The sequence below is a fragment of the Pseudoliparis swirei genome, chromosome 23 (assembly GCF_029220125.1).
Source record: "Pseudoliparis swirei isolate HS2019 ecotype Mariana Trench chromosome 23, NWPU_hadal_v1, whole genome shotgun sequence".
Classification (NCBI taxonomy): domain Eukaryota; kingdom Metazoa; phylum Chordata; class Actinopteri; order Perciformes; family Liparidae; genus Pseudoliparis; species Pseudoliparis swirei.
Genome location: NC_079410.1, coordinates 12,584,481 through 12,723,582, shown reverse-complemented (window position 1 = coordinate 12,723,582; position 139,102 = coordinate 12,584,481). Strand labels below are relative to the sequence as shown.

General features: G+C 42.7%; 4 protein-coding genes and 2 long non-coding RNA genes across 12 annotated transcripts in view; 4 read left to right on the top strand and 2 right to left on the bottom strand.

The window, feature by feature from the left end:
• LOC130189344 (uncharacterized) overlaps nucleotides 1-1,470 on the top strand; it is a 10,898-nt gene extending 9,428 nt beyond the window's left edge. The window contains exon 4 of the long non-coding RNA XR_008830765.1: nucleotides 1-1,470. This exon is cut by the window's left edge and continues 695 nt beyond it. This is a non-coding gene — a long non-coding RNA (uncharacterized LOC130189344).
• Nucleotides 1,471-24,899: 23,429 nt separating this feature from the next.
• On the top strand, nucleotides 24,900-48,973 carry ttyh2l (tweety homolog 2, like). 2 transcript variants are annotated; one of them, XM_056408139.1, is made up of 14 exons: nucleotides 24,900-25,394; nucleotides 28,742-28,914; nucleotides 32,308-32,419; nucleotides 35,764-35,984; nucleotides 38,689-38,784; nucleotides 40,291-40,363; nucleotides 42,536-42,605; nucleotides 42,708-42,763; nucleotides 45,637-45,729; nucleotides 45,815-45,907; nucleotides 46,853-46,995; nucleotides 47,124-47,309; nucleotides 47,393-47,471; nucleotides 48,559-48,973. In XM_056408139.1, the coding sequence occupies exons 1-14, from the start codon at nucleotides 25,266-25,268 to the stop codon at nucleotides 48,637-48,639; spliced, it is 1,605 nt and encodes a 534-aa protein (XP_056264114.1). In that variant the 5' UTR covers nucleotides 24,900-25,265; the 3' UTR covers nucleotides 48,640-48,973. The 2 variants fall into 2 exon arrangements, with proteins under 2 accessions (XP_056264114.1, XP_056264115.1); XM_056408140.1 differs by lacking the exons at nucleotides 24,900-25,394; nucleotides 28,742-28,914; nucleotides 32,308-32,419; ... (1 more) ...; nucleotides 38,689-38,784; nucleotides 40,291-40,363 and adding an exon at nucleotides 40,529-41,030.
• Nucleotides 48,974-50,589: 1,616 nt separating this feature from the next.
• LOC130189347 (charged multivesicular body protein 6-like) lies at nucleotides 50,590-54,783 on the top strand. Its single transcript, XM_056408141.1, has 8 exons — nucleotides 50,590-50,795; nucleotides 51,622-51,731; nucleotides 52,002-52,089; nucleotides 52,533-52,619; nucleotides 53,016-53,081; nucleotides 53,380-53,460; nucleotides 54,298-54,373; nucleotides 54,487-54,783. The coding sequence occupies exons 1-8, from the start codon at nucleotides 50,730-50,732 to the stop codon at nucleotides 54,534-54,536; spliced, it is 624 nt and encodes a 207-aa protein (XP_056264116.1). The 5' UTR covers nucleotides 50,590-50,729; the 3' UTR covers nucleotides 54,537-54,783.
• A 1,170-nt stretch (nucleotides 54,784-55,953) lies between these two features.
• Nucleotides 55,954-110,346, top strand: baiap2a (BAR/IMD domain containing adaptor protein 2a). Of its 6 annotated transcripts, none has more exons than XM_056408135.1 (15): nucleotides 55,956-56,169; nucleotides 74,096-74,171; nucleotides 76,932-77,018; nucleotides 87,692-87,753; nucleotides 88,902-88,973; nucleotides 91,575-91,712; nucleotides 98,700-98,852; nucleotides 101,640-101,882; nucleotides 102,427-102,456; nucleotides 102,547-102,655; nucleotides 102,957-103,158; nucleotides 103,280-103,348; nucleotides 103,440-103,593; nucleotides 103,826-103,863; nucleotides 108,810-110,346. In XM_056408135.1, exons 1-15 carry the CDS (start codon nucleotides 56,098-56,100, stop codon nucleotides 108,877-108,879), a joined length of 1,575 nt encoding a protein of 524 aa, XP_056264110.1. In that variant the 5' UTR covers nucleotides 55,956-56,097; the 3' UTR covers nucleotides 108,880-110,346. The 6 variants fall into 6 exon arrangements, with proteins under 6 accessions (XP_056264113.1, XP_056264110.1, XP_056264109.1 ...); XM_056408134.1 differs by adding an exon at nucleotides 108,225-108,267 and having other exon boundaries at nucleotides 102,427-102,655; nucleotides 108,810-108,900; XM_056408138.1 differs by lacking the exon at nucleotides 108,810-110,346 and adding an exon at nucleotides 105,998-107,667 and having other exon boundaries at nucleotides 55,954-56,169; nucleotides 102,427-102,655.
• LOC130189348 (uncharacterized) lies at nucleotides 72,200-75,950 on the bottom strand. Its single transcript, XR_008830766.1, has 2 exons — nucleotides 75,665-75,950; nucleotides 72,200-73,377 (listed from the first exon to the last, which is right to left on the bottom strand). It is a non-coding gene; the product is annotated as an uncharacterized LOC130189348 (long non-coding RNA).
• A 94-nt stretch (nucleotides 110,347-110,440) lies between the features above and the next one.
• Nucleotides 110,441-120,157, bottom strand: aatka (apoptosis-associated tyrosine kinase a). The gene is made up of 12 exons (XM_056408048.1): nucleotides 119,874-120,157; nucleotides 119,505-119,584; nucleotides 118,958-119,076; nucleotides 118,720-118,807; nucleotides 118,472-118,605; nucleotides 117,790-117,874; nucleotides 117,585-117,706; nucleotides 117,058-117,207; nucleotides 112,826-116,156; nucleotides 112,563-112,743; nucleotides 112,282-112,485; nucleotides 110,441-111,888 (listed from the first exon to the last, which is right to left on the bottom strand). Exons 1-12 carry the CDS (start codon nucleotides 119,887-119,889, stop codon nucleotides 111,860-111,862), a joined length of 4,539 nt encoding a protein of 1,512 aa, XP_056264023.1. The 5' UTR covers nucleotides 119,890-120,157; the 3' UTR covers nucleotides 110,441-111,859.
• Nucleotides 120,158-139,102: the final 18,945 nt, after the last annotated feature.

Below are 139,102 nucleotides of genomic sequence, written 5' to 3'. Positions count from 1 at the left end.
ACAGTGCATTCAGTCCAACTCGAATGTATCTCTCAAACTCACAGGATACGCTGGGTTGCCTAGTTTACTCCTCAACTGACCGTATCCTCCTGAACGCTTGTGTCTTTTTATGATATCAGTAATCATATCGAAGTTTCCTCAAGAAAAGGAGTCGAGTCATCTCCTTTTTACACAGCGTTGACGTTGGCCTTCCAGTTCAGTCTGCCGTCGATGGAGATGCCCAGGAACTTGTCCTCGTCCACCCTGTCCACATCCTCTCCCAGAACTCTCAGCGGTCGTGGAGCAGTCGTCTTCCTCCTGGAGTCCACCACCACAATGCGATCCAAAGGAACCACAAAGTGACATTCAACAAGATAGAAGATTCCCAGAGGAGAACGTTGGCCACTTTGTACAGCTGAATCTCCCATCGAACCCATCAGAACTGTCGGGTGAATACGATATATGTTCAGTTGTGAATGAGATCGATGTTATTAAACTTACATAAATGTAATGTCAGTTAAAAACTTAAGTTCAGATACTAGATGCTAGACTAATTGAGATACTAGTGAACTGCTGAATACGCTTATAACCAATATTAGGATCTCCCTTAAATTAGAACTAATATGAAATGCTTATCAAACTCAACTTCTGAAAGGTGAGTTTATCTTTTAAAACTAAATTAGATTCATAAACAACATTTAATTGATTAAATGGTCACATGTTCGTTTGTACATGGCCATTGTATTCTTCATTTGTCTGTTTAGTAGTATCATGTGTAGTTAACAGATCAATAAATATTCCCTTTTTTTAAAGAACTTTATCATTCGATATGTGTGTGTATATGACATGATAAGTCACTGTACACCATGTCAAGATCTCCGGAGCAAACAGAGATTGAGATTTAATTGATTAATGTACAATATCCTCCTGAGAACCAAGGAAAAATAGTGTCCTGGTTTTTTTGTGATTTTCTGCCTATTTAGAATTAATTATTATTTTAAATGTTACAGCACCACAGGACAATTTTCTTGTGAAAAGACAGATAAATACAGAAGATAAACTAACAAATTATTTTGGCTGTAGAGTGATATTAAACAAATAATGCATTCAACTTCATTATTAAACTAAATCATTCATAATCTGGATTGTTTTGCTTGTTGAATTGAAGGACGTTTTTTATTAAAACTGAACATCTTAAGCCCAGGATGTCCTCTTTAGAATACAGACAGACTTGATGAGTCAAAGAAGAGATGCAAAACCAAAATGTACAACAGAGGACACAAATGAATGTGTTGGGTCTCAGGAGGATATTTAAGTTTTTCTGTTTTTTCCAAAATTGGTTGGCATCCGTAAATCAATTTTAAATGCTGTTGCTTAAACCAATGTGTCTAATAGCTGAAGCTGTGTGCCATCACTCACATTCACTTTATGATCCATCATTTAATTAATATCCTTGCATATCTTGATAATGATATATTAATAAATATGAAATCTGCAATAACTATGTAAATGTAAATAAATAATTATATAACTGAGTAATTAATTGCCTCAGAGAAGAGTCTTTTATGAATGGGTGTACTGTATTTGACCTTTTTGGTCAACACTGGGCTGAGTTATTTTCTTATATTGGGTGGACTTGAAAAAAAATAATTGATGCCATATCTTCAAATAATCTTGTTTCATGGGGCTTGTCTTGAAAGATGTGTTTATTTACAATCATTATATTAACGCTAATAGAAAGTCAGGGCAAGGCCCTAAATGACTTGAGGATCTACCTCGAAAAATGTGTCGTCGGAAGAACAAAATTGAAGATCTTGTGAGGATTATTTTCACACCTAGCTGTCATTCATCTTTTTTTCTCTTTCTTATCTCTTTGTGGCTGAGTGCATTTCTCTCACCTCGCTCGATGCCTCTGTTCTCTTCTCATGAAATGCATTGCTTTTACTGAATGTCTTCTGGTAAGGTGTGGAGAAAGCCATTGTGCGCTGCTGTCAGTCAACTAGATTAGAGCTCTGGGGGATCCTTATTGCTCAGCCTCCAAAAATAAGTAGATGCCTGCTAACTTTGCGAGCCAAAAATATCTGAAGATGTCTGTTTTCCTGTTTTGGCAGGTTGCGGTTCAGAAAAAAAAAGAAAAAAACCTCAAAATGACAGACAAAATGGGATGACTAAATCGGAATTTGATTTCACAAAGCTTATATCAACAAATCTCGCACACTTTGTAACCCTGCAGACGCAAAGATCTTAAAAAGCAAAAGATAACCAAACAGATACTCATTTTAAACCTTTCTTCCCTTTTCAATTTTTTTTGTGTTTAGCAGGTACGTTTTCTTAACATCAGTTATCTGTTCCCCTGTCAACCTTTCCACTGAGCTGTCAGCTTACCTAGCCGTTGTCTTTTGAGGTTTATAGGGTTTTGATAGCTAAAACAGGCATAACTGCTCTGCTCCGTCAGTAGCACTATGGACACAATGCCTACAGCATGGAAAGTGATCTCAACAGACAAGAGCTTGTTTGCTCCTTATCTGGCCAAGTCAAAGCTGCTGGTCATCACAACGCTCAGCATGAAAAACAGTATGAAACCCGTTGAAGTGTCTGTTTTTCACTCTTAAAAAGTATGGTGTTGCAACCTTGAAAATGAAAAATTCTCTGGAGCCCAGCTTGCCTTGGTACACTGGCAGTAGTGGTTTTAAAAAGGCAAAAAAGACTGATGGTGTGTGTCCAATCTCAGTAGTGAGTGTGGAGGAGGGTTGGTGCATGGTCTGTTTCTTTGCCCTCCTGCTGTGTGCCAGGTTGTGAGATTCTAGAGATGAGACCGGCTGAAGATTTGGGCAGGTGAGGGGCAATTAGTTTTTTTGGGCTGAAATTGGATTTTATTTTTGTCCACTCTGAGACCTCCATTTTATCCTGCAATCCAGTCCTCCCACCCTATTTCCATCTCACTGTGCAGAAATTGGAGTGATATAAAGATGTGAGCTGTAGATGGAGAATATGGTAAAAAAGGAGGGCAAGAGAATGGTTAAAGATGCAGACAGCAGGATAGAGGGAAAAGAGTGAGATGGAAGGTGGACAAGGTGACAGCACACAGATTTTGGCATTTCCAGTGCACACCAACAAATGTCTTCACCAGATTTCTTATAATAGCTTTTACTCATGTGGAGAAACAAACTATGTAGCTACCACACTCTAGTAAGTTATTTACTTTAAACTCTTTCCTTCTAGCTTCAAAATATAAAATACTGAAAATAAATACATACAAACTATTTAGTATCTAATTATTTCTTTGGTCACTAAGTATTCAAAAGGTGGGTGAAATTTAACAAAGCCAGCTCTGCCCACTCTCGTCCCAGGTGGAAAGACAGACACACTCATACATACATATAAATAGTGACAGAGTAATTGCTCATCTCGGATGCATTACACGTTGATAACCGGACGGTCAAACAGAATCTCTTTACTTCCAATGCATTGCAAATCCTCTTTTTGTAGAGTATACAATGGAAATTATAACAGATGCACCAGCATGCATAAATGTAGCGAGAGAAAATCATTAGCTAAAAGTAAAGAGAGAAATCAATGAATAGAAAAAGGCCTTAATAGCGAAGGTGCGGCGGGTTGTATTCAGTTGGTTTGCATTCATAATGTATTGGTCAACAGCCCATTAAACAGCATTACAAGGAAATCAGATTATGGCCCTTTTCAAAAGAACAATAGGTGTTGGGTTTAGATTGAAAACAAACTGGTAATTGACCAGTAGATTCAACGAAATTGCAGCTTAATTGTTGGGAGGAAGAACAACTTTGTTCACAACATCTGTAACAATTAGAGAGTGGGAATTTGGATTGCAGGTGTATTAAAGCAATGACAGTATACTGTGATGAGCCCAGCAATCCGATGGTCCTATTACTTCCAGTTGCGTAAACACATGGCATGTCGTGTAATGCAGAATAATAGTGCATTCTGGGATGTTGCATTGGACAGAGAAGGATGTAAAAGAAAACGTAGATGTTAGTTTGAACATGATTTGCAAGATAGGGAATGGCTGGTTATATATTCTGCATGAATAAAGGGTCAGAGTCAGTTTGGCTCCTGAAAAGCTCTCAGGAGCCACCTGTCAGTCACATTAATGGACACTAACAATAGTTGTGTTTTGTGTTGTTTCTTTAGATACATTTTTTTTGTGAGTCTTCATATCAATTGTGTCTGCTACCAGCCTGTCAGGAGTGAATTGGTAAACAAGCTGGACCATGATGCGCCCACATTTCTGGCAATATATGTATTGATCAAGTATCAGTGAACAGGTTCAATCTGTAAATCCATGCACATGGTTGAGTGATGTTCTGAACTACCATGTATGTTTAAACACATTGTCTCTGTGGGTGCAGTGATTAGCACAGCGATCCAAGAGCAAGTCAAACCCATCAATAGAAAGTCCTCGCTCATTCAGCAGTGTAAGCCCCGCCCACTAAGTCCAAACTCAACTCGTAGCTTTAAGGTTTTATGATTTGAGAGCAAATCTTTTTGATTTGAGAGCAACGTTTTTTGACTTGCAGCAACAAATTCCAGTTTCATCAGCTAAACTAACAATTATTTTACTTGCAAACTAGAGAAATTTGCTCTCAAAACCTTTTTTTTGCTTGCGTAATAAAGACACAAATCTACCTTCATAGTTCTCTAGTTACTCCTGGTTTTATGACATGAAAAACTGTAGTTTTCTTTCAGTCTGTTAAGGACAATCAGTACAGCGAACACACCCACAAACAGCAGACGACGTAGTTCAAACAACGGGACAGATATTTTGCAAAGACTGAGTGAATTCCAGACTTGGTGCCCCAGGACCAACTTGATCTCACAGTAACATGCAGGCTTGCTTGAATTTGATCAAGGCAAAAGTGCCCAGGCTAACCAATTACGGTAGGGAAATCTGATCTCGCACCGTACAGGCCTCCCTCCACCTCCCTGACCCTTTGTCCACAGACCCTGCTGGACAAACATGGGAAAGCAGCCAGCTTGATGGGGAGGAGGAGTTGGAGGATATGGATGTTGACCCAACTCGGCAGGTGTGACTTTCGACAGTGGAAGAGACCCGCTGCTCAGTTACAGTGATGAACGACTTTGCCTACCCTCTGATAATTGCTCACTCAGGGGCAGAGAGAGGTCCATTAATCAAAATGAGCTGAGGGACTGCAGGACTCCTCCACCTATGGACTGCAGCATGCCTCAACAACCCTGGGGCAGACCTGAAGGCATCGGCTTCACAATAATCTGGCTGGTCAGGACACTGTCATCCGGCGATGACAGTGAGTGCATCCGTCTGATTGTCTGCAGTCCAACTTGCAGCACAGTGCAGACTCAGGTGGAAGAGGGGAGGGGTCTCCGTTTAGTGACTGACAAATGGAGCAGCCTCTCAACTTAGACTTAATGCCCTTATAGCATTTTCACACTGACTTTGTTGACATGAGAGTGAGTGAGAGGAATAGAGGGTGAAATAATACAATAACTTGCTTTAACAAATTGAAGACACACAATGAGAGTAAATCTATAAATCTGAAGATTCTTACAACAAGAGATCACTTGGGATGTCTGTTTGAGAGTGGTGATTAAGTGTTGTTTTAGTGTGGTGTGTGTTTTGTATGAATATAGGAACACATGCAGTCAGATCACTTTGCCTCAAGAGTCAAATGAGTTAGAGCAAAGTTAAGTTAAGCAAAGTTAAGTTAAGCAAAGTTAAGTTCAGCAAAGTTAAGTTAATTTTGTGAGGGGGCGATCGTGCTTCTTTGGCTAGATTGATGGGAAATAGCAGTCAAGGTCACAGTCGTAACTGTTTTCTAGTGTTTGCTCATACTTTAGTGGTGTGATTTTAAAAGGTCATTAAAATGTCATGAATAGCTTGTCAGCGCCTATGAACATACATTAAGTTATCAGGAGTGCCTCTCAAAACTGTGACATAAGACAGCCCAGTCGTATGTGTGGGTTGCCTGTAAAAAACATGAGATGCCACAGGCCATTCAGATGTGGTACCACTTTCTATGTCACATGGCTCACATATGAATATACCGCCCACAACTTGAGAACTACTGATGCAAATAGTGCACTATTTTTACCAGACGTGTTTTTTTAGTAGTGGGCTATATTTCTGCCCTGCCAGAAATGTTTTCAAGGCACTGTTTTTGCCACTAACACTAACTACATAGGTCCTGTTCATATCACTATCTTGTACTAACTACATTCTCACTTTTGTCTATTGTGACACTGACTTATGTATTATTTAATCGTGTAACAAGCAATTAAAAAAGTAATTTAACGTTTTTCAACTTGCGCTCATAATCTTAAATTGGTACTAAAAAAATAGACCAATATTCACACTGTTCTCAAGAGCCAGATATTTTTGCTTTCATTAATTTGCATATATCCTTTGGTAATCACTCTGACATTTAGAGAGATACACAATACAAATATCTTGGCATCTGGCTTGATGAAAAATATACTTTTGAATTCCATTTCGACGATCTTGCCAGTAAACTTTGGAAAGAAAATTGGCTGCTAGTACAGTACAGAATGTATCTAACAGTCTTGGATAATGGAGACGTCTTCAAGACCCTTAAACTCTTAGATTCTTTATATCACTCCGCCCTCAGAATTCAACTCACACTGTTCCCTGATCAACAATGTTGGGTGGTCCTCTCTGGCAGAGAGGTGTGATTTTCACTGCCATGTCTTTCTTAATAAAATCATGATTGGAGATCTGCCACCTTATAATATCTTATTATTGGTCTGGACCTCTGAACTGCATCATACTCATACCAATGAGTATATGCCAAGAATAAAATGAACACGAGGAGAAGCTCAACTTAGTGTGCAACAGGTTTCTCCACAAGGAAATACTTTTTTTACTCTGACAGAACCTGCCAGAACAGAAAAGAACAGATCTCAGTCAGATGTATATCACACACACACACACACACACACACACACACACACACACACACACAAGTGTTTATCTTCTGTCAGATGCAACAGCATGTAAGTAGAAGGAGGCGCTCCCCTGACACTGGTAACAAAGACTCGCTCTCCCTAAGTCTGTGTGTGTGTGTGTGTGTGTGTGTGTGTGTGTGTGTGTGTGTGTGTGTGTGTGTGTGTGTGTGTGTGTGTGTGTGTGTGCGTGCATTATGCGTAAGAGGGATGAAAATTGGCCCACAGTGAGCCGGCCTGCACCTAATTTCTGTATCATATATGTATGCCTCCCCTTCGAGCTTATACATATTACATAACTTTTATTTAGTGCAAAGATAGTAATTCAATTAAACTGCATTTACGAGGGATTGTAATAAGATAAGATAAGATAGGAAAAGATGAGATGAGATGAGACAAGACACTACTTGAATATTCCCAGAGGAAACTATTGTGTCAGAGATTGCCGGCACAATAATACGATTAAATGAAATAAAAAACATAATATTGTAAATCATAATAAAAGGTAAAATTACACAATGTTGAGAAAGTAATAAAATATAGATAATATAGTTATTAAGTGTGGCTGATGTGCATGTGGGTTTCACCGGGTATTGAGTCATGCTGGTGCTGCAGAGCCTTGAAAAGTCATAGCCCAGGGGCGTGTGATGCTGTCTGGTAAATGTGTTATATATATATATATATATGCATACATATTTATATTTAACCAAGCCTGAATTTAAAATGTGTTTGAGATTTGGATAGTTTCTGTAGGTCATGCAGGAGTGGAAGTTGACCAAAAAATGTACAGAAGACTTACAGAAGACGGAACAATATAATATATATATATTCACACTAATTAATTTAGTTTTCACCCTGTTCATGGAAACTTTCAGAGACAGTATGTGAGTGTGTACACAGAAAGCTTAAAACAACTTAAGGTTAGAAAATATTAGTAAATTATTGGTGTGGCAGGAATATAATACACATTTTCAGACTGTTCTGACACAGCTTTGCACCAGCATGTGGCCACTTGTGTGAGATTCAGTGTATATCTAACTTTTGTAGTGAATACTTTTTATAACAGTAATGTATCAAATGACAGTAAATCCAATGTGACAATAAAAAGAGTTGCTCATTTCATCGTCTCCCCACTGTACTGTTTGGTTCACTCTCACCAGGCTGTGGCTGCACAGGCAGTTATTTCAGTGTACAAGCTTGAGAGAAAAAAAAAACCTCACACTACCAGCTCAGCACCAAACAGCAGACAGACACCGTTAGCAACTAGCCGGTGAACATCGTGGAGCTAAAGAGAGAGAGGGATGCGCTTCTGGTGGAGACCATAAACTAGCTAAAAGAACAATGAAAGTTGGACTTAAATTAGCCTGGTGCACAGAAGAACGACTCCAAATACAGTGATAATAATAATAATAATAATAATAATAATAATAATAATAATATTATTATTATTGGTAATAATAAATGTGCAAAGCGGTTTTCTCGACCCAAAGCGCCAGAGATACTAAAACATTAGGAAAAGATTGTTTGAAATGTTTAAAGTTTGGTGATTGTCTGTGTTGGCTAAACAACGAGTATCTGCTGCCCCCAAGTACAAAAACAAAAGACCAACAATGTATAGTATATGTTCCAGTATTTATTATTTGATTAGGGCTCATAGATTGTGAATAGATAGTGAGGTTGATGGGATCAGATTGCAGCCCCTCTCTCACTGGAGTTGGATCACTCCTTCACCTTAAAGGCCGCTCCCACCAGTCTTCATCGACAAATCATACCATTCATGTCTGCGAGAGCCAAACCATAATTATACTTCAATACCCTCACGGTCAGTGTGTGGATGCCCATGTTTCTTCATGTGCGGTAGAAGTCCACATCGCACAGCTGGTCATTAAATGAAAATCAGTTCCTCCTATCTCATCCTCACACATGCAGACACAATAAACTACCTCTGCTGTTCCGAGCCAATCTGCAGGCACCCGTCTATTTCACGGTCCAGTTTCTATGCTGTATATGTCACTCCTGTCATGTCCTGTCCCTGTATATACCACACATCTGCTATAATTAGGGCCAAATGAGGGAGCCTTGGCTTCAGGGGCTCACATGGGAGCCCACATTTGTGTCATTGCTTTATGGGCCTATAGCCTGTATAGTTTATCTCTGTATTACCTCTGCCCATCAGATTAGACTGGACATTACCAGGGTGACGGAGACCTACAGAGTAAATGAGCAGTAATGGGCAGGATGAAGTTGAACACTGTGAGCAATGTATCGTGCTGGCGTCACACTGCCTTGGAGACGGATCATACATAGCGTTGCCTACTTTCATGAGATAGCATTCATTCTCCAGCTGCACTTTCAGTTCATTAATTTGAAACACAGCTGTAAAGATTGAAGAACTGTGCTCTCTTTTCATCTCACTCACATCACACGCTCATTTTCCAGACAGTTGCATGAATTAATAGCAGGCCGGGCGCTGACAGTGCCACCTGCTCTTCACTCAGTCTGGAGATGTGTGTGCACTGTGAGTCCGCCATCACTCCAGGTCGTAGCCACGGACGTCTTCCAGTAAACCTTCACCAAGCATGTCCATCCGGCCTCTCCTGTGTTTGTAGTCATTACATGAAACATACACTTCGTCACTTAAAGAAGAATGACATCAGCGCCTTGTCAGCATCTTAGTCAGCCGTTCCGTAGAAGAAGATCTTCCTTTTAACTATCCATTTCATATTTTTTCTATTTAAATTTAGCCATGGACACAATGATAATACCTCTCAAGAGTACACAGCCCAGCTTGACGCTCTGTTTGATTCTCTGTGTGATTGTAGAACCCGATTTAGTGATGCATCTTTAGTTTGCCATGCCATGTGCATCTGTGTGCTTTGACGACATGTTCAGCGTGAACCAGAGAATTAGTCAAGATGAGCGATGATGTGTTCAAGGTGAAAACTAACTCTTCAGCTCACGCTCATCTATCTTCCTTCTCTCATTCACAGGATCATGGCGCTCGGTGAAAACAAATTCTGCACTAACACTGCCCGCCAAAACCCTGTGTTGTTTGAAACTAATGAAGAACCAGCTGGTTCAACTGTCCTCAAGCTGTAATAAAGTGCTCAGGGAAACTTTCTGGGTACCCTCCTCCGCGCTGTGCAAGGGCAAACGTTCAGGCTAACAAACGGCACAGACCGAGCATCACTCTCAGTGACTCAAGGAATCCATTCGACAAAACCAATCAATGTGGCTTTTGTGAGCTTTTCTAGAAAAAAAATAGAATTGTCCTGCGAAGAAAGCACGACAATAATCTGCAGCATGTGATCAAAGGGAGGTCAAGTAAGGACGAGAGTGATGTCAGCAAGAGGAAATGTTTATCTTTACAGGCACCTCTCGTTTGTCACTGGTCATGGATCTGTTCTCTGCAGCTGTGGGCACAAGCACAACACACACACACACACACACACACAGACTTTTGGGGACATTACATTGACTTATATTAATTTCCTCGAGACTTATATTAACTCTAACCATGAGAACTAAAGCCAAACCTTTACCCTAAACTTAACCTAAACCTAAATCTGAACACTTAAACAGGGCCAAACTCACTTTCAAAACACACACACACACATAAAAAAGAACAATTGATTGCCACCCCATCCTGATTGCAGCTCGTCTTCTAAACCTAAATTACAACTCCAGAGAAAAAAGCATTTTATATAGCTGAAGCTCACTAAATTGATCTCACCCACCTCCCCAGCTACTTTTGGATTGGATTCAATTTATTGTCATTGCACAGAGTACAGGTACACAGGCAACACAATGTATTCTCTGCATTTAACCCATCCTTAGTTATTAAGGAGCAGTGAGCTGCAGTGATGCGCTCGGGGGTTCAGTGACTTGCTCATGGTCACTTAGACTTGCAACTAATGGGGAGAGCGGGGATTGAACCGATGACCTTGGTGTTGCAGGACGACCCCCTTACCCCACTGAGCTACAGCCGCCCCCTACTACTGCATTGCCAAATAAAAACTACAGCCTTTCGAGAGACAATTAAAAAGCCACAGAATTCAAAATATGCCATGTAGGACAACACAGTCTGACCTTCATGACCTTGCACTTCAATTTGAGGCCAATATCTTAAAAAGTCTTCAAGATGCACAGTGAGATTGATATCACATTTTTTTTCAAAATGTTATTTTGTTTATTGTCCTAGAATGTGAGTGGAATTTATTATCAAAATACAGTGTTTCATTTCCTCCACTGTGGCTTCATATATTCCCTCCACATCCTTGAAACAATTGGACATTATTCCTCCGGGAACTCTATCTGTCTAATTACCCGCTGACTTTACACTCCATTGATTTGAATTTTTAGCGATTTAAATTTTGCAATACGTTGCATTTTAAACACTGACAAAACTACTTGCAATGCACTGATTAAACTCATTGAAGTATATCAGAAGTTTTGAGAGTACATTATCAACTATGGAACACTTTAGATCCACAGCCTCCACTATCACCACTCCCCCCATTCATTACATGTCTCTGTAATGATGTCATATTTTCACTCTCACACACCACCTTCACTTCCCGACGGCATTCTCTACACTTGGTCCCTGGTATTGTCTATCTCATGTATCACAAACCAGTCTTTAATGAGTCCCTATCCATCACTTAGACAAGGCGCTTGAGAATGAATCTGAGACCTTGTCTTTAGCAGGGGCCATCATGTGTAATGGTCATCAGCTGTTTGCAATGCATTACCCATGTGCCACTAAAATGTGCCCATGTGTACCCTTGTCTAGTGTTTGAGTACGGATGAGCGGGTATTGGAAAATGTGCCAACCTGAATGGATCTCTGCGACTTTGCCTATTCTCAAAAAAATATGTTTGTGTGAAATGACTGAGGCTGAAAGGTATCATTGATATCTAACTTTTGTAGTGAATACTTTTTATAACAGTAATGTATCAAATGACAGTAAATCCAATGTGACAATAAAAAGAGTTGCTCATTTCATCGTCTCCCCACTGTACTGTTTGGTTCACTCTCACCAGGCTGTGGCTGCACAGGCAGTTATTTCAGTGTACAAGCTTGAGAGAAAAAAAAAACCTCACACTACCAGCTCAGCACCAAACAGCAGACAGACACCGTTAGCAACTAGCCGGTGAACATCGTGGAGCTAAAGAGAGAGAGGGATGCGCTTCTGGTGGAGACCATAAACTAGCTAAAAGAACAATGAAAGTTGGACTTAAATTAGCCTGGTGCACAGAAGAACGACTCCAAATACAGTGATAATAATAATAATAATAATAATAATAATAATAATAATAATAATATTATTATTATTGGTAATAATAAATGTGCAAAGCGGTTTTCTCGACCCAAAGCGCCAGAGATACTAAAACATTAGGAAAAGATTGTTTGAAATGTTTAAAGTTTGGTGATTGTCTGTGTTGGCTAAACAACGAGTATCTGCTGCCCCCAAGTACAAAAACAAAAAGACCAACAATGTATAGTATATGTTCCAGTATTTATTATTTGATTAGGGCTCATAGATTGTGAATAGATAGTGAGGTTGATGGGATCAGATTGCAGCCCCTCTCTCACTGGAGTTGGATCACTCCTTCACCTTAAAGGCCGCTCCCACCAGTCTTCATCGACAAATCATACCATTCATGTCTGCGAGAGCCAAACCATAATTATACTTCAATACCCTCACGGTCAGTGTGTGGATGCCCATGTTTCTTCATGTGCCGGTAGAAGTCCACATCGCACAGCTGGTCATTAAATGAAAATCAGTTCCTCCTATCTCATCCTCACACATGCAGACACAATAAACTACCTCTGCTGTTCCGAGCCAATCTGCAGGCACCCCGTCTATTTCACGGTCCAGTTTCTATGCTGTATATGTCACTCCTGTCATGTCCTGTCCCTGTATATACCACACATCTGCTATAATTAGGGCCAAGAGAGGGAGCCTTGGCTTCAGGGGCTCACATGGGAGCCCACATTTGTGTCATTGCTTTATGGGCCTATAGCCTGTATAGTTTATCTCTGTATTACCTCTGCCCATCAGATTAGACTGGACATTACCAGGGTGACGGAGACCTACAGAGTAAATGAGCAGTAATGGGCAGGATGAAGTTGAACACTGTGAGCAATGTATCGTGCTGGCGTCACACTGCCTTGGAGACGGATCATACATAGCGTTGCCTACTTTCATGAGATAGCATTCATTCTCCAGCTGCACTTTCAGTTCATTAATTTGAAACACAGCTGTAAAGATTGAAGAACTGTGCTCTCTTTTCATCTCACTCACATCACACGCTCATTTTCCAGACAGTTGCATGAATTAATAGCAGGCCGGGCGCTGACAGTGCCACCTGCTCTTCACTCAGTCTGGAGATGTGTGTGCACTGTGAGTCCGCCATCACTCCAGGTCGTAGCCACCGGACGTCTTCCAGTAAACCTTCACCAAGCATGTCCATCCGGCCTCTCCTGTGTTTGTAGTCATTACATGAAACATACACTTCGTCACTTAAAGAAGAATGACATCAGCGCCTTGTCAGCATCTTAGTCAGCCGTTCCGTAGAAGAAGATCTTCCTTTTAACTATCCATTTCATATTTTTTTCTATTTAAATTTAGCCATGGACACAATGATAATACCTCTCAAGAGTACACAGCCCAGCTTGACGCTCTGTTTGATTCTCTGTGTGATTGTAGAACCCGATTTAGTGATGCATCTTTTAGTTTGCCATGCCATGTGCATCTGTGTGCTTTGACGACATGTTCAGCGTGAACCAGAGAATTAGTCAAGATGAGCGATGATGTGTTCAAGGTGAAAACTAACTCTTCAGCTCACGCTCATCTATCTTCCTTCTCTCATTCACAGGATCATGGCGCTCGGTGAAAACAAATTCTGCACTAACACTGCCCGCCAAAACCCTGTGTTGTTTGAAACTAATGAAGAACCAGCTGGTTCAACTGTCCTCAAGCTGTAATAAAGTGCTCAGGGAAACTTTCTGGGTACCCTCCTCCGCGCTGTGCAAGGGCAAACGTTCAGGCTAACAAACGGCACAGACCGAGCATCACTCTCAGTGACTCAAGGAATCCATTCGACAAAACCAATCAATGTGGCTTTTGTGAGCTTTTCTAGAAAAAAAATAGAATTGTCCTGCGAAGAAAGCACGACAATTTCACTCTCACACACCACCTATTCACTTCCATTCCTCTACACTTCCAGTCCCTGGTGTTGTCTATCTCATGTATCACAAACCAGGTCTTTAATGAGATCTATGCATCACTTAGACAAAGGCGGCTTGAGAATGAATCTGAGACCTTCTTGCTTTAGGGGGCCATCATGTTGTAATGGTCATCAGCTGTTTGCAATGCATTTACCCTACTATGCTCTGCTAAAATGTTCTTATGTGTACCCTTGTCTAGTGTTTGAGTTTGCATGAGGCGGGTATTGGAAAATGTGCCAACCTGGATGGATCTCTGCGACTTTGCCTATTCTCAAAAAATATGTTTTGTATTGTGAAAATGACTGAGGCTGAAAGGTGTCATTGACGAAGTATGAATTAAATATCTGTGAGTACAACCCTCTCCAGTTAGCCTCGGGTGTTGGGGCTGACTTCGCCCGTTGTTATGAAGGGACTCATCCTTGGGTGTCATCAAGGACGTGCTAGCTATCTAGGGATCCAACAGTTCTTCCGACACCCCTACACTGGTGGCAATTTCACTCTGTTTTTCTATTAACTACAACCTTCTGCAACACACCGGAACAAAGCTGCACTGAAAATGTGTTTTGAGAAACCAGTTAAATGAACCACACACATAAGAGTCTTACGTGCTATGATGCAAGTCCCGTATGTGAGTATCCATGTAGCATGAGGTCCATTTAGGTCATACTTTTACAACACAAAATGCACAAACTCATCAGTGTTTAACTACTTGAGCAAGAAGCTATGTTGTAAGAAATAAGATACATTAGCTGACTTCTAAACGCTGCCTGCAGTATGCAGCATCAAGCAGGGACCGTCAGCTATGCAGCAGATGATTATCAGATGTAAGCAGATTAAACTCACAAAATGTGAGCAGAAACAAGGTTTCTCTTCATGGAAATATGATGTAGCTGTTGATAAAGCTGAAGCAAAGCGTCCGCGAAAGCTTTGACTGACACATATGGCGTTCAACTAATCTCGAAGAATCCCGCTTAGTTTGGCAGATAGTCTTAAAACATATAAGAAGGCCCTCCGTAATGCCAGAGCAGCCTGTACTCATCAATAATAGAAAAAAATAAAACAGCAGGTTTCTCTTCAGCACTGTAGCCATGGGCTGACAGAAAGTCACAGCTCTAATGGAGCCGGGCATTCCTATAAACCTTAGTGGTAATGACTTTATGAACTTCTTTAATGAAAGATTTTTAACTTCTATTAAAGGACCAAGATTAATAATCTCATTGCACGCAACCAGTGCCAATCTGTATTCTCAAGTGGAATGGCCTTGGAAACGCTATGCCCTGGGTGTATATTTGGAAGAGATTTTCTCCATCAACCGTGACCAATTATTTTCGACCAGCGGTTTCTACTTGAACACCCTGTCTCTTGGACCCCCATCCGGTGAGGCTGCTTAAGACGTTTTGCCTTTAATTAAGCGACTCTGTTAGATATTATCAATGTGTCTCTGCTAACAGGCCATGTTCCACACTCCTTCAAGGTTGGCTGTTGTTTAAACCTCCTCCTGAAAAGAAGCACTCTGGATCCAGAGAGTATTGGCTAACTACAGACCGATCTCTAACCTCCCCCTTCCTCTCAAGATCCTTGAGAAAGTAGTGCCAAATCAGTTTATGCGACTTTCTACATCATAATAGTTTGTTGCGAAATTTCAATCAGGTTTAGAAAGCACCACAGCACCGAGCTGGCACTGGTGAAAATTACAAATGACCTCTTAATGGCATGAGATAAAGGGACTCCTCCTCTGTCCTGGTCTTGTTAGACCTTGAGTGCTGCATTCGACACCATTGACCATGACATCCTGTTACAGAGACTGGAGGCAGTCGATTGGCATTTCAGGCCACGGCACACTAATTTGGTTTAAATCCTATTTATCAGATCGATCTCAGTTTGTATTTGTAAGCGATGGCCTTCGATAACCACCAGCGTTAATCACGGGTTCCACAAGGGTTCTGTGCTTGGACCAATTTTATTTACATATACATGCTTCCTTTGGGCAATATTATCAGAACCTCCATAAACTTTCATTGTTACAGATGACACTCAACTATATTTATCGATAAAAAACCAGGAGAGCAACCAACTCTGCCAAAAATTCAAGCATGTCTTAAAGACATAAAAACATGGATGACCTGCAACTTCTTGATGTTAAACTCAGACAAAACCAGGTAATTTTAATCGGCCCTGGCACCTCAAGAGATCTAATTATCTGGTGATGGATTACATGTAGACACATTGCCCTGGCATCCAACACCACTCTTAAAGAATCTTGGCGTTATCTTTGATCAGGGACTTGTCCTTTAACTCCCATAAAGCAAATCTCAAGGATTTCAGAAACTTTCATCTCGTAATATTTTAAAATGAGCACATCTTGTCTCAAAGATGCAGAAAAATTAGCAGTTCATAGCGTTCGTTACTTGAGACTGGATTCTGCACTAACACTGCCCGCCAAAACCCTGTGTTGTTTGAAACTAATGAAGAACCAGCTGGTTCAACTGTCCTCAAGCTGTAATAAAGTGCTCAGGGAAACTTTCTGGGTACCCTCCTCCGCGCTGTGCAAGGGCAAACGTTCAGGCTAACAAACGGCACAGACCGAGCATCACTCTCAGTGACTCAAGGAATCCATTCGACAAAACCAATCAATGTGGCTTTTGTGAGCTTTTCTAGAAAAAAAATAGAATTGTCCTGCGAAGAAAGCATGACAATAATCTGCAGCATGTGATCAAAGGGAGGTCAAGTAAGGACGAGAGTGATGTCAGCAAGAGGAAATGTTTATCTTTACAGGCACCTCTCGTTTGTCACTGGTCATGGATCTGTTCTCTGCAGCTGTGGGCACAAGCACAACACACACACACACACACACACACACACACACACACACAAATACAGACTTTTGGGGACATTACATTGACTTATATTAATTTCCTCGAGACTTATATTAACTCTAACCATGAGAACTAAAGCCAAACCTTTACCCTAAACTTAACCTAAACCTAAATCTGAACACTTAAACAGGGCCAAACTCACTTTCAAAACACACACACACACATAAAAAAGAACAATTGATTGCCACCCCATCCTGATTGCAGCCCGTCTTCTAAACCTAAATTACAACTCCAGAGAAAAAAGCATTTTATCGAGCTGAAGCTCACTAAATTGATCTCACCCACCTCCCCAGCTACTTTTGGATTGGATTCAATTTATTGTCATTGCACAAAGTACAGGTACACAGGCAACACAATGTATTCTCTGCATTTAACCCATCCTTAGTTATTAAGGAGCAGTGGGCTGCAGTGATGCGCTCGGGGGTTCAGTGCCTTGCTCATGGTCACTTAGACTTGCAACTAATGGGGAGAGCGGGGATCGAACCGATGACCTTGGTGTTGCAGGACGACCCCCTTACCCCACTGAGCTACAGCCGCCCCCTACTACTTCATTGCCAAATAAAAACTACAACCTTTTGAGAGACAATTAAAAAGCCACAGAATTCAAAATATGCCATGTCGGACAACACAGTCTGACCTTCATGACCTTGCACTTCAATTTGAGGCCAATATCTTGAAAAGTCTTCAAGATGCACAGTGAGATTGATATCACATTTTTTTTCAAAATGTTATTTTGTTTATTGTCCGAGAATGTGAGTGGAATTTATTATCAAAATACAGTGTTTCATTTCCTCCACTGTGGCTTCATATATTCCCTCCACATCCTTGAAACAATTGGACATTATTCCTCCGGGAACTCTATCTGTCTAATTACCCGCTGACTTTACACTCCATTGATTTGAATTTTTAGCGATTAAAATTTTACAATACGTTGCATTTTAAACACTGACAAAACTACTTGCAATGCACTGATTAAACTCATTGAAGTATATCAGAAGTTTTGAGAGTACATTATCTACTATGGAACACTTTAGATCCACAGCCTCCACTATCACCACTCCCCCCATTCTCTGTAATGATGTCATATTTTCACTCTCACACACCACCTTCACTTCCCGACGGCATTCTCTACACTTGGTCCCTGGTATTGTCTATCTCATGTATCACAAACCAGTCTTTAATGAGTCCCTATCCATCACTTAGACAAGGCGCTTGAGAATGAATCTGAGACCTTGTCTTTAGCAGGGGCCATCATGTGTAATGGTCATCAGCTGTTTGCAATGCATTACCCATGTGCCACTAAAATGTGCCCATGTGTACCCTTGTCTAGTGTTTGAGTTTGCATGAGCGGGTATTGGAAAATGTGCCAACCTGAATGGATCTCTGCGACTTTGCCTATTCTCAAAAAAATATGTTTTTGTGAAATGACTGAGGCTGAAAGGTGTCATTGACAGAGGTATGAATTAAATATCTGTGATACAACCCTCTCCAGTTAGCCTCGGGTGTTGTAGGCTGACTTCCTTCGTTGATGAGGACTCATCCTTGGTGTCATCAAGGACAGTGCTTCTATCTGGGATCCAACAGTTCTTCCGACACCTACACTGAGTGGCAATTTCACTCTGTTTTTCTATTAGCACACAACCTTCTGCAACACACCGGAACAAGCTGCACTGAAAATGTGTTTTTAGAAACCAGTTAAATGAACCACACACATAAGAGTCTTCGTATATACGATGCAAGTCCCGTATGTGAGTATCCATGTGGCATGAGGTCCATTTAGGTCATACTTTACAACACAAAATGCAAACTCATCAGTGTTTAACTAACGAGCAAGAAGCTATGTGTAACGAAATAAGATACATTAACACTTCTAAACGCTGCCACCCCCTTGATATGCAGCATCAAGCAGGGACACGTCAGCTATGCAGCGGATGATTATGAACGTAAGCAGATTAAACTCACAAAAATGTGAAGCAAGAAACAAAGAGTTTCTCTTCATGAAATATGATGTAGCATTGATAAGCAGCAGATGATCACCAGTTCATTACAAGGGTACGAGCACATCCCATAACCGTGTGTAATGTTTCCAGTCGGGATGCTTACTATTGCTCCTCTGTAAAAGTCAACAAGGACTCAACTGTGTTTGTTTTCTCCTCCCCTTTGCAGGTCGTCAGTGTGCTTTTCCCTCCTGGGCTAACGAGGACAAGTCTTAACACATTTTATTATTGTTTGTGGATATTGTTTTGGTTGAGGAAGCTTTTGTAAGTCCGGTGCTCAGTGGTAGTTGTCACGGCACTATTTAGAGTGGACCCAAAAGCACGACTCAGACAGGAGTAACAAAGAATACTGTCTTTGGTTGGAAACAGGCTGGGTCAAAACCGGGAGATCAGTCGAAGAAGCAAACAAGTCCAAAAAGGGGCAGGGCAGAGAATCAGAGGTTAGAACAGGCAGGTCAGGAATATACTCTAATAACACTGGAGAACTTGGCACGAAAACACAAGACAATCTGGCAGAGGACAAGTGGAAGTGAGGGAGCTAAATAGTGAGGGACTAATGAGGGGATGGGCTGCAGGTGAGAAGGGCGTGAGGACCAGGTGAAGAGAATGAGGGACTAACGAGGGAGTGATCAGAGGCAGGTGAGGGGAGTTGGATTGACGAGATGGTGTGACAGGATGAAAATAACTATTGCAAAAAGGAAGGCGTGGAGCTAAACTGTTACAGTAGTGTTGGGTGGCTTCACAATGACTTTTTGGCCTAAAGTTTAGCTTCTGGTCTGGAGTCTCTTCCCCATGTACGTTTATCCCGTGGGTTCTCCTTAGGGAATCAAAGGTGTCAACTCGTACAAAGGTGGTGACCGGTTGAGCAATATGGCCATGGTTTTTGTGGTGGAGGCATAGCAGTTGCTTTTCAGTGCCACTGTTTTATGTGATTGAACACCTCTTTCTGTTAACTACCTGTAGACTATGGTTGAGTTAAGGTAGGTAATGTTGGTTTTCTTTGTCTCTTTAAAAGAAGTTTAAGAGTGTATTTCGAAGGAGTTATTTAAAAGTATAACTATTAACCATGGCTCAGCACAATTCCATTGAAGCATGAATTTGAATACTGGTAACTGAGGATATAAATAAGCGACTTTTAGTACTCCAGCAGTCAACCTGCTCTAACATTTAAACAGCAAAGAGATCTCCTCGTGTTTCAGTTTGAACATGAAACAATTAAGCAACAATGGGAATTTGTCAGGAAGGTAAAACAAAACAGGGGTCAGGATGAGCAGACACAGGAGGGGTCGTCACTCATGCCATGTAGCCAGTCGACTGTCAAGGTGCTGTAGCCAAAGATGTTCGTGCCTGTTGTCATTTGTGACACTTAAAAATAAATTATCCAAAGATGTCTGTGCCTGGGCACAGGGAGCATGCTGGAGGCCAGCCAGGGGCTGAGGAAACAATAGTTGGGGTAATTTGTGAGGGTTGGAGGGCCTGGTGTTAGGATGTTCAATTACCTCAACTTTAGAGGGTAACCTCTCCTTTTCCTCCTTTTCCTCATGTACTTTGTTTGTTTCCACTCCATGGATCCACTGTCAATACAATTGTGTTGCAATTATTACCGCCAGCAACCATTTGGAATGATTGGATTTGCTCCAAAGGCATTAAAAAATAGACTAAGGCTGTATCATATGGTCGACTTCGCACTGCTCTGAATCCGTAATTGGATACATTGCTTGCTAAGAAAGCCATTTCCCTGCAAGCGAATAAATTAAAAAAAGGATAAATGTGCCAATGTCAGTTTAGTTTAGTTTTTTCTCCTCACACAAATAATTACTGCATGAAATAGCTCTCATAGCACAGGGCAGCAGTATAAAATAGTCTAAGCATGCCATATAAACTGCTGTCTCATATACAGTAGCTGCGGTGGCTGAGATTTTCATTTTAAATGCCTAACCTCACACAGATTTGAAAAGCCAAGCAGAGGAGAAGAGTCAATATGTGTACGCCAGTGGAGGGATACATCTCGGGGGGACCAGGCTGAATGCTTTGCTCAGGTTTCATATGGTTCCCAAGCATTTGTGCACAACATAGTTTTACCCTCGTAAAAATAAATACATACAATGGTTCCAGGCAGACTTCTAGTCAGAAATAAATGAACTGTACATAGTTACTAATAAAGTGTATATGTTTTGGGCATAGACTGGCAAAGAACACCTTGTAGCAATGTAAGCTGTAACCAAACTATATCACGTATTCTCTTTGCGCTTCATCTTCTAATGTTGTGAGGGTAAAGATGGTTAAGAGGTGTTTAAATTCAGCTTCAGCAGAGCACCTTCACACAAAGTGCTGACTCAGCCTTCATCCTTCTGTCACTGTTTAGACATAGTGGTTCACGTCGGTAATTAATCGCTGCAATTTTGCTTGCTTTTAGAACAACGGAATGTGTTTTTAATGTCTAAAGAAACCTAAGGTTAGACATACAATTAAATTAATGCACTTTCTTTTGTAATGAGGGCACTCTTTAGGAAATAAATTTCATGCACTCAATTTAATTTACTGTACCCACAGAGACATATTGTAATCTGGTTATACCCCTTACTTTTATTTGTTTAGTTTCAGATCACCTGCACTGCTTTGACATTTCATTTTTTCTCTCCATCCAATCCTTGATAAAATAAACGAACCATGGTAGGCCACTTTTGATAAATTTACCAAAGCAATCTCTCCCATGAAACATTACTTAAATAGACAAATCCCCCTAATCATAACATGTGGCTATAGCATCAGAGGGACACTGGATGTTTGAAAGTGGCAATATCCCACGGATTGCGGCATTGATATTACACTTTAATGCAATCTCAGGAGCCACTGAGCAGCCCAGTTTGATTGGATAATACCAGCACATTGAGCTCTCAGGCATAAATCTTCAATCCTATGTATAAATCACTCAAAATAGAGCAAGGGGATTTGATTCAAAAATCAAAAAAAGCAATAACCATGAAGGAGGAAAAGTCCAATACAACACATGTCCACATTCCACTGAGCAGTAACTGTTATGGCTTGGAAGGAGCCCAGTAGTATAGGATGTAGACATGAGGCTCTTCAAAACACTTTTAAATGAACCAATCATCCCTGTAATTGTTATGGAGACAGTCAATCAGGAGGTAAAGGGCTTGTTGAGGATACTTGAGCACATGATGAGGAAAAAGCAACAACTACAGTATACCGAGCAAGGACTGTGAAGCGTGTTGTTTTTTCACCTTTCCTCATGAAAAGAGCATCTGCAAACCACTGCACACAGCCAAGAAGTGTCTGGGTCAAGGCTGCTCATACATTTCTTATTCAACATATTTATAAAAAAGGCGGTATATATATATATATATATGTGACATTATTCTCAGGGGCAGTTACAGTCAGCTCCGGGTGAAATGTGTCTGCCCACAGAAATCAAGGTCAGAGTATCACTTGCTCAGAAAGGAATATTTGGTCTACGATTTTATATTCTGCCAATTTTTTTTACCTTCTGTAAAACATTACAATAGAGCTGTTGGAGCACTACTGACCTTGAGACCTGTCACTCACGACTGTATTTCCTCACTGCCCGCTTTGAGGTTGACCGTGAGGTCTAAGTTACTTGACTTCAAAGTCCTCTTTGATATGTCTTTCCTGTAGCATCAATACCCAAACTACTGACCCCTGGGATTATTTCAAGAGAGTAGTGGATCTGATCTACACGTCAGAGCTCATTCAGATTATATTTCACTTTATGGGTGGTATTATGCACAAAGCAGCTCTGCGCAATAATGTGTTGAGATTGTGTTCTTCACAGAGATACCCAACCGGACGCCGCCACTGGACAGTGGACAGTAAAGGTCTGGAATTACAGAAAAGTGCTGGGCTGCCACCTAATGGTCCAGCTTCACTGTCTGTGTATGAGTGCTGCATGAACATTTGAACCATTTCCCAATTGGTGATGGCTTTTCTCGAAAGCTCTTTAAGCCACCACAACTATGCACATTTAGAGTGAATCCTCGACCAAACCCCAGCAGTGTTATAGAATATTTTAAACATGGATTTACAAGCTGAGTTTAATTAGAATCCAAACGTGAATTGGACTGGCAAACAAGTACTAAGAAATAAGGCTATAGTGGGGTTAATGGCTTAACGACATACATCCTTAGGGTACAAGCTCAATGTGTTTTGTGGGTGTGACATTTTTTGTCTGCACAGAGATAACAAGAATAAATGAACAGCCGGCAAGAGGGCTTGATACATGTGGCTTGAATTAAGAGACACAGGCAGAGGTGCTTGTATTCATGCTGCTCCTCTTTTGACATTGGTCCCCAGAGTGATTGGCAGTGCAATCACTGAAGAGTTTCCTGCCACCATATCCAACTGTTTGTGAAGCAGAGCATAGTCGAGAATTCATATTCATACAGTGTCTTTCAAGCATCACCTTCTCAGAGTATTCAGACTCAGGGCACACCCTCTTGGTACTCTGGCCGTGGAGGTGCATCAAAGCATCCAAATAATTCTAGCGGTAGCCGATGCCATATAATATCGAGACTGTTTAGCTTGCCGGGAAACCACTCTATATACTCTGTGTAGATAAAACAACTCTTCCTTCGGGCAAAAATGTAATTATCTGTCCTTTTATCTGTCATTGGACAGAACTTTTTCTGCAAATGGACTTTTATTTTATTTAATTTGGTTGATCACCCGAGGCTTTATACCTACATTAGGCTCCTGAGTAATGGTAACACAGAGGTCGGTTTGGTCTGTAACTATATATTGAATCTTCTGCATTTTATCGTGGGTTTCCATGGGAAATAAGATTTGAAATCTCAATGTGGCCCATTTAATTCAGATGTGCTGCAGGCACTTCATGAGGTATCAAACACTTTCTTCGAAATAAATGAGCAGAAAAATAAACAGAAATGCAGCGTGAGTCAGAGGCAGATGTCACCACACAGAAGCCGAGCCAACCAAATGTTTTCTCCGTTAGCCATAGTCCTGACAATGAATACTACTATTCATTCCCAACCACTAGAAATGGGAACAGTATTGTCTTTATTTACACAAATCACCCACTCATATACAGATGCTACTTATTGCTCTTTCATGGTTACATGTGTACACATTCAAAACCGTTGTTATCCAGTGCCATTTAAGATCCATACGACCCTTGTCAATGCATTTTCCAATGTTCCATTCCATCTAGTACCGCTCTCCTACTCTCCAGCACTGCTTGTCTCTCCAGCTTTAACCATCTGGATGCGCTGCATGATTTCACATAGTGAGATACAACATTTTTTTTAGCTTCATGCCTTTGCGCCCCAAAAAAACGTTTGTTTAAAAGTGCCACACGTGGATCTAACTGTGAGCTTAAAACGTGTTTCTGTAGACCAAAATACGATGGTGCACGTTTTGAACACAGTTCATGATAAGATGTAAGGTGTTTAAGTTTTATAATTTCACCGTTGGAAAAGAAAAGGACCACGCGGTACATAAAAGAACAGGAGCCAACACACAAGTTCGCAGCGCATCGTTACCGTGGTCATTACTGGTCACCTCAGTGCGCCCATAGTCCACAAGAGGTCAGACATTAACAGCAGAAGTAATAAATAGTATATTTAATCGCTGCTGCCACTTTACGCCACATGCTGCTGCACCTCGAGGCCAGAGGGCAGAGCTTCTTCTGTTGTCTTGTGACTCCGTTCTCATGCGTAATGAGCGTCTTGATTTCCAGTGCAGGAGAAGTTGACTCCTCAATGGAGCTGTCTCTTCGGTGTTTGATAGGTTCATGTGTTCAGTGCAGAAGGGTTCACATGATTTATATTGACTTTTCTTAATTTAAAGTGCGCTGTGGCTTGGCCTGGCCCACTTTCCTGAGAAGTGTTTGTCACGCCTTCTCTGCAGGAGGCAGCTCCACGCCGTCACTTGGTCCCGGGTCTCGGATACACACGTTTGGCCCGCATCGACGTGCTGTGAGTTGTAGTAGTTGCGCAACAGTTCACGCAGAACTATGGGAACTAGGAGGCATGGCACACGAGGAACTTATTCTATAATGCTCCGTGGTGATTATAACTTATTCTGAAGTCGCGTTAATTTTTTCATTTTTTTCTTTTTCTTGTTATCTTTTCACAAAACCTGGGAATATTGGATTGCGAAGGTCTCGAAAGAAAGCGCGCTGTGGTTCGGTGGACTGACTTTTCAAGCGGGGATGGCCACTGCAAGACTTGATTACGTTGCTCCGTGGTGGACATACTGGCTGCACAATTTCCCCCACTTCAATTTATTTTTCCAGTCGGTCGACAACACTTTTAAGCCGGAGGAGGCGAGCTATCAGCAGGTTGGTAAATGTACTCGCGTGTCAAGGCGCACGTAGTTTCCAAAATAATCTCATCAGAAAACTCCCGAGCTCTTGTGGACCACTGATAGTGGAAAACAACATAGCCTATTCACATTCAGATTTCTGGTTTTTAAAATGTATTTATTCTGTCTCTGTGATGCATCAGTGTAGCTCCCTCAAATACTACAAGTGTTGGTGTCTCTGTGTGGAAGTAAGAGCACATAGTGCACTGTGGTTATCACATGATGACACATGACCTGTATTAACTGGACCGTAAAAGTAGTAAACAACATGTATCTTTATGTCTGCACTAATCCCAGAGAGTCACAACTAACACCTCGTTATAAACAATCGTAGTCTCTACTAGTCTTTAACTCTCAGCATTAACATGTACATTAAACTGTATTTTATGTACTTTTAAAAATATATAAAGCTCAGTAAAAAAAGTCAGACAACACACTGGATGACTACTACACACATCTAAGAGATGGCATGTCTTCTGCTCTTTCCCCACCCTTTTCTTCATTTTAGTTCAAGATAAATTGGATTTTGTTAGACATATTTTAGATATTCTTTTTTCTCTCAAATTTAAGTATTTAAATTTCCCCAGAGTTCATGTATTGCCGTTTTGAGACGGCCATGTGAATGTGACCGTCTGGGCAGCAGGACTAGTCATTCTATCAAATGGGCTGTGTGAAAAACATACAGGGTTTTTCATGATCAGTTGTTTCTGTAGTTATCCATGTGCAGTCAATTACTTAATTACCGCTGTAATTTATTTTGCCATCATGTTATGGACTTGCATTTCTTCGCTTCTTGTTTGTATGAATAGCCACAACAGACTTGGATTTGTTATTTGCCTACCAATAGCTTGGATTTATTCTCTCAGTATAGTACAAACGAGTCACTTGACGGGCATACATGTAATTAAAAATGTGAATATGAGCCAACGCTGCATGTTGATTCAATCCTACAAAATAAAAATCTTAGTGTGTATTTGTTGCTTGACCGATGATGCTGTTTCCATATCTAATTTAGAAAAATTGTTGACATATTGGTTTACTGAATGAGGATAACATTGCATAGAGATTTCATTTTCAACTTGGAACAACTCATGACAGCCATTAGTGTCTGGGCTCCATATAAAAATACAACAGTCCTCTTAGAAATATAAAGATGTGTATAAGTGGTTGTGTGTCTGTCTGTGGGTAAGTGCACATCCATTTGGCATTGCTTGCTGCTTTTTGCCCCATTAATTTACGAAGGAGCCGTTAGCAAGAATCTTGGATGGTTTCCTTTAGTGTGCCTCTCTCTTCATCTATCAAGGTCCATGTGGGTCATTGAATCCCAGCTTTCATGTTCTTCATTCATGCTCATCTGTTGTCTTTTGAGGAAAGTAGAAAGTGTAGAGCAGCAACAGAAACATGTTCTAGTGCTTGTTGTTCAGTGTTTAATTTAATTAGACAGTCACACATACTTTAACCTACTTTTATTCAAACATGATTGTATTTGAAGATAAACGATCAGCGACCTTCCGGTCAACTACTGCAGACATTAGTTGTTTTCTGTCTCTTTGGTCCTCCCTCTCGTACATCCTTTCTCTTGTTATGGCATTGCAGCCTGTGGAAAAGTGCCTGTCTGTCTAATTACAAAATAATGGAGTGGAAAATTAGAGAAGAGAGTGGAACTAGCAGAATAAAGGGCCTGAAACTGAGTTATAGTGACAGAAAATCTAACCAGCGTGGAAACAACAGTAGATTCTACACACTGCTATGCTTGGCTCATCAAAGGTGTCCTCAAAAAACAATGATTAGCAAATCATTGGATTAAGGTTTTGGCCATGCCAGTTAAGGAAGGGCATTAACCTACTTTGTTTAAGAAACAATTAATGTTACTTCACTGTCTTCCTGTGCAGTTCCATTAAACATATTCAAGTGGGCATGCTTGGTCTTTTCTTCAGGCCATCATTTATCTTAGTTTGTAAAGTAATGCTCATCCACACCCCAGCAATACAGTATTTATTACTGTTTGCTTGTTCACTCATCCTGAGCATTCATTGTGAATCTGAGGGCAAAATAAGGCTCAGCGTGACATAACTTGAAACAATTTGAATAATGGTCTATGCAAGGAATATGCAAAATAATATCATTTAAATTCAGTCACAGTGTCAATGTCATCTAAATGGAATAATTAGTTACACACATTGTACTCAAGGAACAGCTCTGCTTAGTCAGCCAGACTCAGATTTTCTGAACTTGCAGGCACTAAAACCATAGCGCAAACTATTTGCAAGTAAAACCAATGTCATGCTTTTCTCTGGTCTTTAAAGGAACGTCAAGCTCCATGTTTTTAATTGAAGTCCACTAAATGTAATGCCCCCTAGTGATGATAAATGCTACGGGAGTCCCAGTTGGGACTTTTTGTTTCCAATATCTTGCAGAAAGTATCAGCCAAAACAAATGCCAATGTTTGTGCAGCACTGGAGACACTTTAAGTGGTTTGCTGCTGTAAAGACACAAATATCAATCGATGTGTCTGCTGCCTTTTTAGATGGCATATGCATTGAGAAATAAGCTGAGAGCTATAACTAAATGGTCACATGATTTATCTGTAAGAAAAAAAACAGGATTATAAACTGAACTGTAACGCAAGAAATATCCCCCCAAGTATAATCTGATGCAAATAAACAATGCCATATTTTTGTCTGCCTTGGAGCATACTGCCAATTATGTATTTCTGTAATCTCTATGTACTGTTAACAGATTTGCAGAGAATACAAACAAAACCCACCAAGGAGCACAGGGATTTATAATGAAATGGTCTCCGTTTCATGTACACACAGACTCTCAATGCACCATTCCCTGCTTCTCCAGAGTGTTTCTCTCCATCCTTCAGGCGTTGACTATTTTGTACACTCAGAAATCACAAGACCGAATGCAGGCCATTGCCATTGTGTCACATGATTCTGCCCTCGCACAGCTGGAGATCGTTTCTGTTCCCCTCTGAGCAACAGTCCAAGTTATGCTGTGGCAGAAAGGTCAACATTCTCTGTTTCTGTCCCCTTTTGCTGCAGTGATGATGATGATGATGATGATCATTAGATGAGGTAGCTACACGCTAACTTCAACAATATCTTTACACTTGAGTGTTGTCTGATACTTGGGGCTTGTTTTTACTCCGGCTGTCAACCTCTTGGGTGGTGGGGTCACGTCGCTTGACATCTCAAGACCAGCTATCTGCCTCTTTAGAGGTATTTGTGGACATAATCTAGTGAAAAGTGTTTAGTCTTGACTTCAACTGATGGCATTTGTTGTCCCTTTTTTCTTCTCTCCCCTTTCCTGCCCCAGTCTCTGATATTCCTAGCATGTGTTGGAGCGGTGGGTCTGGGTCTGAGCCTGCTGGTCGTGGCGGTGTGCCTGATCTGCGTATGTTGCTGCCGCAGAGACGTCGATGAAGACACCAAAAGGCCTGAATCCTGCTGTCTCACCTGGGCTGCTGTCATCACAGGTCTCATCATATGGTGAGTCTGAATGGTCAAACAATGCCATTGGGTTTCACACACGTGATGACTCTATATGAGCATTACGTGTCAGATTCAGCCCGTCATCTACTTTGGATGAGCGCTGCAGCAATGTCATTCAGGTAATCGAGGCTTAAATAACGCACGGGGCTGTCAAAGGATGTGCTGCACACATTCAAATATCAGTCAAAAATGATTTGAACCCTATTTTATTCCGTTAAAAGTTTTACTGTAGAGTGCTAATGCACAGCTCCTCTTCCTGTGTGTAACTGAAGAGTGAACACTTTCTTTAAAAAAAAATATATATATATTTCTGGCAGGCATCCGCATCGTCAGCAGGGTTTCTGATCAGCTGAGTGATCCGAGTGCTAAATCCCTCAGCTCACTGTTCAGCTGACCACGCCCCGCTAAAACTTTGACCACTGAGTGCTTAGCTTGGTCCTTTTAAAGGCTCTACCAAACCATAATGCTGCAGCTTTTAGATTTGGCCTCGTCTTTTACACTATTGTTGTGGGCTTTGTCTTTTGTTAACTTTATATTTGATCGACTGCAGCAACAGCATCTGATTTTGTGACGGGTATCTCGGGAAGGTTCTTCCAAATACCTTCTTGAGCCATGTTGCCGGACATAATTGTACTCTTTAATATTACTATACGTTGACAAGATTGATCCTGTCAGAAACGAGAGAATCCAGATGACACTCTCTGTAATGAGTCACAAAAAAGGTTCAATTGAATTTGTGTCCAGATCCGCTCAAACTTGTGACATTTATCTAAGTGTTGGGTTTTAACTTAGTTAACTTCCCATGTAGATAGCAAGCTGCTACAGCACACACGGCCTTTTGTGTTCAGTGACTGAGCGTGATGCTGCTGGCAAAGAGACTCTGGTGTCTGCTCATCGCTCTCTGTAGAAACCTGTTCCCGAGTTAACTTAGTTTATTCCTCTCGACAAATTATATATCTTACAATTTATGGATGCAGCATCGAATTAAATAGTCTAGCTATACATTAACAAACAGTTTTACAGGTTAGGATTTTGCTTAAGCAGTGGCTGCTCCCTCTCAGCTTACTTGCTGATGCCATCATTTTGTCTTGAGAATAAGAAGTTGTTCTTTTTGACATGTTTTTAAAGTTTAATTCCTATTGACTGACGTTATTGCTGGGATTGTTAGGCTGTTGCAGCAAGATTGAAAATGGGCTTGTTACATATTTAAGAAAATTGTGTTTGCTTGGTTGGATCAAAGTAGACGTGGAGACAAACACAAACGGATGCATATAAAACTGAAATTCTCATGTATGATTTTTAGTTCGCATTTAGGATCCCAATCGCCCCGGAGAAAATAGAAATAGGATTTATTTCTGACCCATGAGAATGAATGGGGGTTAATCAAGGTTTACAATAGCAAACAAACCTTCCTGTCTGTCGGTATCTGTTAACCCCTGATGCAATTTATTATTGCAGCAATACACCGGCCTCCACAGAATCAAGGCATGTATCTGTTATTACTTGTTCATCCAGTTGGCCGCTTGTTCTGCTCACAATATGCTTTGAATACTAAGATGCAATTGTCCAGTCATAACAGTCTGTAAAGTGATTCATCCTTGCGAGAATAAAGGCACTAATTATCCTGGAGAGCACATAAGCTCTAGTGATATTGCTTATACTGTTGATTTTCTTTAGCTACTGCAGACAGCCTTTTTTAATGGCGCAACAAATACTAATGCTTCCCTGGAGGCTAAACATATGATGCCCTATGTCATTACTGCGTCGTCGTTAGTGGGTCTTTTCTTGTTGCCAACATGTCACTAGGTTGGCCACAGGGTTGATGAAGAGCTCATTGTTCAGGTGGTGAAAAGCTTAAAGCAAGTGGTCTTTAATTAACCAGCTGAAAGTTTTCATTTTTCTAACTACAAACTTGCATCGCTGCTTGTAAGGATTCCTGTAATTGTATGGTTTTTTTTGCTCTGCCTTGATTGTGTAGAGATGGATGTCAATGGCCTGGATCATAACATTATAGAACTAGATTAATAGATGGTACACAGGCAGGGGTTTTCATTATGCTGAAACGGTTACAGAAACACACACATCATGTGTGTGTGATATATCACACGCATCCTGACAGGATGTATTGAATGCTAAAATATAACTTCACATCTTTTCTTTGCACTTTAATGACTTCCTTCATTGTCTTTGTCTCACTCAGGATGAAGGTGTTGACAGGTCCTTGTGTCTACCTCACTATTGTGTACTATTTGTGTGGTTTTGCAGCAAGGATGGTGTTAAAAATCCTCAACGTGTAAAAAAAAACAAGCCCTTTTTTTCCATTTTTATTGTGTGTGGTATCCCAGAAACACAAATCCTGCTCTGACTTCCTGTTTTTTTAAGTTTGATTGATGAGCTCCCGTTTATGGCTGTGGGAAATGTCCCTAAATGCAGTTGAAAGTGTTACTAACCTCTGACCTTTGTGTGGAGTGACCTCACCGCAAGTATGATGAAATTGTGTCATCGCTCATGTCACTGTGGACTTCTGGCATTGGCGTACACTGACTCTGGGGGTTAGGACATTAATCATCCCCATAACAGAGGCTCTGCAAATCTCAGGGTGCAGGAAGGAATCAAATAGGGATCCTGTGTGTTCCAGTCTGATACATGACTGAGATTACAAGTTACTGCTGAAAATAAACGGTTTGATTCAGTATGACTTGCTCAGAATGTATGTGTGAGAGAAAGGGGTCACACGGAGGGAAGTAATACAATATATTAGTGAAGGAAGTAGCACTTGTTCTAAGACTGCTATTTTTGTACTAAACTTTATCGAGAAGCAATACAAAATGAGAATAAAACATATTGTATTTTGAACCATACATGACTTAATTTATCCATGAATCCTTTTTTGAGTTACCAAAAGTATGTTTTACTTCTATGAATGTACGAGAACAAAAGTTCAAAAGTAAGAATAAGATTATAGAAAAACAATACAAAGCCCAGTGTGGGGAGACCTTTCATCTGCAGTTCGATTCCCAGCTCCTCTGGTCCTTGTCAACGTGTCTTTGGACAGACACCAAATTAGCTGTTGTGCGTGATTTGAGAATGAGTGTTGGTCTGACGGGGGGGGGGAACCTTGGACGGTTGCCCCCTGCTATCAGTGTATGAATGGGTGTGAATGACGTGTCGTGCTGAAGCGCTTCGGGTGGTCGTGGGACTGTTTTGTTACCACGATGCATACAGTATCAAAGCACCAATGTTCCCCTTTTAGGAGTTGTGAATAACATCATGTGTCTTACTTGTCCTCTAATAACTTCATGCAGTCTGTTATTAAAAAGTGCCAAGATGAAACAAACTAATTAATTATGTATATTTTGTTACTCTTCTGAATCTCTCCTTATTTCCCAGTTCGGCTGTGGGAGTGGGTTTCTATGGTAACAGTGAGACCAACGATGGCGTGTACCAGCTGACCTACTCGCTCTACAATGCCAATCACACATTGGGTGGCATCAACGATCTGGTGAGAGAAGCAAGCCAAGCTCCCTTCAGTCTCCAGTCTTATTAGCATCACAAATATTGGATGTTGTCACTGAAATCATAGATATATTAGTGTCTAAATAATATGGACTGTAATTTTGCTGTATCCGCTGGTTATCACAGAAATTGAGGGGACTGCTGCCTCAGGATTTGTAAATATGGGATTCTTGCTATACAGCTGCTGACCTGCATTTGGGGGAGGTATTTGGGAGGCTTAGAGGGGGATGTTTGTTATTGAAATAAATCCGACATGCATGAAAGTTATAATGTTTTTTTTTCTTCCAGTTTTGGAGAGGTGTTTATTCAATTGTGTTGCATTTTGGAAGCTCCATCCACTCTCTCTTATTGTTTTAAATGTGTTGAAATAAGTGGATATATTATTAGAAACATATCTCAGTATAATTCAATCAAATTCAGCAGCATTGAAAAATTACATCGTCCAAAATGACTGAAGTTGAATCAACACCTCCCTAAAGCAGTTACAGTTGAATTGAGCTCAATACAATAAATAATCTGAGAAAGGGGTGGAGGTTGCAGAGCAACATCTTCTTCGTACAGCTGGAGGAAGTAGATAATGACTTGGTATTGATTTGGTCCTTTAGCGTGATGTATACCATGACAGCATAAGAAGTATATATGTTCCAGGAAACAAAATCTTTCTCCCTTCCAGGATTGTAGCTGGATGTAATGTACTCCACTTCCCGAGCTGATGAGCCTGTCCATTCAATAAAGCCAAAGCTGCTTTAGTCTGTGTTTAGTCTTGTGATTGAGAGTCATTTTTCTATTGATGTTTATTGGTTTACCAAATCATTTTTTGGCCTTCATGTGTATTTCTATTATGTTGGTTCAAAATTTCAGATATCATATTTTCCAGTAAAGTAAATTGGCATGAAAGCAACCACATGTCTCTAACTCACGAGGCTCCTGGGAGGTTAGTGATTTACACGAAGAGCTGTTTGGCACTTTTGATGGCTTGTTATGGCTCTTCTCGTCATGCTTTATGCACGCTCACTTCCTGAGAGCCATAATATCACAGGAGTAAATATTTGGGGGACCATTCTGTCTCTTACTATTGAAGGGGGCTTTTGATTGTTGACTGCCATCCTTTATTAGAACTTTATTGTGTTCCGCTTGCAAAATTAAGATCTCATTACCGCGGCCCGGAACAAATGAGAAAAGCTGTCAATCAGACTATATCTGCGCTTTTCAATTTACAACCGTTTAATAAAAAGAAGAGAAAAAAAAGAATATATATATATATAGCTATTCCTCTCTCAACGTGAAAGCTGTATTGTGATTCATGGAACAAAATGATTACTATCTGCTGTACCATACATCAGTCGCCCTCAGTGTCCTATTTCTCAATGTTTGTGTCTATTATATATATAGTGAGTGAGAAATTATTATATATATATATAGTGTGTGTGTGAGAAACTATTATATATATATAGTGAGGGGTGTGTGTTGAAACATGTGTATATACATGTTTTTGTTTTTAAAGTAAAGTTAACACGGTAAATCTCAGATACATAAAATCGTTAAAGGCAAAGTGATTCAGTCGTATGAATTGGCAGTCGGAGTGCTGCTGCCGTGAGCATCAAATCAGTGAGTTTCATTTAACAGGCATGTCCTATATGGAGAAGCCTCCTTGTGACCTGCTTTCAGTAAAAGTGAGCTTTAATCCATTTTAAGAGAAGACGGGACGGTCCAGATTAGGGAAATGTGGATCACCCCGAGCTGCTCGCTGATGGATCCCATTTCTTACACTCAGGCATACAGGCTTGCAGATAAGATTCGGGGCATTGTGGCAGGGGCTGTGAGAGATGATGAGCAAAGAGGTGGGGAGTGAGAGCAGTTTACTGGCAATCACATATCCCTCCTGGGAGTTCTCTAGTGGAGGATGGGCCTGTATCTTTGCCTCATCTCCACGTGGACACTCTTTCTTGCTAACAAATCATTATCCCTCTAGACTCCCTAGAATCTAATCAAGAGTGTTTGAACTGTCAGGGAGACTGACTGAGATACGTGTTTATCTTCTTCCTGGTAAGTTGTTTCTTAGTGTGGGAATGAACAGCCTTACTCGCAGAGCTGGAGTGTGTGTGAAAGAAGTCATCGGTGTAATGGAGAAAAGATGACGGATAAAGAAAGTGGGACTGCTGCAAACCACCAAGATTAGAATATAGAAAGCAACTTCAGCTCAGAATGAATGGAGCCTCCTACTCTAATGTTAAATGCATTGTTTCTCACTAAGTACTTGGGTGTGTGCACTTTATGGAACCGGGTCCTCTTACTAACTATTTTGAGTTCAAGTGGTCTCTTTACTTTACTTACTGTTCCCAGAAATCCACTTTGTTGGGCAGAGTTGAAGTCCTAGAATTCCCAACACTGAAGGAGTATGAAGCCATTTTTTGAAAAATGCTGATTTACACTCTAGTGGAATATCAACATTATTCTCATATCTGTCCGTTAGATACAAGACCAATTAGCTTAGCTTACAAGTAGCTGAGCTTAGCACAAGGACTGAAGACAGTCTGAAGCTAACAAAGTGTTCCTCCTAGCACCGGCACTTCTCATTTAATTCTCCTCTACAAAGCGGGAAAAAAGCAACATTTTTCTTTTTAAAAAAAGAAAGGAGAATGTTTTCACAAATATTAAACCCAAGTCTATAAAATGACAATCAGTTGCTTAGTGTTTGTCCAAGTATTGAAAGACCAGTCAATTTAAGTGACGGCACATGTTTTCAAGATTGAAAAGTTTCCTTTTTGCAGAGCGTATTGATTTAGCCTTCAATACACGTTTTCTAAAAATATCTTTATACAGTAAGTGGGTTGAACTCTGGTGTCTGTGATGTTCAATGAAATGTGGCCGTGGCAGAGAAACAATTTACTCTTGTCAGCATCAGCTCAAATTGACCCGTTTCTAACTCCATTGATGCTGCGAGAATGCAGCATTTACTGTTTCTGTTCAAACCGAAAAGTGAAATGTATTTACTCTTCACCACCATGCCTCCCCTCACTCCATTCTGACTATCAAAGACCCCTGTGATAAGAAGTCTCCCTGGTATTGTTATCAGTATTCCACTCCAACACTGTTTACCTGAATAAAACACACGGTTCAGAAGAAGAGTTAATCTTTCCGTCAAGGGAGAGCTCTTTTTGGTTCTTTCCCCTCTCTCTATATTTCTATCTTTTTATGAATATCTGTTTATGTATTCATTTGTGTTCCTGTTTTCCTTTGACCCCGTTTCCTCTTTGACACACCTCCCCTCTCTTACTACTATTTGATTTCCTCTTTCTTCCATTCTCCTGTCTTTTTTTTATTTTCTAGGTTGCAGGATCTGTGGGTAATGTTCAAACTGGACTCAAACAGCACCTGGAGCGCCTGGATGAAATATTTGCCAAAAGGTCGGACTACCTCCAAGCTCTTCGCTTCATGCAGCTGATGATCAACAACGTCATTCGTGAGATGACCACTCTGCCGGATATAAGTAAAGCTAATGTTGACTTGGCAGCCATCGCAGACCAAACAGCCTTTATTGAGTATTACAGGTAGGTGAAGCCTTGGGTGATTGGCACTATTTATTTCTGTCTGTTATTGGTTGAAGGAAACGTGCCCCTCAGATTGGGACCTGTAAGTGATCCAGACCGCACACCGAGCAGATGGGCTTTTATTGATCTTCCCTCTGGAACACAGACCGGAAAAGCTATTTTCTCTTGATTGCTGAATAAATGAAAGCTGAAATTGAGCTTATTGCCAAGTGTGCAGTTTGAGATTTAATGCTTATGCTCCAACAGAATGTTATGCATGGCAGTCGCTATTAGACCATAAATGATCTTCTTACCCGCAGACCACTGCTCACATTGATTGCAATTATTATTTTCATGTGGTTCTCTCTTTCGTTTCAAAAAAGGAAATGTGAGAAAGTATTGAGAGGCTGAGACTGAAATTCAATAAACAGAGAGGGAGCGAGAGAGAGAGAAATAATAAACTAAATCAACAACAAGGTAGTCCAAATGAATAAAATATCCAGCATTAATTCAGGAGAGGGCTGGTAATTTATGAGGCTCCAAAGGCTGCCGCTGCAAACTGTGAGTGTAATTTTATAGCTTCGGTGGCTTGTTTTATTCCTCAACACATAAAACTTAATAGTGCTGTTATGCTGTGAAGTTTCACATTTGCAACCTGTTCATTACAGTACTCTAGGAGGATGTTGAGCCAAATTGGAATAAGAGACTCAAAGGGAGACATATTTAGGGTGTGGTACCTTCTGCAATGACACATTATAGATGCAAAGTTAGTCAGGGAACAGGGCTTATCTGGATGGATGTGAGCAAGTTCTAGAGCGACCTGAAGTTTATTTTGTCTAATCAAATGTATGCCATAACTCCTGTCCGTCTCAGGAGGTTTCAGATTCAGTAGAAGTAAATTTCAGTGGAAAGCCGCCATTCTGAGACAAACTAACCACTGACGTGATATTACTTCTTCAGCCTCATTTCACCTTAATTTGACGACTCATATTTGTCCCCACTTGTGAAATATGGATTCTACAGAATGCACTTAAAGGTGTAAAAAAGATATCCAGGCTCTCTGTTATGTAACTGTGTGCCGCAAGAGGATGAACAGCACTGTGCCTCGCTTTGTTTATTTGTTGCGGGGCTCGTATCCCTGTGTCTCTGGACGGTTGTGTTAGTCACCGAGCCTCTGGTTATATACCAGATAGGCAGTCTGAGATCACTCCTACTGCAGCTACAATTGCTTCACTTTAGGCCTTAGTGTTGTTGCTTAATATTAATGTATTTGTCTAGGATTGACTTAAATTCAATGTTTTTTCGATTGCATATGTAACGGAGTTCTACACATATTGTAGTTTTATAACTCCAAATAGAGAATGGATGTTCAAAAGCACTTGCCTATCTATCAGCATCCAAACGATCTAGGAAAGCAGAAGATACATGATTTATGACCTCAATATTCCGTCTTGCTGGTTGACGTGTACACACGTGTATAGCAGAATGTGTGTGTGTGTGTCTACACAACAATACAAACGCCTCTGCATAGGTGTCGTTAAGTTCTTAATCAGGTCTTCTAGGCGCTAGAATAAACTATACGCTTGAATTATACAATAATACTTTATTATTGTTTATTCCATTTGTTTAATCGTCAAGCTTTTGACACATTTAGGAATGTTTGAAAACAAAACTTACATTGGTTTCCATATTTTCTTCTTTGCTTCTGATTCATGCAGCTTTAGTGATCGCAACTGTCTCCTACTTTTGGCACGACACGCTGTAACACCGGTGGTGTTCGCTCACTGACACATTTCCATTATTAATTGAAAGTATACATATTTCCACATGGTGTGGTTTTCTATCCTGTCATGACACCAGATCTGCTTTTGGACTCCAATTGCTACTTGGTGCATTTTGACTCATCGCCTGGGCTTTGATTGAATTTCATGCAGCCATTGAGCAATGAGCGGCCTGTGGCTGGAATGTATTGATGAACAGCAAATGTTATGGCCAACCCAGTGTTACTCGAACAAGGGGAGAAATGACACCGTTCTGTTTTCCAATTTTATATCCCTTCCTTATTCTGTTTCTATATTCATCCCTGTCCCTGTGCTCAGACAAACGATCTGCAGTTCTGTTTATGCAGATATAGTAACGTGCACTCTCTTTTTAGTGTTTATCTCTAACCGTATTCCCTCCTCTATTACTGCACATCGACACGTCTTCACGTAGCAATTTGAGAACTGTATCCTCTTGTGACCTTGGTGCGCAGATTTATGACAATACTTTATAGCCAGAATCTTCAGAATTCACCATCCTCAACATCAGTGTCTGTAATTTCCTTTGTCGTTGGTAAAAGATTTATAACGCTACCGGGGCTCGTGGAGTTAAGAATGAGTCGTGGGCATTCCCACGTGTTTGGTTGGTCAGAGCACACGCACATGCACACACACACACACACACGTCAGGTCCAGGCTCTCTGTGAAGGACATTTTCAGAGCTTGACAAATTAATGCCTATGGATTTGTGGTGTTGAATTATTAAGCCAACAGGCTGGAAATTACCTAAAACAGATGGGCTCTAAGTAGGAGACAAGAATGCTGATGTAGAGCACACAGATCTCACACTATTGGTCCAAAACATATGTTGGGCCTGCACATCCTGAGGCGTGTCCATAAAGTATACTCTCTGAAAGAGAAAGACATCAATCCGAGTTGTTCTACTGATGCCTCCTGTCTCCTAGATGGCTGACCTATCTGCTGCTGCTCATCCTGGATCTGGTCATTTGCTTGGCCATGTGCTTGGGGATGGCCAGGCATTCTCGATGGCTGCTCATCACGTAGGTTCCCCCAAGTGTGCATGGTGGAGGCGTTTTTTGCTTTTTGATCGTGTTTCTCAGGACTTCTTTTTGCCCTTCTTGCAGCCCATTAGTGTTCTCTTTGGCCTCTGCGTGGATTACAGACTGCAGACAGGCAGGGCACGAAGAGACCCCCTTGCTCCATATAGGTCACTCCATTAACAGCAGCAACGATTGCATTACATCTTCAAATAGCACTGCTCTTATCCGTCTGCTCAGACTTTTGTTTCATTTCCATGTACAATCAAAAGCAACTCTATGATATTTTTCGCTCAATCAAACCGTTTGATCAGTTTGCTGAAAGTACATTTCATGTTATATGAAAATTTAGCAAAACCAGTCGTTTCTCCTTTAAACAATAAAAAATAAGAAATTGAAAGATTAGCAAAAGGAATGTTTTGTTGAATAAATTGCAACCATTCATTTAAAACTAACATCGATGTTCGACGAGCATATCCAGTCAGACTTCCCATCCCATTTACCCAATTTAGTGCAGCCTACGTGTCGGTGTTAGCAGATGTTGCCCAGGATCCCTCCTCACATCTCTCTGATGGGTCTTACTAATGCCTATTGATCGCACAAGCAGGATGAGTCCGCTCCCTCAACTAATTATTAAGTGCTCTCAGGCTACTTTATGGGTGCTTTCAAGAAGGTCCGAGAAGTGAGTTGAGAACAGAAGCACTCTGTAACCTTTTTACATCCATCAGGGGATCATTCGTTATCTCTTTTTCCTGGTTTATCCCCCTATAATTTCCATCACTGTCTCTAGTTTCTGCCAGTGCTCACAAAAGAAATCGTGGTGAACAGTTTTATTTTTGTATTTATTTATTTTCTTCACATAAAGCCACCTCCACAATGTGAAGACCTTGTTGAACTCTTCACACTTTCCAGACAAAAGGGGGGAAGATAACACAAGAGGTTCGACAAATCAAAGATTGTGGCAGCTTTGTATTGACAGCAACATTGCAGAATGATTGACAGGAAGCGCAGCCAATTAAGATGCTGCTAGTGGAATCCAACAGAGCAGAAATGACAAGACGGAGATCAAAAGTCCCCAGACTTCAAGTCGTATTCTCTTTAGTGGTGCTGTTGTGAGACCGCTATTAAACCAGTGTTATAATCAAACATCTGAATATAATACATCATTTTTTTTCTTTTTCTTAAGTCTAGAGCTAACGAGTGAATTTCCACATTAAATCATGAGTTCTTTTTCTTTGTATCACCCACATAATAAATCACGTCCTGGCCGTATTGTCTAATCTACGATGCACCAGTACAAAGGGCGAGTTGGGACAACGATCCGCCCCCCCCCCCCCCCCCCGCCGAAAAAAAAGAATAAATCAAATTAACTGGGTAAAGAAGAGCTAAAGATCATTAAAGATCATTGTTACAATTATTCATCTGCTTCCCCCCCATGTATCTTTGTCTTTGTCTGTATCTCCCTATCACCCCATTTCACTTTCTCTCCCACGTGCTGTTTTCCTCCAGGATCATGGCTTTTGTCGTGCTGTCTGTGATGCTAAGCTGGGCCTCACTGGGAGCGGGCACTGCCACAGCTGTGGTGAGAAGACAATATCTTTAAAAAAAAGTTTATATTCTGCTCTTGCAAACCAATTGGTTATTTTCCACAGTGTTGGTGGTTCTTGTATTTGGCTCCCCACCTCTTACCATTACTTTCCGAGTAGTTTTACTGTCAATAAGCATGTCTTATTGGACATATTTCCTGGTTATAAAGTATCTGTTTCTTTCGTCTACAGCGGGCACTTTGCTATGGTCAGTCATGCAGTAAAGCTGATTACAAGTCCCTCGAGTTTTAGGTTGATCAACCCTTAGCCCTACCGTTGTAAACAAAGCTGTTTCTCGCATTAATTACTCCTAGCCCTGCTTTCTTTAGAATCTCTTATTTTGTTGTGCTCAGCTTTATTTGTCTGCCAGTCCTCCTTATGGCTGACAGATTGCTCTCTCTTCCTGTCGGTACACCATGTGTTCACTACATCTGGGCTTAGTGTGTTTAATGAGCTCATATTTGGGGCACTGTTTGGGGTATGAAGACCCCCTTACTTCCAGTGTTCCTCCATTCTTCTCTCCTTGCCTGCTGTAGATTATTCTGTTTGTGGATTATCCCCTAGGAATTTACATCTGGACATCTGTTTAAGTAAGGCAAGGGGAAGTGAGAATGAACAGAAGAGGGGCTGATAGCTGGTTTTAACATGGAGTTAACAACACAGGTGGGAAATATAGACGTATCTTATGGTTCTCTGCGTCTTAGTTTGGCTCATTATAGTGGAGCACAGCTTTTCTCCAGCATACATCTCTTTGTCACTGTCACATGTAGGGAGGGCCGTGCTCCACCAAAGAAATGCTTCGTCCACACTTATTAATACAATTGTGTTGACTAATCTATTCGTATATTTAATTTATAGATCTGTATATCTGAGTTACACCACAGATAATCAAGCAAAAGCACCACTTTAATTATTGTGTCTTCCAGAAAAGTGTTCATAAGTTTCGTGGAAATTAGTGACTGAGCTTGGAAACATATTACAAACCAATAATCAACTAAATAAATCTTCGTTGACTATGACCAAAATGAACCAATTAGTCCACTAAGAGGAGCTTACTTAGAACTGCATCTGCCTTAAGAGATGAAGGCCAGTCCTTCACAATAACTGAATTATGAAAGCAGTTTTCAGTCAAATCATTTGAGTATATGTCCCGTGTGCTAAAAGTAAACTTTTTGCACCTGCATAAACATTGTGGGTCTTGAAAGGAAGGTGTCCTAGAAAATGCTCAAATGTATACATATGAGACGAAGCATAAACAAAATGTCCCCACTTGTATAATGAGATGGTGATGAAGAGTAACACCCTAACAGTGTCTGACACACGCTGCTGTAAACAAAGGGCATGTGATGGCTGTCCAGTTTAGAGATGTTGGTAATGGGAACCTGAGGTTGTATATGTGTAAATCAAGTTTTAGTTGGGCCTATTATGTTTTTTGTATTGCTTCACAGTTCTATTTCCATGTGTGTTATTTAGTTGCATTGTTAGTTATTTCTTACACTCCATTGTTCTGTAAAGTCCTTTGAGCTGTGCTTTACAACAAGAGGCTGTAGAACGATGCTTTTGATTAAGGCTGACATGAAAAGCAGTGGACTCCCGATTATATAATAAATATATGGCATGCAGCTTTGATCTTTCATTCTGCAGCACAGAAGATGTCTTGATCCCTTTGAACTTGGTCAATTTCAAAAGCAGCCTGTTATTTTCCTCAACCATCAATTATGCATGTCTCTGAGAAATGAAGTTATTTTTGTTTTGCCCTTTTTTTAATGTTCTACGGAAGAAGTGTAGAGAGACTGTGAGAGCCCTAATTTTTACTGCATGCCCATTAGCAGGTCTCCATGAATGTTTTTAAGAGCATGCACAGTACATATTTAGTAGATTTCATTCAACAAACAACTAATGCTCTACATGGTCAATACAGCATGAAGCCAGTCCCTACATACCACACATAGTTCTGTGTACCATCATTTCAATGGCTCAATCACTGCGGAGATAAATGGTGACAAACAAGATGTTAAACAAATAAATAATAGTTTTTTTTGGGTGAGAGATTCACTCTAACGGCCCAGTGTAATGTCACTTAGTTGCAGCACAATAAAGTGGATCTAGTTCATAACTTCTGCTTTTCTACACTTGCAAGATTACAGCATGGTGTTGTTTTCCAACAGGGCACCAGCGACTTTTGTGTGTCTCCAGACAAGTTTATCGTGAACCAAACCAAGGATTTCCTCAGTGCAGGTGATGCTTCTCAACCAACGACTTTGCACAGAAAGCACCTCTTTGTCATTGACTCTTAAAACGCGATGCTAATCTCTCTCCCTGTCTCCCCATTTCTCTCAGATGTTGCACACTATTATTTGTTCTGCAGCCCGAATCTACCAAACCCTTTCCAACAGGTATTGACAAAATGTTCCAAAGTCTCAGCTGTCTTGCTTACACATTTATTTTACACAGTCACATGCTGGAAAATATATTTCTCTTTTAAAATAGTATTTTTCCTTGTTGGATGCCAAGCTGCTAGATCACCATCAGGCCCTAATCGGATAAGCTCTGAAAAATGAGCCCCCAACACTAATTTAATTACTTAAAGTGATAAACTTTGATCAAAGAATATTCCTTTTTCATATGCCGGTCTCCAAACATTAGCTGTATCTTTTACCCTGTTCATAATCTCTGCCTTGGGTTGGGGTACTCTTGCAATCAACATTTCTGAGTTATTTATTTAATTTACTGTATATCATGCATGAAGGCAACTGCTGTTTAACGGCGACTAGAACATTCTTAGGAAGGAGGAAGAGGAATTAAGAATCCTTATTAATGTCTATGTTTAAAGACATCAGCCTATCACTTCTTGCATAATTACTTTGGAAGAAAGATTAGGACAATCACACATTCGTAGGAGGCTGATTATTGGTCCTTGAAATGCGAGTGCCTTAGAAATGTACTGTATATATATATATAAATATAACATATTGGTATTTCAAAGCCAGATGACTTAAACCTATACGTAGCAGACTATTATAAGCACAAAACTCCAGTCTTTCATTGTTGTTGTTTTAATCAGAAATGATTTAAAACTATATGTCTATTGCATAAGTGGTGTTTGGCTGTAATGTCTGTGAAATAAAATGTAGTAAAAGGCATAGATGGGGCTGAAGGTTGAGGTCATCTTACTGTATATGACCGGGTGTCCCAGATGAGGTTTTCACGACGATGAAGTCATCCTCCATGATGATGACAATCTATCACTGAACTCGGTGTAAAGTCGTGGAGCAGTGTGTGTGTGTGTGTGTGTGTGTGTGTGTGTGTGATGCACACATTTCTTTTTCTTGAGTAATGCTCCGCCTTCCCACCACAAACAATTCAAAACTTGCACAGCATCATGCAATTGAAGATGGATCAAATTACTCTTTATTAATATTTTTAGCTAGTTTAGGATTTTTTTTTCATCACTGTAGCTGTAAGGCATCTATGAGGGGAATTTATAGAGGATGAATCCCTGACTAATATGCATTTAAAACCTGCATGCAATCCATAGGGATTAAAATGATGCCTGTTAAATGGGGAAAGATAATCTTTTCCTCTGATGGCCTAGTTGATATAAATATTGTTCCTTTGTTTTTTGTGCATGAGATTGGGTTTGGGGGGTGGGGTGGGAGGAGGGACAGGGACTTGTGGGCGAGACGGTTGGTGGCTAATCTGGGCCTATCTGTCTGAAAGAAATGTGTGATAAACCCATTAGAAAGCCTCTTTTAACACCAATTTATTTGTTGATATGCTGCACCCAAACAATGCTTTACTCAGTGGCGTGCCGTGGGCCTGGGGCCTGGGCCTTCAGTGAGGTGTGACACAGTCCCACCTCTCATTACATCATTATGATGCCATGGCTCTCTAGACACTATACAGTTAGACAGAGACGCAGTATAACCAGGCGTTACGTCACCTTGAAATTGACATTTCTCTTCAGAGAATTGCAGGGGAAGACTACAATACAGTAGGCTACAGTTCAACTAATAGGCAAGAACATAGTCGGGTGCAACAGAGTTATATTAATATTCGTCTTCTATCCATTTCTGGTCCACAAACTTTTAGCTTTAAATCCAACTTTTTTTTACAGTGCGTTCACTAAACAGCGCATTGTCACCCAGAGCAGTTTCACCGTGATGATGAAGATGAAAGTTCCTGTTTACCCAAACACATGACACAATTAATGAGTCTTTTCAATATGTCCCTCTTGTTCTTCACCTGTTCATTGTGCAGCTCCGCTGCCCTGCGCGCTTGTTCGTTGATCTGTAGATCCGCTCCGTGTCCCCAAAAGTTTTCAAAGCACCGATGCTTGTAGGTGCCGAACCGTACTTTGGTGTCTCGTTGCTGCCTTGGTTAGACAACTCAAGTTTGCAAAGCCAGTGTGGCTCCCAACACCAAATCGATCACTTGCAACAGGCATTCCCAGCAGTCCGGGGAGCAGAGCTTCTCGGAGCCTGAGCCGTTGGTAGCGCTCGTAGTTGGAACTTTGAAAGGGGCGAACGAACCCCTTCCCCGCCTGTGACGGGCTTTGTAGCGTCGGCGTCGGTCTTAAAGTTCGTTGAGAATGGCCTTATAATTATATCCTCGACCAAATCGATATCTTCTCCTCCTTCCGCCATTGTGGGTTGAACAAACAGTTTAGTAGTACGCGAATTATTTCGTTTATCAAATTCAGTTTCCTAGTTCTGAGGTTCTGCATATACCTGCCCATAGGACCCGCCTCTCAATATTGGTAATCTAATCAAAAGACGTGCAGCACTCCGCCTGCTAGCTGGCTCCTGTGCCGGTTCCGGGGCCAGCTAGAAGGCCTACAGGAGCCAACTCTAAAGCTGATTGGTTGACACAAAATGTGCATTCCCATTCACTTTAAGCTACCAGCGCCCGCAATGTTGATTCTGCAGGCCTCAGGGCAGATGTTAGCCCCCTGGCAACACACGATGGCTGAATATGATTGGATAAAAGATCTAAGATGAAGACCAGCCCTCCAAATCTCAACCTGGGGCTGGCAGCAGTGCAACCAAGAGGAACACTATGAAATTAAGAGAATAATTCTTACTCTGGGAAATAATTGAATACATATTTGTGGGGAAATATATTTAGAAAAAAATATATATTCTGATGATGTTTAGGCCAGCAGAGAAGGCCTTGCTGGCCCTGACGGCCCGCCACTGGCTTTACTTAATATGATCCTCTTTGTTTGTTGTGTGGATGTGATGTTGGTGGGTGATTCCTGTCTCTGCAGTCTTTGACGGTCTGCCAGCGTTCCCTGACCACCATGCAAATCCAGATCCAGGGCTTGCTGCAGTTCTCCGTCCCCGTCTTTCCCACTGCTGAGGTAAGTGGCTGGCTGATGGTCTATTACCACAGAGCATTGGAAAATTGGTATCATTCCCTCCTCTCTTATACACCTTTATATACAGAGAGACCTTTTGGGGATCCAGCGGCTGCTGAACTCGACTGAGTTCAGTCTCCACCGGCTAACAGCCTTGCTTGATTGCCGTGGGCTCCATAAGGTAAGGTCAGATTCCTACCAGGATGCTTTTTTATTTTTTATAGGGCTGCTTTGTAGCATAGCTCATAGCCACTCAGATGACCAACTTGACTGATTTGTAACCATTCCTATAAGTACTTCTCATCGGCCGACCTGTTTATAATCACCAGTTTTTCTCACTTTACAGTTTTTACGTTGGCTGGTTTAAGATTGTCAAGAGTTTTATTTGTAAAGAGAATAAGACATGTGAGTGCAGAAATGAGTCTTTCCCGCTGCTGTGATCAGATGTTGGCTTTTAGAGCATATGACTATTGTATTCTGCGTGTATTGTGGTTGTGTCATGTTTTAACAAAAGCGTATAGATGAGGTCCGGTGGACGGTGGGGATGGACATGCTCTAGTGTCACATCTGAGCTCACCTGTCAGTGGTGGTAGTTTAGTGAGTGGGGAGGTCAACATGCATGCCAGTAACATATGCTGTAAGGATGCTCCAATAGACTTAATAATGCTAAATAGCTGAGACTCTTGAGGCTGTTCTCAGAGCTTGTTAGTCAAAGAAACAAAGAATGCATTTGTTACCCACATGTCATCAGAGTGTCTCAATAGAGTCTCAATATTTTGTTTTACATTGCGTTTGTGTGTGTTAAGTGGTCTGTGCATTTCTGACATCACTTATGTGAAAAGCTACAGTAAAATGGAGAATTAGCTCTTAGATTAGAACGATAATATTGCCCTTTCGCATAGATTACTAGAGTAGAACTCAATTAAATGCAGTGGATTAAACATGTTATTTGTAGTCCATCAGTCTGCCCATACTATGTTTGTCTACACAACTAGTTTAAGATCATGGATTGATCTCTATGGGTTAAGTAAAATATTTATAGTAACCTAATGCACATACATTCTCTAGTATTTGTAAAATGTAATATTTTTCACTGACTATGTACTATATGTGTCCATTCTTCGAGGACTACCTGGATGCACTAATGGGTGTATGCTATGATGGGGTAGAAGGGCTCCTCTACCTCTCTCTGTTTTCTCTGCTGGCTGCCTGCGCGCTCTCTGCCATGCTGTGTGCGATTTTCAGAGTGTGGACACTAATGGGCAGCAGGTCAGAACCAAGCGACCCCCTTATCCCATTACGTACTGCCGACAATGCACAAAGTGTTGACGCCTGCGCTCTCTCGCTTTCTTTCTGTTTGTATGTGTTGTGTGTATCGGTGTACCACTTCCATCCAGAGACAAAGAGTATGACGACATAGATGAGGAGGACCCATTCAACCCCCAAGCGAGGCGACTATCCTACAACTCAAGACGGTCCAACATCCACAGTTTCTGCAGTTTCACCAGCAGCCTCGGTAGCCAGGCCAGCCTTCATCCACCTCCGCAATCTGCCTCGAATGGCGCGCCACCTCCTGAATACATGTAAGCTCAATAGATGGTGATCGTAAATTAGTATTTGTGTGCGTTTCTTCTCTTACATTTGTCCTTTTTCCTTTCCGTCACAGGAATCAGTCCATGTTGTTTGGAGGGAGTCCTCGGTATGAGAATGTGCCGCTGATAGGGAGAGGATCCCCACCTCCCTCGGTGCGTTGGCCCTACGAGGCACGAGTGTCCCTAGTGTGATGACGATGATGGCACTACTGATCTCGGCACTGCTGCAACACTAACAGAAAAGCATGCATCAAAACGCCATGACCATAACGATGCATGTACACAGGAGAACCTCACACTGTCAACAGTTACTGTGGAGAGTTACCAAGTGATGGCGGACTGCTCTCTGCTGGCCGTTTACTGAAGTGCAGACACTTCTTGCTCAGTGGCATCTCTGTATGCAGACACACACTCTACCTACTACTAACCTCTGAGCATATGCTCATGTTATTTTCACTGCTGTCTTGGATTGTGTTTTTTATTTTTACAAAGTATTGGTTTACTAAGAAGAAGACTAATTCACACATGTATGTAGCTTTTAGCTGAAGCTATAGATGTGTAAAATAAGGCTTGTAAATCTCATTTAGGTTACTTTTTTCTGTTAAGTTTTATACCAAAGACTTGAAAACCAATTTTAAAGGATAGAAAAGGAGATAATGTCGAACGGATCATTGATTTGAAATGTCTGTGTACCTTTTTTTTTTTTATCCGCTCCACAATCCATTTTTCTCATGCTTTTATTGAAGATGTCTCTCAAAAAGTTATCCAACTGCTGAATATTGATCAGTGTTTTGTAACTAACCCTTTTATTTTTTTTACTCACACATTTAAAAACAGTAAGTTTTTATTGTTCTCTAACTTATTCCCTGATTTGTTTGATTTAATTTTCATTCCATTCCTTGAAACACACTGTGGGCTTACCTCTGTGGTGAGGATGTTTAATCCTATAACCCCAACACCATCATAAGACCTTCCGGTATTGTATTATCCACAGTGTTTTATGTCAGTGTCATTTATTCTGAGTCCTACCCTCTGTCTGCTCTTCACCTGCTCTTTAAGTCCCGCTACTTTAAAGTACCACCCAGATTCCACAACCTTATCATTACAAAGCAGCACATAATTAAAAGAAATACTTTTCAAACGTGGATCAGTTTACACCATTTGAATGTCTGAGTTGATTTTGAAATGCTGTTTAAATGCAGATGTGCTAAATTTTGTTTTTCAATTCTTTCCCTTGCAGTACTCGCCGAGTATGAGGACCACCTATCTCTCTTTGACTGACGCCCAGATCAGACACTTTGGGACTGACTTCCAGGTGTAGCCCGCTACATACTGAATCCTTTTTAAGGAGGCACTGTCTGAGACTCTGGGTTCTTACCGAGGAGGCTGTCTCCATAGCGTAATCCTGTTTACAGGAGCTGCAGCCTGCTGTCCCAATCTGAGACGTGAAAGCAGGCCGCATGACGCTATTCCCTCCGAAACAGACCAATGCAGTGCTCTGAAAGCCCTGCATGCCGTTTTAAACTGAGATGGCCTGAAAAGTTCATCTCAAGACTGTTGTTGATGTTATTATGATGTTTGGAAACACTGTTCCTCCAATAAAGGCATTTAAGTTAGCCAATTCAAGAGGCTCTGAGCTGACTGGTTCAAACATGTTTTTTTGTTGTTGCTTTTTTCTGTACTCTGGTGGTCAGCATGGATATGATCATCAATACTGACATGTGAAATAGGATGACTGCAGATGACCAATATTTCTCCCATCATATCATTTAGACTTGAAAAATACCTACTTTTTTTCTCATTGAATTCCTTAATTCTTGTTGTATTATAATTGCTGCACAATTTTCTAAAATCCTTTTCAGAGATATATTGATATTTTTATAAAATATGAATTTAGGGGAAACGCCCCAGGAGAATAGGAGGAACATCTCTAATATATATAACCATGACATCTCCCAAATCGATCAGTTACATTAAGACAATTACTATTGAATTGCAATTTTTTAAAATGTTATGTTTCACCCTCCTGTTGTGTTTGGGTCAAATCTGACCGATTTACAACTTTAATCCATCATAAATATTGTGTTTTACATCTGATTGCCTCAAGGCCCTATGATATTCTCCAGATGAACCATTTTAACATATACAATTCCTAATCGCTAGTTTCATCGAATATTTTGTGGTTCAGTCCCCTTTTAAACACCCATGATGACCATGACACAGTAGATTGTCAGATAGAAAACAGACATTGTTAATAGCTTAAAAACGTGTTGAATACAATTTGGTGAAGATTTATGTCTTTGTGTTAATGTAAGAGCAGTTAATCAGAACGACGTACAAAGAATCTGTCATGGCGAGTGTTGCAACATTGGACAATATCATTAAACAATCAACAATCAACACGGTGATAAAACAGACCGGTCAAATTTGAGCAAGAACAGTAAAGTAAGGGGGAAGAAATGAACACAATAGGAGGGTTATATGTGCAAATCATGCATTATCTCAACAAATGTGTTAATTTGCATACATTCCCAGAACAGATATTTTCGTTGGATAAAGCCAGGTTAACAATTATTGTTTTATTTTGTTGACATTAAAGTCAAAGTTGTTTTAAAAGAGAATTGTGGTTATCTCTTTCTCTCCAGGCTGCATGGTATATGAACAAAACCCTCTGAAAAACCTTCAGAATATAGATAGAAATCAAACTGGAAAGTTTGATATATGTAATTGCTGCTGAGGTGGAGATTATTGGCTGACAAAATATGACGTAAAATAAAGAACTACATGTGCATGTTCCAGGATGTTTTCTTTCCACTATAGTATAGCAACAAATAAAAAAAAAGTTTATTGACTTGTGCATGAATACTATTTTGTTGCCTGGGGTGTTCCCCCTTCATTAATCTGGTCAAAACTAAACTCAGGTACACTAGAAACTGTACAATTAAAACTATACACGTGTATTATAATCAGCAGTGATCCGTCAGTTGGGTCATTTTCTCGTGATTGCTGTCCGAGGTGCTGATCCTGGACCCTCCGGGGGGTCCGGAGCTTTCCACGGAACCCGACCCGTAGGTCATGCTGCTACATGTGCTTCAACATGTGCTGCCATACATGCTGCTTTATGTCAAATGATGTACAGTTATATATACAGTGATATGGCTGCTCTATCAGGTTAATAACACGAGGCAATGTTAGTCGGCGTTCCAGATTGGGGGGAGTCAAATACTACAGACTTCCAACCCAGTGTCCTGCTTCGCTTGCCGTAGGAATCACGGACACCGTGTGGACATGGTGGAAGTCGGTTAGCCTGCTAGCCGCTTTCGGGCTGTTTATTATCATGATACAATGTTCCATAACATGTAATAACGTGTCTGTTGATGAAGGAGGAGGTGGAGGGGATGTGGCTCAATAATGGGAAACGTTTTTGGGAGAAAAAGTCGACCTACGCGTGTAACGGAACAAGACAAAGCCATCTTGGTGAGCTGAGAGCGGCTGTAGCGGCAGCTTAGTCCCGTTGACATTTGGCTGACTAACGTGAGCCCACGAGCAAGGCATTTACTCTGTAATTCAATTTCCTTTCCAAAGTTCACGTTAGCTAAGGAGAGGTGTTGTCCGTCATCTGCATGGGCAACATAATCGACTGTAGGCTATGTCACGTTACGAGCAAACACTGTTATTCCTTTATAACCCTGTTGACACATTGTCAAATATGTGGTAATCACAACATATTATACATTAGGGTGACCAGATTTGAGTTTGTGAAAAAGAGGACACACAAGTGCAAATGTAAAACAAATCTTTTTTGTGGCATTTAGTCCAGCGCTTCTTTTATGTGTCTTGTCCATATATTGAAGCAATAATCATAACAAATAAAAAAGATGTCATATGCTATAAACAATGCAACTTTTGGAGGCGGCAATTGAATTGAATTGAATTGAAGTATCGTACCAAAGGCTATTTGGAGGATAATTATCGTGTATCTGGCAACCCTGAGATCGGTCGACCAATGACTGTTCTCTATACCGTCAGAGCTCGCGCAAAAGGTGGAACGTAAGGGAGATACCATTTCCAAAACTTGTAAGGGCCTAATAACTAGTTTGTGAAAGACCCAGAGAAACACAAATATCCGACGAAGCAAAATCCCGGACGTTTTTTTAGTCTCAAAAAGAGGACATGTCCGGGGAAAAGAGGACGGCTGGTCACCCTATTATGCCAATACATTATAATGTAATTTAGGATGTAGGTTAATTACTTCATTCGGCCTACTTAAAGATGCACCTGACTTTGTGTTTGCTTCCCCCAGCAATTAAAGCAGCAGAGAGATAAGCTGAAGCAGTACCAGAAGAGAGTCACCCTCCAGCTGGAGACAGAGCGACTTCTGGCAAAGCAGTTGCTAAATGATGGAAAGAAAGAGTAAGCGTTACACAAGATGCCCCATTCAGTGCACGTAGTCGGGGGGGTTGCCATTTTAATCAGGAACACTGTCGGTAGGTTTTGATTAAGAAAACGACAGTACGTGCAGAGCTTCACACACAGAAACATTTGAAATCTCCTGAGGTGCAGATCTCGCCGTGGGCTCAATGATATTATCCATTTTATTCTGTATGCAATGTTATAAACTGAAAAAAATATTCTCTTTTGCTGTGTTGTGTTTTCTTTCATTGTTTTTATTTGTTATTGCAGAAAGGCGCTGCTGCTTCTTAAGAAAAAGCGATATCAAGATCAGCTACTAGACAAGACTGAAAATCAGATATCAAACCTAGAGAGGATGGTAAGTTTTGTGCAATTACGCTTTTTGATATCATCACATCTTGAGTCTTCAAGCCCGAGTCCCTCAGATTTATAGTTTTAAAGAGCAAGGAGCTTGTTCGATGGGATTTGAAATATTAAAATAAAAGTAAAATCTTTCAAAGTTTGTTTTCTCATGTTCTGCTTTCAGATTATCTGCAAAATGCAATCTTAAAATAAGATGGAAAATGTGCAGATGATGATAGGTGCTGCCATTAACTTAATTTATGGTACATAGCGGTCTGAAATGTAGTCAGTACGTATTGGTGTTATAATGCTGTATATGACATAATCAGCCAGTAGTAGTTCATGTAGAATGAGAGAATTAAAGCAGCATACTATTTTCGATAATCTATTTTGTTTGTTTGTTTTGAATGTCTATATTTGTGCAATTTCTATCTTTTACATTATAATAACGTTCAACAGGTTCAAGATATTGAGTTCATGCAAATTGAGGCGAGATTCATCGAGGGACTTCAGGTTGGCAATGATTGTCTGAAGAGTATGCACGAGGTAGATATGCTTTCATCTTTTGTTTTTAAAAATATGCCCTTCACAACCATGTGATAATAATACCCCCACACGTGTTAGATATGCAAAAGTATACTTCAGTAATATCAAAGTTTCAACTGATAAACACACTTTATTCAATGTGATCCTTTTGGCGACGGTTGAGCAGCAGAGAAAGCTTGTGGTTAGTGCTTAGCATAGCTGGTGCACATTGTTTGAAGATTAAGAGATGAAAAAGCAAAGCCGTGACTACAGCGGTGTGACGGCAGCACATCCTTGGATACAGCATACAGATCTAGCCCTGGAAATCCACAGGCCTGTCAGAATGTGAGGAAAACACTTTTCATCCGAAAACACTTTCCCTCTGTAATATCAGCTTCCTTTTCCTGTTTGTGACAGATCATGTCAATCGAAGATGTGGAGAGAATCCTGGATGAGACCCAGGAATCAATTGAATATCAAAGGGTACATGTCTGCTTGGTGTCACAAACGTCCACTTGCACTCAAGGTTGAACTGATTCAATATCGAAGAGAATAAAATGATGAAGTGATGACATTTTGGAAAGACATTGATGTAATCTACAACATGTCCCGTTGGCCGAGGCATGTCACAATATCCCCTACGAGCCTGCAGACTGCTTTGATCTAGAACCTTCCGACATATTGGATAGATAACTACATGTTTATAGTCAGTCAGCAAAAGAAACAACTGAGCTGTCAGTCAACGAGCTGTCAGCTTATACATTTATTTTTGCTCCTGCAGCAAATAGATGAAATGCTGGCTGGCGCCTTGACGCAGGAGGACGAGGAGGCGGTTCTAGCAGAGCTGGAAGCCATCACTCAGGTGGGCGTCGCACTGCATGTTTAACCTTTATTACACAGAGAAGGGTTGGTGACCAGTGCGGGATCTTTCCCTGGAACACACCGCTCTTGACATTTATAGTCACACACACACACACACACATACACATACAAACACACGCACACACACACTGAGGCCTGGTGTAACTGAAGGCTACAACTGTTTGCCACTGACTGTAGCGCGTTATCTGGAGCAGTGATGTTTTTAAATTTGTAATTCAGAGTTAAGTCAAGTGCGGATTTCATATCCACACTGCACGCTGTTATTTTGACCAGATTTGTACATTATCTGTCTCTCGGGAGAAGAATACATCAGAGGCTACAACATCACAATGTGTATGTAATAACAGGCTGTATAATAGAAACAGTTGTGATGAATTTGGTTGATTGGTAATAATTAAAACCTCAGCAGATGTTTCCTCTTTTGTGATATAATTGCTATTCCAAATGACACACACTCTTAAGCCTTTCAAACTCCTAAAATGATTGTGTTTCACACTTGAACACAGACACAGATTATATTTCTAAGTCTTCTCACTTTGATGGAAAAGGCAGCAAGCAATGCAATAATTCTTTTTAGCGGTTCATCTATTTAAATGTTTTGGAGATACCATCAAACAAGTTTGGTAAAATAATACGTGACTTGAAACTATTATAACATGCAGTGGTAATCAGGGACATTAAGGGAGGTAAATGACTTGGGAGTAAAAAAACAAATGTTCAGCTCGGCAAATAAATACTTGTGTGCCTTTCTTAGCAGGTCATTGTAACCTCTATTATTGTAACACGTATTGTTACTCTGTCCCCTCTCCTGGAACAGGGAGAAGATGTAGCACTTCCAGACATCCCAACTGAGCCCGTACCAGATGTCCCGGAGGCAGCTAACACTGAACCAGGTACGGTTGTTTTTCTTATTTCACATCATGAACCATTCTTCACACTTTGTATATTTGTACAGGAATTGTCGCCAGATGGATCTTATTTGCTTTACTTTGACTTTCTTTTCTAGAGCGGAGAGTCGCAAAGGACACGCCAGACAGAGAAATGTTATCAGCCTAGAACAGAATCAATTTGTGATGAAGAGGAGGCTGTCTTTGTACAGATGGGCACTCTGTTTATTTCACTAGGTGGGACCTGCACACATCGGTGCTCACCTGAAGTATCTACATAATGGACTTGTGTTCGCAAAGCCATGTCACATTGTAACTCTTATGGTAATAGGTTTACAGAAAGAACGGACATTTGTAGATGTTTTACACATTCATGTCAGTTGTTTTCCATATTAAATTGAGCTATGACCACAGTATGTTTTCTTCTGAGTTGATATGTTTTACATACATGTTCATCTTGTGTTTCATGCTTTTTCCAGAAGGGGGCGCTCTTTGCTAGTTTTATTTTGCCTCAACAATTTATAAATAAGGTGTGTTCCTTCACATCCCATCGGTAAAGTGTATGTGGTTATTGGCAGAAAGTAGAAACAACTCCTTTTGCTGATGTGTGGGGGATATTTGACAAGAAAACCAGTATGGTATTTACAATCCTACACTAAGTGGGCACTTAGACTCTAATTGGCATGTACAATGAAGCTAACACAAAGTTTCCACTGTGAGACAAACATCACCTAGAGTTTTACTGAAAACAACCAGTATGAATGCAATGCAATTGTATACATAAGGTTGTCTTTTGTAAAGATAGAGAAGAGGAACTTCAAGTGGATAACAATCATTGTGTAGGCTGCACATGATAGCAACAGTACACAAACAAGTTTAATTTGCTTATTTGCTCTGAGGACAACATTACAGGGTATTTAATCACCCTGTGCAATCGTTGCCTATATGATGACTAGATGAATGTGAATTTGAGAGAACTTTTTTTCAGCTCATCTTACCAAAATGCAGAATCAATAGACAGTAATATAATACATAGTTATTTTTCTGTGGCAAGAACTTCATTTTAATATGACATGTTTTTTTCTGTTTTACTTCTGCACATTATAGCAATGGTGGAACTCATTTGGTACAGAAATATGGGGGGCGTGCACCAAATGTGCACTTTGATAAGATGGTGCTGCATTCTTATGCTGTTGGAAATATTTGTAGGGGGTTTTGAACGAAGTGTACACTGGATCCATGTCAACATGGAATATACCGGCATATCATTCTACTTCTGACATGATTTAATGCTAGCCTTTATCCAAAAATAAATTATAATTAAAGACCACACTACCAATGTAGTGGTCGTCAACTTTAGCACATACAATAAATGGCATGCCTGCATACATCTATCTACTACTTGGACAACGTCTAAGTGTTGTTATATGCTATATGACACGGGTACAATGTTTCCGTCATTTCCCGGCATTGTTTGACTTTATTTCCAGACGCTTCTTCTCCTGCGCGTGTGAACTGCGAAAAAAACTAAGCTGTCGCGGGGACCGTGAAGGCAGCAGCGGGCTGTCAGCTGAGGCGAGGGAAGGTGTGTTTAGTTGGAGTGGGGTTTCGGGAGCGCAGTATCATCTCCCTCTCACGGGCGCGTTGCCTCGCTTATTGTTTGAGCGAACTCGTGTGTTACCCAGTCGACTCATTTTACGCGGATACACGTTTGAAGGAAAGAACCGTTTATGGTCCTGGCTGAAGACTTCACGATGTCTCGCACCGACGAGGTTCACCGCATGACGGAAAATGTCTATAAGGTAAGATTCCACTAATGAGTAAAGTTTTGAGGTCCGTATGTACGAGCCCAGCTGTCAGACACGATGTAATTACACCGTCAATCAGGTGTGTTTATTAACTGGCCAAGACGCATTCGGAGCCTTGTCGTTTTTTTGTTTTTTTGAACGATAATCTCTTTAGGGAGAGGCACCGTAGCTCAGCTGGTTGTTGTTCTTTTTGGGGAGGGGTAGTTTGTATTTGTCCTCCACCTCCACACATTTCTTCTCTATATTCGGCAACACCTCTCAGGTTAAAATGCAATTAAACTTAATTCATTCTTTTCCGACGTGTTGGCCTATTGTATTCCTCCAGGCAGGCTATTCCTAAGAGCTCACGAGATTTCTGAACCTAGCTTTCATGCCCAAATGGGGACATGTTGCATTCCAGAAGTCAGTTTTTGACGGGCAGAGAAGGTTGGGCTGATTTGTTGCAACAAGTAAACATTTGCCCCATAGGAGTTTCAACATTCAAACCTGTTCTGCCCAAAGAACTGTGTGAACTCTGCAGCACTGGGAACACATACTATCAGGATATATAGTATACACAAGTAATACTATCGGAGCAGTGTCTAAGCATCATTTTTTTGATAATTGTACCTGAAAACAGTAAAAAGATTAATACAAATAAAAACATTATTAATTAATTTCCTTAGATCCCGAAATGTTTCAATTTGCAATGATGTAGAATGCAGAGAACCAGCTAATGTGGGGAGTTAGTCATTTATAAATGCTTGATAGTGACTGAAACATTGAATTGACTATGACAAGTGTTGCCAATTGACTGTTTGCTGAACATCTGATCCATTCATCGACAAATCCTTTCAGCAATAGTTGCGATACATCCTTCAAACTAGGTCCAGGCGTTGGTTCATGATGCCATGTTTCAGAATCGCAGGCCTTCAGGTTATGAGGGCTCCACACCTCAATGTCTTGTGATAATCTCCGGTTTCTTTTTTGATTAGAGCTCTCTGATACTGGAGGAAGTCGCTTTTAATATATTCTCACTCGCACACAATAACCTTTCAATGGTACTTTCATTTGAACTGCCCCCATGCATCTGTAATGCAGCGAAGAGAAGGCCAAGGATGGGTAGAGGGTGTTCGTTCTCCTACAGGGGATATACTTATATCGGTAAGGAGGTCGGATGAGCCAAGAGTGACTGACGACTGCTGCTTCTTTTAGAGCCAATCGGGGAAGCACATGTTTCAGGTGGCTATTTCTGTCCTGAATTGGTCTCATAACCTACAGGGTATCCTTTTTTTTAATTATTGTGAACTATGTGCCATGCTCTGTTGGGTTTTGTACAAGTATTTACACCTACAAATGTGGGCTCATCAACACAGAGACACACTGGAGGTGCCTGGATCCCGAACCCTTTGGGGGGGACTGGTCCTTCTGGAGATGGTCTTGCTCCTTCAAGCACAAGCCCAGCAGTGGGGCTCTTTCTCGAGGGTGAAAGCACCCTGTCAGAGTCCGGCGGCAGAGTGGAGAGACGCAGACCTTCTTCCACACTGGGGACCTGACCCTGTGGCAAAAGCTCAGAGGGCTCAGAGTGTCATATGTAGTCACTGCTTGTTTGGCTTTCCTCGTGCTTTCTTTACCAACGCCGCAGGGTAACAGCAAGTTTCATGAGCATCCTTCTAATATTTAAAGAGATGGCTTAAATTGGACTCGCCATATCTCAATGATGATGCACGTCAGTCTGTCACTGCATGTTTGTAGGTGCCCTCAAAACCACTCTCAAAACCACACTTGTTTTATCTTTTAATCAGCGTGTTTTGTCACTGAAATTGGCTGTAGTTGAAGTGCACACGGTCAACTTTAGTTTCATGGGTTTGTCCGCCACATTGAGGGAACGGTCGAGCTGCAAGGCTTCTGAAACATGAAAGTGCACAGAAAGTTCACCCTGTCATTAGTGGCACAGACAGAAGGGCACAATGAGTGGATATTCCTTAACATAGTGCAGACTGAGACTCTATTGATGTCCCTAAAGTTCTCTTCACAGTGTTGTACCTCTTGACTCTTTGTGGCTTTTTACTTTTGTATATAATTGCTTGCACCGCCAGCTGTTGGACCATCTCTAAGCAGCCAGTCACTTAACACCAACTTTGGGAGGGGGGATAAATGGGTCTTCCATAACACTGGCTGCCCGCTATAACCTGTCCCGCTTCTCTCCGTGTTACCAGTTTGAAAGCCTCAGCAGACATTGATTGTTTTCCTCTGTGTCGTACACCAACACACCTCTCCTGAGGGAGGGGAGATCTACAAACGCACAGTGGCTGCAAAGTCATTGCAGCCAGCAGCTGGGCAGATACTGAGTAATCGCAGAGGAGGAGAGGGGGGTAACTGCACCGCTGTGACTCATGTTAGCCCAGCGAGTTGAAAGTGTGTGTTTAACAGGGCTGGGACTGTAAGCACGGTGAGACTGGAGATTCAGCATCTACCTGCAAACACAGTTCCTTAAGGACCAGAGGCACTCCTCTGGGTTTTTTTTATTTATGGTAATCAACAGGGGAGTCAACCTGGTGAAACCCAGCAATCCAGGAGTAATCCTCTGTGACTCACTTACATGCTTGTGTGTGTGGTCATCTCCACCAGCTGGCCTCGTCATCTGTGTCTGAGAGAGACGGTGACCGGGTCAAGCGCCTTAACATGCCGACGGGTGAAGTCTGAGCGCTGTGTGGGGGGAGGGGACACGCATACACATAACACACACACACACACACACACACACACACTGAGGGGAACAAGCGGATACATCAGACTAGCGGCTGAAGAAGAATGGGGCTGTGTGTTTTATGAGTCTATAATGTCACCTTTTTCATTCATAACTCCAACACTCAGGCTTGTGGAAGGTTGCATGGAAGCGAGGCAGTTGAACACACCCTTTTAGCACAGTATAACTTGTGTTTATTCAAAGTCTTTGTCAGGGAGGTTTTGTGTGTTGCAGGTTTTGAACACACCCTGGCAGGTAAGGGAATGGAAGGGAGTGTCTCCTCTCCTGCAGCCCTCAGGACAACACTCATTTTCCCATGCCACGCCACTCCCTGACTGTCAACACCGTCTGGAAAGCGGTGGACGCCATTTTCTCAAATGGCTGTTTTGAGGACGGCAAAATAGTTGTTTGACGTCAAACTCAATCCTCTCCGGTTATAGGATCTTCTTGGTGTCATGAGTCTGATACCGTTGCAGTCGGCTGTCTGATTAAAAACAAAATGTATCTAAAGAAATAAACGCCTGATCTGAACTGCAGTTTTCCTGCTTAAAAGACATGCTGTTATATAATGCTCTCTCTCTCTCGGTTAAAACATTGCCGTGACATTCGCTACACTCGATTGAATGATATAATGATAAGAGGACTCGCCACAATCTCATGTGGAAGATCTGAACAGGTGGTCTCTTAGCAACAACGTGCCATTGTCCTTATGTGTTTCTGTCCTATCAATGTGCTAAAAGACGGGCAGTAAGTGAAGCGCTGGAGACGGCGAGTGAGACGGAGGGAGAGCAAAGGATTTTGTCTCCGAGTTTAATGAGAGATGTTGGACCTGTTGTAATTGATGAGAAATGCTTCATTACAGGCCCACAAGGGGTTCGGTGTGAACCAGCCGCTCTCCTGTACGCTGCTGTGTGTCGCTGCATTAAGAAGCTGTCTAGAGTCACTCGAATGATGTCGCCATCCATCACATTGTTTACCTTTTCTAGTTTTTTCATAGAAGGATATCGCATCAAGCGCTGCTTTCCTTTCATAATATGCAATTTAATGGAGTTTTAATTGACTTCCACTCCTGAACATCTGCCTCCAGAATCTAGTGTTTCAACAAGTCTCTGCCTGCTGGTGCCCAGGGCCCTGAAGAGATTGCATTATGTACTGCAGGAGATATCATAACGTTCACTGCCTGTGGAACAGCAGATCTGTTCCCTGTGCCTTTGACTGCGATGCAGAGAAAGGACTATTGCTCCACACACCCACCTTCTCTGCACGGCCGGGGGTGGGTGGTTTAGAGACATGCTCTCTTTTCTTTTGCTCCTCACTGCTTTTTCAAGGACTGAGACGCGAGATGTTCACCGCTAAATCCAAGGCTGCACTGCGTTGACTGCAAAAGAAGCCGAGCAGGTTTAATCAAAGTCGAGAGGATAAAGAAGAGACTCGACGTCCGTGTCGAGAACGTACTCGACATCTGTGCAGTCACCTTCCGTTGACATGGGGATTGTCCAAAATGTGACCTGTCACAAAAAAATGGCACACGTGATAATTGGCTTTTATAGAGTGCATTCAAATGCTTATTGTGGGAGCAGAAGAGGGAAGAAGACGAAGAGAAGGAAACTTAGATGGAGACATTCCACATCCTTGTTGAAATGGTCCCTAATTACTGTGGAGGGTGAAGCTGTAATTACACAGAATGAGACACACGGAAGCAGAGACAACATTTCACCAAGTACTGTTGCAGTGGACAATGGCCTCGCATGTATAAGTTATGGCCGACTGCATGTCTCTGTAGCATTGGCCATCCTGCACCCCCCAGGCTCTCTGAGCCGACCCCCACAGGGTTTCTGTGAGACCCGGGCCAGTCGCGCTATTGTGCAGAAAGTAACTTCATTTTGCATACCCACATGGTTTGACTGTTCCTTTTGGAGAGCGCATTTACACCCTGTGAAACCTCCCCACTGGGATGTAAAGGGACTAATACACACAATCACTGCCATGGCGTTCCCTGTACTTCTAGTGTGTCAACAATGTAGATCATGTTCTTGCTTGTCCCTGTGGGACACCTCACTAGGAGACGTGTACTTTGACTTGGCGTTTGTCAAGCACTCGCTACATGGTGTTCTGTCCATATCGGGCCAGGAGGAGGTCACACAATACATCCATAAGCCATAAACGGCCTTCCTGAAAGCCTCAAAGCTGCCGTGCAAAATGTGAATTTGCAGAGATCCTCTTCATCGAAGAAGTGGAGCAACCCACACTTAAAGTTCCCTTTGATGGTCATTTGGAGAAACAACAATCTCTGCTGCCGTCAGTTTGTCATCTTCATTTTTTTGAGCTTTTGAGTTTTTCACAATTCATTAGAAGTCATTTCTTTTCATGGATGTCAGGTTAATGCATTTCTTTCCGCCACCAAAATGAACGGGTGTCAAAGAACTGAAGCTTGCCAATACGCCTGGGTCTTGGTTGCTGTGGTAACCGCTGCCTGTGTTGGGTTAGTTGAGGGCCTGATGCCGGGCTGAGTAGAGGGGGGAGTTCGGTCACACTGGCTGCAGATGAAAGCAAACAAACACGGTAAATAGTTGGTCTCTGGCGAGCAAATGATTTGTTTTGCGAGGGCAGGATGCACGCTGCAGATCGACAGTGGGGGCAGGACACGGAGCCTGTGAGAGGTGACTTGGTCTTTCCTTTCCTGAGACTCCTTGTAGATGACTTTGGGGTCATCGAGCCTCATGTCTGATTTGAGTCCGACACGTTTCCATCGGTAAAAAAACCCTCTTAAAATGTTTGTTTTTGACAAACATTTACCAACGTGTAGGAAATACTTTTATTTGCGAGGTGGGCGGCACCTCCGACGTGACTAAGCAGTTCACTCCCGTTTTATATTCAGCACACGTCAGATGACTCGATGCTATTTGTCTTCTGCATTGCAACTAAACAACGTATTTAAAATGATAAGACTGTACCTTTCTGTGTGTGTATGTATATGTGTGTGTGTGTGTGTGTATATATATATATAGTTGTGTGTGTATATATATATTTATTAGAGATGCACCGATCAGGTTTTTTGGTGCCGATCACTGAAATCAGTATCTGCTGATCCGATAATACCGATCACCGATCACGGTGTCGATTGAAGCATTCTATTTATTGTGTAGCATTATTGCTATGAGGACTATGAGGAAATACATATATATAGCACCTCAAACATTAAAGAAATTACAGATTTCTTTAAACATTTAGGACTTTTACTTTGAAAAAGTTCTAATTGATACATTAAAATTGTTTGATTGCTATTGTAGGGGATTTCAGATATGTATGGAACACATCTGCATCATTCATTTCCTGGAACTCTTGGGGAAATCTATATACAGGACTTATTTTTTATAAACTCTTCCTTGGTACAGTAAAAATGTTTTAATGTTAGCATAATTTAAGTTAAATCTCAGAAACGATCTATAAAGATACAAAATCAGTTCATTGTTTACTTTTATATGTTAGTGTATGATTTGTCGACATCTTATTTTGATAAACGGATGTTGTTTCACGTGGTTCTTTCCGCTAACTTTGCAAAACCGGATGTTGTCACTTAAATCCTTCCGCTAACGTTATCAAAACCCTCTTTGCTCCCGATCGAATGTGTTTACCGTGAGCATCAGTCTCTAGGGGCTCAGACATGTGAGTGTCGGCTGAGTTGAACGCAGAGATTCAACTCTGTACGGGGACGCCGCTCGGTGCGTGAGGATCCCCTCGTGGACCTCTCACTCTGCGGCCCTCGCCGGGCGCATCGTCTCCATTGTGATTGAAACGTCTGATAGTTCTCGCAGATGTTACGTCATCTGATCGGCCGTTTTGAGAACGCCGATCAAAACCGATAATGGGAATATCGGCCGATATGGATCGGCGCATCCCTAATATTTATAAAGAGTGTGTGGTGTCACAGTGGACCCATCTTAGGAAGGGGTGGTTCCAGACTTATGGTCATGGACAGTGGCGGCTCCTGAAAAAATTCTCAGGGGGGGCAATTTTTTTGATAATGATTAACCCAAAACCACAGACCTTCAGACAGCTGTCTGTGTGTAGCTTCGTCACAATGCCATCAAGTCATGTGACTCCAGTCAGTGTGACGGCTGTGACTGAACTCTGTCTGTGAGCTTGTAGTTAGTTCATAAGCAGACAGTCGGAGGCAGTCTGTGAGCTGATGTCAGTAATCCAGCTCCTGGTCTTTGATTTAGTGACTTTTTTCAACAAGATTTAAATAATTATAATAATAATAAATATGAGATCCCCATTTGTGACTCCTGCATCTGTGCTTTTTCAAATAATAGAAGAAATACAATTGCAATCACTTTCAAGTAAACCAGATTGCTCCACCAGACAAGAAAAAAGCTCAATGTTGAGCTTTTGTTTTGAAGGGCAACACCAGAAAAGCCGAACTCACGGAGGTAAGACCTGGCAAGTCGCCAAGAATCTCGGCTGTCGCGCAGGCGCAACTTGTTAATGCCGTAACGTAAACATTTACACTAAGGTACAGGCATCTCAACATTTATTTATTGATGACTTAGTTTTATGTCTTTGTACTTTGACCTTGTGTAATATGTGAAGTTATCAATAAAGGTCTTTCTGCATTTCCCCTGCGCCTCACCTGTAGTGGTACGTTCCTCTTTCAGGGAGCACAGCTGACAACACGGCTGTCAGAGAACCCGTTTACAGGCGTTCATTAAAATCAGGCGGAGATCTTTTCTGACGTCGATCGTCAGGAAGAAAACGTTTCAGAAGAGACTTTAGAAAATGTTCGAGAATGAGGAACAATGTGTTTCTGATTTTATTTTCATTTTATTTTGGAGAGTGACAGCGAACGTCTCCGAGATCGACCGGTCAATCGCGATCGACGTGTTGGCGACCGCTGCTCTAGGAGGTCCGACTTCTTTGTTGCCAATGTGTCTTCATTGTTACGCCGACCGAAAGGAGTCTCTTTCAAAGAAAGAATTGATGACGTACTGATACGCTTTTATGTCGATTACTTATGACAAGACCTGGAGGGGCGAGTCCTCCCGGAAGCCATAGAGAATGCATTGAGAGCTCTGTTTTGTGAAAAAAAAATGGGTTTAACATTTGAGTCAATGGGAGAGGTCTGGGGCGATTTTCATTTCGCCCAAAGTCGCCCCAGAAGGGGCGTGGCCATTTGAAGCACGACTTTAGGCTGACTGAATGACTGTTACCTGATTGGACAATGACATACAGAGGCAGATCAGACGTCTAGTGGTAGAATGCGACTTTTTTCTTTTCTTTGTTCTTTTCCCCCTAGGCAGTGCGTCGCCCCAATCGCCCTTATGGACAAGCCGCCCCTGCTCGGGACTCTTCCATAACAAAAGAACACGGGAGCTGCTCTCAAACAGCACGTTCTTCTGTCAGCCCACGGTGTTGAGAAGCTTTCTCTCCTCAATACAACTTTGGGAAAGACACATATTCACCTGGTATTCTGGCCAGTGGCGGCTGGTGAATTTTTTTTGGGGGGGGGGGCGCAGTTTAAATAGCACTCAACAATGAGAAGAAAAGAGGTTTTGAGTAGAATATTGTAAAAAAAACAAAGCTTTATTTAAAGAACACACCGTGCTCAACACTGTCCAATAACAACTATCAACACACTGTGACTTTGGGCATGGGAGGTTCAGAGCAGCTTTAAGGAACATTGGGTTGGGTTTCAGAGGTTTGCAAAATAAAAGAGTTTCACCCTCACATGAAAGAGGTTCAGAGCAGAATAGAGTCAGAAAGAGATCACATGTTACATTGTGTGTTTGACAGAGTAGAGCCACTACTGTAAAGAAAAGTAGCCCTCCTCTCTTTAAAGTGGTCAAACTTCTCAATAACTCTCTGGTTAAAGTCAATCATGTCTGTAACCAGCCTGTTTCCATTATTCTGGAGGGAATGTGTCTGTTTTTCAGAACTTCTTCGTTGTGTTTTCGATGCCAGTTCGGTCTCCTTCTGCTGCTCTGCTCTGCAAACAGGGTTAGCTTCAGGCTGTTAGCGAGTTAGCTTCATGCTCTTAGCTAGATAACTGCGGCAAGATTCGTGCTTTACACTTGTCTGAAGCTCTTTAGATCCCTCACCCCGTTGTAGTCCAGAGAGTTTCAGTCCCAGGACTTTGGAACAACAGACAGGGGAAACTAAACAGCGCATTACTCACTGAACTCCAGCTAACCAGCTCCGTTAGCAACCTGCTCTGTAGCTCCGTGGAGCTCTCTGGGCTGAGGGAAGATACTGGTCTCTGATCTGCCGAATAGTCCAGTCACGTGAAATAATAAAACGATGTCATTGGCCAATGAGCGCACATTTTTGTGGCCCAAGATTCACGTTTCATCCGCCAATGAGAAGCCGTCCTTGCCGAAACGACTGAAATGTTTTCTCGCTCCCGTACACACACATTGGGCCGGTGTCCCGAAAAAGGGGAGGGGCTTCTCTCCGTGATAATGAGTGGCAATATATTATATTTTTTCATATTAACTTAAGTGGTTGTTGACAGGCTGACGGTCTCCCACACACATTTAGCGCGTCAACACGGTATATTTACTATTTAAATGATTTGGCATATAATGTTTTTTGACAGGATTTTTTTTCATCTCAAAATTTTAAGAGGGGCGGCGCCCTAGCGCCCCCTATGGACGCACCGCCACTGATTCTGGCTGCTAGAAAAGCACATGCTGGGCCTGCTGCAGCATTAGTAACGCTTTAGGTATGCAAGAAGGACAAACTTCTTCCTGTCATCTTCTCATGAATGTGTACCTGCAGATTACTTTAGAAAGTTCTCCAACCTGTCTTTGTGTCTTACAAAAAGGAAGTTGGCTGGGTTCACTTGTGCAGTTGCTCTGCAGGAATTGCCAGACTCCAAATCCCCCGCTGTGTTGTCTCCCGTTATCTCAAAGAAGTGATGTTGATCTAGATTTTATAACGATTTGCTACTAACCCTTATGAGGAAATGGATAAACAAATATAGAATAGTTTATTTTTGAGCATGAACTTTAGATTAAATTGTCATTCTTCCGGCTAAATGTAATACAATTTGTGTTGAATGCAACCTCTGACAAATGGCTGTCTTTCTGGCATGCTCCTGAAGGCAGCGTGATGATCAGAGGACAATGACAGCAACTGAAGCAAAGCATGGTTGGTGGAAAACTGTCCGCCGGTCTGTAGGAGGACGCCACTGCAGAGCACTTTCAAATAAATTCCACTGAATATTTAAACTGACCTACACATTGCAAATATATTGCTCTGCATCCACTGCACCGACATGCTTCCCTGAGGCAAAAATAAGTGGCATTTATTTTTACTTAAAAAAAAAAAAACTGTTACCTCGACAAAAACTAGTAAAAGTGTTTACGTGGCTTTTTCTCTGGCCTGCTGTGTTTTTATTTTCAGTAAACAATCCACAAGTAATGCCTCCAGCTTTATCCCTTAGCGTCACTAAATAGTATAAAAACATGATACGGTACAATTAGCAACTGTCTCTGTGTTCTCCTTCAGCGTGTGAACATGTGCAGCGCAGGGCTTCCCCTGCAGGAAACGACTTATCCGAGGTGATGAGACACCCAGATCCTGTGGTGTCACTTCCTGCTCCGTGCTTGTTCCTCACCGGTGGAGTCAATCAGACGGGAGATTACACAGAAACCTGACTCTCTTTTCTCTTCTTCTCTCCTTTCTCTTGGCACAGGAGTTAGTTCATGCTAAAGGTCTCAGCTATCATCCAGCTGATTGACACCCATCATAAACCCACGCTGCTTCTTATAAGGAAAGAAAAGACTATCTGTGGGGTTGTCATAAGTACGTCCGCACATGACACCCTTCTTTCTTTTTTGTACATTCCTCTGGATTATGTCATGAGACCCGGCTGCCTGTCGCCACATGACGTGCCCTCTGCACTTCCTACAAATACATTAATTGGTGGCTGCAGTGCTCAGCTGATCCTGGGCATTTTCAGGTCTGCGTCTGGTTGCTATGTAGAAGAAGGGCTGAGGAGGCAGGAGCGAGGCGAAGGCGTGAAGGAACAGATGATGATGATGATGATGATGGCATCCTGGCATCTGATTGTGTGCGATTTCCCCTGATTCTAATCGGCTTTGAAATTGCCTCCCTTGCGTAACATTGTGTGTGTGTGTGTGTGTGTAATGAGTGGAGATGGGTTAATATCCCATAGTTTGCATTGACGATCTATGTCGCGCACACACTCTGGCCTTGTTTGCTACTTCCACGTTGAGGAAACATTCATATCGATCAATCTTTTTCTTTTGCAGCCTTTATGCTCGTGCTCCCGAGTTCTCCATTGTTTTCTCCGTCTCACCTCGCAGCACAAATTGGTGTCAAACTCATTTGTATTAATTCTGAAGAGGACAATTCTCTGCCCTCATTTTAATTGTCTGCTTTATCATTTTTGGCCCGAGTGCTGATAATTAAATCAGTCCTCGTGTAGGCCGCCGCAGAATGGACGGCTTCTCTGTCCCTGCAAAGGAAAGACTAACACTTCAGCTGTGACATAGTTCTCATTTCATTCCTTCTTTAATTGAAAGATGATCCAGACGAGTGTTTGGATGGGAAGGGATATGCGCGGCATGATTAAATATACACATTTCCTCTTAATTCTCGCAATTTTCTCTCTCTTCATGTCACGCAACGTAATGTGCCTCCTGGCCCCATTTCCCAATGAACCACCACAATTAAGGGAACAATGTAGTGCAAGAGAACTGGGATGACACATTTAGCAACAATGGGAAGAGATGGAGTAAGAACCGACCTCGCTGTGTTTTCTGCTCTTCCCCTTCGCTGCATGCCGCTGCAAACGCACCTCTTGTCATAGTGATAGCCGTGGCTCACAATCTCATGCTTTATGTTCAATAACTGCATGCATTTTCTGTCCATGTGTGTAGAGTTTGTGTAAGAAAGGTGGTCAGGCTTGTGTCCGCCACCTTTGTCCTCCTCAGTGGGAGAGTGTGTTCGTAATGATGCTGCACTGGGCTTTGCTTTGTTATGCAATCCTCCCACAAGTTTGAAACGCCACCACTCTTTATTATATCGCCTTGTATTCATGTAGGTGTGTGTGCGAGTGCACGCCGATGCATGAATGATGTGTGTGCGACTTGCACACATTCACGTGACCTTTTCCTCATTTATGAGATGCACTCTGCATCAGCAATGAGGCAGAGCGAGGAAACATTTAGGTATTTACATTTCTTAAGTGAGGTCCTGAGGGATGTGTGGGTCTTTTATCTTCCCAGTGGCAGGGATACCTTCTTTAAACCAGCGCTGTGTGTGTGTGTATCAGTGGCGGCTGGTGATTTTTTTTGGGGGGGGGGGGGGCGCAGTTTAAATAGCACTCAACAATGAGAAAAAAATAGGTTTTGAGTAGAATATTGTAAAAAACAAAGCTTTATTTCAAGAACTCACCGTGCTCAACACTGTCCAATAACAACTATCAACACACTGTAACTTTGGCATGAGAGGTTCAGAGCAGCTTTAAGGAACATGGGGTTGGGTTTCAGAGGTTTGCAAAATAAAAGAGTTTCACCCTCACAGGAAAGAGGTTCAGAGCAGAATAGAGTCAGAAAGAGATCACATGTTACATTGGGTGTTTGATATGGAGGACTCAAAATGACTTAAGTATAAATAAATAAATAAATAAATGCATGAATAAATACAAGAATAAATGAATAAATGCTTAAATAAATGTATAAATAAATAAATAAATGCTTAAATAAATGTATAAATAAATAAATAAATACAAGAATAAATGTATAAATACAGAAATAAATACAGCAATTAATATATATAAGTTATAACTCAACAGGACATCATTAAATAAATGTATTTCTACATTTCTGTATTTCTTCATTTATTTATATCTCTATTTATGTGTCCACACGTATTTCTTCATTTATTTATGTGTGACATTTACGTGTCCGTATATTCAAATGAGCTGGGCGGTCCGAACCTCATTGTTGAACAGGATTGGTCAAGTCAGCGAGCAAGACAGAAGCAATCGATCCCTAGCACTTGGATCTGTAGACGAACAGCGTTTATTATGCATTCTTGTCTGTACATTCTAAATACTACTGTTGAGTCACGGAATGTAATTTAAGGATGTTTTCAGCCGAGAAGTTAGTTGTTTAAGCATCAAATCTGTGGTCGGTTTATCGAGATTCAGCCTAATAAGGATATGCGACGGAGATTTGAGGTCCTGCTCGCGGGACCTCTGAGCTCCGGGCGGTCAGCGCGCTGTGTGGCCGCCGAGAGAAGCCTGATCTCGGCAGGACTTTTTGAAATGCTCCGCTGGCTCTGACGTCTCCGTAGCGGCTAAACATGATATAATTAGGTTTTTGAGGATCTAAAGAGCACAACGAGTTTATTATTTACTAAAAGATAACGTTACGTCAATTTGACTGAGGGTTAAGATTCATAACTTCATATTGTAGCGACCCTGGGTCAGGAAAGCTACGAGACGTTGTATATTTATTATCGTTTATTCGTAGCCTACGCCAAACAACAGTGAACACCGCAACACATTCTACTCCACTGTAAATTATTTTACAGTGAATAATTTGAGTAAATTCATGCGCAAGAACAGTTGATGTGGTGACGTCACAAGACCAGAAAGACCGTCCTGCGTCCTCGAGTCTGGACTCCCAAAACCAGACTCCAAAGACCAGACTCCAAAAGAACACGAGTCTGTACTCAGTGTTCTTGGAATTGATAAACGGCTGAATAAGTCAAAAAGCTGTCGAGGCTAACTTCTGCTAACGGTGAGCTGAGCGAGTCAACTTCAGCGTCATGTGCCAGGCAGAAGTAGTAGAGCACAACACACCAGGTGCATCACACTCCTGTGACCAATCCATGCTTCAGACAGAGGTTCGGACCGCCCAGCTCATTTGAATATACGGACACGTAAATGTCACACATAAATAAATGAAGAAATACGTGTGGACACATAAATAGAGAAATAAATAAATGAAGAAATACAGAAATGCAGAAATATATGTATTTAATGATGTCTTGTTGATTTATAACTTATATTTATTCATTCCTGTATTTATTTATTTATTTATACATTTATTTAAGCATTTATTTATTTATTTATACATTTATTTAAGCATTTATTTATTCATTTATACATTTATTTAAGCATTTATTTATTTATTCTTGTATTTATTCATGCATTCATTTATTTATTTATTTATACTTAAGTCATTTTAAGTCCTCCATAGTTTGACAGAGCAGACCCACTACTGTAAAGACAAGTAGCCTCCTCTCTTTAAAGTTGGCAAACTTATCAATAACTCTGGTTAAAGTCAATCATGTCTGTAACCAGCCTGTTTCATTATTCTTGAGGGAATGTGTCTGTTTTTCAGAACTTCTTCGTTGTGTTTCGATGCCAGTTCGGTCTCCTACTGCTCTGCATGAAGCTAACTCGCTAACAGCTGTTAGCGAGTTAGCTCCATGCTCTTAGCTAGATAACTGCGGCAAGATTCGTGCTTTACACTTGTCTGAAGCTCTGTAGATCCCTCACCCCGTTGTAGTCCAGAGAGTTTCAGTCCCAGGACTTTGGAACAACAGACAGGGGGGACAAAAAACGAATTACTCATGGAGCATTCAGCTAACCAGCTCCGGTTAGCATATCGGCTAGAGGAGAATCTCCGGGTATACGTCCTCCCGCGGTCAGCGATTTGCTGCTGAATTTTTAATTCCGGATGTTCGGGTCCCAACTCTTTCAGCCTCTGCTTGTCAATATCTAACCGTCGATTGAAAGGTCTTTCGCGTAGAGATACCAGAGTTTTCAGTCACCGACGCCATGCTAACAACAAGCTTCTGCTAGCTATGTTGCTCGCGTACCTGCGTGGAGGTGGAGCTCCCTGGCAGGGTTGCCAGGTCTGTGATAAAACCAGCCCAATATCAGAACTCAAAATATGCCCGTGCCAAACCATATACACTGCTTTTAAAGTCCAACAGCATTGCTATCATTGCCAAATGTATTGTAATATCTACAAAGTAACAACATATGTTTAGTTTGCCAGCATTAAAAGCAGTTTTCCCTCAAGTTATTTCACCTAGGTCCTAAAATGGCCTTGTGTAATTAGATACAGTATATTATCATAAATAAAATGTGTGTACGTGCTGATCTGGAGTCAGTTTGGTAGGATTTGGGTATGAATAAATTATTTCATTTAAAATATGGATTTTTATTTCAAGATATTCATGTAATTTGAATGCAAAATAGGTCTACCCGAACCAAGGACAAAAAATTCAACCCGCGCAACACTTCAAAAGTGGCCCGATTCCGCAGGAAAACCGCGGACCTGGCAACACTGCTCTATGGGCTGAGGGAACATACGGGTCTCTGTCTGATCTGAATAATCCAATCGCGTGCGCACATTTGTGCGCCCCAAGATTCCCGGTTTCATCCGCCAATGTGAAGCCGGTCATTGCCAAAACGACTGAAATGTTGTATCGATGCCGTACACACACGTTAGACCAGCGCCTCGAAAAAGGGGAGGGGCTTCTCTCCGTGATAATGGCGATATATTATATTTTTTCACATTAACTTAAGTGGTTGTTGACAGGGGCTTACGGTCTCCCACACATATTTAGCGCGTCAACACGGTATATTTACTATTTAAATGATTTGGCATATAATGTTTTTTGACAGGATTTTTTTTTCTTCTTCTTTTTTTTTTCATGTCCAAATTTTAAGAGGGGCGGCGCCCTAGCGCCCCCTATGGACAAACCACCACTGGTGTGTATGTGTGCTTGAAGATGGGATTCTCCTCAAGTACGCTCCTTTTCTTCCAGTATATTAGACTAGCGGTAACTAAAGGGAGCTGATTTAAACAGGAGTTGCTATGAGAGTAGCTTATGAAGCTCATTCCACCGTCTCTGTGTGGTCGCTGGGGGAGGCGTGTATGTCCAACAATAGGATGACACGGTGCCCTCTGTAAAAAGTAGTCTGCTATGTATTCAAGACTCTGCAGAGTCTTTTTTTCCAAGAAGCTTCTCTCGACAAATCTCCCTGTGTTCCTGAGAGCTGCTGAGCACCGACTTGCTGGAGAGTCCATTTTGCTCGAGGGCTCGACCCAGTTGAGAGACAAGAGAGTTCAGCCAGCCAATATCCATGGGAACCTGAAGTGCACCTTTCTCTTTGCTCTCACTATTGCTGCTCAGTTACACTCTCTGCCAGGGTGTTGGGAGATTTGGACACCGTGTTGTACAGGTGTGGGTGCCTCTGGAAACCATTAGAGCTGCAACAAATCATAGGTGACAAACAAAAACAATGGGCAACTATTTTTTTTAATAGCGTAATCTGTTTTTTTCCAGCAGAAAATGCACAACAATCGCTGGTTCCAGGTTTGTGTCGTTGTGGTGTGTCTCAAGGTAAACTGCATATGCTAGCTGCGACTTAATAGACAGAACATTCGATCGGTTCATCGTTGGTTGCAGCCCTAGAAAGAATCTGTTGTAATGAGTGGATCAAAATGTATGCCTGATGATGAGCAGAAGTAAACTAATTTAATTAAAACTATTTCCAAAAGGTAAGGCCGCATCTTTGACGGTTGTAATTGGTGGGGACTGCATATTTTTCTTTCATTACCTTCGCATTGAAAATGCGGGAGGTTATGTTTTGATCGCCATTTGTTTATTTATTTATTTGTATGCGTGTTACTCGCATAACTAAAAAAGTATTAAACCGAATCGCATGAAATTTGGTGGGATGATTGGTTATTATCCGGGGACCGTTTGATTAGAATTTGGGATCGATCGGGTCAAAGGTCAAGGTCATGAAAAGTTCAAAATCTTCATTTTACCATAGCGCGGTCAATTTTTATCCAATTGGCAATGAAACTAATGCCAAAATGTTCATAATTCAATGCCCAATCTTGTGATATGCGAAGGTATGCGCTCTACCGAATGCCCGTTCTAGTTGTCTCTGTTTTCGTATTGTAGTCCAGGTTCTTTTGGCTGCATCGGCTTTCGATGCGAGCCCAGTCATGGAGCGGCGTAGTAAGAAGTTGCTGTCGGTAATGACGGTATCGGTGGTTTATGTGTGACTCACCGGTATGTGTACTGTAGGTGGTTTGTGCTGCACTCGAGCCACTTGATCCTCAACTCCTGACGCCCAGCACGGCGAGCGCCAACGCACACGTAACGTCCTCTCAACATTTAGTGTCATTAAAAACAAAAGACAGACAGCGAGATGAATGCAAAGAGCAAACGCGTCTGAAGTCTGACTGAAGATGAGAGGCGTACGCATTTTCCAAATGAGTGGCAGGTTGACACTGGTGGCACCTCGCCATCACATTCTGCCGCGGTGTGAATGCAGACCAGAAGTGTATTATTAAGTGTTCTCCTGCCGGATTGATGGTCTGCGTCGAGACTGCTGCCGCAGCAGCGATGCTCTGTCGTTGTCGCTCCTGACGAGCAGCCCGGGGACCGGCTAATTGGAGGAAGCCCTGGAGGAGGAAGGAGAAGGAGAGGAAGCGATGATGGTGGGAGATGGCTGGCTTCATGCATCTTTTGCATTTACACCGCCTCTGCCTCCAGTTTAGCGTGATGCTGCATCTCTGCAGTAGCGGCGCATATTAACGCCGCAATGACACCATCTGCTTGGTTTCTAGTAGAAATGTGTTTTTTTTTCTCATGATAGGATGCATTATATCAGGAAATATAATGTTATAGCTGGAATGTGTATTCTAGCAGCTGATTCGTTACGGACATGTCTGTGGACTCTACACTTCTCTGTTCTCGGGCAACCACAGTGCCCCATGGTGTCCTCCACATCATGCTCATAGGTAACGGCATGCATCCCCGTCGGTGCAAATTTCAGTCACTTTATGGTCCAGGAGTATCCATCCCACTCCTCTGCCACCACCATCAACCCCAGCCTCTCCTGCCTCATCCCCCCTGGACTGTTTCTCACTGTAAGAAGGCAGGATATGGGGGGAGGAAGCCATTCCTGCCCGTATCAACATTCAAGCCGACCACTTAGTGTGTCCAACGATTCTGTCGTGGCTCTTTGTTCTCTGTGCAGCCGTAGGAGGTTTGTGTGTGTCCGAGAGAGAGGGGGAGAGGGAATGAATAGAGCTAGGTGTAAGCCTTCTCTGCCCTTGACCCCGCTCTGTTGATAAGTGAAACCTCTACCTCCCATTTATCTCTTGTTTTCTCTTCCAGACCATCATGGAGCAGTTCAACCCCTGCTTACGGAACTTTGTTGCCATGGGGAAGAACTATGAGAAGGCCCTTGCCAGTAAGTCTTTTTTTTCTCTCTTTTATTATTTCCACGCTCCCTGCTTCGCTGCAGGTTTGGGCAGACGGCCAAGCCAGCCCTCTCTGTGTCTCGTATATACCTATCCACCTTTCTGTGTTTGTGAACTCTGACGAGTAGAAGAGGCCACTAATCTGATACAGACGTGAGGATAACTCTGTCGGCAGTCAAATTCACAAAGGGAAACGTGTGCGTGAACGTTCGTCGCTCCCTCAACACTTACGGTGATTTTTCATTTCTCTGATTTTGTAACAAGGTAACGCAACTTTTCCCCCAAATCGTGCCTCAACCTTAATGCCAATGCTAAACCCCCTCAGTCCAACTAATCCAGCAATTAGTGCGTGCCCCCCTTTCCAAGCCTGTGGTTCTCACACAATAACTAATCCTGGCCTCGGTAAAGGTAGGAGACAGACTGGCTGAGCCATTAAAGACGCACTTTGCAGAATTGGCTCGACCTAAGGGACTAAGAGGCTCTGATTTGCGGGGGCAGTAGGATTTGAGGACACACTTCCACCCATATGGTGCAATCACTGAAATTATTCAGCACCAGAAATGCCAAAAGGGCTCAATGGGTAGGCTCGCTACATCTGTTAATGGACACGGTCCAGGTTTTCTAACACGGCAGCGAGTCGCTATTTCTAACAGCGTTTGGTAAGTGTAAAAGCAACAGATGCATAAAACTGAGTGCCTACGGAGCACAGGCTGGAACTTATGATTCAAGTCCCCCGACAGCGTGGTGAGGACGATGAGAGTGCAGCGAATGATCGTGGTCCTGATTTTAAGGATGTGGTTCCTCCACCTCTTCTCGGGGGTGAAGTGTGAGTGATGCAACAGTAGCTCTGAGATGAGCCCCTCCCCTCCCAATCGTCTGTCTGCCTTGCAATAAGAGATCTGGTAATCCTCTCCCTCGCCACACATTTCATTTGACAGAAGTAAAGTATCTGTACATATCCAGCTTATCTACTCAGCCATCCTTTAGCCACACACACACACACACTCACACTCACACTCTTGCTCACTCGCTGCTGCAGCATTGGGCAAGAAGAAAGGATCTGCTGCTTGGAGATCCACTTTGAAAATCTGCTGTAACTCCCACAATCCTGCCCCCCCCCCCCCCCCCACCGCAGATGTGAAAACGTGCGTGTACAGACACGCACATAGTCACGCACACCTTCCACGCTCAGGGCGAGCAGCGGTGTCTGTTTGGCATAATGACGCGAAATCAGCCGTGATGCTCCAGAGGCTCCGTTTCTCAGTTCTCAGGTGTTCCCCCAGCTCGAGAGGAAGGAGGCAACGCCCGGCGTCTCCTGCCGTTGACTCAGCTGTAATTGGGATTAGCATAAGCATATGTGCCTGAGCCACGGAGCCGAGCTGCGAGGCTTCCAGCCTGGGAGACTTCCTCTATCGCAAGGCTGCATCTGTCTGCTAGAATTAGCCCGCCCCTGCCAGGCTATTGTTGTAAATGCGTCTCTCACCTGGCAGCTGTCTGCAGGCACAGGGCCCATCTGTCACCTGGACCGCTGTTGAATTCGCCTCTAAAAGCAGCGGCCATTATTCACTGGAGATGGGCCGATTGGCAGGCTGTGTGGCAGTCGGGCAGAAATCACGGGAAGCTGACTCTGCCCCCTGTGACCTTTCATTGGCCAGCACAGCAGCAGCTGGAACCATAGGGACTGAAGTGGCTATGGATCTGGACAACGAGGAGTTCTCTTGATCTTCATTTAGTCAGCCAGAGAGAAGAGGAGATACGGCTGCTGATTAGATGACCCGTAAGCTCACTGATTTTTTTTTTTGTGGGTGTATCCTGAAGATGTAGAGCAGAGGTCAAGCGCTTTGTGTGCACACAAGGAGGTTTGTGTGCACATCGGTGCATACATGAGACGTATTGTGAGTCTACGTGACCCTTGGATTCTCTTAATGTAAAAAGAGATTATTTGAGCCCCATTAGACTGTAAAGGCAATTGGAGTTACTTTATTACACTTTTCATCAACACTAGTGAGAGACTCTTCTCCACAATACAGCATCCAGTGTTGAAGCTTTGTCAATACAGGTTCTCTGGTCACCGTGTCAGCCTGCTGGCCAATGTTCAGACATATTGACTAAAGATATGTGGTTAACACCGTGACTTTATGCTTCACTTGGAGACACAATAATGTGTTGTCATAAATATCGCAAGTGGTTCTTTTGGTCATAGATCAAGAAGAGACCCAGGTATATAGGTGTGTGGAGGGTCGTCCAGTCCTCTGGAAACTGTATAAACGGACGAGTTTGGTGCAACATTCATATTTGTGAAGTGTAGGGGGGAATATACTTGATGCCAAAAAACCTCTCAATATTAAAATAGCTCACAAACCAACTTTCCTTCTCATTATAACACCGGGCCATACACGGAACACAACAGCAAACATATCTGTGCGCTTGTGTGGCTTCCCCATCAAGCACAGATTAGCTGTCAAAGTAATTTCCTCTTTGCAATCAAGCATTCAGATTGTCAACAGGGTGATGTTGAGTAATTGCGTAGCAACATCAAGATGCGATTCACTATTTATAAAACTATTTATAAATCTGAGGAAAACCAGAAGGAAAGGGTTCACATGTTTTAGGCCGGCCTGCTAAACAAGTTTGTTTACTGAAAGACAAGCTGTGTTTCAGTTTGTCTTTTCCTTTTTTTTAGGGACACAATGCACTTACTTTGAACTTAATCCTGCTTTCTTTTTCTTCTTGCCTCTCTTTGTTTCCAGATGTGACATTTGCGGCCAAAGGGTACTTTGATGCTCTAGTCAGGATGGGGGAACTGGCCAGTGAAAGTCAAGGATCCAAAGATTTAGGTAAGTGACTGACATTCATGACCCGGTTTTCATCAACTTGTTATCTTTTCTTTCTTATTGTTGGAAAATCAGTACATACACACACACATACACACATACATATATACATATACACACACACAGCTTACTGGCAGGTAAAGCTAATTTGCATTCAGAGAGACGTGTGTGGGTCGATACAGGAGTTATTTTGATATCTTATGTTTTCTCATTCTGTTTAGTTCTAAAGTTGTTTGTTTGGTGTTTTCTGGAGGAAATGAAATGTTACCACGAGTGAGCTGGTAGCTGAACATCATTTATTTACAACCGTATAGAGACGCTAGCTGAGATTATTTTTGGAAAAGCCGTTTTATATTTTCTGTTTGTATTGATCCTGTGAAAAAAAAAAATGCTATCCGTAAACCAGATGTTGGACATGTTGCACTTTTATGTGATGTGTGTACGTCATGTCAATTAGGTGTGCCTGCCTGTCTCCTCTATGTGTTCTAGTTAGAAACATAGAGGTCAATTGCCAACCAACACCTGGTCCTCTCATAGTGAGTTGTTTCCTTGGTGATCGGTGTCTCTGAGTCGGTGTATCCGCTGTCGCCGGCCTGTGGGAAATCAGCTCCTGTTTGAAGACATTCCCTTTGCACTGATTGGGCTTTTGACTGCTTGATCTGCGTGTAAGTAGTTGTTGATTTGACGGGGCCTTTGTTGCAGTGGAGATCTAGTTTTGGTTTCCTTCTGCCCAGCTGATGGGGACTGACATGAAAGTGCTCTCAGGATGTTTTATTCAGCGAGCGTCCCTCTCTCTCTCTCTCCCTCTATCGCTCTATCTGCGTGAAGTTTTCCATTGATACAGCAGCAGTATCTCCGTGTTGAACTGAGCCTCACTTACAGTAGAGTAGACGGCTTTTCCAAGCCAGACATCCTCAGCGGAAATTGTCGAAATGGAGAATAACGTGTACGTGATGTGACTCACGGCCGATCTAATCTCTTCTCCCTGTGGCTCTAACAGCAAGGGATTACTTTATCGAATAGGTCAGGTGTGTTGGTCGACTCGACTTCGTTGCTCCACATATTGACGTGGCAATTTTGGATATTGCGCATACTAGTGAGTGTCTCTGCAGGTGGAAATATATTAAATTGCCCACCTCTTTTGTTACAAGTTTGTCTGAGGGAACTGTAAACGGATCCGAAGCCCTGCCTGGAGGAAGCTCTGCAAGGGACTGGATATTTGAAATTACAGTTTTATTTTCTCTGTGTACATTGACTGAATCGCCCTGTGAAGTTGTAAGGTTGCGGTTCAGCAAATATATATGAGCCCCTGTTGTTCATCGTCGGTCTCCAGTACACAGCTACGCCCAGCGCTGGACTGCGTGCCACTCTGGTCGTCCAGGGAGGAATCCCTGTTTTATTTTCCAGCCACCTGCTCTCGGGTCCGCTCCCTGAGGTCGCCACCGGTGCCATGACCTCCTGTCAGACCGCATGCAGGGATGAGTCCCAAACCCCGGAGTTTCCTGTTTGACCGGTGCTAGAGCCCAGAAATAGCCACAGATTGGAGGAGAAGATTGCGCTGGAGGTTAGGCTTGTTTGACAACAAACTAATACAGATGTGAAATATTGGTTGAAGATGGCAATCTTAATTCAATTCAAGAATGATATGCTTAAATTTCTCCATTGAATTTAATATTTGTCTAATCTTGTATGTGAGATGTTACCATGCAAAGGGCTTTAATCGTTTCTCTCCCTATGTTAACGTGGTCTGTATAGATAACAGCACCTGCTTGTAATGTGTGTATTCATGCAGGATTACAACAACACTGAGGGGATATTAAGGGTTGGAGAGAAGTATATTTTTTGTCTCAGGCGTGATTATTGTTGCTTGCTTGGTTAATTTTAACTCCACTCTGGCTCTGTCGTCCAGATTTGAAACCGTTGCCCACAGTAACTGATGGAGACGGACGTGAGCGTGAACTCTCGGTTTAAAGCATCGACCTTGATGTCTGGGTGACCTCACCAACACGACATCATGATTGTCCATATTCAGACGAGTCGCGTGATCAGTTGGCGTCATGTTAACGTTGTTGAGTTATTGGATAAAAACATTTTGTTTTTATATGAAGTGTCTGCTTTTTTCTCTAGCTTTTGTTGCACCTGTTTAAATCCATAGAGGCTCGGTAAGAGACGGCCTGCAAATGATCCCACCTACACACCTAAGAGTCGGCAGCTGCTCTCCATCTCTTCCACCCTCCCTCTCTCTTGTTCCTCCTTCTTTCACACACACATACACGCGCGTAAAAGTATGCTTTAAGCCAGGACTTAAATTACTTTGTGAAATAATGCCCGCAGTTGCTGTTTTTATTATCAACACATTAACATGCGCTCGACTCTGGCTTGAGTCTTACTTCATTCTTCTTAGAACTCAGTATTGTTCACACATTAATCCACCATGCACGTGTTCATATTATACTTCCATGGTTTTATGCGTCTTCTGTGGATAAACATTGTGTCATTTCCATGTGTTTGTACAGTAAGAGTGCTCTATTAATCCACTTGTGTATATCTCTGCCTAAAGAGATAGTCTCTCTCTCTCTCTCTCTCTCTAGCCCCACTACTCCCACACACTCCCTCCCACATATCCTCCTCTGGTTGGGCTAATCATCGCCTGTCACTTTGCCACCCACACACACGCATGCACGCACGTGCACTTACACGCACATACACGCACACAAACATACATGTGCACACACACACCTGCCCTCCCTCCCTCTCTTTTCCATCTCTCCCTCTGTTTCTGCCATTCTCCTCCTCCTTTATTCCTCTTCATGAGAAAGTAGTAAGCACTTACCTCGGTGACATCTGTGGCTTTCCAACCCATTTTAGGAAATCCAGGATATTGTAGAGTTTGGGGCGCTAAAAATATTTACGACAATCTTCAATGACCAGCTCTCTTCTCCACTGTTTATATTCCTCAACTAAGAGGCTTGTTATTTTCCACACCACCCACAGCTAAATAGTTCTGAAATTCCTAGTATTTAGATGTGTCATAATTCCTAGGCCTCTTTTATCTTTGTTGACTGCCAGTCAGTGACCTTTGTACAAAAAGCTACCAAATGGCTGTGCGTTGAATCAGCCTGCGAGTGTTTGCACGTTGTAGAGATTACTTCTTCTGCCTCCGAAAACAACGTTGTAACTTTCAATACATTGACTTACTTTTTTTTAAATGTAAAAGTTCTCCTTCAGATGTCTTCTCAAATCGTTTGGTTGCATGATTATGCGTTGAGCACAACTCTCTTTGCGTGTTGTGAATAGAAGAACAAGAGTTACAGTTGATCGGGCTCATTGCATGCCATGCCATCAGCTGACCGGGCGTTTCGGGAACAAGTACAATGGCCTCTTGCTTACTGGGGGATTTTTAAAGGGGTTATATCATGGAAAAGTCTTTCATTTGCTTGTGCACATACATTTGGGTATCTGGAGTCCCTAATACTGCCCACAAAACTGTAAAGAAAAGTTTGATTCTGTTTTTGTTTTAAGCTGTACACTTTTGCTGTCAGAGATCAAATACATGAAAAACTGTTTGCAAAAAACAAACTATAGTTTATTAAACCAATGTGTATGTGTGTTGTACATGTTGCTGCACTGACGAACATAGATATACAGACCTAGTCTGAAGGAAGTAGGTTGTTCTGTATAGGACTCGCTGGTATGGTCGACCTGATCCTTTCGAGTCCTCAGAGGAAGTCCAGTTTGAGATCTGCTCTGCCCGGCTGGCTGTGTTCAACTCTCACTGGTGTCAGACTACAAGCTCCCGGCCTCATTCGAGCAGATGTACTGTATGTTTCACAGACATGTATTTCATTGTTGCTATGGCTTTCCTTCATCCTATCCTGGGGTTAACATTTAATAATGAACCGGCTCCTGGGCCATTTGGCTGATTAGTCGGTTCTCAAGAACCTGAAAGGAATGTGAAGGTCTTAGAGTTCAGCCCGCCAGCCAGAGGAAATCAAATATCGTTCTCCCTTCTTATCAACCGCTATAACCTTGCTAATTGCCATGTTTTAATATCACACATGATTCAGCACAAAGACATGTCTTTTGGGAAATGACATGCATTAGATGAATAAATGGGGTCACTTTGTAGTCAACAGGTGGATTGCTTTGGGAGGCTGATGATGGGGAGAGGGCCCCCACAAAAAGCACCTCATAGCCCTCCCAGTAATAATTACCTGCTGGATGAAGAAGATTCACAGAGGGAAAATGAGGCTGCAAACTGAGTTGTCTTTTTTAGGTTCATGGACCTGGGGCATATACTTATTAACATGTCTGCTGCAAAATGGGAGACATTAGCAGTGGCAGGTGAAGAGTTAACTCTGACATGTTGAGTTAATAAGCACCCATAAGTACACATACTGTATACACACAACTCGCTCTCACTCTCTCTCTCTGTCTTCAGTATGGCCTACCTCTCTCTCTCTCCCTCTGCGTGTTTCCCTCTGTCTTTCTGTCTTCAGTATGCCCTCTCTCTCGCTCTGTTTCCCTATGTCTCTCTGTCTTCAGTATGCCTACCTCTCTCTGTTTCCCTCTATGTCTTCAGTATGGCCTCTCTCTCTGGCTCTCTGTTTCCCTCAATATCTCTCTGTCTTCATTATGGCCTTCCTCTCTCTCTCTGCATGTTTCTTTCTATATCTCTCTGTCTTCAGTATGGCCGACCTCTCTCTCTCTGTTTCCCTCTATGTCTCTCTGTCTTCAGTATGACCTACCTCTCTCTCTCTCTCTGTTTCCCTCTATGTCTCTCTGTCTTCAGTATGGCCTACCTCTCTCTCTCTCTCTGTTTCCCTCTATGTCTCTCTGTCTTCAGTATGGCCTACCTCTCTCTCTCTGTTTCCCTCTATGTCTCTCTGTCTTCAGTATGGCCTACCTCTCTCTCTCTCTTTGTTTCCCTCTATGTCTCTCTGTCTTCAGTATGGCCTACCTCTCTCTCTCTGTTTCTTCAGAATGGCCTACCTCTCTCCTCCACCAGCACCTGTCCCTGTTTAAATGAGAGCAGAGGAACTCTTTTCTTAGCTCTGTCCCAACAGCCCAGGGGTACCTGCCTTCTCCTGCTCTATTTCTGAGGTACGCACTGCATGATGGGAAGCAAGTGGTCCCCACGCTCTCCATCTATACTCATTCACGTTGCCCTTCATTTGTTCGTGGAAGCGGCATGTGCTGAGGGTGAGGTAGATGCAGCTGGGATGGACATGGACAAACTTGCACAGATGACTCTCTCTCTCTTGTGCTTTCTCTCTCTCTCTTTCTCTCTGTGTTTCCTGTACACATCTTCTCACACTCAGTAGACACGTAATAATGTCTCTCTTTACTTTTTGTGCTAATTACACTGGCAACGTAAAGCATATGTCACTCAACGTGATCCCTTGTAATTAGTAGGTAGGAGCGGCAAATCTTATTTTCTAATTTTATTTTTTCAAAAACTCACATTTTAGCATCCTTTTTAGTCACTTTAAAATGTGTTGAAATAATAATGACGACGTGCCTCCCATTGTTTCCTCTCACCAGTGCACAGTCGTGCTTCAATAGCCTTTTGACCCTTGTTTTTCTAGGGCGTTTAACTGGCTAGATCAAATAACATCCACTCGGAGGCTCTCGCTTTGCCACTCCTTGAATCTCCATACCTCAACAGGTAGATGCACGACTGCTGTTTTTCAAGCATGAGCAGCTTTAGAGAGAAAACGCTGTATCATGTAAGCTTAAAATGGTGTACGGGTTCACGTCGGGTTCTTTTCCGTTACATCGAGGCCATCGCTGCGTTCTCAAAGGAACTTTCCCCATCACTACACTTTTTGCTCCACTCATGTCCATCTGCCCTCAAACAAAATACGTTTCTCTTTTATGTCAAGCTTTCTTCACTTTGAACTTCGTATTCTTATATTCTCAGATAACTGTCAGAGAGAAAAAGAAACCGATCTTTTAATGGATTCCACCCACACCCACAAACTCACACATCATAATCCGTATGTCAGAGTAACTGTTTCTGATTTTGATCCGGCATCTTTTTTTATTATTTTAGCCCACTTATTTCTACCTCCTTTGTCGCTATAAGTTTCTCCTGAGTTTGTCAAAGCAATCCAAGTTCTTTTAATTCCTCTCTTGTGCTTTCAGCAACAAGTAAAAGCAGATATGATGTTAGTGTGCTGCAGTGATCAAACATGCTCTCTTGGGACATTCCTTTTTAAATTGTTTATGAGAGCTTAAGTTTAAGTCATTGATTGCTTTTCCATCCTTGTGTTTGTTTCTGTTCAGTTATTGAGCCTCTGGACCCTGTAAAATCACAGAAGACAATGTGAAACGTATATAGATTTATATTTAATGACTATCACATGTCAGGTTTTGTCATCACTGGTTACCCCTGAGCGCTATGACCCAGCATTATGGTTAAGGAACCAACGGAGAAGCTGCAGCAGGTTGAGAAATATCAGCTATGCAGCTATTGCATAACGAGGGAGCAGGAAATCAAGAATTATAAGATGTTTGCTTCAGCCCAAAGTCCTGCTCCACTTCTGAATTAGCTTTTTTATCAGCTATTGAGAATGTCACCTGTGTGTTCTGTTCCTTGTCATGGTCGTTGGGTTAAAAGCAGTTATTGTAACTTATTGTGAAATACTCTAATTTCTTTTCACAAAATACATCTCCCATCAGGCATTGACTACTCAGGACTCATGGTATCTAGTTGTCTGAGTTCTAAATAAACTAGTCCTGGAATAACTATTCTGCTGTCTTTGTTACGGTCGTACACAACATAAATACTCGCCGTACATAAATCTGCCGCTTCATGTTTCAGCTTTTTGCTGTTATAAGATGTGTTGCGTGGTTTCGGCTGGGAGAGCAGCAGCTTAGAAAGAGGCCAGGATTGGCTCAGATACCAGATGGATGATTGCAATGCACAACAACCTACCTGAGACCTTCTTAAAATACATGCAAAGACTCTGGCCCACTTCTCTTTGACCAGTCCTGCATGTCTGCTGTTAAGCCTTCATTATGGCCTAAATGCATGACACCATTGCTGGACAAAGTTCTATTGGGTTAGTAGGTTGAACAGATGTGATGGCGGCGCTTCTAATTTTAGTCGCGCGTCACGTATACAGTGTGTCAATAGTTTTCTCTTGTGCGAGGATGTGCTTGAGTAAAGTGGGGAAGAAGTTCATTATTTACGTCTGGCACGCTATCCGCTTCCACAAAACACCTGCCACTTATTTGTTTCCCTTATGAGTTGGCATGCTAGGTCAGCAGATATTCACTGTCTTGTTTACACACACACACACACACACACACACACACATACTGTACACAGACTACAGGTGGGAGCACTCCACTTTCCTCCCCAGGGAAGTGCAGATGCTGATGTGGTGATAGCTGATAGTACGAGTGGAGATCTCTTGAACAGTGTTTTGTAACACTTTGCAGCCGCTGCACCTCATCTTGCAACTTCTCCCATGGCAACGACCCTAGCATTATCCTGCTTCCATGACAACCCGTAGTGAATCCCACTTGACCTTCACCAGTGATTCAGTCCACCTCCATTCTTCTTCCTCCCTCCATCTGTCTCTCTTGTTCTCTCTGTTCAACATTGCTAACTTCCACTTGTTTTTTTCCTTCATAATTGTTCCGCTCCGTAGCCCACATTCTGTTTTTCTCTTTCTCTACCCGTGTGGGTGTATCATCGTTTCTGTTACACAAGCAGTCGATGCATCGACACAAGCCCATGTCATACTTCAGGGGACAGGCGGTTCACAAGTCAACGCTTCCTTCTGTGACTCAGTAGTTTCGGCTGGCGGGCATGTGGCCGCCTGTCGCTGAGCGGCAGCTGAAGGTGCCGATCAACCACAGAGGAACTCTTGTTTCCTGTCCGCCAGGGACACGAGCAGGGTCGGCTCGAGCTGGGGGAAATGTATACAGTAGTGACGAGTAAAGCGTTTACTTGCTGGTGTGTGCTGTTGTTTATCTGTGTCTAAATGTTCAGTGTGCTCGTTCATGAGTGTGAGTCACTGTGGCTATCGAGCTGTCGGTCATGCCGCTCTTATCTCGTATGCGGATATCCTCGTCGGGCTGGCAGCTGAGCTTTTACACTTGGTCTCGCAGGTCGTGTGATGCCTGCCAAATAATTTCGGCACGAAAAACAATAACGTCGCCGAGCACATTCAAATGTTCCACGTTGTGCCTCCTTTATTGGTTCTTCATTGAATTATCCGCCGTTCAACTTCCCCTGAAGGTTGCAGTCCAATCGTCTTGTGTCGATGTGCGATATGATATCAAAGTTGCCATGGTAACTGTTTGCATCTCCAAAGTGTGAGTACATTTTTTTTTTCTTGCTTTCTATGCTGTGGCCTCGTACCCAGTAATGAAACTGCAGATGACGAGATGAGATCTCTCGCAGATTCATTCATTCTGTACCTTTCTGGTATCTGAAAAAAAAAAGTGTGTGTGTGTGCGTTTATATCCCATAGTCTGCATTGACGATCTATGTCGCGCACACACTCTGGCCTTGTTTGCTTCTTCCACGTTGAGGAGAAATTCATATCGATCAATCTTTTTTGTCCAGCCTTTATGTTCGTGCTCCCGAGTTCTCCATTTTTTTCCGTGTGTGTGTGAGAGAGACGGGCAGGGATGGCTGCTCATTTGTTAATTGATCCAGCTGGTTGAAGCCGCCAACAGAATGCCTGGGTTTCTAAGCCTGATGATCAGGGATGAGTATCTGTAAGCTGCTTAGCCGGCCTGCTGGGAACTGACTGGATACTTTATTCCTCTGCTTCTGTGAGGCATAGATATCAGTAGGTTGCACAGTGGGAAGAAGGACTGGCTCACCTGGGTATACAGGAGTTGTGGGACCAGTAGATGCACTGAATTGAGCATGTATTAAAAGAGAAAAGTCTTTTAAACACTATTGATTTCCGAGACACAAACATTACACGTTTCTGCATGATCACGTCAACAAGATGGTTGAAATGGAATTTGACTTATTAGTAGGTCATTAGTTATAATTGAGTTAAACCACTGTTTAAAAAGGCCCATGATTGTGCATAATGTTCAGGAATTCATCTGTTTGCCATCAATGTAACTCTAAATTAACTTGATTAAAAAATATGCTCATATCTCCTACCAAATATATATATATATATGTATAGCTTGTTATAAACTATATATATAGATTGTTTTCCAGCTCAAAATATATATTTTTTGCATAACCTTGATGATGTATTGTATGTGTTGGGCCCTCCATATAGTCTAACGCTCTAACCTGCTTCACTGTGTGTCTGTAGCTCTCTGCATTGTACGTGCTGTCTGTTGAGATGGAGACCACTCCAAAGCCCTTTGGGGAAGACCAACGTTTTTTCTGAAACCCCTTCAGCACAAGTTCTGTTTCACTTCTGAAGCATTTTGTTATTGGTTGAGATGTGCTCTTACAGGTCCGCTTTCATACGAGGACACAACAGGGGAGAGGGAGAATGACAAATCTGATGTGCTCTCTAAGTGTTGCACTTCAGTATGCATCTCCTACTCAGCCACACATGTCTAGTACTTACTTTTTAGTAAACGGCATCCCTTTCTGCAGGAAAACAGTGATGCATTCTTCCACAGTTCAGTGTTCAGCGCCACCTTTCCCAAAATATGATGGATATTTATAAACTGCAATTAAAAAGCTATTTCTTTGCAGATAATTGCAATTTTTATAAAGTATACCACAATATGATCTGGCACAGCATTATTGATATTTACATAGCATACCTCTTATTGAGCTCTACTTACTTCTCATTAAATGTACACAATAATCGACAAATGATTGAATGTTTCTTGAATAATCAATTCCAACTATTATTAATACGAGGTGACACCACAGATTTCCCCCAGGCAATAACCCAGATGTAATATGTCAGACAGAGCTAAAACTGAGGGGCTTTGGACCTGATGGTCATGGAAATGTATGTGTGTCTCATTTCTCTGTACATGCAGATCTCACTCTGTCTTTCCACCAGGTCTCTCTATGTATATGTGTCTTTCGCTCAATTTAGCTCTTTGTTTTCCTTTTCCTGACAATGCACTGCATATTCAGAAGAGGCAGCCTGTAGGTATATGAACATGAACAACTCTCACTAGCTGCATGACCCTCCTTATCTCTTCCCTTTTGGTCATTTCCTTTTTGTGTGGAGACTTTAACCTTTCTTTGAGGTATTTTTTTTTCAAAGTATAAAATCACAATGCCTGATAAGATTAATCAAAGAAAGAAAGGCAACATGTTTGAGCTCCACAAGACATCAGCACCTACACGCTTGAAGAACCAGAATTTAATTTTAAGCATTTTGTCTCCCCCCATTTTTCATACTTGTCATCACCTGTTATCGTTTCATTTCTCTGTTTTCCGATACTTTGTACCGAACAAAACCAACTTCCATCATGTTCTCCGTTGTCCCAGTAACGAGTCACGTGTCCTGTATGTTTGAGTCTCTCGTATTGCTGCATGAGCTTTGCACGCTGGGGTCTCTCTGTTTCTCTCTCTCTCTCTCTTGCCTTTCTTGTTTCTTCCTTTTTTCCCTCTAGCTCCCTACTCCTCTCCTCTCTGTTTCTCTGCTCGAGGAATGCTTGTGCTGTTGAGTGTTGTTCACGTGTTCCCTGTCTCCCTCTTTCTCTCTGTGCAGGGGATGTGCTGTTCCAGATGGCGGAGGTCCACAGACAGATCCAAGTGCAGCTAGAGGAGATGGTTGGTATTCCAAGCTCAAAGGGTTTGTGGCTTTGTGGTTCCACACCACACAGGCGTTGGCGGGGCAAAAGGTCTCGTAATGTAATATTTTCCCAATAGTCGTTGTCCCTGAGCCCTCGATCCCCTGCGGGCAGCACATGGATTCAGGATAATGAAATGAGGGTGAACCGCTATTGAATGAACGGACATGCTGAGTGTGTATAATAAATCCAGGCTGCTAATTCTAGAGGTGGCTGGAGAAGTGGAGTGAGTTAATTGAGCCAGTCTGGCATTCTGGGTAATATGCTTGTGTGATTGAGTTGTCAACAGCTCGTCAATATAAAGTCCATTAGTGGGTGTTCAGTATGGAGGAAGCCCTCGGTGACCAGCATGTGGATGCCCTGGAGCTGGAGCCAGATGCTCTTATGTCTATATCTGCTGCTGCGCCAGTACTGACTGTCCTTGTGCACGTAAGCTCCTCAACATGGCTCCAGTCGAGGAAATCAAATTCAGACAAAATTCACAGTCCTCACTGCAAAAATGATTTCAGCCATTAAAAGATTAAACTCCCAAAGTCTGATTTTTTTTTTACATTTTAAGACATCCAGTTTTGTCCATTTAAACTGTATAATTTAAATGTTGCATGGAATGTAACACATTGCACATATTGTAACCTATGCGCATTCATATATATTTGTTCTACATCGAAACCAGACTTTCAATTTAGTATTTTCATTCAATTCATCCAAAGATTTCCGAGTTGGAAATGTTTAATTGTAAACTGTTATTTAAGATTCCATCATTAACAGTGGGTCACTGAATGCCAGCAGAGCAAAGATTGAAGATTGTGTTCTCATATGGTAGCCGCTTCTTCAGGCAGGTCAGTTCACAATCTAGTGACTAAATATTGTGGCAGATAGCGCTGAATCCGTGACAGTGACAGTGATTTGCAAGCTGAGAGAGGCTTCACAGGCCAGGACTTTGTTGATAAAACATTTATTCAGTGACTGAGAAAATGAGGATAACACATTTATTGTAATAACGTATTTGTCTATTGCATACAAGCTAATGTGGAAAACATTGTCTTTTACCTTGGTATCCACGTGCAGTCTGCATGATTAACTTAATTTTATTTAACTTTTTTTTTGTGCCCTCCCCCCTACCCACAGTTGAAATCCTTCCACAATGAGCTGCTCTCTGAACTGGAGAAGAAGGTGGACCTGGATTCTCGTTATCTGACTGTGAGTATCTGATTGTCTTGTTCTCCCGGATCCCGAGGATAGCCTCAATCCAATAAGTGCCCTTCATATTATATATAATTTGTGGGTCCTTACATTACATTACATCAAATCTGTTGAGGCCTGATTATGTGATAATCGAGGCAGAGTTGTGTTTTAGCATCATGATCAAAGTCTGAGCCCATTAATGTGTGTGTTTGTGTGTTTTTAAAGAGATGATTTGAAATAACATTTCACGTCTGCTCACCCGTCAAGGGTAGACTGATTATAATAAACCCCTCCTGGAGTGAGTGTGAGTGTGTAAGCACTGTGGAGCTGGTCTACAAGAGATATCTTTAGAATGAGTGGGCTGCAGCCGGAGTGTATAGCAGCAGTGCTTCGTTGTTGTTTTGGGGGATGGTATAATGTTGCCATTATTGTATTGTACTGTCGGAAGAACCACATTACGAGCTGCTTCGGCTTACAGGCACTAACACACTTACACACACTTAATATGATATTACTCCTAAAATGGAATGGAAAAAATGGTTGTTTACAGTCTTCTGGCCTCGAGACCTAACAACAAAGAGGGCTGATTAGTAAAATCAGATGTTGTCGTTTTGAGATCAAAGTGTTTTGATTTATCATTTAAATTTATTTATGTCCATCTTCAAGTAATCATGGACTCCATACACATCTGCCACATTACTGTTGTATGCTGTCCACATGTATATGGAGAAATATATTGAAATGTTTCAGCCTTCTTTCATTTGTTCAGATTCATCCAGTATTATGGACACTTCTATCGTGACGTATCCCTGAGGTTTTAACATCCATTACGTTGAATTACTTTCCTCCAGCTCTGCTCTGGTGATAATGGCAGTCATTTTGCCTCAGACTTTGTGAATTAATCATCTGAAATTGTGAGTTCAAAAAGACTCGAAGGAAAGCGCTGTTTTCCAAGGCTGTGAAGTGTGTGTGTGTGTGTGTGTGTGTGTGTGTGTGTGTGTGTGTGTGTGTGTGTGTGTGTGTGTGTGTGTGTGTGTGTGTGTGTGTGTGTGTGTGTGTGTGTGTGTGTGTGTGTGTGTGTGTGTGCGTGTGCGTGTGCGTGTGCGTGTGCGTGTGCGCGCGTGTGTCCGTCCAGCGGTACATTTTGCTTTGTTCTCCGTCTCTCTTTCTTTTGTCATGCATAATTCCGTATGCAGGGTTTTACAAGACTGAGGTCAGAATGTGGGCATTCAGTAAAGCTGAAATGCAGAAACAAATGCACATACTGTAGATTAGCAGTGAAAGTAAATATTTCCGGCAGATAAACTGCAAGAGACGAGGGTCAGATGACCAAAGTTCATCTCCTGTCCTCTCTGTTTGTACCAGATTGAATCCCAGTAATGATCTGTCTGCAGTAAGGAGCCAGTGATTGAGTCGTGGGTATTGGTGCGGCAAACAAAAGTCAACGAGCGTTTCATTTGTTAATTAAAAAGAACATTTCAGCTTAAATGAGGTGAACGCTTAAGGGATATTATCTTGTCTACCCAATTTCACCATGAAAACTTTTCACAATACCCAATTGTGTCCTCCCTAACCATCAATACACTGTGCGAGGGAGGGAGGAGGGGGATCCCCGGCATCGGGGAGTTAAAGATATGGATAGCAGAGCAACCCATTTTCACAAGGAGCGACTGAAATTATACATTGTTTATTGTTATTGAGCTTCAAAGACACCGGTGCAAAAGCATGCTTCTGTCCCATATTGAGAATAGTCCTCACCTGGAAGATAAAGTCAACATGTGATTGTTGTTGAGAGGTTTCCAGCTCAGACCCACAGAGCTAATGCCGCCCACTGCCTGTGTCATACTGCTCATCCTCCAGTGGCAACAACGGCTTCCTTTCAGCTTCCTTTTCAGCCAAAAGGTACCGAGAGGATACCTACGTCCTCTGTGTCTTGCAGTACGCAAATGTAGGTGTTGAACCCTCTTGCACGAGCTCTCCTCAGCCAACGTTGTCTCGTACAGAAACCGCATAAGCTTTGTCACACCAGACACAGTTACTATAGCAACAGAGCTGGTTCAGCTTGGAAACAAAGTTGTTATTCTCAATAAATAATTAATCAAACGAGCAAACGAAATAAATCTACTCTGGTTGTAAAAGGACGATGCCAATCGTTTTGTTACAAATCACTCATTAGGTTTGGCCGTGTCGGCTGCCTCTGATTTCTTTTCTTTGAACCAACCTAAGAAAATAGTCTTGAAATGTGCCGGAGATGAGTAATCACTTACAGTGGACGTTTAAAGAGACACAGTCAAGAGCGTTGTTGTTGTTGTACAATCAAACCTGGAAAACATAAAAATAAGCAAACAAGGCAAATACAGACTCTTGTGAATGTGCTTGTTTCTTCAGAGTAAAAAGAAAGCTTCAAAATTATTGCTTTCAGATGCCAAAAAGACAATCGCACATGCATATAAATAAAGTTGAATACAGTGGTTTCTTTTGAAGGTAAGTTAATTAGTCTGAAAACCTTTTAGAAATAGGTTCGGGAGTCACGTTACGCATTTGTTCACATCGTCAATCCCCAGGCTTTTTGAATTGTGGACCTGATTTAGTGCTTCTCTGTTCCTCCCCACACAGGCTGCCCTGAAGAAATACCAGATCGAACACAAGAGCAAAGGGGAAAGTCTGGAGAAGTGCCAGGCTGAGCTGAAGAAGCTGCGCAGAAAGAGCCAGGGCAGCAAGAACCCCTCCAAGTATGGAGAGAAGGAGATGCAGGTGAGCCTCACAAGTAAACAACAGGGGGTGAAGATGTCTCCTGACCATCGCAATGGAACGCTCAATTCAGAATGACATTTGGTCCACTGTGCAGGGAGACTGTAAAGCACTCAAAACAAATCAGCGTTAAACCTCAAGCCAGTGTGTAGCCTTGCTGTACTTTTAGCAGAGTGTGTGTGCATGTGGGTGACTGTTGGATTGCACTTGTATGAGTCTTAGAGCAAAAATACTGACTTTATTCCTTTTTAAAGTGAAGAGAAATCACAAAACAGCCAGGATGGGGGAGGCGGTGGCGACGAGGTGCCCTGAGTGGGAAGGCAAAGAGTGGAGGTTTGTTTATGAATTGTGTGTCCTCGCCAATTCTCAACAACATCTATAGACATGCAGCCGGCACAAAATGCTAAAAGATAATAAGATAAGCTTCACTCATTAATGTACCGAAGGATGCATTTACCTAAGCCAATGTGTTTCTGCACATGACTTTGATCAGGGTTTTAACAGAATTAATAAAAGCACAGCTGCTTTAAGCGCAACAAAATAACCCACTCAGTTATCCTGCCCAGAGGATTTACCTGAAGCACAGACACCTCAAGATAAGAGCTTAAAGCATAGCTCTATTATCTACTAAGATTATGCCATTTATAGTTGTTGTTTTGTTCTTAAATATATAAGTATATAAGAAGGAACATGTTTGATATACAGCAGAATGCTATTTAATCCTCCTGTTACCTGAGGGTCAATTTGACCCCATTTAATGTTTAACCCTCCTGTTACCTTTATATTTACTGACATATTTTACCATTGGGGTCAATTTGACCCCAGCAATTAAAACCTCCAGAAAATTATTAGAATTAATATTGTTTTCCAAGTTTAAGTGTGAGGTACTTTATGTTTGTTTGTTGACTACCTAAATAACCCTTTAAATATATAAGAAAGTTGATATTTCTTATATGTTTGACACAGTGAAAAACAGCCTGGGGTCAAATTGACCCCAAAGAACACCGACATTAAACATTGAATGGGGTCAAATTGACCCTAAAGGTAACAGGAGGGTTAATATATAGGTCATAATGTGGACACGAAAAGAAAAGTCATGTGATTATGTTGCTGAACTATGAATATGTTTATTTATTTTTGTTTTGGTAAAGATAGTTAGGTGACGTGGCACGTAGTGGGCATGCATTTGTAACTGTTATGGTACATATCTGAATACAACATGTGTATCAAAGACAATACTTTTGGCTACGGCTTTGGTCTTCAGTATCCGATGACTGACCGTCAAAATGGATCTATATCAAACTGGAGCAGTCGCATGATTCACTGACGGAACAAAGCACTGTTTGTTTTGGGCGTCATCATTCGTGTGATTATTTAAAGCAACCTCCGACACAGCGGCTCAGGTGAAATTAACTTTGAGTTGGAATGAACCCTCGTTGTTAGACATAACTTAATTAGTTATCCGTCATATTTATTTTTCCATCAACTGACCGCCTACTTGACAGGTGATGTAGTGTTCCTCTTACACACACACACACACACACATCCAGACCATCTCTGTATTATATTAGATTTTACTTTATTCATCCCCAGGGGGAAATTTATTGACGCAGCAGCAAAAAAAATTGACAAATATAAAAATAGCAGGGAATATTACATCCAACAAGAAAATTTAAAAAATAAAATAAAGTGTATATAGTGTCTCTAAAGTATAAAGTGACAGCGGTGCAAGGTTTATTGATGATTAATTTGAGCAGGATTTGGCCAGAGGTGGTTAATAATAAAGTCTAATAGAAAACCGTTAGCCTACACCGTGCAGTTGGTTAAAAGTCATTTGTCGGTTAATTCCTCTTACTGTCGAACTGAAAGAAAATAAATGACGCAGCAGGAGTTACAACGGTTCTTTCATAAGGATATCACTAGAAGCTGGAAGTCTGACTGCCTGGAGGGGCGCGAGCAGGTCGAGGCTTGCAGGGTAATAGCTGAGCCGTTGTTTTCTCGTTGTGTGACCGCCCATGACGGATTATGATCAATAGCTGGACTTGAAACATGATTCTTCAAACGGGTATGGCTACAGTGTTTCATAGAGTCCATTGGGTATGAAAACTTAGCTCTTTGCTAACAATGATGTAGAATAAAGCACCTCCTCTGCCCAGGGCTCTGAGTTTTTTTAGTCTCACACACATACACAAATCTGCCCTTTTTTTGTCGGGTGGTGTGAGCGTGCTGGTTGATCTGACTGCTTTGTCACATTGAGCTGGTTCCACTGTGTCAGAAGTGCCATTATGAAGTGTCAACGCGTGCAGCAGTCCAACTGTGTGGCCAGGTTCAGCTCCAACACCATCATCAAGTTTGCGGATGACACAGTGGTGGTGGGCCTGATCTCCGACAACGACGAGAAGGCCTACCTGGAGGAAGTTGCTGATCTGTCACTCTGGTGCCAGGACAACAGCCTCATCATGAATGTCACCAAAACTAAGGAGCTGATTGTGGACTTTAGGAAGGTACAACAACAGAGGACGTACTCACCACTGGGGATTAACGGGACTACTGTGGAGAGGGTGAGCGGGTATAAATACCTGGGAGTCCACATCACCGAGGATCTGACATGGTCAACAAACACAGACACTCTGGTGAGAAAGGCAAGGCAGCGCCTCTACCACCTCAGGCAGCTGAGGAAATTTAAAGTTTCCCAGAGGATCCTTCAGTCCTTCTACTCTGGAGCTGTAGAGGCGTCCTGACAGGAAGCATCACAGCCTGGTTTGGCAACTGCTCCGCTCAGGACAGGAAGGCTCTGCAGAGAGTAGTGCGTTCGGCTGAGCGCACTATTGGAACTACACTCCCACCCTGCAGGACTTGTACACCAGGAGGTGCAGAACCAGAGCCGGCAGGATCATGAAGGATCCTCACCACCCCAACAACAGACTGTTTCAGCTGCTGCGGTCAGGCAGGCGCCTCCGTAGTCACGCTGCAAGAACAGAGAGACTGAGACGGAGTTTCTTTCCTCAGGCCATCAGGATTGTGAACTCCGACCTCACCAGGACCCCCACATAGACCCACACAACTGCCCCTCTTAGGCACACACACACACACACACACACACACACTTACTGTAAATATTGTGTTGTTTTTTATTTGTAAATAGTGTGTACTTGTTGCCCTTGCACATTCCTGCTGAGCATTGCCACTTTCATTTCACTGCACACCCTGTGTGTGTATGTGACAAATAAAACATCTTGAATCTTGAATCTTGAAAAAAGCCCCGCATGGAGCCGGTCTGGGCTGGGAGCGCACTAAGCCAGAGCATCAGTCATGAATGGCAAGTTGTTACATGTTCCCTCCTTCCTCGTCGGTTGGATACGACGTGCTCTTTCAGGTTAGGTGGAGCACAGTTTGAAGAACGGGAACAGGAGGAATATTTTATTCCAAATAGATTAATTTTGTCCAAAATGAAAATCTAAAAATACTAATCTCAATTTATATTAAGGGCCCATAGAGGCTGTAGTATTGATCAAACCCCAGAATACAAATGTGTTTTATATACCTACAGTCCGTTTAGCTTCTCTTTTTTTTTAGAGCCTTATGAGTAGTGATGGTAATTTAGAGTTTATAGGCGGCCTGTGAGGGTCATTAGAAATAAACGGTTCACCCCCTGAGGAGTTTGAAGATGCTTTGTCATGACACAAGATCTCGGTTGCAATATTTGCAATGTATCCCAAAAGGGATGCTGATACTCCTGGCAAATATATTACCTGGTCTAGTTGGTAGTTTAGCCGGAAGGTGACGACAGGCAGACAAAAGGTCAGGAGTTCACTAAAAAGTGAAGGTGGACCGAGGACCACGATGCCATGTATCGTGGCCATCGGTGCGTGCCCGTACTGTATGATAGCGTTTCTCGCTGTAGTTTAAAGAAGATGTGGCGGCAGGCAAGAAAGTAGTAGCGCCACACTCTTACTGTGTCTCTGGCTGAACAATTGGCCCCATCTGCGCCGAGCAGCGAGATCATCAGGCTCAAGACTCATAACTTCAGTTCGCAGAGAAAAGGAAAATCAATCTCCTTTATCCATTTTCAGCCTGCTCCCTTCCCCTGATCGTATCACGGCTGTGGGCGTGTGACGGACTCTTTGTGCCGGAGTCCCCCGGGGAGGACGACACACTCGGAGGGAGAGAGCCCTGCGCTCTTTCAAGATGCTTCACAATTACATCCGCCTTGAAAGGCTTTGACGGTGACCAGCGTCGAAGATTATTTAGTTTAAATTGTGACAGGGATGGGTTCTTTCAGGCAATACGAGGCCCTTGAGAAAGTTGCAAAGGCAAGATCAACATTTCCTCATCCTCCTCCTGCGCATCCTCCTCCACTCCTTTGTTATTCTAGCAGATGCGAGGCACAAAAGTCCTCTTTTTATATCTCTCTTTTTATTAAAAAGTAAAGTGTGTCTGAGCACAGTCTGTCAGCGGCCACAGATGGTAGGCCGCGTTTCATTGATTGCGCTCTCTCTCTCTCTCTCACTCTTTGCTGTTGTCTCTGTCGATCTCTTTGTCTGTCTCTTTGTCGGTCTTTCCTCCCTTCCCTGTTCTCACCTGTCTTAAGACACCTTTTCATCAATGGATAAAGCCACTGCCAAAATGATAATCGGCTCATTATGTAGATCAGTGGAGTGGACCAAGGTAGCAGGAGAAAGGGGATTCATCGAGATAAACTCCTCCTCGTCTCATTGGCTGTTAATAAGAGCTCAGGCGGAGATGGGGGGACGGAGTTCAGGATTAAGAATGAATATTTCGAGATGCTTGATGAGCTCCGGGTAACTTCAGCTTGGTGTCATAAAATTGAAAAGGGATACTGACCTGGAATCGTGGATTCATATGGATGAGGAGGAGGAGGGGGGGGGGGAGGATGCTGTTGACGTGCAGTGGATAAACGCTGACAAACGCACCCACCCGATTTGATGCGGGTACTGTAGGTGGAGGTGTCTACTGCTGTGCGCCCTGCAGTGTTGCAAAGCAATTCTTTTGATTCCAAAGAGTGCTGATGATGAAGGAGCTGAAGAGTACGCCGAAGCAGCTCCTAACTGTGCGGGAGACATGCTTTTGAATCCCCGCGGGAAAGCAAATGAATATCAAAGGTGTTGACGTTGTGAATCGTCTGTGTGCTTCGCTTCAGGAAGGGTATTAACCCCCCCCCCCCCCCCCGTCAGGGGGTGTAATTACTGGAAGCTGTGTGCGTTTTCAGTGCAGTAGAGCGCCGACTGCATATTGTGTCAGGATTTCGTCCTGAATATGTCAGCGTAAGCAACGCTGATCTGCCTGCGTGCAAGAATTGCCTTGACGGGTCGCAGGTTTCATTTATATTCATAACCTTTGCAAAACGAGTCATTCCAGCTATGATGCAACCGGAGGTTGCTCCACTCTAACGGTGGCCGGTGTCTGAACGGGCCTTTCCCACTGCGGGCATTGTCTTGGGTTACTTTAGGGACCTTTTTTTAATGGTTTGAGAATTGGCCGAGTGGATTTAGCCCTTTAGCTTGTGGAGGTGTTGTTCAGCCCTTTAACTGAACGTGGTACCTGTAAAGAACAACCGCAACTAACTGAACCAGTTTCAAAGAACTTAATTTGAGCTTAATGTGTACTGCAGGAACAGAATAAGGTCAGGCTGTTCTCAGGAGAAAGATTTCGTCCCTGTCTTTGCTTGATTTAACAACTTGGCTCTGTGGATTTGTGTAAGAGTTTAGGAGGATTTATACCACTGCAAGTGTGTAAGACCGTTCCTAATAATGTACGTTCCTAATAATGTACGCATCATTGACACACCTAGAATATTCCCCCACACGTGGAATCCCAACGAACTAACTTGTTGCTTTTGGCAGTGGGGAAGTAGTGTGCTCTGCTGGTTACTAAATGAGATACATCTGCACTGTGTGGGATCTTGCATTTAGCTGCAGGGAACGACTCCAACAAACGTCATTCATCTTTATGAACTATAATGTTAAAACGTATTAAAATGTATTCCAGTGCTTTGGGAATACTTATGTTGAGAAAGTATAACTATTCGTCTCTCTTAAACTAAAGACTAAAATACTATCCACATGCTCGAGGTAGGCCACCATTATGAAAGGGTATTGGACTCATGTGTCAACAAACACGGGAGCCATTTATTTTCATTGTGATTACTCTTTACACGCCAGTATGTGTGTATTTATTTACAGTTGTGTCAAAACAACCTTACCCCATAGCGGACTTCAGTCAATATCCCAAAGAAGGGTTCAGATTGGTCAAATCATTACAACTAAATATAACCCTCTCATCCATCAGTACTACTCTGCAGATGACAGGATTAATCCATGAATGTCAACCTACTTGTGTGTGTGTTCCCTTTCTGTCCCTGTAACTCACTCTGAAACAATTTATTCAAAACACCTGCTATCTGTTTTTGTCTTGACACGTAAAATCGAGAAGTGGATTTTGTGAGCAGTTCCACCTCCACACCGCGGGATATTCAGTCCTAATTGCCTCGCCTCGGTAGCACTCAGGAGGGGAAATCTGGCCTGAGAAAGTTACTGAGTCAGGCTCTTTCCTTGCACAACTATTACCGCCAAGGTGCACTTAAACCCTAATTGCTCCAGTGGAGCTCAGTGGTGATTGGCAGGAGAAGACTGAGCTGAACTGAGCAGCTCTAAGTGTGAATGGGTGTAATTGTGTGAATGTGAAGAAGGGTGTTCTTAAAAATAGGAGTGCTTAGATGGCTGCGTTGACCCTTTCCTTGTCAGACCTTCTGTCCACTCGGCACGATGCTGTGAAGGACCTGCCGCGCACCAGTAACTCAAACTTCTTTGTCACTTTCTCAGGTGTAAAACCTATAATGAAGAGGATTAGGCGTGTGAAACGAGAGGAAACGTGGACATCTTTTGATACAATCATCGGCATGCTGTGTTACATATTAAGCCACCATGTTCACGCGTGTCATTGTGTGTTCCCCTCCCCCCCTCCCACCAGTTTGTGGAGACCATCAGCAGTAAGCAGACCGAGCTGGACACCTTCATCGCCGAGGGATACAAGACAGCCTTGTCCGAGGAGCGTCGCAGGTACTGTTTCCTGGTGGACCGCCAGTGTGCCGTGGCCAAGAACAGCAGCGCCTACCATGGCAAGGTGAGTGTCACACGGCGAGCAGGAAGCTGCTTTTACCGCCGGGGGGACGATGAGGAGAGACATGAACGCAGTGGATTTAGAATAGATGAGGATGTTTTCAAGCAGACAGTTGTTTGGTTTCATATCTCAAGTGTTTCTATACGTCCACGGCGAGATAAGCAAAACATGCAAGTTCAATATTTAGCATTTTTTTAATTGAGAGTTTTCCACTCAAAATCGCTGCCTTCAGCAGGACTGCGTGGGTGGGTTTGGATCACATTTGATTGATTGTGATGACAACATTAGAAAACAACCCCTCAACCCCCCAATCGGAGGGAAATGTTGCAGAACTCTGATTGATGCATAGAAATTACATCACATTTTTCCACCCGCGCCTCGCCAGGTTAGAATTATTGGTCTCAAATCAAATCTTCCGTTTGAAATGAGCAGTGTGGAGTATTTCAGTAACTTTTGTTGAGATTGTAATCGCAGGATTCAGATATTTTTGCAGATATTTTCTGTTACCCAAGCCTCAGCCTTTTGCTTATTATAAAATTAATAATTATTATTATTATTATATATGTATTATTCAATCACAGTGTTAGTAAAAATACATAGTAAACACTAGCGACTTATTTTTCCCCTAGAGCAGCTGTCGTCGTGTCTTCAGCTTCTTTCAGCGTTGTTTCACCATTTGTGTCAGAATGGGGAAGATGTTCCTTCATTGGCTTATGTTGTGTCTTTTTATTATTTTTACTTTGCAGTGCATTGCGCTCTCACTGTCATCGTAGTGTTCATTACTTTTGATCTCTCAGCTAATGAGGAACACATTTTCTCTCCGTTGTGTGGCGCTTGTTAGGTAAATTTATATCTCTTTCTGCTATTGTGTTGATTCTAGCCGGCTACTCCCCGTCTGTCATCTGGGTTTTATTTGAAACTCACCCGCTGTAAACCCTTGTTCAGCCAAGAGAGCATACTAGGAGATATATAATTCAAAGTCGCATTAGCTTTGACCGCTCATCGGGGCCTCTTCATTTTAAATATTCATTAAGGCTGTAGACAACGCCCAGCTGACAGGCACATCTGAAGCTGTAATCCATCATTGCTCCTGTTCGGCTCATGAGAGACTTTAATAGGCTAAGGCATCAACATGCTGAATGAAGAGACAAAAACAGATTGAAATCATAGCTCAGTGCAACCAGAGTTGCAAACTGTTTGTCACCATTTTGTTTACAGCAGTCCTGCTTGTTGTTTTCACTTTGCTGCTGGCGTTTAAAGCAAAGAACCCTTTAGATCTGAACGGACCATCTCAAACCATCAGCGCTAATGGAGCGGAGGATTTAGTTGTGTTGGGCTTTTTGTGCATCTGTATGCGTGACAAATTCATGCCTAGCCATTCGCCAAGTTTGGGTGGGGTGTGGGGTGGTCATTAATCAGGATGGAGGTGTGTGTGGGAAGAGTTCACCTTCAGCAAACTGAAGAACCCTCTCCCAGAGGGTTCACAGTGTGTGTCTATGAGAGGGGAAAAGAGACGGTGAGAGCTACAAATGATCACATACAAAGGGACCAAACTGTCAGTGTCTTGTTCTGCGTGTGTTCTGTCGATTGTTATTTCTGTCCTTCAATTAAACTTTGTTTGGATGGTTGTGGAAAGAACAGCCGTGTCCACAGGCTGCAAGATGCCGCGTGGTTGTGTGTTCGTCCCACAGCATCACCCACGCAGCACATCGCTGTGCAAAGGGCAGCGGTCAAGGATACAGAGTGAAGATAAACCTTTGAGATCTGAATGTTTTTGCTTTTTCATTCTGATTCCCTATTTAATAATAGAGAACCGTTGAGCTTTTCTCCGGTCGCATTGCAACTCCATCAATACTATTTCAGGGCTCCTCGGTGGCGACTGTCGTGGCTGGAGGCCTCGCTTTGTTCTGGTTGTCCCATTCCTCTGAACCCAAAAGAGAGGAAATGTCTTCACATCAAGGATGGATTTATTATAATGTGGTGGTCCACGATAGAGGTCACTGTGCCCTAACGACACGTGTTTTTGGCCATAACTCAAGAATGAATATGCTAAATATGACAATTTCGCACACATTTCTGTAAAAATTATTTTGATCAGACATGGATGTAAACTGTTACTTTATTCAATTGCATTTGTATGACATACAAAACTATAACATGAATACTATGACATTTTGATTGCATTTTTATGACATACTATATGCAAATTTTTGGCATACTATACTAGGAAATTTGTGTGAACAATTTCATAATATAATTCACCATGACATTTTCATACTAACAATAAAAAAATCAAAAAGAATCTGACATATTGTCTGAAACGCTACCCAATAACCTTTTGACATTTATAATGACATGCTAAATCATCATTTGTATGGCCATACAAATGATGATTTTTTTAAATTACGTAATTAGCCGCAAGAGGCTGTAATTGAACCACAAAGGGGCTTTGTTAGACAGGATGTGAAAACTCACTGTAAATCCCAGCCTCGTGCAGCTTTATGGTTGATGAAACGGTTATGAGGCAAATTTGTATTTTGTGATAATGGGCTATACAAAATAAAAAGAAATTGAATTAAATTATTACATGGTTTATTACAAGGTTTATAAATTAAACAGTTTTATAAGATACAATACTGTATTGACAAACAATTAAATAAATGTAGTGATTCAGCAATATTTAGACCGGTTACAGAGGCTTTAAACTGCAACTTGGCTGGTTGGCCGAGGCATAAAACTCCAAGGCTGTAATTCAAAATGTGTTCTCCAATCTTTCTCCTCTACTTCCAGGGTAAAGACCTTCTGACTCAGAAGATCCCAGTTTGGCAACAGGCTTGCTCAGACCCCAACAAGCTGCCAGAGAGGGCCATGCTCCTGGCCCAGCAGATGGGCTCAACGGCCCTCGGGGGCACAAGCCCCCTGCATACCTCCAAATCTAACTTGGTCATCTCAGACCCGATCCCCGGGGCCCAGCCTCTCCCTGTGCCCCCAGAGCTGGCTGTTTTCATGGGCAGTGGCCTGGGACACCCCGCGGTGAGTTATGGGACACATTGGCTGATGGACGCTAACAAATTTAAGCCAGAGAAAATCCATACTGAAAATGTATAGCAATATATCCAGAATTGTTCCTTTTTGTTTTTGTTAAGAGAATGGAATTACATGACTATAATTACTTAAGTGTCCTCAGTGGTACCACTGTAAAGGAGCTAAGGGTTCTCGCCTAACGTGAGCTAGTCCACCTTTGGCCCTTCACGAATGTGCAAATCTGACAAATATTCATTTTTTCCCTTCATTTGAAAGATGCACTGAGGTTTATGGGCTATGTCTCTACATTTAATTTCATAACTTGGATACATTTTTACTATAATTTTTTTTTAAATCAACTCCAACGTTTTTATAGATAAGTTTATATGAATTCAACATATGTTAATCATGACATATTATCACTTATCATTTGAAATATTGTATGAGGTAATTGTTTAGTTTGTCTTTAGAGTGTTAGTTTATCACAGGCTAACATATTTTAACAACTTTACTAATTGATCCATATGTCTTCTTATTATATATGTTATTCCAGAGGCTGATTGGCCCTGATGGTGTTTCTATGGTAAATGGGACAACAGGTGTCCATGGAGAGGAATATTGGACGGATGGTAGTACTGTATCCGTGCCCCAAGTCAGGCCTTCATCCCCCCAGGCGCAGGGCCAGTCCCAGTCCCAGCCCCCCCAGAGGCAGGTCAGCGATGTCTACTCCAACACCCTCCCGGTCCGCAGGCCTGCTCCCACCAAGAATAAGAACCCCGTGGGTAAGATATCCAAACACTGCACGGATATAACAAGCACCAGCAGCACTGCAGCAAGAAAATCTCAAGCAGAATATGTGATTGAGCATCCAGCCCACTCCTATCAATTTTATTTGAAGGTACACTGAGGAGTATTTTAACATCTCATGAATAGTTTAAATTATAATAACATCATCACCTTCCTATGTCTGTGTTGAATCACAATGTTGGCCACTGGGATGAGAACTGCTGCTGCTCAGCGTCTCAAAGGAGGAGCAGGGAAGTTCATGCCACTGACCTCGGTCTCTGTCTGCTCACATGACAGGAGAGACACGAACCCTGCCCAGGTCCAGTTCCATGGCGGCGGGCCTGGAAAAGAACGGCCGTGCCCGTGTGCAGGCCATCTTCTCCCATGCTGCAGGTGACAACGGTACCCTGCTCAGTTTCTCTGAGGGAGATGTCATCACCCTGCTCGTGCCTGAGGCCCGCGATGGCTGGCACTATGGGGAAAATGAGAAGAACAAGATGTAAGTCCCGTGCTCATTCCCATCTGTATGAATCCACACTGTGAGATTGGATAGATCCTGGTCTGACGTGTTGGTAAAGGTAATGTAAAGTACAAGTCAACCAAGTGCTCCCTTTTCTCAGGCGTGGCTGGTTCCCGTTCTCCTACACGCGTGTGCTGCCTGAAAGCGACAGTGACAAGCTCAAAGTGAAGTATGGAGCATTCTCCCGTCAGAGACTGTGTCGCGTTAACGAGCCCCAACGACCCCAAGTCTGAAGCCGTGATGTTTTCTTGCCTTCCCAGCCTGCACCATGGGAAAAGTAGCAGTACGGGGAATTTGTTGGAGAATGATGCATCACTGCCCACACCTGACTACGGCCTGACTGCCCGACTGCTGGCACAGAGCCTCGCACAGACCCGCCCACGGCCCTACAGCACGGCAGGCTTTGCCCCACAGGTGGGTGCAATTTAGCACACGCAGTATCCGTTAACACACAACCACTTCTTCCTCTTGCTCACTTCATTTGTAGCCCTCATCTGCTTTAGTCTTGTGTTCTGCATCATTGGATACAAGTAATCCTACAGTGGCTGTAAAGGAGACCTTTGCTCAGTTTCCTGCTGCCGCCTAGTGTTTGTATGCAGGTACAGCAGGTAAATCAATTTAAAAAGTGTTACTTTTATCTTTTCAGCCTGCTATTGAGGATTATGACGCCCGCTTTGCCACGAGGTAAGTCCCTTTTCTGCCCTGCCTTTTAAGTATTGACTGATCTGAATTGTTTAACGTGGATAGATGCTTATTAGAGGAAGACACAAGAGCCAAACGCCTCAGCTGAATGACATCTCACCCGGGTTACTACATGCTGGAGTATTCAATGCATATCAATCAATGCAGTTTCCAAATTCAATGCTATATACACTTTCTTAGCAGGTTCAGAGTATGTTGTGCATACGTTTTTTTCCAAAGAGTCAGTATGGATCCTTAAAAGGACCTGGTTTTGCATTCTCGCATATTACAATGACCAGTTGCCAAACATGACAAATATTAGGGAGTAGTGACAAAGGAAGATCCTGCAAAAAAAACAATTAAAAAAAAAAAAGGAATTCATGTTGAGCAGAATGATATGCTTTCACTCTGCACTGCCTCTGGCAATTACAATTTAAAATGTCACATATTGTATCATCCTGAAGCACATTTGTTTTTAACCAGCTGCAAAGAGTATTCCATGATAAATAGTATTTAATCAATACTCCATATGGTTAATATGTGTGTAGGACACATAGACTCGAGTTCCACACAGTGTCTCGAACCATACAATCACCCATATTTACTCATTTTAAGATAAGCAGTATTAATTATGGTTTGCTGTAGAATATGTTTTCCATTATCACGTAAGTCTATAAGATGTCAGACAAATGAGACAAATTCAAATCAACCTTTTCAAGTTTCCCGTCTTGTCTGACCAACGGAACTCAAATATATACAATTTGCAATAATATAAAAAGGGAAAAGCAGAAGAGCTTCATGTGAGAAGTGCTTTTGCCAATTCACTCACAAATAAAGATTATCAACGAATTGGACATACGTGTTTTTGTTGATCGACTAATTGATTAATAGACTGATGATTTCTCGACTGTTATAATATAATTAGGCCCAAGCGATTTGATTTAGCTGTATCAGTAAAATACTCACCCCATGAGATGTATGCACAGTGTTTCCTTTGCACATTTTTTACGATGTCTTTTTTATCCTTTCCTCTTGCTTACTTAACTTTTTGTTTTAAATAGCTCTTTAAAGTAATGACTGCCGTCTAGCGGGGTCGGTGTCTCAGGCTGTAGTCCGAGTACTCTTCAAGCACAGTGTATTATCACTGTACTCCTATCAAATCCTTGCTGACTCAGGAGATTGTGTGAGGTTAGGATTAGGGATGATGCCTGTTTCTGTCCAGTCAGGGAGTACATCTTTGTGTACATGTATATAAGTGTGTGTGTGTCAGCCAGAGAGTGAGAAAAGCCTTACGTGCACTCGTATTAGTGTTTGGTGGCGTACATGTTGTGACGGTAGACATCACGCTGACCTCATCTCAATCATCACTGCTTGTCAGCCTGGGGCTTTGGGCACCGGTGTCGAGCTGTCCTACATACTCGTGTCTGCTCTGAATGTGGTTTTTTTCTGTATCGGTATTTTAAGACAACATTGTCCTGCAGGGTGTATTCACCCCAACAGACTAATCTAAAACGACATCCCTCCAGCTAAGGAGATGACTCGATTTTCTCATCAACCTTAACTTCTGGGGTAAATATTTACTAAAACCACTTAAAATAGGCCAAAAATATCAAACCGGCAAATTTATCTGTATTCAAAAACAAGTTGATGGGGGAATTTGAAGTCCAATCTTCCTGATCACGGCAGTGGTGTTTGGAGCTGGAGCTGTAGGTGGGGCGACACACGTTTCATGACCCCACCTCCACCTCTCCAAAACTCTACTCTGCCTCCTTGTGCCTGTCTTGTCTTTCTCCATTTCTCTCTGAGTGTGTCCGACCTGGCAAGCTTCCTTCTCTCTTTGTTCCACAGTGACAGTCCTGATGGCAAATTGATTTCGACTGTGTGAGAACAGACATAAAGACAGACACAGACAGCTGCGGATAGCACAGGGGCCTCTTCCTCCCCATCTTTCCCTCCTCTTAGCCTCCCTCCTGTCCACTTATCTCCACCTCTCCTGCTCTGCCTCCACACACACCCCTTCTCCAAGTGGAAGAGGCCAGTTTCATCCCTCCTTTCTGTCCTCTCTTCCTCCTCGGGTCCCTCCTTTCTTCCTTCCGTCCATCCCGGGTGCTGCTGCTGGTGATGTCGATGTGGACAGTAGCGGTTGGTGGGTGGAGGATTGCGTTGAGCGAGAGAGCCAGAGCGGGGCCTACCTGCTCGGCATGCAGCGCGATGGACTCTGAATACTCTATCTCTGATCACGGTCCACCATCACGGACCGATCTCTCAAGAGACTGCCTTGGCTACTGCTTGTCTTTCATGCATGTACATGGTTGTGTCATTCTGTCAGACTAAAGGACATGTTCATGTACTGTTCAAGTGCCGAAAGACTTCAACGTCGCTGTACTACAGCCACTGGCTGAATGGCCTTTTTTTAAGCACACGTGGGCCCAGTATTATCGAGTTCCCACCCAACACACACATGCTCGAAAAAAAAACCCCGCTTTGTTTCCAGTCAGGCTGTGCAGCAGATTACTATGTTTCTGTTCCGAGAGATCCCGTAGGTCGCACTGTGCTTCCTTGTGTCAGTCCTCGACTTGTTTTTCCGTCCAGAGGGTGTGTGTCATATTTGTCTTACTTTGCTTCTTTTTCTTTCTTCGATTAAACACATACTTTGTGTGCAATGGAGCACATTTTGAAATTGAGCTTTGAGAATATACAGAATATATATCTACATTATATAAATTGTTTCCCGTCAGTGAGCCAAGTTGCACTGTTTTATGAGCAGTGCAAAACGAGTCTTCATTTAAATTTACAATGAAACTTTCCACTCTCAGCCCCATTCTTGGCTGAATTTATTGCCAGAGTTGTTTAGTCCAAATGAAAATGCCTCTCTCCAATAATCTTTAGTATGGTCTTTTTTTCTGAAGCTATTGAGTTCGGAGGGATCTTCTGTTGAGTAATCTCATTAACAGCTGTTATTTAGTTTTTAGGTTGAATGACAACCACGGCTTCTTCAGCTCTGTGTTCTTTCGATGTAGTTTTTGATCTTTTTTATTTATTTTTTTATTCTCCTTGTTAAAAAAGAAAATTACAAAAAGCTATTTCCAGACACAATGAGAAACTACTGATTAGTTGAAGTGTTTATCTTATGCATGCTGTGGAGGGAAACCAGAAAATGTGATACTAAAAATTGACCTTGAATGTATGGTGACTTTTTACAAAGGTATTCTAAATAAAACATATCTCTATATATTAATAAACAGTTTGGTCTGACGAGAAATCTGTTATGTCAGTGACGCTGACATTTTCAGTTTTGTTTAACTTTTTTTCCCCTCATGTTTCAAAGTTATGGCTTTTAAATAATTTTATTTTTTCCCACATTAAATGTTAATGATGTAAAGAAGCAAGTGCCAAGAAGTTTGGCTTTTATGCTTAACAATTTACGAAAAAAATAACAATTGTCAACAAATTGGCCATTAATTTTTTCTTTTTTATCAATACTTGATCATTAGATTTCTCAACTGTTGACGAGTATAATTAGGCCCAAGCAATTTGATTGAGCTGTATCTGTAGAAATATCCACCTCTTAAGATGTATGCACAGTGTGTCCATTGAATATTTTTTACTATGTCTTTTTTGTTCTTTCCTCTTTGTTCTTGCTTAATTAACTTTTTTTTTTTAATAGCTCATTAAAGCAATGAATGCAGTCTAGCGGTATGGTGAACTTTTGTTTTTTTTCTTGTTTCAAAGTTATGGCTTGAAACAGGTTATTCTTCTTTTTTTCAACATTAAATGTTTAAATGAATTATTTTCTCAAAACTTCCACCCTTGCGTGAATCATTTCCGACCACAGCTGTGTCTCAGGCATGCAGTTTCATCCCTACTCCTCCCCCGTAACACTCATAGCATCTGTGGTGCTCTCTTTGTCGCTGTAAACAACAATATTTGGACAGATAGACTTTGGGTGCGTGTGCTGGTGTTGTCTCTGCAGTATGTGTTTTGTGAGTATATGAACTCTGCCTGCCTGCATATCTTCTTGTTGGTGTATTTTACCTTGTGTTTGAACTATATTTGGTTGAAATAATAATTTACACATTTTTATCGGACCCACCTGCCTGTTGATTGCATCGCATTTGCAGTAAAATGAATGTCCACTAAGGCGACCTAGGATTTGAAAAGAAGCATATATGTTTATATATATATATGGATGGCATGTTGAGCATGAAGTGTGTACTTCAGTTTCCATCCTTCATTTCAGTTATTATCCACCTATGGTATGTTCATCTTGCACCAGACTAACCAGCAGTGTTGTTACAAAATGTGACCCATGCATGATGTGAGCAAAGAGCCATTCAAACCCAAAGGTTCTCTTTACCTTCCAGTTTGGGACCAGAATTGTCCCAGTTCTGAGGGAACAGGACCTCCGTAAGTCACCAGCCTCCATCGCCTCTCAGCCAATCCCTTTACTCCTGCTCTCTGTCACTGCCTGGTTCTATCTCTCTCTCTCTTCCTCTCTCTCTCTCTCTTTCTTTCTCTCTCTTCCTCTCTCTCTCTGCTGTCATTGGCTGTCTGGCTGCAGTCGGATGCTGGGAATTACTGGTCTTTTCTGTCCTCTGGCCTGTGTGGATGTGGCAGCATTGGGTTCTGTCAGTCCAGCAGGCTTTGGGTTTTAAAAGAACTTCTATCTTTTATCTGCGTGTGTGTATAACACAGTTTCAGAAAACGAACTCTGCATGCATTCCTACTGTAAGCTGTGTTGTTCTTTTCCTCTCAGACCTTACCTGAGCTTTCTCATCACATGCTTGCTAAAACTCACAGTAGATACTGTAACTATTTGCTCAATGTACTGTAAGAAACCCATCTATGGGAAGGCAGATGTCTTTGGGTGTGGTTAGATATCGGGCCATGTATCTCTCTAAACTCTGTTCAACCTAACTGTCCTTGTGTCACCCCTCCTCTTCCCACAGCGACCGTTCCCTGGAGTTCTACCTCCAGCCCACCTTCCCTGATGACCGATCTGCTCCCATCTTCTACTAGCGGCCTGCTACCCCCTTTTGTCCATTAATGGGCCCTTTTTGAGGGAGAGAGGGGAAATGGCCAACATTGACACGTTTCAGTTGTATGATGTCATCGCAAGAGGGCCCAGTAGAGTGTTACATTACCAAGAAGTTTCTTTGATGTGGAAAATTTCCAGTTAATTCTCATGATATTTTTTGCAAACGCCTCCACAGACATTGAATTTCTCAGCCTGAACATTCAGTCGCATTCAATCGTGATAGTAGATGTTATTAGTTATTTAGATCATACCAGTTGTGGAAATACGGTATGGCTAATAGGTTTTACTAGTAATGCAGTCACATTATTATTTATCTGCATTTATACAATGGGATTTATTTTGTGCTTCAACACTGTACACTCTATATTTCATTTGAGGATTATTTGCATTAATGAGCAGTGGCAGGAACACATAGTTAGTTTTGATGCGTCTTGAGGGAAATACGACTGTGGACAACAGTTCAGTGCATCACTGTAATATGCACAGTGTGTTGATTGGATACTGCAACAAATAACTAGAATGGATCAGTTGGTAAGTAAACTATGATTCTGCTTTTGTTAAATAATATAATATAGTGATATATTTACTAGTTGTGATACAGTTACCCATTTTTTCAATGTGGGAACTGTGCCTTCTAATTCTTTTCTTTTATATATATATATATAAATAATGCTTCATGCAGCATCGACCAATCAATATGTAAACTGGTTTGAGGGCTTATGCATTTAGCTCAATTTGTGTTTTTATATTCCTAAAAATATAATTGGGATGATTTCCCTTCTTGTTTTGCTTGTAATATCAGGATGTTTGCTTGGCAAGCTCCTCCGGCACAGTGCGACGTCACTGAAATCCAATACTATTTTTGCTATTCTTTCCTTGTCTTTAGATTTCAGTAATGTCTAAGCTGCCAGATATCCAAGAGATGAAATACAGTGCATACATAATGGGTCTTTTAAAAAATATATTTAGCTTTGAGGGAGTGGTAGCTTATCAGATAAGGTACAGTATTATCGTAGCTTTTGATTGTTCATTCTCAGTATTATACACTCATCTGGGAGAAAAGCTTAGATCCGAGGCATTTAGTTAGAGTAATGTGCGGGGATATAAGTGGAGCTGTATGCAATTTAAAAAATATATATATATAATAATAATAATACTCTTTGGTTGTGTGAAGATGTTAAAATGCCTCTTAGACTGCATGAAATCAAGTTCCGTCATGAAAAGTACATTTTCCATGGATGAGTCCTTTACACTGAGTGATATGATCAGGCTTTTATTACAAAGCTCATTTGGGCAGCAAGTTTCAAATCATTTTTCTTTTTTAACTTTTATATAGTTTTCATTGTGTCCATTTCTCACTTTTGTCCCGTTTGTATTATATCCGTACTGTACAGAAAGTGCATATAAATTATCTTGTCCAAAATAAAACCAAATGGGCAGAAACTTCATACTCTTTTTATGCGTTGTGTTTTCATGTGGTGTTATCGGAAATTGCACTTCTTCAACATCAATGCAGATAAACGTATCACAGACACGCAAAGGGAAAAAGTATTTGGATTTATTTGTTTGGGATAGTACAATAGCAATGAGTGACAGGGAATGGAACAGCAATGATGTTACTACCGGTGCACAGCAAACCCACCTCACCTTCTCCAAAGGTGTCTGCCACTTTAGCCAATAGGCCTTGTAATATCTCCGGCAAATTTTAGAGATCGTCATCCTGGATTGCATCTTTTTCAAATCGTACAAAAATACAAGCAAAGTGTTCTCTTTTTGCCGAAATTCGAAGGCAAGGTGAGAGGAAACTGAATTGGCACTTTGAGCTACAGAAGGAGGGAGGAGGGGAGGGAGCCGTCGATACAGCAGTAGTAATTCAAGTCAAGCTACCTGCGACGTGTTGAGAGAACATTCGTACAATATGTCATATTTAGAGTGTCGTCTTTTCTTCTTTTTTTGTTACACCTCAGATCCAGGCATTCAACACAAATCTAATAGAATACGTTATGTACGACACTATGGACAATACATAGATTCTGAAAAAAATGCATGAAGTAGACATTCAAAATAAATGGCATATGGACAGTTCACTGACTTGGTTGTGTTGAAACACCCCTCTATCCCTTTGGTGTCACGTTTGCTGATGAAATGTCACATAAACAAAGCTAATATGCCACAAATAAAGTGAAACTGTGGCTGGCACTGGACACATAAGGAACCTCACATGTTTAGATATTTTCATTCCAGGATAGGGGGATGAATAGAGCCAACATTTATATAATAAAGGACCCAGTTTGGCTATACAAAGTGCTTCAGACAGATATGGTAACTCTAGACATATACTGTAGGTGTGATTGTTGGTGATAATTAGAGTGACAACAACCTGCATCATATTTCCATTAACAAAGCGTAGCGAATCCACCATCAATATGATTTGGATATGATTTGGATCAAGGGACAAAATAAGTTCCAGCACCTCCATCTTCAAACTCCATCCCCACCACCCACGGCTGTTTATAAAGTCTAGTTTTATGCAACAAGTATCGAGCATTGTTCTCTGGCACCAACAATAAGACAAACAGTCTTTAAAAATGTTATTCACCTTATATTTTCTTTTATGTTCTTAGAAATTAACTAAATTATCTGTAGAAATCCAAATATACTGTATGTTGAACTAATACTTGTGTGTTTTAATTCTGCAAACAATATGATCTGAACTTTATCCACTCGCTTGGTTGTCTCAGGTTGCTGCACCAGCAGCTATCCCTTTAATAAAATTAAAAAGGTGCAAATAATCAAGGGGGTTTCACTAAAATATGAGGCTCTGTCTCATAAAAGGTCACTAGGCTCAGATGCTCCAAATGTTTAAAAAAAATAAAACTCTGTAAAACATTAAAATATAATACTGCTACTTTTCTGTGTTGAGAAGGACCAGGACTCATCCGGTCACGACCATGGGGGCAATCAATCTTTTGGGTCATCTTCTCCATTACCTGTTAGAAATCAATGATTGGAATTATGTATGGCAGCTTTCATTGCAATATAAAATTATTTTAAATGCTGTATTTCTTCACTCTAAAAAATGAAACTATGCACACAATTCTTAAAACTTGATATCAACACTGCTAAACTCAAAGAAAAATTGTATTGCTTTCACTACAATATCAATTCTAAATCAACCGGGACTGGTTTAGGATTATTATTGTTATTGTGCATTTGTCTCTTTTTAGCAAATGTGATATATGCAACATATGACTAAAGGGTAGAGCAGGGAAGAGCCTGTATCCATAGCTCTTGTGTATAGATGGAGTTAAGAGAATAAATATAATTTGGTTCCAACATTATACAACAAACCCAACTGTGTATGAAAGACAGTTAATCCAGACCTGTAGCTGAGCCCATGTGGGGGTCGGACACATGTGTGATAGAGAACCGGGAGACCCTGAAACGGTTAAGTGCTACAGCTGCAGGTTTTGGAGCCTCGGGACGGTTGGAGGGGGGTGTGGGTGAGGACGGGGGCTCGAGGATGGTGTCCGGGGAGGACGGATGAGGCTCTAACAAGACTTCATCTTCCCATTCAGAAGCCCCACCTGAATGCACACAGACACGTCACAATTGCAGATTACATCTCCAAGGATAACTGCATAGCTTTCCTTCACCAACTCACCCTTCTCTGAGTTGTTGCCATCTGTTTCTTCAGAAACACAGAATGGTTCACAGGACCGAACTTCAAGTCCGGGGTCGGGTTGCAGCTCGCGGTCGGTGTTTTTTTCTCCCGAAGATCCCTCTCCATTGGACTCTGTTCCAGTGGAGAAGGCGTAATCGGCCAACTCTCCCGTAGGGCTCTCCTAGAAGACATCAGCGTAAATATCCCCCTCATTCTCGTAAATAAATAAGTAAATAGGCAAAACACCTAAAACGTTGTCATACCTGGTCAAAAAGGAACACCGTGACGTCATCAAAAAAGGACACCGCTTTTTTCTTCCCCTCCAACTCGTCACAGAAGCTCTGGGTGAACATGGGCATCTTCAGGAGACTGCGGAGGTGACTCGCCCGGCTGCAGTCGCTCACCACCACTGGCACCGGGGTGAAATCCTCCTCACTCTCCTCACTCTCCTCACTGTCGTCGTCTTGGATGTTATAAGTCCTCAACTCTTCGTCAGACTCGCTGTCGTCTGAATCATCTTCATCCTCCGCCTCTTCCAGCGGCGCTCTCACGTCTTCTCCGCACAGCTCCAACAGTGACGAGGAAGAGGAGAGTTCCACAGGACCGTTAGATTGCTCACATAAGCTCTCCTCGCATTGCCCGGCGTCTATGTCCTCAAAATCGTCCTTGTTTACTCCCACGCCCTCCTTTCTGTCCTCCGTCTCTTCCTTGACGTGATTCAATCCGGGCAGCTCTTCCTCTGTGGATCCATCACCACTTTCATTTTTGTTGGGGGCCTCATCTGTGTAGTCGGATATGGTGGAGTCAGAATGCGGAGACTGGACGGGAGAATAATCGTCTGCTCTGCTGTTCCCCTCATCGTGGTTCCCTGAGGCCTCCTGGGCCGTGGAAGAGGCCTCGGAGCCGATGGTGGAGCTGAGCTGTGAGGAAGGCTCCGTCTCCAACCCGAGGTCATCATCAGCAGGGCCAGCCTCTCGAGTCAGGCAGCCACCCATCTCTGGAGGAAACGGTGACAGCATGGACATCCCAGGGGTGGGGAGGGGATGGGTCACCCCAACACACCTTTTGATGTGCGTCAGGTTTGTAAAATGTTTGTCGTTTAATTGTCTTTTCACAATTGCATCATCTTTGATAGAGATACAGTCCTCAGCAGGACAGTCAGTCGGACCTAAAAAGAAGGTACCGCCTTCCTCTTGAGGGCTCCTCTCATTTTCAGCGTCATAGTCTGAGAAATAGGCTGAATCCCTGGATGCGTTCTTGTCAGTCAGGCTCTTTAACTTTTGCACTGAGGTGCTTGTGGAAGTGCAGACCACTTGTCCCAAACCCGCCTGCAGGACTAGTTCTGGTTCTCCCCCCAGCCTCGGGCTCCTCTCACCACCCCGAGGATCTCCAAGCTCTTTGAAGAAAAACTCTGGGGATTCATTGTTCTCTGTGTCATAGCCACTGTCCAGGGATTTGGGCAGGACAGGGGTGTTGAAGGGATCGGGGCTGAAGGCTTGATGACGGGGGCTTGCCATGGATGAGGACAGGTTGAGGTCGTCCACGGAGTCAGGAGGAGTGCCCTCTGGATGCTTTAGTGGGCTGAGCGCTTCCTCCTCCATCTCAGCATAGTCCAGGTTGAAGTCGGCAAAGATCCCCGACATAATATCGGTGATGTCATCGTCGTCATCCTCACTAAAGTCCCCAAGCTCAACCAGGTTAATGCTGGAGTCTCTGACCCCCACTCCACTGTCCAACGCTCTGCTGCTCTCTGATGTATCTGGATAGTTTAGCCTCTTGTCTCCAAGACCAACCGGGAGTCCTGTTGAAACTCCCTCCCACGTGTGACCTTGCTGCTTGTCTGACCTTGCTGCTGTCTGACCACTCTGAGCCTCCTTGAAAGAGGATGGAGACTTTATATAACTTGCCTCAGGTATCATCTTAGGCTTCGAGTACAGTCTTTCTCCCTTCAGCATGAACTGCTTTTCATATTGTCCCTCCATTTCTCGACACTCTGTACTTCTGTCGTTAATACTTGAGCTGGAAAAGGAATATATACTTCTTAGATGTTCTGCAGTTGAGTTATGTTCTGCTTGAGTGGCAGCTTCCTCTTTTTCTTTGTGACATAAATCAATGTATGAATCTAATTCACTGGGCTTGCTAGCAGCGTAACAACCAGAGTCTCCTCCTTCAGCCTCCAATGTTCCACAAAACCTGGAGCCGTGGAAGCTTCTGGTGGTGGCCTTGGTTAAAGACCATAATTCTGCTGTGTTAGAGTGAGCCGTGTATTGAAGGTCCAGATAGCTGTCATGCCCATTGCCTGTCTGCCGGCCGTCAAAGCTCAGGCTATTGTTGTTGGCTGAATGGTTTGAGGTCCAGTTTGTGGCCTCCCCTTCAGAGAAAAGGTCATCCTCAATGTCGCCACCTCTCTGCTGGCCCACCAGCAGACCGCCGTCGGTCCCGACATCAATGCTGATGTGGTTAACAATGGGTAGTGTCTTTCTGGGGGGACCCATCGTATTAAGGCAGCTTTCGTTCACCGTGCTCCGGCCTGAGCCTGCTTCAAGGTAGGGGTCACAGAAGCCCAAACTCGGGCTGCTGACTGCTTGCGATAAACTGCGAGGGTTTTCTAAACGCCCAACTGGACGGACAAGGTTTGATCTGGACTCTGGTGAGGCATCCAGTGGAGACAGACAGGATTGGAGGGGCTTGTATGCTGATGATTGTTCACAGTAGATGTTGTGGTCTTGACTCGATGAGAAGCAGTTGTGCGAGTGGCCGAGCTTCACGGGGCTGGTGCTGGATGACTGTCTCAGCAGTGGCTCCATGTTGAGTTGGACAGTGGGGCTTGAATCAGAGTCGTAGGCAGAAGATTTGTTGTGGTCGGTTGACCAGTAAGCACTGGGCTGTGCCATGGATTGACCAGACCGACTCTCAGAGGACAACCTGCTGCTGCTGTCATCCAAGTTAATGTTACACTCCATTGGTTCCTCTATGCGAATGTAATACTGGCTGCTGACCGAGGGGCTGTGGGCACTCGACACTGGGAGCACACCCGGGTGTTCAGGTTCATAATAGGAAGGGGATATGCCTGATGTCAGGCTGTCAGTCTGGCAGCCCCCCGAGGAGCGTCCTTTCCTCGAGTAGAAGATATCCTGGTAATATGGGTTCCCCTGGCCCAGTGCCCCGCTGGTGGAGGAGGAGCAGTACGGCTGCTCGGCTCGGGCCTGCTCCCATTTGTACTCAAAGTTGAGACCGTGGCTGGTCTCTGTGACGGTCAGCAGGTCATCCCCCGTGTCAGAGTGGAAGCTGTCGGAGAAGTGCTCCAGGAGGGGGAAGGAGGACGAGGCGGAGGAGGCCAGCTCCACTGTCTGAGGTCGCTCTGGACTGGGGATGTCAGCTGAGGCAGGTGTGGGGGTCAGGACTAGGGCTGTGGATGCAGCTGTGTGGGAGGTGCTGCTGAACAGGTTGGGTCTCAAGGCATTCCAACGTTGTTCAAAGTCTTCCTCAGCCTCACTCGAGCCTTTGGCACACAGGTATGTGACCAGAAGATGGACTTCCTCACTGCTGGGTCTCAGCTCCGGCTGCAGCCAGCAGAACTGCATCACCTCATGCCTGGAACGAGGGAGAAGAACACAAGCAGGGGGCAAAAGAGATTAAATGTTGTCATTGTGTTACTGCTCTTTACGTATGCATATGAGTTAGCGAAGAAGATGTTGTTAATATCTCTAGTTTTTTTATATAGATTATATGAAGAAGGTGCAGTGCAGACGCTGACATTAAAAGATGTTTACTTTCCTCCTTGGGGCCTTCCCAGTGGAGCGCATTTAATTTGGTCAAACAATTTAGAAAATCCATAAATAAGAACAATATTTGGCCGGCTTCCCAGGTCAAGATGAATGAGGTGATTTTCCTGCGGTCGACGCCGAGGGGAATCATAAGGAATAGGGGAAAGTATTGATCAACTGCCCTTGCTAGCAGAGAGAAATATTGCTTCGGTCGACGGGTGAACCACTTAAAGCACAACCCCATTTAAAAAACAAGACGCATTGACGTGTTTAATATTAATTGGTGAGCAAGACCTGAAGGCTTTGTAATGTCTAAAATGTGTGCGGTATCAAGACATATAAGAGTCACCGTGTGCATACATGTGTCTCCCCGAGTGTGTGGTCATGCTACTAAGTTTTGGTTTTCAAGGGAATTATTTATAAAACAGTTCTTGAGTTATAAATGTAATTAAAAACGTATTAATATGGAAGATGTATGTGGTAGTATATATAAATATATATATATATTTTTTGTATTCTTTTTTTAAATTTATTTTCTTCTTTATTTTATATTAATTTTCTGATTTATTTTGATCTCAATTTAGGATAGGAATTTAAAAGCATTGTTTTGCTTCTACCTATACGTTTTCAGTCTTTCTCTATTGTATATTATATAGGATATTATTGTATTGTATTTGATTTGATTGACTGAATGAAAAATACAAACAAACAAACAAACAAAGTCTCACCAGCGCTCAGCCAGGGGGAATTGGAGCAGGGGTTTGGGTAGTTTGAGCTGCTGCTCCTTCACAGCATAGGTCAGCACCTGTCTGTCCGAGTAGTGTCTGTACGGCTGGTTGCCCAGCTCAAACAGCTCCCACACCGTCACCCCCAATGACCTGGGACGAGCAAAGAAATCATCAAGTGCACTCCCTCATATCTCAGATGTGGCCATGTTCCAAACAAGCTGTAGCCGTCTTGATGTTTTATGGCACAAGTATAGGTGTGCTTCGTGCATATTTTCCAGGGGTTTCACAATAAAAGCACAGGTCATTACAGGAAAGCATCATAAGCGGAACATCCAAAGTAACATTCTAACAATATAATATGCATTGATTTAAAGTCCGAGTTTTTCATTCAAATTATTATATACAGAAGAAAAAAAATCGTTGTTAAACCATTTCTATATTATGATAAAAGATGATGATGATGCTACTGTTATCTTTATCTTTAAGTTATTAAACTTGAAATAATTGTTCCTGTTTGTCACTCTCACCATATGTTGCTGGATTTAGTTTGGTCAACTACCAGCAGGTTTCCGTGGACTTCGTCTATGAGCTCGGGTGCAATCCAGCGCAGGGGCACCCACATCTGGTCTTGTGTTACATAATAGTCATCCTATAAAACAACAACAACAGAAAACACTGATGAAAAGGTAAAAAGCAGTCAATAAGAATGAGATCATCAAAAGACAGTCTGACCTTGTATCGGCTGTGAGAAAGGCCGTAGTCTCCGATCTTAACTGACATTTCTGAAGTTAGCAGGCAGTTTCTCAAGGCCAAGTCACTGTCAAAACAAAACAAACTATCATCGTATAAGGTACAACACAGCTACATAAACATACACATATGTGTGCATCTTATTCAAAGACCCTGAAAAAGGTAGAACAGTTTAAGATTATTTTAATGTGTGGTCTTTAGCTTTCTCTCTGAACATCACACTGGTTTTTAGTGGGCGGGGCTTCGTTAGAAAACATATTGTTGATGAATATCTCCAATGAATATCTCACAGCATTATGATTGTTACATTATTATGTAGCCACAGTATTATTCCTCATTAAATGTGTTCATGTGATATACCTGACGATGTAAAGAACCAGACGAAACCAAGTCACTTTGTTTAATCTCACCTCCTCCACAAACAGTGAGCTCTTCCGTCTGGGAGCCACTGATTGGTTGCTATGGCAGCCACCACAGGCTGAGCGAGAAAGAAAGGGGCACGCCCCCAGCAACAAAATCACTGATGCTGGAGTTTGTGACAACTACTCAGGCAGCACCAGGATGCTGTTGCAGGGAGAGACCAGCAGGGGGTGCACAGAGCATTTGGGTTCCTTTCCAGGGCATTCACATTCAAGTTACAGACAGACAGACTGACGTACTGCACCTGTGTATGAAGTTGTATTTGTGGAGTTGCAGAAGCCCTGAGGCAATGTCACATGCCATACGCTGAAGGATCAAAGGGTCAGGAGTCTCCGAGTCGGCCACCCGGCAGCTGCGCAGATAGCTCTTCAGATCACCCTGAGAGGAGAGAGGAAATGAGGTTTGAAGCTGCTCGGACTATTTATGAGTTATCCAAACAAAAAATGTACCGAGAAAGAAAATAATGAATGTGATCGTTAAAATGTGTCTCACCAGAGGACAATACTCCATAACCAGCAGATAAGGAGTGACCTCTGAGCACTGAGCCAGGTAGGGCAGGAGGGCGGGGTGCTGGAGGGTTCTGGTGGAGCAAACAGGATTTGAGTCTGGATGAACACACACAGACTGTACATACAATAAATACATGATCAAAGTTGTTTTATTACTACGTCGTTCTACTCGTGCGCTAAAGGGATGTGCTGAGCGGTTGCTGATGTTTCAGTGAACTGACCGGTACGGCTGCGCCTCCTCCAGGAACTGCATCTGATCCTGGACACTGGCACTGGCGTTCAGCTCCTTTACAACCACCTGGGTGGTGCTGAGGCCCGCATTGACCTCACCCAGCAGAACCTGGGAAGTACAAAAGTACTTTGTTACCAAACTCTAGCACTGCAGACTGTGATTTACCAGACAGCATCACTATGGCGTTATACAGTGAGAACAAATAACCCAAATAAGATATGGGTCATGAGAAAATCTAAGAGGTGTAACAGCAGCATGTCCTGTACAGTAAATTATGAGGCATTTACTGTGACCGTGAATTTCAACTCCTCGCCTTCACACAAGTGCCAAAGATTAGCTTTGCTAGGATGAGATCATCATCATCATCATATTACCATTGCATTCCTCACAGAGTACAACACATTGGGGTACAGTTAACACAGTAAGAGTACAGTAAAAAAAGCAAGTGATAATTAGTACAAAGTTAGTGTCTATGGACACCAACAACAAATGTGTGTATGTTTTAGGAACAACATTAAAAAAAAACCTTGCTTCACCTTGCCAAACCAGCCATGTCCAATCTCTTTGAGATAGAGGAGACTATGGCGGCCAAGGTCTGAGGATTTCAGCAGCTGGACTGGAAAGGAACAATGAGAAAGACACAGGATTACTTTTAGACAGGAAACAAGGAAAGTGTTGTAGTTGGAAAGGAGAAAAGAAAGATTTTCAATGAGTAAAGTCACTAAAACTAAAGCTGAAGGTCACAGAGAAAAAATACTAATTCCTCTCAGCCCAAAAACAAATGTACATTTTCCTAAATGAAACATGTACTGAAGAAGGCAGATTGCAGATGAACCCAACTTTACAGCTAGGTTAAATAAATATCGACAAGAACAAGGAAACATTTTGTGTGCAAATTAAAATACCTCCATGGATCCTCATATATCAAGAGCGGAGATGATGATGATGATGGCGGCCAGCCGCTCTGAGCATCGAGACCAGGGACTGGGTCGGAGTCCCAGGCAGGGATGAAGTACTGGTTCGGAGAGTGAGAACCCAGAGCCTGTGGCCTCGGCTCCAACCCCAGGCATCTTAGCCTCATTGTGTGTATAAAAAAGCCCACGGCCGCAGTGTGTGTGAGAGAGCCTCGGCAGGATTGAACCCTCCGAGCCCTCGCACAGCTGAACAAGCTCGCCGCGCCGCCTCTCCCAGTCTGCACCGAATTCATCCTCCAACTGGGACATACAAAAACACACATCCTGTACTGTCCTCGTCTGGAGCTCTCCAGCTGTCGAGCGAACAAGGAAATCCTGGACTCCCATACGGACTGCGTTTAAAAGTACAGTAAGCTGAGCCGGATAGAAGCGCGGCGCGGCGTGGAGTCAGTGGGCCAATCTGCAGCCGGTGGAGGACTTCTGCTCTGAGCGCTGAGATCTGCCGGTCATGTATCACGCCTGATGTGACCGTCACGCATGTCGGTAGTGTGCCGACTGGCGCGCCAGCTCTCTGCGCAGCTTCAAGACACCCGGTGGTGACATAAGGCCCACATAATGGCCCCCTGTCACCCTGGACAGCAGCATTCCTCAGCCAAACGGGAAACAAACACTGCTCTGTCAGAGGCAGAAAAGACCTCTGTCATACACCCTCACCCCCCCGATCTCAAGCCTCCCCTCCCCGCTCTCAGGCCCTGGTGCATGCCACCACCCTTCCCCTGTCTCTCCTCAGTGTGTCACAGACCCCTCACTGTATTCCACCCATAATGCCAGTCCTCCACTGGTGCGTTCCATGGAGGTTTTAGCCCGGCCTTATGCTCACCCACTGGCCAGCCGGCCTAAATCAGGGCCATTGTTTGGCTCGCTCGCTCGCTCACACACTCATGCTGCGTCTCCTGGTACCCAGCGGACCAAACACAGACGCGCACAGACACGCAAAAGCGCACGCGTGCAGACACACACAAACACACACAAGGCCCTTTCTCCGCCGGAACGCTGGGCAGAGGTTGTCACGGTGATAACAGACCCACACATCTAAACCACTAATCCACCCCCCCCCCCCGAAGCCTCCACCACTCCCCTCCCTGACAGAGAGAAATTAAAAAGTCAAATCATCCTGAATGTGGAATGTGTGAGCGTGAGTGTGCATTCCCGTCCTACTCGTGGCATTTCCGGAGAAGATGGTGGGGTGCAGTGAGGCTGTGGGATGGGTGGGCCCATGGAATGATACACACACAAATATACACGCACGCGCACGCACGCACGCACACACACTTCACACACTCACTTTGATGCATCGAGTCTCTGTAGTGGGTTTGAATGAAAAGCCGGACTGTCAGATCAATGGCAGACGTTGTACTGTGTGTTCATACAGATGCATGAGTGATGTCGAACACGCCATTCATGCTCAGCGTATAAACTCTACAGCGGGTGTTTCGGCTCCACATGTCATCACGGGGCAGCTCCTTTTCTCTGTGCATGTCGGTGTGGGGGTGGATAACGATTGTTAATATGTACGGAGGAGCCCGCTTAATATTCAACAGCTTTTTGTCGTAATACCTCTGAAATATGATAATCCTGCCATTTCCTATTCTCCCTGTCGTTTCAGATGTGTGCACGCTGAGTAATTTGTCAGATATAAGCAGGCTGCAAAAATATTATTTACAATGCACAATTTCGACATGTAAAAATAATGTATAATAGGAACAACATGTCTTCACATACAACTCGTGTCGTTTCGCCATCTATCCATTCCTCACCCTGCAACACCTGGTCCAATCATACAGCGGGAGCTACCGAGGACAGCGGGAAGGCCTGTGATTGGCTGTGAGCCTGAGGCTGCTTTGCCCAATCATTGCTGGGGCTCACATCCTGGGATGCTAAGCCCCGACTCAACTCCCTTCTGGCTGAGCCCAGCGTGCAGACCGCAGCGTGTGAGTCATGCAGGGAGAGGCATTACACGGATCTGGCTTACACGGAGCTTCACACACACTACACACACACACTGCACACACACTCCACGCATGCACACACATGCACATTTGAACAGACTGGGCTGGAGGCAGAACGACCTGAAGAAAAGCTTAATGAGGTGGATCATGGATGTCGAGAGATGATATGGATGAGATTCAAATATGATAGTAGATTCATGTGAAGGAGTATGTATTTACGATTTGCATCGAAACCAATAAATAATACACACTAGGATTCGGTCAGATTCCTTCCTCTTCAGAGAGATGCCGTTTTCACATACAGCATGCAGGTCAATGCATCACACAATGTGCAGATGTCTCTCACTGGTTGAGAGAGAGGGCAAGAAAGAAGAGACATCAAATAAAAGATAACAAATGAAAGAGGCCGATCCAACGCTACCGAGACAGTTACATAAATCATGTGCGCTGTGCTCCAGAGAAGTAAGCGCCTTATTTAATAGTCTATTAGGGTGGCAGACATTCACTCTTTCTAAATAGCAGGGAATTATTAATGACTATGGAGATATGCAAGACAGAAAAAAATAGAAGATGAGAGAAGAGAAGAAATGAGAGAACACCAGGCAGCCAAAATGAAACTTCAAAGACAGGTCATTGAAAGTCCAAGCAGATATAACTGAGAGGTGTGTTGTGTTGATGGTATTGTGTAGTTTCTTACTGGATCTGCCAGGCTGTTTGGAGACAGGCAGGGAGACCTCAGTGAGGGGAAGGATGTAGACCTCGGGGCCATTCTGGGAGGAAGGAGAGGCCAGAGCGGAGAGATCTGCCTGGTACTCCTCAGTGTTTTCAAACTCCTGGTGCAAAGAGAGATGCTGGAATTAGTCATCCACTCACACGGCCATCCTACCACTGAGATAGTGGGAGACAATGGTTCAACTGTGAGGGCATTCAAATGCATTGAGGCACGCCCACCGAGTTATATACATAAGTCATGTACGTTGTGGGGTGTAGTGTGTGGGTGAGGACAAAGACGCTGCAGGGGGAACACGCTAATGTGTGACTTCAAACTGCACACAAAGACTATCTTTCTTTCCCTCTGACTTGTCTTTCTTCCTCTTGTGCACTCATAAAACACGGTCCCCATGGTGGAAAATCACTAAATGGTATGTCAAAGAAATGCACTGTTAAAATACTGTAAGTACAAAAAAGAAACAATGTGATTTCACCTACATAGTTTCTCGTTTGGGTTATTTGTTTGTATGGAGTCAAAAGTACATTTTGGCTTTTATTTGAACCCATGACGACTTCTTCTTCTCAAAAGATGTTTATTTATTTTTTAGCTCACTCTGGGCTGAGTCGGGTTGAATTGTGTTATTTTTCCGGGAAGTCTCATCAAAATGTACTTTTCCCCCTCCGTTCCTCAAACTGCTCAACGACACACCGTTAACGTGACGGATGTTTCTTTGCTGCCACTGCATGCAATCACAACCTCAGGTCGGCACTAAAGACGCTCATACACTACACAGAGTGATCGAGGTAACCTGCGCTCCGGTTATAATGATTTTTTCGTCCGAATAATTGTTTAGGTTACAGCAGACGTGCAAAGTCTCTTGAATGAGGCCCTCCCTTCTTTCCATGTGATATATCAGGTCCTTACGCCAAAGCCCCTCTTGATGAAGTCCTGAACCTGTCCTTCCTCACAAAGCAACATCACACAACAATTCCAGGCAACCTCGTTAGCAGTTTCTGAGACCGGGCCAACGCTTTGTTCACGAGCACTGAGCGATCCACCCGTCCATCCATCTGCTGCTTAATGAACCCTTCACCCATAAAAAGCCGATCTCCCACTCGCAGCAACCACAGAGGTAGAAAAGGAGAAAATCGTGAAGAGGAAACTTGAAGTGAGAAAGAAGAATATGATTTGTTTGCAAGATGGACTAATATGACATATTTGAATGGCTCATAGTGTGTGTGTTTACAGGTATCGCAAAACATCAGTGTGTGTGTGTATGTTTGTATGTATGTACAGGAATGCACCATCTGCCACTCTCCTCGGAGGAAAGTGTGAAAGCGAGCACCTGGCTGTGAGTCAGCGCTGCTGTGTGGCTCCCGGGAGAGCCTTCAGTTTAGAAAGCACTTAATACTCAGCCTCGGTCCGTGTACGTTTTGTTGCAACGGGGAGAATTTTGCGGTCGCACACGAATGCACACCTTACAAGTGCGCCGTGGAGAGACGAACCGGTGCCGAAGGGAAGAACAGTGGGAAACCATTATGGGATGTTTGCTGCCAAACTGAAGTGATAGCTTGTCTTAACTGGAATTCAAATGCACTCAGATCAAGAGGCATAGATTGTATTCACAATGTGTTGTGTACTATATTAGCATACATTTTAGCACATTTTAAATTCAAATTGCCCTGAGAAGTGAAAGTTGTGCTCTACTGACAGAAGAGGCTTTGTTCGTAACCACAGAGTGCTTTATTGTTTTCATAATCCTTTCATTGCCTTTTCCTCAAATATCTACCACACTTATTATGATGTTGTCAATGACCTGTGAGCCGCATCTCGTTAAAGCTGCATGGAGCACAATGGATGCTGTTACTCTCCACCTACTCTCTTTTGTACAACGTATACATAACATTAAGAGGAGAAGAGGACAGTGAGCTAATGCAGTGGTTCTCTACGCAAACAAATCTTTTAAAAAGTGTTATTTAATAAATATTCAATCAAATATAAGTGTAAGTTCATTAACTGAATTGTATATATTCTATATTAAATCAGACACTGACGGCACAGCGTTGGGTATACGATCTTTTTTTCAACCAAAAATGCTAAAAAACTCTTTTCTTAAAGGTTGAGAACCACTGAGCTAATGAACATCTATACAAAAGAAAACGTGTGCCTGATTATTTTGTTTATTTATACTCTGTATGTTCCCAGAATAAACTCAGCATATGTGCTAACTCAACACAGTGGTTTGTAAGCGTCACTCTGGCCTATATATGAAATCAGGCTCCCGGTGGGGCCGTGGCTTACAGCATCCTGAGGTAACGAGTCAACTATCGCCTCAGCCTCCGTCGTTAGTCTTCTCCACAGTAAAAACGCACGCCAGTGGAAAGCAGACGCAGACCTAGACTTCAACGGTTCCTGCAGGTTATTAAGATTCAAGTAATGAGGCAGAAGCGATCTGGCGTGGGAGAGATAGATGTGGGCACACGCGCGCACATAAAAACAGAAGAAGTTAATAACGGTGCGTCTCCCCTGCAGCATCTACCTACCACAGGCTGTTCGGAGTGAATGCTGAAGCACAGACCTGACTCACCACATACATAAACAAGCTGCTTTGCTCTGCTGCCCCCCTATCCTTTTCAATTAACAGCAAGAAGGTAAATATGATTTTCATTTCCACTATTCCCAGCCCGAGTGAGAATCTTGTGAATTCAAATTGCCAAATGATTTACATAAGTGATGTGAACAACAGGCTGTTCATTCGGGGCTGTGCTGTATCTCTCTGCTCCGAACAGAGTTACAAACATGAACGTGCAGAACAATATGTGTTGATGCCATCGCTGTAATAGGAGCAGCGAGTTAATGAGGAAACGAGTAACGACAAGGAGCAGCCAGCACAGCGACTCCAGGGTTCCTCCTCCCTCCCCCCCTCCATGCGCCCCCTGCCTGTGTCAGTCTCCGTTAGCCCTCAGCGCTGATGTTCCACACAGCAGGGCTGTGAAGGCAACACGGAGATGGAGGAAGGGTACTTTCCCAGTCGCATCGCTTGCATACAATGAGGCAGTAATCCTCAGCAAAAGGCTTCAGCATTAACAGCTAGTGCGAGTTAGGGAGTTGTATCAATCATGACTCCGACGTCCCATAAGAATCTGATCAAACTTAACATATTAACGTTGGAATATATGTTTTTCTGTTGTTGTTTTTTAATAGGCACTGAACTTAATTTAAATTACAGCAAAAACCAATTGGGCTTTTTTTCACAGCAGATATTTGGACTCCTCGTTGGAGGGAAGGTGTCACAAAAAACACTCATGATGGCTGTTTTTTATTTTTATTTATTTTATTTTTTTATTATAATATTTTATTATATTTTTTTATTATTTATTTAGTTTTTAGTTTGTTAGTTTTTGAAGTTTTTAGTTATAGTTTATGTTTTAGTTTTTAGTTTAATACATTATGTTTAGTTGTTATTTTATTTTTTGGTTTTGGGTATAATATAATAATATAAATAATATATATAATAATAATAATAATAATAATTCATTATATAAAAAGCCAAGGACAGAAAACAACAAACAAGACAAAAAAAAAAGAGAAAGCAAAACAAAACAAACAAATATAGAACAAAACAAAAACAACACAAAACAAAGCAGAGGGAAGGGGGGGGGGGAGGGGGGAGGGAGGGAGGGGGAGGGGAGAAGGGAGGAGGGAGAGGAGGTAGGAAGGGGAGAAGAAAGTGGGGGGTGGAAGAAGGTGAGAAGGTGGGCTGGGGAGGAGAGTTCCAGAGAGGAGGTGCAGGGGAGAAGAAACGGTGAGACTCGTGAGAACTGGAGGACCGAGTGTTTGAGGTGGAGGGAGAGAGGGGGAGGGGATGAGGGATGGGGGAGAGAGGAGGGAGGAGAGGGAGGAGAGAGGAGGGGAGAAGTGCTGGGGGGGCCAGGGAGTGAAGTTTTTAGTTGAGTGAGGAGGAGTGGGAGGGAGCAGCCTGATGATTGGAGGAGGGATGTGATGAGGAGCGAGGGAGATTGAGGACAGAGGTGTAGGGGGCAGCAGGCTGTAGTATCTGCACAGTCGGGGAGGGGAGGGAAGGAGAGATGGGGAGAGAGGGAGGATGCCCGTGAGGAGGCAGGAGTAGGCGTGGAGGAGGGAGAGGCGCGGCAGTGGGAGAGAGGCAGCAGAGAGAGAGTGTCTGTTATGGAGGCAATAAGAGGGAGATGGAAATATGAGGTCTTAATAATGGAGCAATAGAGAGGGATGATGATGAGGGAATGGAGCCAGGGGAGGAGGGATGGGGTAGGCCAGGGGTAAGTCAATGGGGGGAGTAATGGTCCGGTGGGTTGAGAGTTGTTGAGAGTTTGTTGATGAGGAGAAGTTCAGTTTTGTTCAGTTCAGTTTTTTTTGTTAAGGTCAGCCAGGTTTTTATTATTAGATATTAGGGTTTCAATGTGAGAGGGTGGGTTCAGATTTTTGTTTTTTGTTGTGTTGTGTGTAATATGCATCACATCAGAGATCAGTGAAGTTCCAAGTTTAATAATTTGGAGGGGGGGGTAGTAGCAGATGAAATGGGGGGCAGGGACTGAGGGACTGGACCCTCTGGACAGGGAAAAAGTGAGAGAGAGACCATGAGGTGGAGATGATGTTTTTTCTGACGGTGGTAGAGGAGGTGAAACCAGGTGCAGTGCAGCAACACCCAGTTGGCAGTTGGCCCAGCAAAGAGGATAGATGAGGATGACTCCAAGGCTCAAGGTGAGGTCTAGGGTCTAGTCAGGATGTTGAGGGCAGGGCACCTGGAGGAGATGAGAGGAGGTGAGTAGACTTTGATGACTTGACCAGGGCAGTTGTATATGTAGTGGTGGGTGGTAGGGGACCAGCAGGCACCAGGGTGGCCCATGGTTTTTTTACCAGCATCAGCACAGAGCACAGAGAGATTTTGTTGTTTGTTGTTGTTGTTTGTTGTGAAAAAAATCAAATCAATCAAAAAAAAAAAAAATGGAAACATTTTTTTTTTTTTGCGTCACTCTCAAAAAAAACAGTGCGTCAGTGGCAATTTGATTTATAGTTTTATTTGATTTCAAAAGACAAAAGGCCACTACAATGGCTCTGATCGGCTCCAGGGCTCCGGTGACAGCTCAACACCAGGAACCTGACCTCAAAGCGGCTAAATGGAATGCAGCCATCCTTCATTACGTTATGCCTGTGCATTTCCGACTGTGACAAGTCAAAATGTCTCTGTGTAAAAGGCCTACTTAAAACAATTAATCCCAGAAATAATGAGATAACGCAACATTTAAAAATAATCTTTCGATGCGGCCCTTAATTTAAATCTCAATTAAACCATTACTTAAAGTCACATAAAAGAGTTTGAATGGCAGTTTCTTAAAACATATTGAAGGTTTTTTAATGCTTTTATCGTGTGTGTGTGTGTGTGTGTGTGTGTGTGTGTGTGTACAGTGTGTGTTAGTACAAGTAACACAGCACATTTCTTTCCTCTATGTAAACGTCAATCACAGATCAGAATTCCCCTCCATTGTGCACACACAGTTGCTGCTCTCCTCTTTTCTTCCAGCAGGTGGCGGCAGTGAGCTCACCTTGAAGCCACTGTCGCCCTTCTTGCAGCAGAGGCAGGCCAGCATGATGAAGACGAAGGTGAATAGGCCAGAGAACGAAACAGCTACCACCGCCAGGGATGAAGGCCATGACAGCTCGCTCAGCGGAGCACCATCTGCAACACAGGAGGATAACGCCAGTGTCAACAGGGTGGAGCTGCACAGAGATGAGATGGCAAACTGCAGCCACACAGGAAATTAAAAACTAAATAGAGATGAAGGTGATTGTTATACACAGAGATGATATGTGACTGTTTAATTTGCAGTGCAAAAAACATGTGACTCATAATTAGCATTGTCTTCTGCTGCCTATTATCTACTGTGACTGAATAGAAATCAGGATCCTGTGGCTTAATTATAACCAACCACTCTGAGTCATCGCTGCAAAGAGTTTCATTCCATCCACAAACACACAGACTCCCTCTGGATAATAATGTAATAAAGCAGCAGCAGAGAAGGTGTAGAGGCTCATTCTGTCTCAGTGTAAACTAATGAATGAAAACGCTTACTGTGAATCCATAATCTGCTTTTCATTTTCTGAAATGTTCTACAAAATCACAGCAACGATTCCAAAGACAATATCATGTATTTAATCGGAGCAACTGAGCAATGCACACAATGCTATTAAATCCCAGGACACTATGAGAATTATAGTTATGTTGGAGTGCACAGCATTTTGGAAAAGCCAACCACGAGTGTTTAGTGTGGGTCAGTGACCGATAAACCAGAGTACACATTTGCTTATTGTTGGTGTGTGTGTGTGTATATGTGCATACTCATTCATCATTGTGTGTACTTATTATCCACCATCTGTCAATGTCTTCTGTGTGCAAATGTGCAGCACACAGTTTTTCTTTTAGCCTGTAGAAGCTGAGGACATTCACAAAATCAGACTTACATTTTTTAATCTTCAGCTTTTAACGATGAAAGAGAAGAGAGATTCAAATGTTCACTGAATTACTACCCTAACCTTTAAACATTTACATTTTATAATCTATCAATTTTGTGGAAAACACTCCATAACTTGTTAATCATATTAAGACCCACTGCATTAATCTTTGAACACACATTTGTACATCTCTGTATTACTCAAACAACAAATGATTGAGGGACTCAACCCCAATCAATGAAGTATTGAACCGTCAAAGGTTATTCTACATAACGGCTGCCAGCATTAGCGATCTACTGGGTGCAAGGTAGCCTCCATAAAACACTCATATGGTGTAAATATGGTTAAAAAACAGCTGCCAAAGCCCGACAACTCCCACAATGCAATAGACTGTTCTGTATATAAGAAGTAGATGTAGTCAGCATGATGTTGCCCTTTGGTTTTGAAACTTTCAGTTTTGTTTTTGACCGTCACCACCGTTTTTTTGCAGCCAAGAAGTGACACGAGAGGCTGGAGCTCAGTACAATCACATTTGACATTTTTAGGCGACAGTAGTATGACAACATCAGGGTTATGTTATCCTACTTTAGACAGCTCCCTCCAGAGTCATTATATTATAAGACATTATACAACTGTTCAAAGGATGGACAACGAATGTGACGTTTAGGTTGAGAAGTTATGAAGACATTATGGTTATTTTGTATTATGTTGCATTTTTTATGATTAGTTCCTGAAATTACGCTCACACACACACACAACATATTTTGGTGGTCGGAAATTCTTGGCTAAGAGCTTCCTCTTTTTACAGACAGCAAATTCATTATTGCTTATTTTCTTGTTTAAATAAACCTCATGAACAGTTTTCCGTCGCAGCATGTATTCTTGTAAAAAAATATGAACTGAATATTTGTAACTCTTCAATTATTGTGAGCACTATACCCACAAGTAAATTTAACTAGCCAACCACAGCAATCTGGCAGAACTCCCCCATCTGTCAGAACACTGCATGTGGCCAATTTGGCACTTTTTAAATGCCCCCAGACCTGCAGTTTTCTATGTGGATAACATGTTTACTCACTTTTATATATATATATATCTATGTATCTGCCCCCACTCCAGCATTCCCTTTATTTCTCCATCCATATGAGGACAACACAAGCATGGTACTCCTATGAGCAATGCCGACTGTGTCCACTAGGAGTTGTGGTGTGTGATAAGTGTGCATGTGTGTGTGCGTAATTTTCTAGCTCACTGACGGAGACTCAGTGGTCCTGGCCCATTTGGCTGTGAGGAACACGCTGTTCAAGACCTCACCACTCCTGTGACCCAAACAGTACTGCTCCAACCAAAGCTTGACCTCGAGGTCACGGCCACACAGCCACGTGCTCACTCACACACGTTGGTAGGAAAGAAAAACAGAAAGGCTCAATGCATGCAGGTTCTTACTTAAAGCCTGGTTTTAAAACTACACCATGTGTGTATTTGGGCACTGACCCACTAACCCATCACCATGGTAACAACCTTGCAGGCCAACACATATTAGTTGATTGCCATTTACGATGCAGCAAAGCTCTTGCCCCCTCTTTGTTTCCACAATTTTGGAAGATAGATTCTTGTAATATGCTGTGACAGCTTGTGTGTGTGTGTGTGTGTGTGTGTGTGTGTGTGTGTGTGTGTGTGTGTGTGTGTGTGTGTGTGTGTGTGTGTGTGTGAGTCTCTGAGGAGGAAAAGAAGGAAAAGCTAACCCAAGCAGTGCCCTTTCTGGATCCACCACATACCACAACACAAAGCCGGAGTGGGCGGTGACCGGACACATTGTGTAGAGGCTGATAAACCGGAAACAGGGATAAATATTCACATCAATGAATATAAATCAAATATAATCGTAAAATGCATTCTTCTCAGCCTCTATACAGCTAAATTAATAACCTAATTTACAAAGGGTATTGTGCACGTTACAAACAAATATTGAGTAATTTACTAAAACTACAAAGGCATTTTTCAAGCAATGTGCTGCACATGAGTAACCTTCAGGGTATTGATGAACGTTTGGATGGATGGGTGTGAGGATGGAGGATCGAGTAGAGACGAAGCACACAGATGGTGCCAGAGGCAGTGAGGACACATGATGAATAAAAGGGAGTGAGGACTCAAGGCTCGCTGAAGGACGACAACATAAAACACACACACACACACACACACATGTGAAGTCGGCTGTCAGGATGTGTAAACCCTGGGGCTGATCAATTGCTCCGTTTCGGTCTCTCTTTGACAGTGTTATGTTATTATTATATTATTACACACACACACACACACTACTTGTCAGCAACGACCATCTCCTTTAAAAAGCACACACATTACTTTACATCCAGTTTTAATAGCAACAACATGCAACATACACATTTCCCCTTGAGGTCGGAGGTGTACGATCTTGTCCACGTTCTCCTCGGTCTGTCCGCCCGCACCGCACAACCTCATTCATCTTGATAAACTGTCCACCTTTAAAAGCTATCGAGCTCGAGGTGGTGAACACAGGCTCTGAACAGAGGACCAACCTTTTACTATTTCATAAGTAATAGAGGATTCATGGGAAGTGGTGATCCACCTCTACTGTTTGCTGTAAAGTAGAAACAAGGGGCCACTTGTCCTTCTACATTCTGAACAAAACCTGTGTTTCAATGAATGAGATCCATATGTACGTGCATAGGGATATCAAACTTAAGTATCTCTAAGTGGGGTTTTGGTTTGAAACCCTCTTGGTGGAGTGTGTTGTAGTACCAGTGAGATTATTGCTCAACCTTTCTTTTCAACACTCATCAACAGCCATATGCTTTGGGTAGTAAATACCAATATAAGCAGCTGAGACCAGATGTTTCACAGTGTTTTTACCTCAGGCGACTGCTACTTTGAATCAAGGGTGTACAAGTACCTATTAAGTATCTTACAAGTATGTACAAGTGCATAAATGGCTGAGTGAAGTCCTCATGGCAGAGAGTTGGGGAATTCCTTAAAAGATTTGGAGAGTTGCAATTCACGATATGCTTGTCTAGTCATCCTTTGCCCAGCATGGTCAGAACAAGTGGTTTTAAAAATGAACAAATAGATGGAAAGCTAAAAATTCTAATGTTTACGCGATTGTTTGTGTATTTATGATTTGGCAGCTAGACGCGTAGAATCTAAATTGTGCATGTAGTTTAACTACAGCAGACCAGAATGTTGTTTTCTACCACCAGAAAGTCGAATATGGTCCTCAAGAGTAAATCATTGGCTCTATTTTCATAAGAACAACATTTCAAGAATTCATCTCTCACTCTCTCTGAAGAACTGTGAGAAAGCGACGACCCAGGCTCCTCCATAAATATTTGAGATGCACACATTACTTCACCAGCTGCACGGAGAAATGAAAATAAAGCACTTAAAGCAGTGCTCAAAGTGGCTTTATTAAAAAGCTGTGTTAAGGACCGGAGGAAGATGAGCTATGTCCTGACAAATGAAAGAGAGCAATGGAGGCACCAAGACAACTCCACAAAGAGGACGCCGCAAAGGGGATGCCGAGAGGAAGAGCGCTGATGACGAGTGAATAAAAAAACTGTTGCTATTTCTGCTTTATTCCTCAAAAGTGAGACTTATCAATTATAGTCTGCTTCATTAAGTGTGACTCTGGATCAGTTTCACTCCATTAACCCATTAATATAGATCTGGGCAATATATCCATATCATATCGATATCGTGGTATGAGATTAGATATCGTCTTACATTTTGGATATCATAATATGGCATGAGTATTATTTTCTGGTTTTAAAGGCTAAATGGAGTTCTCTGAAATTACTAGGCTGTTCTAGCTGCTATATTATTTGCCTTTCACCCACTTAATAACCCTTGCCTGTGCTGCTTGTGCTGTCAGATTATGACCACAGAATGGAATACCCTGCCGAGTAGACGGATGCACATTTCAAGTAACCAGTTTCAGACAAGATTAGCGTGTCCTTCATAGTCACAGAGCAAGAGCTGATTATGCATGTTTTTAAACATTCAACTAAAGAATATCCATCCATCCATTCTCATCCGCTTAATCCGGGGTCGGGTCGCGGGGGCAGCATACCCAGCCGGCTGACCCAGACTTCCCTCTCACCCGCAACATTTTCCAGCTCATTCTGGGGGATCCCGAGGCGTTCAGAGGCCAGCCGGGAGATGTAATCCCTCCAGCGTGTCCTGGGTCTACCCCGGGGTCTCCTCCCAGCTGGACGTGGCTGGAAAACCTCTAAAGGGAGGCATCCAGGAGGCATCCGAATTATATGCCCGAACCATGTTAACTGACTCCTTTCAATGCGAAGGAGTCGCGGCTCGACTCCAAGCTCCCTAAATAATAACCATTAAAAGATATATTAGCGTCTGCTGCTGAAATCCAGTAGTATGGGAGGCTGTCAGCTGTGCGTCTGCCTGCCACACTCATTGCAAACCCAGCATAATGTTCGTGAGTGTCAGGTCTAGAGAGAGCGCATGTGATGATGAGTGGACCTCCCAGTGCAGTGTTTTTGCACATTATATCTGTCGGTGAACAAATGCCACGTGAGGAGACCCGAGTTATCAATGTCTGATGATTAGAGTAAAGAAGGTATCAACAACTCCGACTGACCTTTAAGGTGAACACAGGTATTCTCCTTTCCACGACAAGCTACACATCTGAGTTTTCTTTTTAAAACGGTTTAACGAATAGTGCGGTTAAACTACTGAAAAGCACCTATTCATTATCATATCTTCCCGTATATTTTAATTTAAAACATAAGACTTCCTTTTTGTACATGTGCAAATCACAATCACCTATTACAACTCTACAGTCCTGTGTATCTGTAAGTACTCAAATATGAGAACTTATACTTGTTCTAATAAAAGTGGTATCAATGCATCCCTACGAGATGACAATGTCGTGTGTTAAGCACGGTCACGGAGCTTCACATGGTGGATCACACATAAAGCAGCTGAAGCAACTGAACTACAGCGACAGCTGCTGGGATATCTACTACCCGGTGTACGGGATAGTGTTCATCATGCATTCAACAAATCTGTTCCAAAGGGAGACATGTGGGAGAGGTAGAGAGGACACAGCGAGCGAGGAAGGCTGGAGAGAGAAAAGGGAAAGGAGTCAAACCAAAATGCCTCCCACGCTGGTTTCAAGGCCAGGGCCGAGCCTTGCGTGCGTATTCCCAGACGAACGTGAGAACGTGAACCCACGCAGAAAACCCAGTCGAGGTGTTGAACTGGGCTGCATGGCATACCTTTGGAGTTTCCGTGGTAACTGGGAGCAACGGGCTGCTGTTCCTGAGAGCAGCGACCCAGAGCCCACGAAGAGGAGCTCAAACACACCACAGATATATGCTTTGACAGAAGTGTCTCTCCCTGTGAGTTCTCATCTCCCATCAGCAAACTGTCCCTTTTCAGTTTTGGTATGGTTGCTATGCATGCGTGGATGTACACACACTGCCTCTTGTTTTTTGACCATGAGACCAAGTACTGACAGTGGTGCAGGCTGGGCAGCGAGCCAAACTACACACCACTGCAATCAAACAGTCTTGAAAAGGGGTGAAGGGGAGAAAAAGAAGGGGTGAAAGTAGAGGGTCAGATACAGTTTCAACTGCAGTTAGTATTCAATAGACTGGATACAAATAGATACATATATTATGCAGCTATCGTGTTATGGAAAAGTCTCAACGTGATGTGTGGTGAGTGGTCACAGGCGGAGCTTTGTTTCCGTTATGAAGGCTACGTTGACCAAGCTGCAAGAAGACTGTGGGAAGTTATAGTCTGTGGAGGCTATACTGTATGCAACAGGAGGCAAGCTGCTGCCCTTATTTACCCACTTATTTGCCCTTCCAGCCTCCCCTCAATGCATCATAGTCGGTAAATATAACACAGATATCGAGAGCACATACAGCCCGACATCTCTCGGAGCATGCGTTTAAAATCAGGGCAGTGCTGCAGGGGTAAACAAGCTCCTCCATCTGCCCTGCACCAAGTGGCTTCCAACAAAAAACACAAGCAAAACTGACAGGAAGAATGGAGTGGAAGTTCATGGTTACAGCCGACAGGATAGACAGAGACAGGAGAGAAGAGTGACCTTTTGGTTTAGATTTACAGGTCGTCAGCGGGCAGCAGGAGCCGAGCCAAAGAATTGACATGCAGTATGTAAAATCAAGTTACGCACACACATGCAGAACACTTTAGGAATGACATTTGACTGGAAGCTGCTGGATGAGAGGTGCAACCTACAACAGAAACACCATTGGCTTACAGCTGAATAGGAATTCCAGTTGCAGGTAATTGACAGAGAGCTGCCGTCCGGTACGCAAGCCAAGCTGAATATCGATTCACCACTGCTCTTGTGCACGTGTAAATACAATGCATAAGGACAATCGTCACGGATCAATTGTTGGCTCAGGTGGTGAGTTCATCTTTGGTGTCAAGATGTAACTTGAGCACCTGTTTTTAAAAGACTTGTTCTTTATGCATCAGCATCTAGGGATGCAAAGTGGCTAGAGTTAGTCCTCCTCTTTTATTTCCTCCAATGGAAGAGCTCGTGGGGCTGCATTGAAGGAGAAGTGAGCTGTGCCCCGCTTCCCAATGAGAGAAAGACGTCGGACACCAAGCCTCTTTTACAGGCTGCATGAAGTGAGGAGAGCTCATGGCTCAGGGCAGAGAGGGGGAGAGAAAATGCTCTCGAGCAAGGAGATGAAGCAGATCTAGAGCACAGGCTGCAAAGTTGTCGTTGTTTTTTTAAATGGGAGGAAAGTGCAGAGCAAGAAGATTCAGACTGGGCTGAACATATGAGGTGGAGAGGAGGAAGCACACATGTGGACACGTCTGTCAGTCGCCAGTTGGCAGCAATAGGAGCAGTATGGCACTGACTAAAGGCAGGGGCCTGCATCCTTCATCCGTTTACTTCCTCTCTGCCGTTCTCCAGTCTTGCTCCATGTGAATGACTGCAGATGGCAGAGAGACGCGCTGGCCATGCAGAGATCCATGATAACTGTCATTCACTGGGAGTGAGAGCCCAGGAGGACCGCCACCATGGATCAGCATTACAGGCCTGTCCTGTCCGTCCCCTGACAGCCCGGGCAAGGGCACACTTCTGGGAAGAAAGGGTCTGAATATCCTCTCTGTCTCTGATGGACACACTTTTTTAGTTGATCGCACAGATAGACGTACTACACGACCGGAGCATTTTAATATTTAACATCACTAATTCATTTATTTGAGACACAGTTAATTAATATCATGGATCATTGCAGAGCAGACTGGCCTCTATACTCTGTATGCGATTAGGGAATCTCCGCACCAATTGGTTTAATGACCAGACAATAAATTATGATTTAACAACAATTCATTTGAACTCTTCTTAAAATGCTCAGGTATTGTTCTGATACTGACTTATATAAAAGGAATTATAGTCAGAAACAATGTAAATAGTGTCATCTCTGACAAAGCATCTGCACACGGACCTGACAGAACACAACTCTGCATTGCAAACACACTCCAGGAAGTAGAGGTATGTTTGCGTGTGTTTGGCCTCTGGCTTGTGAACACAAATTAGATGCATGTGCAAACCGTATGTAAAAATATGCACTATAGGAATGACATTTCCGCCTGAGTCTCATGATTTGTGTGTATTTGTGTGTATTTGTGTAAAGATGTGTGGGGCCCGAGTCTGTGTGAGTCTCATAATCTTCCGTTTCGCTGTTGCTATTGTGAAGCTCCCACTCTGACACACGGGCAGTGAAATCACGCAGTCGCACTTTTTAACCAAATGTCTTCCACCTGTCCAATCAATTTGAAGCATTCCTTTTAACACACACAAGAAACACACCTGCATCTGCTTTCCCCTCCTGTTATCAAAACACATCCATGAAATCAGTCCACCACAACTGTTTCATATTAGCAACTATGCGAAAATGTTCTCGCATTTAAATTCAACAGGACATTAAACTTAGTGATGAATTGAATACCTCATGAAAGCCATTAACCATGCAATTGGGCGCACACACACACACACACACACACACAGAGTATGACGCCAAGAAAACCAACAACCCCCTCATCATTACACATGAGGAAACATACAAGATGGTGCCCCTTATCTGCTTATATCCACTTCCTTCTTATTTTAGTCCCCCCATAGACTGACTTATGTAACTAAAGTGCTTGGATACACATGAGAAGAAGAATACTCAAATAGTCAGCGGTAGCTGGCTTGTACTGACCGAGTCAGTGGGAGGAGCTCAGAGAGCAAGTCAATACGCCATTTTTAACATCTTTCCTCTACAATATCAGACGCACCTTTATAGCATGCAGTGGTGTTGCCCTGTGGATCTGAGGGCACGTGTCAAGCTTTCCCGCCGCATGTGGAATGTGCATTAGGCATTGTGCATTGGGCATTTTGCTGTAAGTGTGTGTGAGTGACAGAAAACGTGTGTGTTGCGTCTACGCCGAGGCGGCGTCCGTGACGTGCACACGCGAGCTGCCACTGCCACCTCCAGGCACCAGAGGAGACTGCTGCAAGACTCCTCGGGTGCTGCCCTGTCAGCGTGTTGGTGTATCGGTGCTGCCTTCCAGGTCAGTCCGGCCTTCTGTTTGCCATGACAGTAAAGGGATGCGTATCAATTTCTGCTTTTTTTTAAAATAGCGACCACACACACACTCGCACATCCGCTCCATCTCCTGGTGGGAGAGCTCTCCGAGGTGCTGAAGCAGTAGGAAGCCAGGTGCAAGTTGCAGTTGTCACTGGTGCAGAATGCCACAAATACTCCCAACTTTCCCCCTGGACACACACAAACCAGGCCCGTAGATGTGAGGTGCCGATACGGTCAGGGGATCAAACATCTTGCGATGGTTTACGTCAGGCCATGCGATGTGAAGACTGACCTGGTGAGCGACTGTTTGTGTGAGTAGAGCACACGATGTTCTTACACAGCCTTGTGCGGAGCAAGGAAGTGCAGCTGAGGAGGGCGGCTTGAGCTGTGTTTGTAACTTTATGTATCTACTCCTCGGTCGACCTGTTCGGCACGTCGAGCTGATTGTATGTTGCGTGTCCCTCCTCTCTAAAGGGACTCTAGCGTTTCTCTGTGCTTCGCGCTGGCCGCCTCACACGCCCCCCTCCATCGCCTAGGCAACATCGATTCTCACTGCATTTACGAGGAAGGAACAGGACCGCGAGTGAGGTGCCGCTCTAATGAGAAAGGTAGATCATTATGACAGGGGAGTGACGAGTGAGAGCCCGCCCTCCGCTCCAGCTACATACATGCTACATGTACATGCCCACTCATGCCCCACCCACCTCCGAAAACTAAACAATCCCAAACGCATGTGCTGATTCCACCCTGACCTGCCACTGAGGCTATTCATTCAGCTGCTGTCATCTGGGGAGAGAAAATATGAGTGGTTCGCTGCACATCTCCTCCAGGAAGAAAATACAGAGAGCAATAAACTCGAAGGTGCCCCTGAAGAGCCACAGTTAACATGCATTTTACCCGGAATTCAGCTGGGAACCATTTATCCTGTTTCAAATTAAAAGATTGCACTCCCCTGGTAGGTTTGTATCATATTTCACTGCACAGAACCAGGGAGAGCCAGCTCAATACCCACTACACATTCCACAACAAGAAGTGCTGCTGTCATGGTTTTCCAAATACCTAAAACATTCTGTGTTTCTCCTTGCAGTGTATTTTAAAGCAGAGCAGAGTTTTATCAAGAACAGGTCAGTCATTAATGTCTTATCAATGAACGACATCAGGGATGTAGGGATTTACTTATTAATCGGTTTTATTGTAGTCTTTCATCCAAAAACAGTCAGTGTGATGGTAAAAGTGCATTTTCCAAACATATGAACACTTCCTCTTGTCTTTACAAAAGAAAACTGTATGTCTGTTGACAGTCAAAAGTGTCTCTTATTTCTCTCCTTAATGTCTTACAACGTAAGCACAGAAACTTCCCGAATGGGAAAACACACATCCTCTAAA

What these genes read in the sequence shown, in the direction of transcription:
- ttyh2l (XM_056408139.1), top strand. Translation starts at nt 25,266, where the DNA reads ATGGCCACTGCAAGACTTGATTACGTTGCTCCGTGGTGGACATACTGG. An exon ending in GCCTTTATTGAGTATTACAG is followed by an intron (nt 35,985 to 38,688) that starts GTAGGTGAAGCC and finishes CCTGTCTCCTAG; the next exon opens with ATGGCTGACCTATCTGCTGC. An exon ending in CAAGGATTTCCTCAGTGCAG is followed by an intron (nt 42,606 to 42,707) that starts GTGATGCTTCTC and finishes CATTTCTCTCAG; the next exon opens with ATGTTGCACACTATTATTTG.
- LOC130189347 (XM_056408141.1), top strand. Translation starts at nt 50,730, where the DNA reads ATGGGAAACGTTTTTGGGAGAAAAAGTCGACCTACGCGTGTAACGGAA. An exon ending in CTAAATGATGGAAAGAAAGA is followed by an intron (nt 51,732 to 52,001) that starts GTAAGCGTTACA and finishes TTGTTATTGCAG; the next exon opens with AAAGGCGCTGCTGCTTCTTA. An exon ending in AGCTGGAAGCCATCACTCAG is followed by an intron (nt 53,461 to 54,297) that starts GTGGGCGTCGCA and finishes CTCCTGGAACAG; the next exon opens with GGAGAAGATGTAGCACTTCC.
- baiap2a (XM_056408138.1), top strand. Translation starts at nt 56,098, where the DNA reads ATGGTCCTGGCTGAAGACTTCACGATGTCTCGCACCGACGAGGTTCAC. An exon ending in GTGGCCTGGGACACCCCGCG is followed by an intron (nt 101,883 to 102,426) that starts GTGAGTTATGGG and finishes ATGTTATTCCAG; the next exon opens with AGGCTGATTGGCCCTGATGG. An exon ending in CAAGAATAAGAACCCCGTGG is followed by an intron (nt 102,656 to 102,956) that starts GTAAGATATCCA and finishes CTCACATGACAG; the next exon opens with GAGAGACACGAACCCTGCCC.
- aatka (XM_056408048.1), bottom strand. An exon ending in AAATACAACTTCATACACAG is followed by an intron (nt 117,875 to 118,471) that starts GTGCAGTACGTC and finishes TTGTTTTGACAG; the next exon opens with TGACTTGGCCTTGAGAAACT. An exon ending in TGGCAACAACTCAGAGAAGG is followed by an intron (nt 112,486 to 112,562) that starts GTGAGTTGGTGA and finishes GTGTGCATTCAG; the next exon opens with GTGGGGCTTCTGAATGGGAA.